Source organism: Chelon labrosus, assembly GCF_963514085.1.
Source record: "Chelon labrosus genome assembly, chromosome: 18".
Taxonomy (NCBI): domain Eukaryota; kingdom Metazoa; phylum Chordata; class Actinopteri; order Mugiliformes; family Mugilidae; genus Chelon; species Chelon labrosus.
Genome location: NC_140351.1, coordinates 21783940 through 21891887, shown reverse-complemented (window position 1 = coordinate 21891887; position 107948 = coordinate 21783940). Strand labels below are relative to the sequence as shown.

The window sequence follows — 107948 nt, the reverse complement described above, 5'->3', positions numbered from 1 at the left end:
TTGGGCTTTAGGAAATTGCTTAGGGCTTCTCTTTTTTTTTTTTTTATAATTATAATGACTTCTGAGATTTTACTGGCCAAAATATTAATCAGTTCTCTAGGAAAACGAGTGTTAAATTATGGAATACTGCTATGCAGCCCCGCATTAAAATATAAAAAGAATAGTTTATAAACTTATATTTTGAAGGGATTCTGTCACATATCTGCTCCTGTCATGTCTGCCTTTATAACAGCCACGGGGACGCGCATGAGAAGATGAGGTGATGCGTACGCGCACTTGGTCACAGACGCCTAACGTTGTAAAAAAAAAAAAAAAAAAGATGAAAACTATGTTGTATGAAAACATGGGCCTTGCTAAGTTGTGATGAAATCATATTATGTTTGCTAATGAGCGGAATCGAGTGACAACAATGGAATAATAAGTAATAAATGCTAAGTGAGCATCACGGTACAATCACCACCCATCAACGTGACTCACTAAAAGTCTTTACACGTATAAAGTTGTGAACGTTCTTTAAATGTTTCACAAATATTCCTTGAAAGTTACAGTTTGCTGGGTACCATGTATGTTATCAGTTTTATGAATTAGTTTTATTTTTTTCGTTCACATTTCTATTGTGTGCAGCACATTTTAACCGTTAATATTTAAAGGCTTTAGTTGGTAACCATGGAAACGTTAATGGATTACACTTACCTCAGGTTTATGGCGAATAAAGCTCACAGAAAACACTTTTAAAATCACTATATCTATAACATAAGGTACGACTCCTGTGTACGTATGATTGCTTTGTTCATATATTGGCCACAATGTGGCTAAATAAAAGAAAGTTGTGGACAGCTAACGCGGGGCTAGCCGTTAGCTACTGGCCCGACTTCCTCCTACGTGAACGGCGCGCGCGGGCTAACAGGCTAACACACATGGCTAACAGACATCTTTATTCACATACATCTCAGATATTTAGGCTTAATTACTCATTATATTACGTAACATTTTCACCATAGCTGATTTTATTTGCTCTCATAACATTGTATAACATATCTGTAAATTCAAAGACTGACCTCAACAGGAACAATGAATATTCACATTGCCCACAAACATCTTTGAGGTGGACATTTATGTCAGAGAAGCCCTTGGAGAACCAGGTTTATTAGCCACCTTCTCACACACAAGTAAACCATACGTACCACACTCATGCATTCCATACTGCATCAGTCCTGCAGTTTAAGTTGATTGCAGATATGTATAAGCTAAGATACTAACACATTGAGGTGGTTCAGATAAACAATCCACCTGTTCTACATTAGAAATCATTTGCATGTAGTGTAGAAACACACTATAGGGAACCTTATATTACTAACTTTGCCTTATTAGTAGATTGCAACCATTGCCTTGACAAAGAATTATTATTATTTTTTTTCCATTGGCAGACAACTTTGAAATAGCTGCGACAAACATCAACCATTTTCCTGCACTGACCTTGGGGATACAGATTTCCAGATTCCATGTTCCAGGTCATTGCTCGGGCTATCTACACATTGATCGTCAGGTGTGGATCATAAATAGCAACAAGAATTGAGAGGAAACATTGATCTCAGAGTTAACAAGACTTTGTTTTAAAGTGGAGATGATAATCAGGCATTACAATGTAAACAACAATGAAGAGCAAAACAAACAATACTGTCTTTTCTCTCTGTATTGCACAACTCATACTAACAAGTCTGAATTCCTGATTATCACATGCCTTCTGCACTTCATTTGTATTGTGCTGCTCATATGGCTAATGTTAATGATTTCAAAGTGGCTGATTTTAGTTGGTGACTTTTATGGATGAACTCTATATTGCAATTATATGGGACTTAAGGGCTTAAAACAAATACTACTAGACACATAGAATAAAATTCATTTTCAACTTAAATACATAGCTCATACACATCCCAATAAATCAAACATTTCTTAAACAACCGTAAAGGGACACTTTAAAATGGATGTCAAAGCTTTAAAATGGTAAATGTTAAAAAAAAGAAAAGAAAAAAAAAGACAACTTCCTGCTTCCTTTCTAAACAGATGGCATGTGAGGAGCGTCTTGCTTCAAAACCCTTAAATACAAGCAGTGGTGAGTTATTTACAGCCTACACTCATTGAATCAAGTCTAGAATTCATTTGTATGTTCCAGTTGTGACAAAGAGACGTCACATGTATCAGACATCAAAGAGTTAAAGTGAAACTATTCAGCAGCGGCTACAGGAGCTCCGTAAGCATTAATGCCATCTATGGACATTGGCCTCTGAAGCTTTATGACCAGCAAACTAGGTCACAGGAAGAAGAAAATAAAATAATGAGTCTAAAAAAATAAAGTTTTGTTAATTCTCTGCATTTATAGTTTCTTTTTTTCCACACTTTTGGTTCAACCTTCTTCAACACAATGGATACTTTCAAAGAAATTAAAACATGAAAGCGCTATGTACATGCAAGGCCCACTTGGGTCTGCTCAGTTCAGCCAGCCAGGAGCGTGATAGTTGTGTTTGTGAGATAATAGGTCAGTCATGATGCACTGCAAGAATAGGCTGTCTGCAGATGGGACAGGTGTTGTTTTCAGAGAGCCAGCGGTCGATGCAGTGGATATGGAATTCATGGGAGCAGGGCAAGCGACGCAGCTTGTTGCCTTGAGCATATTCGTTGATGCAGACACTGCATGCGCGGCCCATCTCCCCCTCCAGACTGGCCTGACCATAGGTACGCGTGGATAGATTGTCAATCTGCTCTTTAGTCAGGCCCCTAGGATGTTCGTCATCCTCCTCGTCATTGAGCAAGAAGAAGTGTGCGAGCCGCAGGATAGGTAGAGTTCCATTTTCTACCAAGTTGTTGGTGTCTCTGCTGGTGGCCCGTCCATCTGTGGTGCTCACTACTCCTCCAAGTCTGGCTTGGCCACCCTGATCTTCTTCACTTCCCACCAGTCCCACCCTCTCCTGAACTACCCTACCTGATCCTACCTGCCCAGGCGCACTCTCACTTGCATGCAGACGACTGACTGGGCTTGGATTACTATTTGTACCACTAGCATCTGCGTGGGTAGGTGCAACAGTTTCAGTATCAGCCTCTGTCTCCATTAGGGAGCTAAGCTCTCCAAATCCAGTCATGATCTGGCGCAAGATGGAACGTAGAGCGGTGGAGTTTGGTTCCCCAAGGCCTGTCTCACTGATGCGCCTCAGTGGAATTCGGATAGTGCTCACATAGGTGCGGATCCCAGCTCGCTCAGAGCGGGAGATGGTGCGTCTGAATCCACCACTGTCGCTTTCAAATGTGACCGTATTCTCAGCAACCCTGGCACGAGATCGCGTTCTGCTGGCGATGCTGTCCCGATCTCGGTTTTCACCAGGTCGAATCCTTCTCACCTGTAGGTCCAACATGATGGTTGGGTGCCGTCGCACAGCTGAGCTTCCTGCTCCTATTACATGCGATTCACTCTCACGTTCTCCTGTCTCTACAGCTGGCTCTGTTAGAACAGCAGGTTCCGACACAGCCTCCACAGTCTCCATTGACACTGACGTTGTGCCACTGCCAGGCTCAACAGTATGAATGATGGAGCCACTGACGGCACTGCTAGATGGCGGACTGGCACTGACAACAGGTATTCTGTGCAAAGGAGAACGACTTCGCCTTGAAACACGAGATGAAGCCCCACTCCCTGCTGCAGCCCTGCGTGCACGACCACGCGATCGAGTCCTGCGTGATTCGTGTCCAACTGCTGGAGACTGTAACCCAGACTGAGGTGACACACGGGGACAGTCTATAGAAGCAGATGTATCATCACGCCCCTGCGCTACTTCTACATTCAGGGCTTGTTGTTGCAAAGATGTGAGTTGATCAAGAGGAGGGTTTGGAACAGTTGGAATTGGCCCTAAAGAGTGCAAAGTGGCACCTCTCCTTTGAGCAGCAGCAGGGGCGGCCACTGGTGGAGGAAGTGCAGGGGGGTTCATAGAAAGTGTGGTAGTGCTGCTGCGAGTACGCCGTGTCTGAAACCTTCTACTACTTATGGCTTGGCGGGGGGAGGGGTATGGGGCCGGTCTTGGCGTCGTGGAAGGGCGTGAAGTGGAGAATGAGGAAGCCGTGCGTGGAGAGGGTGAAGTTGCATTTGGGGCAGTCACTGGCAGCTCTGCAGTGTCCACAGTGTCACTATGCTCCCCTGGCTCTGGCTGATCATGGTTTATGTTGATCTCCAGGCTAAAACGGAATTCTCCGCTGTTAGGGTTGGTCCGACTTACAGCACGCCACGTCTGGTTGCCACTCTGCCCGCTGCGAGTAGCATTACCAGTGCGTCTGAAAGTGTTCAGCCACTCCAGTAATGAGTCACCATTAGATGTTTCTGCTCCAGGCTCTGTGGCCCCTGTAAAGCAAACATGGATAAAACCGGGTAAACAAACATGCACTGATCACTAAATGTACATTAAACTCTTAACACTCTTAACTTACAACAATAACACTTGTACTCAAGCCATTTCCTATCTTCAAACTCAAATCCTGCCCTTATACTGTATTTAGAGCACAGCGACAACATACTCACAAAACCTTACCTAAGCTTTCATCAAACTAAAATAAAAAACATTCATCAATATATGTCCAGAAATAATGCAAGTGCTCAGTGTTTAACCATAAGTGCTTTCTAAGGATCTTGTTTCACAGAAAGCCTTCTTTATTTGTCATCACATGATGTCAAGTGTGACAAATCAAAAAAATAATTAAAAAGACCCTCCCCATCCTTCCTACCTGTGCCTCGTCTCCCTCCAGTCCCTCTCTCCTCTCCCTCCCCGCTGCTGCTCTGTTGCTCTCCAGAGTCAGCAGTCTGTGAGCGCTGGTCAGTATGGGGCTGCGATGACACCCGCTCCTTTGCTCCGTCCAGACGCTGTTGGAGCTCCTCAGCAGTCACCTCCCCTGTAAAACATATGGCCACACAGGCCACTGTGCTGTGAGCCTCAGTGTAACAGCAGAATTACCATTAATCCTTCACTGAAAGCGGATTATTTTGCCATATACTGGGGGAACGACATAATATAGGCTGCGAGTGTGGCCCTCCTCACCTGGAGTGCCCAGCAGGTTGCTGTCTCTCATTAGGCGGTACTCCTCTTCACTCAGCTCATTAATGAAGTGATAGTAGGCCTCTTCCCTTCGAAGACGCTCTGCCTGCCTCCGCCGTTCGTCTCCCCCACCAGGAGGGTCCATCACCGTGAAAAGTGCTGGCAGACAGATGAGTGAGGACGTCAGTCACAGATAAAATGGCATCTGAAGCTACCAACTACAGCTTCACACAAGCTGCCATGCTCCTTTGTCATTCCTATATGCTGCACAAGAAGAAACCATGCAACATCTAATGGCTATTCGTTTCTATTCTGGACATCTGAACAAACGTTTTACTCGCCTATATATTATATCTTTACAGAGCCGCACCACATAGTAATACAAAATGCAACGTATACAAAAGCTATTCGATTAACGTTGCCTGTCAGTGACCAATCTCCACCCAAGGGCGACATTTAAAACACCGCCATCCATTTTCTATCGAAAGACTACACCAGCTAGAGACTGGGCATGGCTACGGTAATCTTGCTAACGTTGCTAACCTTTAGCCCGTGGACCAGGATCGTAGATTAATCCAATTTAATATATGGACAAAAGCTCAACTTATTTACTAAAAGAGACACAGCCAGTAGTCATAGCGACAACGCAGACTCCTCGAAAACTAGCATTAACCAAGTGACAACAGTATCTACGGAAGGCCATGTTGAAGGCAGTGGAATAAAGCAACAAAACTGGCGTTGTCATCCTGGTTCTCCACCAATCACAGGCCTGGTTCGGTTGACTGACACGCCAGGCGACCAATCACTGTTCACCGGAGGCGGGCCACAGTAAACCAAACGGAGGTTTCCTCCATGTAAACGCAGGGCAAAGAAGGAAAGACAAAGAATCAAGTCTATACTATTGAATAGTTGGACAGTCATAGAGTTAATAAGTGGCGATGGTTAACCACACATCCACTCAAACACATTAGTCCATTTAATGGAAATCGTATGGATACAAAGTGTCTCTTTAAATGCGCAATGATTCTGTTGCTAACCGAGCGCTAGCGAGCTAGCACAACCAACGTTAGCGGATAGCATTCTGTCGACAGCGGTGTTAGCCTAGTTAGCCGACTTGCCAGCGAGCTACGAGGTTGAATAACCCCTCACATATTGAGACGACAGAAGAAAATATCGCGCCGTTAATGAACATGTAACTTAACACTTAACCTGGGCCTACTTTTATAAGTGGTGACAGTGTAATACAAAAGAGTTTAGTACCTGACAAAGCAGCTGTAATATGGACGGTTCGCTTTCCTCTCCCTTCTCTCTCAGCTCTCAAACCAAGATGGGACCAGTGGTGCAACATCGTATGGTTCCTCGAAAACAACCTGCCTGGCTACGTTGGTTCCTACATAAACAACGTTGAAAAAAACATACCTTCAGTTTAGTTGTCCATAAATGGCAAGCCTCAGAGGCAGAGCACAACAAACATTCAAGTCACTTTCGCGTAGTTATACAGGTCTAGTGGAATTCTTTTTATTTATTTCTTATTTCTGCAGTGTCTGCTGCCACATAATGGGACACATTTGAGCACACATTTAAATCCCAGGATTTCAAGGGCCCACTGTAAAAGATTTAATGCCAAAATAGTGACTATTTTTGCTGTTGCGCATTACCTGTCAAGATGTTGAATTGTTACTTTTCTCAGACATCCGTGTGCATGGTCAGGGGTTAATATAATTTAGTGTTTTTTGAAGACCAATTCACTACAATATATTGTAGTGAATTAGTGTCGAAAATATGTTGTAATGATTTCATGGCAATATATTGCAAATCTTGGCAAAATTTAAATATATTTTGCGATCATTTGCTTATATGTTCCCCACTTGTAAATTAAAACATCGTTAACATTATTGCTCTACTGTCTTATCCTATCCTATTCCATTTTTAATGAATTCATATTTTCATCTAAATTTGTGAAACGCTGTTTTAGTATTTGTAATTAATTTCAAGAAATATTATGTATGTAAGTATTATGTTATATAAAGTAAAATAGACCTTAATCTTGAATTCAGATCATATTGATTGATACCGATTGTGTGTGTGCCCGTAAATTAGTAGCAATATATGACACAAAATGGCAAAATATGGTAACCTCTTTCATCACACAGGTGTCTATGATTAAATAAACGTATACCTGAGCTTATTTTTATTTTTTTTACTATTGATTTCCACGTGGTGTTGTTCGCCTATCCATTTTCTTTGGCTCTTTCTCTGCTGCAGGGCTGTCTTTACGACGTTTTACGACATTGCCGTGCGCGAATACGCCGTCGTTACCGAGTGAAGTGCGTCTCTTTGGAGCAAATACCGGCTGAGAGAAACGCAGCAACAAGAGAAAAGGATTATATATTCGGGCTCGTTTCCACCTGGACTGTCCCCGAGCTCCGCATATCCTCTCTCGAACCTTAAATTCGACCCGAAATCTCGATGTGGAAGCTGGGCTAAAGGAAGAAAGAGCTACGCTGGGAAGGCAACTAGCTGAATTACCAAACCGAGCTCGTTGGAGTAGCCTAGTTGCCTCCCAAGCGACGCTTTAAAAAAAAAAAAAAAAAAAGGAAGGAGCGGATACGTTTAGCCCGAACAGTGGTGAAAATGGACTATGATTTTAAAGTAAAGCTGACCGGAGAAAGAGAGCGTGTCGAGGACCTGTTTGAGTACGAAGGATGCAAAGTGGGAAGGGGCACCTACGGTCATGTATACAAGGCGAAGAGAAAAGATGGGTGAGTTGATGACCAGCAAGGCCTCTAGCCAGTGAACCCTGCGCCAGCCCCCCTCCGTCTCCCAAAATACATTTTTAATTACTTTCATTTTTCTCCCCTTCAAAGCCACCGGCAGAGGAGACGTGTTGCTGCAGATTTATGTAGAGAAACAATGTTGAAGGCGGTGTATTGAAATTGTCAGCAGTACTGGGAAGCTTGTGAAGCTTTGTGTTGCTTACCAAAGCACTGACATGGCGTGATTGTGTCTCTCCTTTTTGTTTTTAAATCATTTCTGAACCTTCTGTTTTGTCTTGTACATATTATTATATGAAATGCATTTGAAGCCCCCTCCAGGTGATTTAAATGCCGGATGTAGCAGGTGCATGTGTGAGCTCTTGTTGGTGGTCTCTGTGGTCCGCCTTTCTCAGTGGTTGAAGCTTTTATCATGCACAAGTTAAATATTTCTGCATAAACTTGTATATACATGCTGTGCTCTGAAGGGTTTGTGTGAATGCCCCAAAAATGTACATTTGTATAAACATAAACATGTTTCATTTTTTTGTGTCTTTGTCCCACACCTTATTAAGTTACATTTTTAGTAAATAGTTGGGAGATGCCGTAGAATAAAGTAAGCGAAAGCTGGGAGTGACCAACCGTAGATACTACAGTCCACAGTTAGAGTTAGTTTAGGGTGTTAAACCCTTAGGGCGCCGGGCCGCCACCCACTTTCCTCTCTAAAACTTTTCTGCTGTTTCCTAATGCGATCCTTGTAACGGTATTAACTGTATTTGGACCAAAGCTGAGAAAATCTTGAGCTACCAGGCGCATACTAGGCCCATTATCGCAGCCCGGACATACTGGCAGCCAGAACCACACAAAAGAACCCTAAAGTGTTTAAAGATGTTTGTGTTCACTTTAGGAGGCTGATGTTTATGTGACTCTGTGAGCTAAGCTGTGCTGCAGTGTTTGGAGGCCCGGGGAGGCACAAGGCATGGGTTTATGGGATGATTTAGGCCAGGGGGAGGGAGGGCTTGCAACCAATTCATTCAAGTGAGAGCCAGTCCCTGTGCTCGGTTTGTCCCTCGCCAGCTGCCAGACAGTGCCTGTTTCCTCTCCCCCACTATTGTTTTGAGCCTCAGAGGTGAGCTTGATTACACAAATCTGGAGGTAATGCAACTCGGACTCTTCTCAGAGTCCCTGTGCCAGCTGCCAAGTGCCCCCCTTTTTATGTTTCGGTGCAGACAGCTCTCGTGGGGCCCTCAGTCTGGTCTGGTGATGATGTTGCTCTGCCTCTCTGTGTTTGTAGGAAGGATGATAAAGACTACGCCCTCAAGCAGATTGAAGGCACTGGCATCTCAATGTCAGCCTGCAGAGAGATTGCAGTAAGAACTGCTTGCTTTATTTCATCTTTTTTTTTTTTTTTTTTGGTCTATGATAAACATATTCATGATGTTCCTAGGTGCTTTATGTATTCTCCACATAACTTTCACAAAGTAGTTTTAGCCAAGTAAGCATCACATATTAAAACCTACAAGTAATCACAGAAAGGGATGTTGTAGAAAATAGACATTATTGTACTGCATACAGAGGGTAGATACAATGTTATTAATACAAACTGTGACCTGAAAGTCTTAAACATCCTATCCTTCAAGAAATGTGTTTATTGTATAATATTCAGGTGATAATGTCCTAACTCCCTGTACATATAATTTATGATAATCGGTACAGTTTGCATTTTAAAAGTTATTACAGTGACTTGTGCAAATTTCATTATTACATCTTTGTTCATCATTTCTGCCACAGGAATGTGTGGTCTGGCTGACTTAACCCTAACCCTTTATACATTGTAGCTGCTGAGGGAGCTGAAGCATCCCAATGTCATCTCACTGCAGAAGGTTTTCCTGTCACACGCAGACCGTAAAGTATGGCTGCTCTTTGACTACGCCGAACATGATCTCTGGGTAAAACGCACGCGCACTCTCACACTGAAGTTGCACGACATGACTCCTCAAACATATAATGTTCTTGTCCACTGATTGTGGATTTATTTGTATGTTGTTTGTAAGCGTTTTGTATTAGTTTGAAATGAATGCAAATACCGCAGATTGAGTACATGCCTTGAAAAGACAGCGCTACACATTTATAGATAAATTATATACACAGATGAGCCGTAACATTATGACAGATGAAGTGAAAAACACAGATTGTCTTGTTATGATGTCACTTGAGTGGGTGGATAATAGTAGGCCATAAAGTTAGTATTTTTCTCTAAAGTTGGTGCGTTAGAAACAGGGAAAAAATGGGCAAGTGAAAGCATTTCAGCAACTTTGACAGAGGCCAAATTGTGATGGCTCGATAACTGAGACAGAGCATCTCCAAAACTGCAGCTCTTGTAGGGTTCTTGTCTGCAGTGACCTGGTGCCTGGGTCATGTGAAGCCAGGGCTCATTGAAACATGTAGTTAGGACTGTCCAATCCAACAGACGAGCTACTGTTATTTAAATTGCTGGAAATGCTGGTTGAATAGAAAAGTGTCAGAACGCACAGTGCATCACAGTTTATTTTGTATGGGGTTCCGTAGCCACAGACTAGTCAAGATCCCCATACTGACTCCTGTCCATTGTTGAGTGGACCCACCATGGGCGCGTGTGCATCAAAAGTGGTCCATGGAGCAATTAAAGAAGGTGGTCTAGTCTAATGATGGTCTGGTGTGTCTGCATTGCTTATCCTGGGTAAACATGGCACCAAGTTGAGCTATGGGAAGAGGTCATGCCATGGAGGCAATTTGCTGATTTGTGCAATTTTCAACTGGAAGACCTTGGGTCCTGCCACTCATGTCTAACAGACCGTGTACACAGTTTCATGGAAATGACAGTCCTTGATGGCAGTGGCCTCTTCCAACAGGACAATGCACCCTGACACAATGTAAAAAGGGTTTACGTCAACAGTTTGAGGGACAAAACAACAAGTTAAAAGTGTTGACTTGGCCTCCAGATTCCCTGATTGAGCATCTGTGGGATGTGCTGTGCGAACACCTCCAATCTGAAGGACTTAAAGGATCTTTTAATGTCTTGGTGGGAAATAACACAGGTCAAGTGAAGTCAAGTAGTGGAGTCAATGGCTCGACGGCTAACATGCCTGTTAAGCGGGTGGTCATAATGTTATGGCTGATTAGTGTGTATATGTCCATGGTTTCAGTTGTTTGTTGGTTTTTTTTCCACATGTGTTAGCATATTCCCTTTTAAATATGCACAAATACAAATACATGCAGTGCTGTTGCACATTCACTCAGATTAATGGGGCTAATTTTGCGCTGCTTAGTCTCATTAAAATACACACGTGCACCAAGAAGTATTCCACATTTGGTAGTTAAACCTCTGCTGCATTACATTTGGCAGTAACAACTGGCAGAGTGTCAGAAGTGAATTAAATACTATTTTTTTTTGCCACAGAGTTACAACCCTCACATTCTCCTCCCAAGGAAGTGGAAACACATGGCACAAACATCAGCCTCTACTCATTGCGCCCGTAGCAAACTTACATTTATGACCATATGCTGAAAAAGATGCATTTTAACGACTGTTTTCTTGTTTTGTCGCAGCACATTATTAAGTTCCACAGAGCGTCCAAGGCCAACAAGAAGCCGCTTCAGCTGCCTCGAGGAATGGTCAAGTCTCTGCTCTACCAGATTCTGGATGGCATCCATTACCTCCACGCCAACTGGGTCCTCCACAGAGACCTTGTAAGAGGATTGAGGGGTGGGCAGAGAGGAAAGTGGGAGGGGGGTATTTTAAGGGAAAACAAGGTTCCACAGCTAATGAGAGACTGGTAGATTGTTATCGAGCAGAGGGCATGTGAAGCTGTGTTCAGTTCATGGTTCATAACTGTTTTCGCATGTTTTAAATGTACTGCTTGTAGATGAATAGTGATTTGGTGACTAACATGTGCTGTAGAAACGTGCTGATTTTTGTTTATACCGGTTTTTTGTGTCTGCTAATTTTTAAGTGCAAGCATATTTTGCAAGAACTTTTACAAAAACTTAGTTAGTTAGATACTTTCCAAGGTTTATTTTAAGTGTTGGATCTGTAACATAAATAATCTAAATGGTTTACAGATTTTAAGTGCTGGGGTGCCAAATGATCTCCTCTTGACATCTAGTGTCTGCTGAAGTGTTGGTGTTAGAAATGGTGCTTCTTCTGTTTTGAGGGATGTAGCGGAGCTTTTTGTCCACTAGAGGGCAGCAACAAAGGCTTTTGATAAACAGGCTGGAGTAGTTCAGGAACTGAGCCAAACAAAGCTGACTAACTCTCAGAAGATTTACTGACAGATATTTGGATTGTGTAATAAACCACTGTGTGTGTGGTTGTGTGTGTGTTTGTCTCTATCAGAAACCAGCGAATATATTAGTGATGGGAGAAGGGCCAGAGAGGGGTAGAGTAAAGATTGGTATGTATTAAGTCAAAGTTTTCCAGGTTATTTATTGTTTTGGACTGCTGTTATTTCACTAACTAACATGTCTGTTTTGCAGCGGACATGGGGTTTGCTCGTCTCTTCAATTCACCGCTGAAGCCTTTAGCCGATCTCGACCCTGTGGTGGTCACCTTCTGGTACAGAGCACCTGAACTGCTGCTGGGTGCTCGGCACTACACCAAAGCCATCGGTGAGAATTGCGCGGCACCGCCTGTCTGTGCTGCCGCTCGCCGCGTGCACATGTGCAACCAGTTGTGCTGATTTGAGTGACCGCTGAAGTTAGTGTGTGCTCGTCCGCTTGTTTCTCAGACATCTGGGCGATTGGCTGCATTTTTGCGGAGCTGCTGACGTCTGAGCCCATATTCCACTGTCGCCAGGAGGACATCAAGACCAGTAACCCTTACCACCACGACCAGCTGGACCGCATCTTTAATGTCATGGGCTTCCCTGCTGGTGAGACTGCTGCCAGACTTTGGGGGAAAATAGCCAGAAAAGCATAACTGGCTGCCTTTAAAATCATTACGTTAATTACAACAGTGATTTAAATTGGAAATAAGTATTTCTGCAATTATTCTGCTGTGTTGCCTCTTCAGTGTGGAAATGCTGTGCAAAGATAAGCAGTTTTTTTCCAGCAAACTGTTTCCTTGGTCTTTGCTCGCTCCTTTTCTAAAGGCAGTAATGTGGTCTGTGGGCTCTGAACATCAATCCACAGACACGATGGAAGACGCCAAGTCACAAGTGTAGAAACTTTTGCTTGCAGGGCTACATTTGGGCCTATATTTTCCGGTTCACTTAAGCTGCTCCAGATCTTTTTCCCCTTCTACCATCTCTGCAGTAGTTGTGTAATTCACCCACTTCTTGATGGATTATTTTTTAATTCTGTGGAAAATCTGGGCAATTTTTTTTCACTTCATTTAGTGTTGGGTAATTAAACTTGTGGTTATTACAAAAGGCATAATTGATGCGAATGTTAAAACACTTGCTGATGAGCGGTTTATATGCAAAGATCAGACGTTAGTGTGGGGAAATTTATAATCCAGGCCCTACAACCTAGGCAATCTGTTCTTGAAGGGACGGTGGGTGTGGCGTGGTGTAATCCTGTCTTTCCCTCATTTGACAGACAAAGACTGGGAGGACATCAAAAAGATGCCAGAGCACTCTACGCTGATGAAAGACTTTAGGAGGAACACGTGAGTCTGCAGAGCACCACTGTCCCAGTTTTTTAAAAAGATCTGAAACAAAGTCAGAGCGAACCAAAGTGTGCTGCAAAGTATGTCTGCTGGCAATAAGAACAATTCTTATTTAACCATGTAATGACTCTGTATGTTTTCTTATATGTAGTAAATGCACCTAAGGCACGATATTAATAAAATCTGCTCCTATTCTTTCACAGATACACAAACTGCAGCCTTATAAAGTACATGGAAAAACATAAAGTTAAACCAGACAGCAAAGCATTCCACTTGGTGAGTTAAAATGCCTCAGTAATAGAGCACTTGCGTGCAATCTGCAGAACGTATTTGATTAATGGTCTCGTCTTTGGGTACAATTCTTTACAGCTGCAAAAGCTATTGACCATGGACCCCATCCGTAGAATCACATCCGAGCAGGCCATGCAGGACCCCTACTTTTTAGAGGAGCCTCTACCCACCTCTGAGTGAGTTACAGGAAACACACACCCAAACATGCAGTGTGCATCCTCCATGTTCTAATAGTTCCCTTGAGTCATATGATTCAAGGACGTCTCGTAAAGGTTTCTTAGCTAATTAGCTCAGAGTCATGGGAATGAATGTTTGAGGATGATGAGCCTCTTTCCTTTTTTTTTTTTCTCCAGTGTGTTTGCAGGCTGTCAGATCCCTTACCCCAAGAGGGAGTTCCTGACTGAAGAGGAACCAGAGGACAAGGCAGACAAAGTAAAATATCCATGTGCCACATACTCGTTAACTGCAGTGTTCTTAGTTTATGTGTTTAGAAGTAAAGGGAAACGTAGAAGAATGGTAGTAAATGCACAGCAGAAGTGAACAACTCCACTAATTATGTACACAATACAATGTGCGCATCTACAGTAGTCTTTCTCTTTTTTGTGGCTTTTAGAAGAACCAGCAGCAGCAACAGGGAAACAACCACACAAATGGGGCGGGGCACACCGGTAACCAAGACAACAGCCACGCCCAGGGCCCGCCTCTGAAGAAAGTGCGAGTTGTCCCACCCACCACTACCTCAGGTGGCCTCATTATGACCTCAGACTACCAGGTAAATCAGCTTCTTTCATACCCTGACAGATTCCATATATGTACCCACAACTCCAAATGGTGACATCAATGCAAAGGGGAAAAGAATTTTTTTTTTAAAGATGTGTGACAAATCTCCGCTTCCATTTAAATCCAGCGGTCTCTGATTTTCCAGCACGTTCATAGGTGATGCCCTTGTAGCATAGTGATCATGTGGACAGAATGATTTGGCAATTATTTTAACATCCACAAGGAGTTTTGCATACACAATAAAATTTGAGCCAAACTGATTATTTTGTAATCATGGATACAGAGAGTATAGCATCTTCTTCATACACTTAATGGCAGTGTGTTTTTGGTTTTCATACGTGTTGTTGTCTGAAGTAGGAATTATAGTATTTTACTTTCAAACCTTGACTTTAATGGTAAAATACAACACTTTGCTTTTATTAAATACTGAACGCCTTATGGAAATGCCGATGGACTTTCATCAGTTTGGATGATTGATCAGCATTTTGTATGCAATCACAATTGCTGTGATCTGCTCTAAATATGAGAACTTGCAGAAGTCGTTTTAAACTTAATTAGAGAAGATCAAACCTGTTGTACTTTCTCACATTTTCTTTTTACTCATTGTAATCTGCAACTTTAGTGTTTTGTTTACTGCCTCCATGTGGCCAAAAGCTGTCATTGAACGTTCAAGTGTAACAACTACCTAACTGTTGTCTTTGTCCCTGCAGCGCTCCAATCCACATGCTGCCTACCAGAACCCTGGACCAAGCACATCACTGCCCCAAAGCAGCATGGGATACTCCTCTACCTCCCAACAGCCTCCCCAGTACTCCCACCAGACCCACCGCTACTGAAACCCCCCCCTCAGCACACATACATACACATTTATAGACACATGTACACACACAGCCCTCACCACGCCAACCTGAACGAATGTACTGAGGGATGTGGGGATGTCTAAGGCAACAAACCCTCCCCCTGCTTCCCACAGAGGGCACTTTCTCTGCAGCAGTCCGTTAGGCCAGAATGGCAACAGTCATCACTTTTTTCCAGTTAATACGACATAACCCCAGTATTAGAAACACTGCTTTAAAGCAAAACTTGATAGGTGAAACACAAGGCTGGGGGTGGGAAGAAAGGATGATCGAATCCAACCTGCCTCTGTTTATCAGACGTAATCAAACCAACCCCGAGAGGATGGCTTGGTTTGGAGGACACTTGTTAATCTTTGGTGTCATCTCTTCCCCTCTTCTTCTTCACCCGTCTCCTCCACCTACGCCCTACCCCAGTCAGCCGCCCCTCCTCCTGTCAAGGCTTGGATGAGACTGAAAGCTGCTATGTGACTGCCAGCGTTGACAGATTCCCTGTCCAACTGTCCTCCTGTCTGTCTGTCTTTTAGTTTATTTGTGTGTGCGGCCCTATGAGGGCCTCAGCTGAGGACTGAACTGTGCTGCCGTGAAGCATGTTGGGAGGATCTGGAGCCCCCACAGCTGTGGCATTTGTTCAGAGAGGACAAAAAAAAATGACAAAAAAGATTTTAGTAGTTTATAATTTAATCTGTTTTCATGGTTTTGTTTCATGGCAAGAGCGGTGAAGCTCCTCAGGTTAACTGAGAGCTCAGCTGCTGTATGCTGTGGGTGAGCCTTACGACATGATGACAAAACCAACCAATCGCATGGAGGATGGCAGATGGAACATGCATTGTACTGTATTGTATTGAAATATTTTACATGAAGCAAGTATCCTGACAATAAAAGTGGAAACATTTATATTGTTGATATTTTGGGAGTGCGTATGCTAGCAGATGTGTTCATGTCCTCCATCTTGTTCTTTTCCAAACACTTTTCTTTTTGCGACTTCAACATAATACATGCACGTGTGATATATCTCAAGAGTTAGGATGAATCACATCAGCTAGCTGTGTTTCCTGCTAGATAAGAATTAAGACACAAGCTTAACCATTACTATGCAAGCCGTATAAAGGTTGGTCATTCAGAAAAATCAGCTGCAGATATACACTATGAAAAGGGCCCTCAATTAAGAGTTATTTTCATTTTTGAGTAATCTGGTTTATATTCTAAATTCAGTTCATTTAATAAGAGAAATTGGATTTATAGCTTCCCACAATGTAAATATTAAGTCCTTAAAATGGCAAATATTCAAATTAAATCACAGAACAAAATTCTAGTCTTTATTTTACATTGACAAAATCTTGAACTTCACAGCTCGTATTCAGTTTAAGTATAGTAGCACAAGTATAATAGTTGCTTTATTATTTACGTGTATAAGGATGATAAACTGTGTAACTCATGCAGGTTGTGCCTTTCTCCTTTGTCCAGGAATAGAATTGCATTTCCCTTTCTAATCCACTAAACCCTGTCTACAGACCAGAGTCTATTCTCTGCATCCTTTTCCTTTGCTTTGATGACAGCCCCCTTCTTCAGACTGTCTTTGTCCAGAAACACACCTGAGAGACTAAACTACAGATCTAAGTATAGCAAGTCCTCTCACTGAACCTCTTCCTGTAGGATGCTGGCCCAGCACTTTCAGCCGGTTATACAATACTACTCATTCCCAGCACCATTGGTGTCTAAACCTTACCAACCTTCTTAAAAAAAATTTTGCTACCTCCCGTCTATGTGCATTTATTTGTTAGTTAAATTGGTATTCTTGTCTACAAAATACAAAAATACACAGAGGTCAAAAATCTTATTTAAAGCCGCTTCAATTTTGACAAGGAATGAGAGAAGAAAAAAAAAACACGTTAATCTCTTCAGCAACGCCCAACTATAGCTCCGCCCCGTTCATTCGTAACACCGCTTCCAAAATGGGGAGTCTCCCTGTCAGTCATTCAGCTGGAGAAATGCGATTGGTCAAAATGAACGCCCATCACCAGCGAGGGCCTCTGTTGTGAGTTTTGATTGGACGGACGCAGCCGGTGGGCGTGTACCGGTCCTCAGAGGATTTTCCCCGGAGTAGCCAGACGGGCTGGGGGGGACACAGGATGGCAGAGCTAATAGGAGTATCTAACGGGACATGCGGACGGGCTGATTTCTTCTAATATTTCAAGTGCTGGTGAGGGCCTTACGGTACTTTTTACAACGACTAATAACACCCTTTATGCTATTAATGACATGTGTGTTGATATTTCTGCTGCCTGCGGTCTTATTTGTCCCAACTAAGAAGTCGACCAGTGGTCATAAGCTAGCTAACCAAGTGGTCAGTTGGACCCCCAGTTGAGGATAATAAACGGACACTAGCCCTCAGACGTTGAATAATATTCCTCTTGTGGGATTACTTTAGAGCTGCTAATTGATGTTGTCCGCGTTAATCAGTTTGTTTGGCACCTGGTCAGGAAACGGCAGGTTAAAAATCAGATTAAAACCGGCGTTTACGGAGAGAAACTCAAGGGGACCGTGGTGGATGAACAGATGTGGGTCAGTCCATCAGTAACGGGAAGCGACGGTGCGGAACACTGATTGATCGCGGCTGTGCGCGTGTGTGTGTTTCTGTGGACGTGTGTGTACTGTACGTGGGTTTATCAGCCTGTGGGGAAGGGAAAAAGGGAGTGTGTGTCTGGACTGGGAATTTTGAGGCATCAAACATCTAGATAGTGCATTGAAATAACCCCAGAAAGACATCCATGTGAACAGTCAGTCCTTATATCCCAGTTAATGATTTAATATTGAATATAAATGAGGACAACTTAGTTATAGATGAGTGGTGTCTCAGCTTAACCCCATAATCTATAACTTAATATAATTCACTCATCAGACTAATTACATGTTGAGCATCTTAATCCATTAGAATGACTAGATCAATACAAACAGATGTAAACACTGAAGGTCTTATATAAATGCTTATAGTTATTATATTACTCTGATCCAACAGCCAGTAAACCGTCAGTATCTTTGGGTGTAACTATTTACTCATTAGTTTACAGACTAATTGATTTTTGAATAACCTTATCTGTAAAAATAACTCAATCAAGGGTAAGACACGCTCTTTATTTATAGTATTTAACATTAATCTGGCCAACACACGTTAAAGCCAACGTTTGCATTAAAAAAAAGTCATGTATTATTTAAAGAATAATCCAATTTACTTGATAGGTCGACTCCAGCAGAACCAGTGGTATCTGTGTGATTTAGCCAAACTGAAATGCTGCTTGTCCGTTTAAAATTTAATATAAGTAAAGGCAATTTAGATATAGATAAGTTGCAGACCTTTTAATGGAACTTACCATCAAAGTCTTTGGGTACGGCTATTCATTCATCAGACTAAGACTGAGTTTTGAGTAACCTGACAGACAGATCAGACCAAGGCACAGTAAAAAAAAAAAAAAAAAAAATATTACATTTACACCAAAAGAGAATAATTCTATGGTTGCCACTGGACTGGTTAGAAAAGCTTTAAGTAGTTTAACTGACCAGCCACAGTAAGCCAAGAATGTTATTATCTATTAGGATTATAACTTATGGTCACCACTGCATTACAAAAGTCAGGAATTTGAGTAATCTGATTTACTTGATAGATGTTAGGTCTGGGAAGAATACATCCAGATACAAGTTGATATTACAGAATGGCAAAGGTAAGATAAGATAAGATAATCCTTTATTTAACCCACAGTGGGATAAGAATCCAAGCAATTCAAATGATGTACAAAAAAAAATAAAAAATCAGCCACGCTCCACACATGTGTTAAAGACCTCAGACTCAGGTTTTGTTGGTTTCTAATGACAACTGCTCTTAAAACGCATGATTTTATGGTGATATTATTGATTTATCTGCCAACCCTCGCAGATAAAATGCAGAAAACAATTAGAAAGTTAGGTTCTACTAGTCAGAGTTTAACTCGGACATCATCCCTGACGCTCAGCGCCATTGATGTTTTCACCATGACTGCCCCTTAGTGATACCGGAAAGAAGGAGTTGTTCTTTTTCTTTTTTTTTCTCCACGTCATATTTGGGGCAGTGTGACCTGACGTAATCCAAGCTGCATTATTCATAGCGTCAGAACAAGCAAAACAGCCTTCAATGCAAGAAGCTGCTCTCGTTTCATAAATTGATAATGACTCCCCTTTCAGGACTTAATGGAGTTCTCACATCTGTAGTAAAGACCTCTTCTGTGAGCAGGGATGTGGGCATCGTGCAGGAAGACTCGCAGGGGAAGCATGTCACCTCTAAAAGGGATCAAAGGCGTTTTTTAGCTGCTGATGGGGCTCTTTCCGTGCTGCTAATGGGGCATTTAAGACGCTACCTGGTGTGTTTGTGTACATCTGTATGACTGAATGCCTCAGTATATATGCAGCGTTGGGATCACTTAAGCATCCGAACACACCACAAAATAAAAGAGGAAAAATGTGAGAATCTCTTGTGTGGAAGCTCTTGTGGGTCTGTGATTTGAAGTTTAGGCTCTACTCCCCCCTTCTCCCTCATCCTCCCTAAGTGAGTGGAGGAGAAAGGAGGAGCGCTCTCTCTTGCTACGCTTTCATTGCACGAGTACAGGGGGCCTTAAAGAAGGTCAGAGAGGGGGACGGGTAGGGGGAGGATGCATGGGAGAGCTAGTGCTGTTGCCGTGTGAACGGAGCTCTATTGTCCCGGGAACCTTTCAGCGGCTTCCCCGAGGTCCCTGTTCCTATCCCTTCCCCCACCCGACACACTCTTTCTCCCACTCGCCCGCACAAACACACAAACACACAAACACATACACACGCTTTGGCTACCTCTCCACCTCTCGCACAACCTTTTCTCACTGTCTCCTTCACTGTCTCTTTCCTGTCACACTCGTATCACACTTCTCTCTCCCTTGCACCCTCTGTTTACTTTCCCCTCATTTCTCACAAGCAGACGGGGCCCGTCCCTCCTCCCGCTCGTCCCCTCAGTCGCTCATTATTTCGCCTCATTGGTGTGATTGTCATGCCAGACAGTAAAAGCAAAAACATGCAATCTTCTAATTTGCATCGCCTCATTTCTATGCACCGCTAAGCGCAGTGTTTCCAAACTGTTCATCGAGAAATCTCAACCAAAGCAGCGCCAAACTGGTCCTCCTTCACAGTATTCAGTGTGGTTTCTGGCAGCACATGATGGTGTAATTTTACCCTTTTGTTTTCTGTCACTGGCGTGAGGCTGTTGAGGTTTGCAGGGGGTCGCTGGCTGAGAAAAACGGGGCCAGATGAGGACTCTGCTGGTGGGAATTGGCCTCGGTGACCAGAAGAGGCTCTTGTCTTTTGTGGACAGCTGCAATGACACGCTCTGTAATTACAGTAGTTTCCTGCTGGGACACTGATAGCACTTGGTTTGATGATTTATCGTGTTAAAGATGTAAGCTTATCTTTTTGTTTGGTCTCTAACGAGATAAGGATTCGCAAAGGATAGGGTGAATACATAGAAGGCCCACATTTTGCAGTTGTAATGGATTTAAAATCTTAATTTCCACGGATAGTCAATGTTTTTGTTACCATGAAGGAATATCTGCAAGGTCGAATAGATCTGAATAGTGTTTCTTCTACCTGTCTGCTATTATTAGGTCTTGTCAGACTGCCAGGTCTCCCGTGTCTCTCCAACCTGCTTTCCTTTCTCTCGTGATTCATTTGCTGTATCTGGAATCGCAATTTAGAGTGAATCGCCCGGTTGTCGAGTCTAAAAATGGTGTGCGAGTGCTTTGTTTGGAAAACGGCGTGTGCGTGTTTCCATCTGTCTACGTGTCCGTCCTCCAGGTCGCTTCTCGAGCCATGGCTGTATTGTTCTGTCCAAGTGTTTGGACAGGAAGGAGAGATGTGACACGGGGAGGACCAGGAAACTGGAGTCAGACTCAGACTTCCAAAACAGGAAGCAGGAAGAGACACCGATAACGTGGCCGCTCAGATGCACCCTGGGATTTCTCCCGTCTTTAGTAACTATCTGTGGTCTTTTGAACTACAGAGAGCTGAGAGTGTCTGATCAGGGCCGCACAGTGTTTATTTTAGACAGATACATTTACGGGGGGACAGGGCGTGGACGGATCTGATCAGTACTGTATTTCCTATGGAGAACGTTTGGTATCTTTGTAGACTTCATAGTTTGCGTTGAGGTGTGTTCTTGTTTCCAGTGTTGACCACGGCCACAAATATCTGGTTATGTCAGGTTTCCAGCTGGGCTGGCGACAAGCTGGTTTGGGATTAGCTGGCACGCTGTATCTTTCTATCTCTAATGCTTTAATCTCCCTGCTGGTAGCCAGAAGTCTTCTGGCTTTGGGACGGTGTTGGTCACCTCTCTCAGTTTTCTGGTCAACAGAGCTTTGTTTGTTTTCCACTGAAGATATTGTTTATACAGAGAGAGAACTCCTTACAATAAAATACATTTCCTTACTACAACCCCAGTGATGTAACCTACGACCAAAACAGTCAATATTTATTTGATTGATGAGGATTTCAGTATTGTGAATATGATCATTCATGAATTCATGCATCATTTAAAGTTAACTAGGAGTTTCATTGATTTAGTTAATGATTTTTTATCTCTAGAGCTCAAACAATTCATCAGCAAAGTGATCAGAGTAAAATTATTTAACATTTTGAAACAAAAGACAGAAAATTACAGTTTCTTAAATCTAAATATTTGCTATTCTTCTTAATCTGCTGAGTTGATCAAATTCAATATGTTAATTTAGGGTCTTGGGCATTCTGACATAATTTAAACCATGCCATTAATCAAGAATGTAATCAGCACTTTAATCGATGTCTTGCCAGTGAGCACTTCAGCAGATGGCCGCTGACCCACAAGCTCCATCTGTGTCTCAAACAGTGTGTGCGTCTGCTCCTTGCTTCTCCCTGCAGATCGTGTCGGAGCGAGGCCTCGCCATGCCGCTGGTGAAGAGGAACATCGAGCCGCGCCACCTCTGCCGAGGGGAGCTCCCCGAGGGCATCGGCAGCGAGCTGGAGTGTGTGATGAACAACACCCTCTCCGCCATCATCCGTCAGCTCAGCAGCCTGAGTAAGACGCACGAACACGACGCCTCGCCAGGAAACAAACTGCTGCTCAAAATCTAACAACAGACTGAGACCACAGCATCCTCAGGCCGTAAACCCCGCCAAGTTTATTGGCGATGGTGGTCCATGGGTGTGTGTAGCGTCTTTGTAACAGGGCAAGATCACATGCTTTCATCATTAATCCTGAAGCTGTGATTGATTTGGCCGTTGTTATGGTTACAGGGCCCGGGGTCACTGGGCTAGCAGTGGGTTTACAGCAGCGTCACACTGCAGCATGGAGGGTTGAAGTGTAATCCTTTTAGATAGCTGCTAGCTGTGGACATGTGACTGTGCAGACACGCTGTTTGTTAGTGTGTGTGTGTATGTCTGTGAACTGTTATATTGATTGTTATGCTCTAAACGTATTTGACAGGGTTATTACAGCACCAAGGCCTTCTATCTTCCCATCCATCTTCAGTTCCCGTGTTTGATTCCCGTCAAAACTGTGTTTTGTGAAGTTACCCTTCAATCCATTTAACCTCAGATTAACCCATTTTCCTGCAATTTATGTTGAGAGTGCATTCAACTTAATTTAAAACCAGTCCTTTTTTTTGCTGTAAACCCTCTGCTATTTGGCCCAGTCCTATCTATTCTTTGTCCGTCTCATATTGTGTCAAGTTCCTGCTTTGGGAGTGTGCCTTTCAACAGCAGCTGTGTGGGTTAAATATAAATATACGCGAGGGCCTGACAGGGGTGTATATCTACAGACTACATGCGCTGTGCGTCCTTGCACATGTGTGTTTCTAAGTGGACCATAAGAATCCTCATGAGGGGTCAGAGTTGACAGGGCTCAGCATGCCAGCTCTCTGATTCTTCCTTCCTCTAAATGTTTTTCCTGCAGCCCATCCTGTCAGCAGGGGGGACAGAAATAGCCCCTTAGCCTTGTTGTGTTTGCCATATCATAAATCACATTTTACACAGCGCTCATTCCTTTAATATGCTCGCTATAGTTTTATTAGGACTTAAAACTACTCCGTTTGGTTCCTCTTATCATCGTGGGGAACATTTTTTATACTCCGAGATTTATAGTGTTGTAATAAAGGCCCTTTGGCTCTCATTAACTGTTGGCTAAGACAGACTACTTCCTCCTCCAGCTCACCCTTTAACAGAGCAGATATCTCTTCTTTTCAGGGTTATTAGCTAAAATGATGGAACAACAAAATGTTTGTTATCTGTCACATGAGAACACGGCCGCAGGCTAAGAAGAAGATGTTAACCGTGGCTTTTAGGATGTGAATCTCTAACTCCTTTGCTTCATACTTCATTACACTATCAACCAACAGCTCTGTCTCTGTGGTCAGCAGTCCTGGATGAATTTAGTCTCGCTTCACATAGTCTACAGAGTTCACACTTGGTATTTAAATGCCTTTCGACAGACCACTTGTCATCAGATTTTTTTTTATTTCGTTAGTACTGATCATTTTCCATCTGGGACGCATCCGTACATTATGAGTATGGATGCTTCCTAGATGGAAAATGATCAGTATTAAAAAGAATTAAAAAATGTGACAAATCAGATTATTACTAACAGTTGTCTTAAAATAAGAGCACTCTGACAGATGTGATGGCTCATGATTCAAATCAGAAGTACAAGATGTCATTTGTGATCAGATCATGCTCCTCCCCCATCTTCGTGTCAAGGATCAGTTATAATTATAAGTAGGCTAATTAATGAAGTAACTGCCATGGCGTTACGCAACTCTCTCACTTTGGAGACGCTCATACGTATCCTGCAGCTGTACGATGCTGTGGGCATGCAGTGGATCCCCTTATATACAATTTTGTCAAAATCCAGATTACATCCTCATTATTGATGAGTCCTGTTAACTTGAACACTTACAGGCTCTATCTTCATCCCAGTAAAATTGTCTTTTTATGGACATTTCAACCTCTAACTGATGTGAAATTTCAGTTGCAGAGCATCTCATTTGAGGCCCAAGACATATTCATGTTTGCACTGATAAAAGAATGTGGTCATATGGCTCCGAATGTGGCAAACAGATCTCACTGAGTCTTTGATGTACTGCGTATATGTTCCCTGCTGCTTTAGGGCTTTGAACTGGCAACCCTGAGGTTAAGAGTCTCTGACAATAAATGGTTCTACATTAAAAACTTGAGGAAATGAAGCTAATTTGTTGGCTTTTGATCACTGGTTCCACACAAACGTACACTTAAGTGCGACTGGCTGCATTGTATCCAGCTCGTATTAAATTATGCATGAGGGATGTTGCTATATGGAGTCGCATGAGACACCATTTCCTGCACAGACTCCCAGACTCTAGTTTCACATTGTGTCACATTACCACAGTATTGATTGGATTTCAGCCTCTGCTGGGATTCATATAGCTCCGATTGATTAAGTCTCCTCTTTCTCTAATATTTTTGTTTCTGTTTTTCGTTTATTTCCAGGTAAACATGCGGAGGACATTTTTGGCGAGCTGTTTAAGGAGGCCAACACTTTCTACCTGCGCGCCAACTCCCTCCAGGACCGCATCGACCGGCTGGCGGTAAAAGTCACGCAGCTGGACTCCACCGTGGAGGAAGGTGGGTCAGAGGGTAGAGGTCTGGGAGAGGAGGCCCAGCAGGCCGTCATTCAATAATGAAGAGCTGTCGGTCTCATGCTTTCGGCATTTCCCTACAGCTGAAAGCCTTTTTCTTTTCACTCTCTATTGTTTGTTTTTTCTATTGTGCCTTTCCTCCTTCCTCCTTCTAATAGACCATTCATTTGTTCTCCCTTTCTCCTTTTGTTTCCTCAGTTTCCCTGCAAGATATCAACATGAGGAAGGCCTTCAAGAGCTCCACCATTCAGGACCAGCAGGTGGTGTCCAAGAGCAGCGTGCCCAATCCTGTCAAAGAGATGTACAACCTGAGCGACAAGCCTCCACCTCTCAGCATCCTGTCATCTTACAGGTCACTGTCACATTTTGTCAACTGTATGTAAAGTCACCTTTTAATCAAGAGCTTCTTCAAGCCCATCATTTGAGACCTTGGCAATTGCTTCTGCAAGATGTCTGTGGGTATTATTTAAAAGAGTCGGCAGTGTGATTTGATAGTAATTCATTCTAAGCCATAATGTCTCTGCTGGTTCTCCTTCATATTTTCCTACTTTGGTTTAGTATGGTGGCATGAAACGGTCATAAATTTAACACGAGCCCTGCAGGGACCCACTTTAAAAGTTTAGGATATCTTTTTGCTCCTTTCTGACCTACATCCACGGTGAAACAGCAGATTTGACGCTATTTTCTGCCCGTTTGGTCGCTGCTCTTAATGCAGTTTGCTTTCCAGTACTTGGGTGCATTACATATTTAGCATGTCTGGCTCCAGTGGGAATCTTATCTCCTAACTCCGACTGCACGGCACACTTTGTCTTTTCTCCGTTCTATTAGTCAGTCTCCCTGTCCACTTTTTTTATTCTGCCATCTCCATTTACGCTGCCTTTGTGATTAAAAAAAGACCTCACGAATAATTTAACTCTTGTTCTTTTCTAGTTTTCTATGTATTATTTCCAGCGTAGTCTTCCCAGTCAAGTCACGAGATGCCACCACTGTCTCTGCCTTTACGCTGTACTGTGTGTCCAACCATCCTGGTGTTTGTTTCTGCAGGGATGACCACAAGGAAGCACTTAAGTTCTACACCGACCCCTCCTACTTCTTTGACCTGTGGAAAGAAAAGATGCTGCAGGACACTGAGGACAAGAGGAAAGAGAAGAGGAAGCAGAAGGTACACTGCTAACTGAGAGTATCTCACGGGCCGTGTTCTGATCTGTGATATCACTGTAGTCATCAGGATTTCAAACATACCACACAAACCTTATCAATTTGGAACTTAGTCTGATGGTCCATAGACGATGGAGAATACAGAAGCATCTCAAACTCCTTTCTTTCTCTTGCTTCCAGGAGCAGAGGCGTGGGGTGGATGGGACGTTACAGAGAGAGGTCAAGAAGGTCCGCAAGGCGAGGAACCGTCGTCAGGAGTGGAATATGATGGCTTTGGATAAAGAACTGAGGCCAGACCATAGGCACACCATACACCGAGACAGGGGAGCTTCCTCTGAGGGCTCGATGTCCCCAGAGAACAGGTAGCTGAACACATTTGTTTTCATCACAAGACGTGTTGCATGTTTACATACCAGTCCGGTGACAAACATGCTGTAATGTTCTGTGTTATTCTATATTTTCATCATCAGGGGACACGGCATGGATCAGCACCACTACCCCAACAGCATGAACCACGCCGGCCACGCCCACACCTACTCCGGCCCTCCGCCCAGCGCCCTGGCCGCCCAGATGGCTGCAGGACACGCCCCCCGTGGAGGAAGCGAACATGACAACAGAGGCAGGACGATGATGGCCTATCAGGGTGGGACACTGGGCCGTACTCACCACCTCCACCAAGTCCCGCTGCCTCCTCCACCCAGTGAGGCTATGAACGGTGGCTCTATGTCCCTCCCACCAGTGGACTACGGGTAAATTTCCCAAGGATGACCAATCATTAATTCTATATATTACGTCCATTGCAGCTTCTGTCTCAATTTGTCCCGTTTTTTTGTCCAGTTAAATATTTGCCACATTTAAAGTTTAATATACTCGTTGAGTCAGTTATCGATAAGTTAAGTTTTTTCTCAGTTTTCTAATTATTAAGGTTACTAATTTTTGTCTCAGACCTCCAGATGTAAGTTGCTTTTCTCAGTTTTGAGTTGCTATATTCAGGTGTCTTGTCCTGATTTTGTTGAACACACTATGAATGTATCAAAACGTTTGGGCCACAGTCACCTCTGCCACAGAGTTTGGCCTTGAGGCTCCTCTTGTGAACTTAGAGATAATGCTGCCATCTAGTGGCTCAGTGTCTATATGTGCCATTAAGACTGTTGTGATTTCTGTTACTAACGGTACTAATTCTCTCTCATTCTTTGTTTCTTGCAGTATGGATGGTTATGCCAACACCGGGCCTCCTCCTCCTCCTCCCGCTCCTCTCATCCCTTCTGCCCTGACGGCCTTTGCCTCACCACCTGGAGGCCCAATGCCTCCCGGGCCAATGGCTGGCAGCGGCGGCTACGGCCCGCCTCCGCCACCTGTATCTGGATCCCAGGCAGCTCCACCTCCTCCCGGCCCACCGCCTCCTCCCCTTCCAGCTGGTGCCTCCTACTTCACAAGTCACAAGATGTCCTCCGCTGCACCCGCTGAGACCACTGTGGTCAATGATGCCCGCAGCGATCTGCTGGCTGCTATACGTATGGGTAAGAGATGCAGTGCATCTGTAAACATGCGTCAGCATTAAATGGATTAGATTTAGTTAAAGTGGCACATTAACGTATGTGTTAGGTGAAAAAGTAAAACAGTGAAAGTGTTATTTAACAGTTTTGGTTAAATGTCAGGCAAGTTAACAGTAAAATACGCTACAATTATAACACATCTATAATAATAATAATAATAATAACATGTGTAGCGTTTGTAGGTAAAAGAGCTCTCTGCAACACAATATATAAAAATATTAATTTTGGGGTCAAAGTTTAAATAATTTTCCTAATTTCAGCTTCTAAAAAGGTGGGTGAGATAACTGGACTAGAATTGAGTCATTTCCAGTGGATTAAAAGGCTCAGACTTTTTTGCTTGTATGAATTACTTAGTAATATTTCTTACTTTTAGAGTAGTGACAGCAAATTTCCAGTTAGTATTCTTTGTCTTTAAACAAAAATGCTTATATATAGGAGGTCCTGATGAGCAGCATTGTCATTTGTCTTCCTTCAACTGAATGAGATAGCACAGTGTGGGTGTTTTCTCCCTACAGCGTCCTCAGTTATAGTTAAAAATGGCTTATTTTCCTTATATTCTTTGCAGGCATCCAGCTGAAGAAGGTGCAGGAGCAGCAGGAGCAGCAGGCTAAGAGGGAGCCGGTCGGAAACGACGTGGCCACCATCCTGTCGAGACGCATCGCCGTGGAGTACTCCGACTCCGAGGACGACTCGGAGTTGGAGGAGAACGACTGGTCGGATTAACACAAATATATGTAATAGGATAACCACTGAAAACACACACACACACACACACACACACACATTATGAGATACGCAGTTGATCTGACACTCACCTGAAGGAATGCCCACTGTGCCACGTTAACGGGCTGTCACAGACTTGAAGACACACACGCGACTACATCTGCACACAATCACATGCTGTATGTTGATATAAGCTGAATGGTCCAAAACTGGAAATGCGGGGGTGTATTCAGTATGCATAAACACTGTAAGGAGTCCAGTCATATGCCGTAATGCTGATCACTCTGTGCAACATTAACAAGGAGCTCGTTTCATTTCAAAGCATTGTGAATACACCCCAGTGGATGTTTCTCTACCTGTTATAACACTATAGACGCCCCGTGAAGGTGCTTATCTCATGTATAGTCGACGCTTGAGAGTGTTAGAATTATTAGAACTTTCCTCTTGAGCTAACCAATGTATTTGTCTTTTTTAAATGTTTTTACTGAAACACCTGCCGTAGATCATGAGGCGGGTTTTTAACGTGTAGATGACAATAACTGGAAGCGATGGACGCTCGGTGAGCCTGAGGCCGCTCAGACGATGGGAGAGAAATGCTGCGGTGATGGATGGATGAGAGAGCTGTATGTAATGATCAAAAGTCTGGAGACTGATCGAGCCGTCTGTAATCGCTCACTGCTGTGTGGGAGGGGGTGGGCGGTGGGTGGTGGGGGGGTGGTAGGGGGCGGGACGGTAGGGGCCATGTATATGCTAGTGTGAGCTCTGTAACCTTTGACCCAGAGAAAAATAAAATGATGAATGAAGAATCGCAACTGAGCTGCCTCGTCTCATTACTGTCCCACTGTCGCCATGGGAGACGACACATACCTGGCTCTAAGACTTCAGTTTCCATAGTAACAGTACAGCTAAGAAGGGAGTTGCCAGGGAAACAGTGGAGATCGAAAAGGAGGGCAGCGAGCCAGGGCGAGGATGAACAAATTAGTCGAGGCAGGAGTTTTTATGCACAGCACGTGTTTGTTTTTAATACAAAATTAACAAGATCTCTCAATTGAGTGAACTAACCAAAGCAATTAAAAAGTACAACTAACACCTTGGAAAAATAGACACCACGTCCACACAAATGTTTTTTTTTGTTTGTTTTTTTTGTTGTTACAATATCTCAGTTAAGTTAGTGCATGTTGATTATCATTTATACGTTTCATTTTGCAGATACTTAATTTGTTGTGCCATTTTCATCCCAAAAAATAAAGTGCATTTCACATTGAAAACTACGTCTACACAAGATGCTGATACTGTGGCGTCGCCCCCCCTCCCACCACCCCCATCTCCAACCCCGAACCCCAAAACACACACGCGCGCGCGCACACACACATTCACAGGCCCTTGAGTGTTTTGATATTTAGCTCTATATTAGGAACCAACGCTGGCAACATTTTCCCCAGACAGTTTGCTTTGTACACGGCTTTGTGTACTATTACACTGCATGATTAACAGGTGTGTGTACAGATAAGTATTACATCCAACATCACGGTCCTACACCCCTCTTGGATACAAAGCCCTTGTTCACACCTGCTCAACAGTGGAAACCTCAGCAATCCTGTTGGGTGCACAAGAGATTCACATTCACCGAAACGTTCCTTTTTTTTTTTCGTCTCCACAAACTCCCCACCATCGTCTCAATCAGCCATTAAACGGACTTGGATAACCGGTGCATATTGAAGCGAGGAAAGTGGAAATCTAACCAAACAACGTCTACATCAACAGCCACGGTGGAGAAATGTGAAAAGAAATGGTGCAGCCCAACTCATCCTCTGGTTTGACTGGCTTTGGTAGCACCATGCTCGGTGGTATAAAGTCCCCCCTCCTCCTCCTCCTCCTCCTCCTCCTCGGCATGCCTTTATTTACAGAAACGAGGGAGTCGAGAGGAGGGTCGGATTCTGTTTTTCCCCGTTAAACAATTTGATAAATACTACATTCAGAAAAAAGGCCTTACAGCGCGGTTATTTATCGTACAACGTCGGAATCCGAAAGAATTCAGGCCGGACTAAAGTGGAAAAAAATAGAACTTCTCAATGAATATAACAAAATAGACTTTTCTCAAAAGGTAAAGTAACAAGAGTTAGTGGTGGTTTGTGACGTGCCAGCCTGACCTGTTGGTGCTCATCGAATAACTACAGGGTTCAGTCTTGACACTGTGCACAAGTTCACATACACAGGCTACGTTCCAAAGCTTAGAAATGCTGCTCTTTAACGTTCCTTGCTAATCCCCACATTTTTTAATTTTTTTTTTAAAAAAAGGTTCTGCACTGTGACGGAGGCCAGAAAGATGAAGACTGGGAGCTCCACGAGTTCCTCTAGCAGGCTGACTGAGAGGGGTCCCAAGGAAGGAAAGAAGAAGCATTACCTCTGTATTCGGAAGGCGCCATTTTGTAGCTCATAGGATCATTCAGAGGTCACTTAATGGACACCTGCCACAACCAGATTGAGTTAAAGTACAATATTAGTAATAAAGGAGACAGAAAACACACAGCAGGACTAGGAGCCCGATTCATTCACAGTCCCTTTCACTTTGGCTTGAAGTGCTGGAGCGCCCACGTCCTAGTCCCGTCTCCCTCCGTGAAGCTCTACAAACACGAGGCCGCTTCTCTCAGAATTGACAGGAAGACTGGCAGCATTATCCTCCGAGGTCAGGGGTCAAACAGGACTCGATACGCCTCAGACCTGTCGCTGTTCCCGCCCTGACACCACCAGGAGACAGATTACGGTCTGCTGAGCTGCTGGATCACAAACACGCACACACACATGCACACACCCAGAGGCCATGCAACTCCACAAAAACACAGTCTCGCTGATATTCGAGGTTACGACACTCAGGACAGTTCTTACGCTCACAAAAGGCAGAGGCAACAGAGAGAAAGTTCATCCTGGTGTGAGAAAACGATCAGAGCCCGATTTTTTATTTTTATTTTTTTTAGCGGGTGGGGGAGTGGTGTCAGCGCGATGAATGAGTCGCTCCGTCTCCTCTGCTGTTTTTCCAACCCAGGAGTGATTATCCCACCACCGATTTTGAAGATGAACCGTCACTTGTAGCTCGCCGGGCCTGCTCTCCGCGACCCCACCGGAGGGGCCGCCCCGGTGCTTCGCGATGCAGGAGGAAGTCATGGTCGGATGTTATTGCTGTCTGAGTATTGCTTCACATCTAAAACATAACTACCATTCAAAGGCTAGTTATTGCTGACATGATCCGAAGGGAGAAGCGTACATGTTGGCGGGGGGCTGGGGAGGGGTTCGCAAAGCAGGCCAAAAGATTCAACAACTAACTCAGAGCAGCTGATATGTGACGTGAACGCCTCTTGGCTTGAAACTCTTAGCTCTACAGCCAAAAGAATTCCACTTTTTTTTTTTTTAAATATGTGGTGCAACTCTTGTGACCTTCAAGCGGCGATTGTAGCTCTTACAATGATACATGTGAGGTACGCTGTGGTACATTGTAAATAAACAACATTATTAGTCATGGTGACATCAGGAAGCTGTGGTACATCGCCCACAGCGGCCTGTGTGACCCGCCACACTAAGAGAAACAGGGACCTATGCTTTCTGCATGCAAATTACAGTGAAGACGAGCATGCAGGTCTCATCGGCTGGTACCAGGCCCTTCAGGGGCCATCAAAGAAATTACATTTAGATTTATGTTAGGCAAAAATCGCTCCTAATTTTGCTGTTTGGGTTCATTTGATCACCCACGTGATTATTTTAAGGAAATATTCTTTTAAAATTACTTAAATTTGGGGATTTTTTTCCCCAAATTAAATACCCTGGCATTCCCCACATCTAAAAAGTCATCCTCCTTCCAAGAAGTGAAAGAGAGGGGATATACAGCGAGGTTACATAATCCGATTGGTCTGTATTCGGTTTGCGCCTCCGCGCTGATAAAATATGGAGGTGCGGGTTGATGGTGGAGGGGCTTCTTCTTGAGCCCAAGAGACGCCAGCCGAACTGAAACGGCACATTCTAGTGAGGGGGGGGGGGGGGGGGGGGAGGAAAATGGGAGAGGCGAAGAGGAGGAGAAGCGGCTTGATTTCTGTCTCCGCGTCCGTTGAGGACGCAGAGCGCGGATCAGAGAGCGCCGGGTCTATTTATAGCTCTCCGCGGCTGTTTAGCTTTCGACGCACGTTCAGGGTGCAGCAGCAGAGCGCCGGGATGCTGCTCCAGACGGGCCTTTACTGTGGAAATGCCTGCGTGTTCGGCCGCGGACGCTCGTTTCTCCTCTCCTCTCCTCTCCTCACCTCCCACCGCCGCACGCACATTGGGTTTTGTTTTTTACGCACGCAAACGAGCGCCCGGTTCCCGAACTAATAATCCTCCCTGTTCAAAAGGAAAGCAATCACGTGTCAGCCAAAGCTCCAGCGCTGCGAAGTGTATGCACATTCTATATACAGCTGCTGCCTGTAACATGTGATGCACTCAGCGCCCTCTGCAGAAATGAGGAAGGGCGTGGCATGTGTGGAACGGGAGGGGCGGGATGCAGCGCATAGTGGCCTTTACTGGGGAAGACAGAGAGATACCTTGCCCTGTGGTGAGTGTAACAAAGAAAAAAACGCTTTCCTTCCTTCCATCCATCCATCCATCCATCCATGTGGGCTGTGGATAGCTAACCAGGCTGCCTCCGCCTGTGACTTCTCCAGCCACAGCCCTCTGCCACGTCCCCTGACCTCCACCGCTGCTGCTCTCTTTGACGCCGGACAGATCCGGCGAGGAGCACAGCTGACCCAGGTCGTCTCTCTCTTCCCACCTGGGTCTGCTCGGTCAGACGTCGCTAGGGGTCCGTGCGCGGTGGGCCACGCTGGCAGGCACGCAGCCGCAGCACACCAGCCACAGCGCCTTCTGGATCTCCTGGTTCCTGAAGGCGTAGATGACCGGGTTGATGACCGAGTTGTAGGTGGCAGGCACCAGCGTGGCATAGGTGTAGAGCGGGGGGTAGGTGTAGTCGGCGATGAGAGAGTAGACGGTGAACGGCATCCAGCAGGCGGCAAAGGTGCCCAGGATGATGGCCAGCGTCGACACGCCCTTCCGGGTTGTGACGTAGTGGGGTGTGGCGGCCAGGAAGTGGTGCTGGAGGGCGATCTGGTGAGCGTGGCGCATCACAATCTTGCAGATCTGGACGTAGAGTTGCAGCATGAGGCCAAAGAGCAGGAGGAAGGAGACGGACAGCACGGCGATGTTATTCTTTGTCAGCGGCCGCACCACGCTGCACGTCGCCTCCTCCGCCAGGCAGTTGACCCCTGTGACCGGCAGCAGGCCCAGACACAGGGAGAGGCCCCACAGCAGCACGAGCATGGTGTAGGTGAAGGCCGCCGTCCGCTCCGAGTTGTAGGTGAGGGCATAGTACAGCGACAGGTAGCGGTCGATTGTGATCGCCAGCAGGCTGAAGACGGAGGCGGAGAAGGAGGCCACCACCAAGCCCACGGTCAGCAGCTGGGCAGAGTCGGAGCGAAGCAAGTAGGCACAGGTGAAGTGGAGCACGAGGCCCAGGCCGGCCAGCAGGTCGGCCAGCGCCAGGCTGCCAATCAGCAGGAACATGGGGGCTCTGAGCGCCGGGTTCTGCCAGATCACCAGCACCACCAGAGCGTTCTCACAGGCTATCAGAGTCCCAGATGAGCAGAGCACAATGTCCCAGGGGTTGACCAGCAGCGGCAGCTGGCTGGGAGGGAGGGCGTCCTCCGGTGGAAACATCCCCAGGCCGGTGCTGTTGTCCATCGGTCCTCCGCCTCCACTGGCCCATGCTGTAGGATCAGGGGTCAGCCAGCTGGGGGTGACCGCTGGCTCTTCACTCATTGTGCCCCCCGTCTGCAATTGGCACAAACACAACACACAATTAGCCTACGCTAAGCACATTTGCACGGCTCAGAGAGCCCCATAAACAAATCTAAATGAGTCCCCCGAAAGACAAAAAAAGGAGAACGGGCTGTCTCCTGTCCACGCCACACCTTTTGGCCCTGCACTAATTTGTGAAACACACGTATTACTCATTCCGCGACCCAAACAGTCAAGGTTAAACTGCGTGTGGCACACTGTGGATGAGAGCACATTATGCAGGAGCACACCTTAATGTTCCTGTTGTGCAACTTGGAACCAACACCTCGGCTCAACAAACCCACCTTCATTCTGTCTTTTTAAATAATTAAAAATTGTGATACCAAGCTGTGACATTTCTGCCGCTGCTCCAGACAGTTCACAGGTAAATCATGTTTCCTCTGTGAATTAAACCCGTGATTGTTTAGACTATTTATAACAAGGGGCCTATTGATCGCACGTGAAGAGCTTTGAAGTGCACGGACACATTCATGACTTCTTATGAATATGCTTTGCAAGCAAATCTCGAGCCACGACAGCCGGTATCGATAACCCTCCACGACCAGTGACAGTAAATCTCGCAGCTCTTCGCAGCAGAAGATACCGCACCCGTCGTGGAAACAGGCTCCTCTAAACCACAGGCTACATGCATCTCGCACTGATGGAGACCACACAGCGCTGCTTTTGTGCACCTTGCATATCTGAGACACACAGAGGCGGCTCCACGTCAGCAAAAGGGATGCTAGAGAAGAAGAAGAAAAAAAGAGCAGGCTGCATTCCCCCCCCCCCCCCCATGCATGGCAAGGATGCTCAACAATCCCATCCCGCCTACCTTGACTCCGTGAGGTGAGACTTCCCGCCTAGATGGAAGAACGACAGCCCTGTATTTCCATGGTAGGCTACTGATGGTGCAGCGCCGGCGGACAGAGACGCAGCTCGGGCAGAGGGATGCTGGAGGAGGAGGAGGAAGAGGAAGAGGAAGAAGAAGAAGAAGAAGAAGAAGAAAAGAGCGCGGAGCGGCTCTGCCGTTAACGGCGCATCGCTGTGGACTGCGGCTGTGCGGGGAGCAGCGAGTGGAGCAGCGGCGGAATGGATGACGAGGAGGGGAGGAGGGGGGGTGTGGATGATGAAGGAGGAGTCCCAGATGGGCCAGACTACCGGAGAGCTGCTGAACTCCGTTAAAGAGCTAAATGTCTGGTCTCAAGGACAGAGGACAGGTGGAAGAATGCATCTGCACCTGCTGTGACTCAAACAGGTTTCCTGTCACACCCTGAAGTGACTGTGGTGTTCTTCGACAGGTATCATTCATCTAATAAACCGACTCACGTTCTGCACAATGCACATTTTAGTTACCATTAGTTTGAATGATTTTTAGTTGGAGGCCGGGTTCGGGTTTCATATATGATGCTGGACGCAGAGCCCCGCTTTCCTCCTGCGACGCCCTGCTATTCTGGTCCTGCCTGTGCTATTAACAGCAACCCTGATGTGTGTCACCAACCTCCTCCCCTCCCTCCCTCTTTCTCCCACTACCCGTCCTCCATCTTCTTCCACATCTTCTCGCGGCCCTGCCTCACAGACACCTCAGCTGATGGATGAGTTGTTGATATGCATATATTTTACCAGGGCTTGCTGACCGAGCAGTGATGTCGGCTTTTTTTTTTTTTTTCCCCCTAAGCACCTGCCTGTCTGAATGGATTAAAAATAGCTCCTGTTGCAGTGGCGGAGGCAGGAGTGGCAGGTAGCACCGCCAGGGGGCGACGTCGAGCCGCTATGAGTCATCAGTGCGCACCTGTGGGACATGGAAAACAAGAGCACACCCCGTCTCAATCTTACTGGCTTTATTTCTTTTTCTTTAAAACAGAAAATGATCGCTTCACAACAGGCCTTTTCAAGCAAACCCTCACATTAAGCGTTCCAACACCTACAAAACAGTATCAAAAGTGCACCATAGTGTTAATACATCTTCTCAAGGTCTAACATTTTCCAATGATAATATTATCTTCTTGTAATATTTATACAAATACCATTCTGTACACTGTAGAAATACACAGGCCAGTGTGCCCTGTAAGTAGGACACCCACCCCCCATCCGTCTTCCTTTACATCAATGATCAAAAACATGATCCACTCTCAGCACATCCTGGCTCAGAATAACATTGTTGGGGGGGGGGGGGGGGGGGGGGTCGAAGATGCCAGGCAAATATTACATCATATGAATTATTAAATACCCATTCACCCCACACCCAAGGCAAAAACTAGAACGCCACTCATACAAGCAACCGACATCTGTACAACCCTCATTCTTTTTTTTTCTTTTCTTTTTTAAACAATCTTGACACAGTTTGCATTCATTATCGTCTCATAGTCCTGGCGGCAGCAGCGGCAGCGGTGGATCGAGGGGACGGGAAGGACATGAGAGGCCAGCGGGGTCAGCTGGTACGTTACTGTGGAGGGGAGGGGAGGGGAGGGGAGGGGAGGGACTTCCACGGCTGAGCTGCAGCGCTGAGTGCGTTAAAAAAAAGCACAGTTAGAATTACAGCCGCGCGGGCAGGTGTGACACCGTGCGGGCGGCTGTGGCGTGTTTTCAGTCCGCTGCTCCCCCGCAAAGAGGGAACAGAGCCTCTCTCCTGGTTCATGCGGTGAAGCACAAACGTCCGCATTTAATCTCTGGACTGGTAAAACAGGATGTAGCCTGACTCAGAGTTCTTGGAGATTTCAGAAGTCAGGCCGTAGAATTCCTCTATGGCCTGTGCATCTATTTTCTACAAGAGCAGAAACAGGACATGAAACAGGTTAGGGGAAAAATAATAAAATACTGTGAATGCTAATTGTGAAATATACACATGTAACTTCACTTACCTCTACAATATCGTCATCAAACAGCAACCAGAAGTCGTGGCTTTTCACAATGGCAATGTAGTGACCCCTGTTCGGACCACTGGAGAGAAACATTTCATTAGCTCCATAGAAACAAATAAAACTATACAATCACACCCTGGCGACTAAAAAACTGCCTGTCAACTTCCCCTTTCACATGTGTAAAATTAAACGTGAAAGAGATTAAAAATGTCCAACTTCTGCAGAACCGGGACAAACCAGACACATATACGCAGCTGTAATCTAACACCTCTTATTCTCGTCTTAGATATGAAGAGGAAATGAGAAGAAAGGCAGAACGGCATGAAACAGATCATCAGCATCTAACAGCACGTGGTAAACAGGATGTCCACGTTCATTATAAAAATATGACACCTAGCAACACGCTAAAACTAAATATGGCCACAACTTCTCAAAAATACATACAAGGCTAATATACGGCTCTGTAATATGGCCAAAAAAGGTAAGACATCATTTGTTAATCCTATCCCTATTATCAAAACACTATGATAACTGAACCATCACTTCAAACTGAGGCTTCAGGTTTATGATACCTCTCCCTTCTCAAGAGTTACCCCTAGGAAACAAGACCTCAAAGGGAGAGGAGAAGACTCAATTTACATCAACTCCAGGCAAGTTTGATCTTTTCATTTATTTTCTTTACTCTACTAATCCCATCATAGTCTGCTCCGCCATGAAAACCAGGGAAACACCTTGAACAAACAGACACCCACTCACAACGGGTCAAAAGCTGAACTGTGATGGATGACATTCTGCCTTTCCTCCAGAGAGACTCAGATTGTAATGTAACCTATCCTAATGCCAAGAGGATCAAATGCATTTTATCAATAGAACAATGATTTGTCTGCGTGTCTCCGTTGCTGTGGAGATGGTTAGATGGTGTTCTCGCTGTGCGTTCACCTACACACCTCCCACAATGCACCACCACAGCGACCAGGTCGTACAGCCTCTCAGGATTGGTGGCGTCCCCGGAGGTGTTGAAGAGGCGGAGCTCCAGGGGGAAGACAACGCGATATGACAGCTTGGTGTAGCGCTGCAGCTGCTCCATGTACTTAAAGCGCTTCAGGTGCAGAGCTAGGATCATTGGTAGCTTCTTTACACGCATCCTACGTAAAATGAATAAAAATAAAAGTGCTGAGCATATCACATATATAACACCCTCCACATACAAAAATAAAACAAATCTTACATAGAGAATGACCCTCTACTGACCTCTTGTGTGCCTCCTGCTTGCTTCTACATTCTTCACAGTAGTATTTGTACTCACTGCACAGTGTCTCTGTGTTACTGAAACCTCTGAGGGGAAACATAAAACATTCATGTTTACAAACGAATAGTCGGATTTCAAAATACCGCATTTTCCTTGTGGATTTTGGTGGAAAAACAAAGTACAGAGTACGATTTTCCCTACAAATTCTTTACTTCTGCCGCAAACAAACAAGACAAACATCTCAAGCACTTTTGTTGTGAAACAACCCCAAAACCCAGGGGGACGTCTTCAGATTGTTCTATGTCTGACCAACAACACCACACTTCTGTCCGCAGCAGTGTTGCTTTACCTGAGGCAGTGTGTGATGGAGGTATTCTGTTCAACGTCCACAGAAAGGTCCAGAAAGTCCTCATCTTTGCTGCTTATCTGAAGAGGAAAAAGACGTCACAACAAACCAAGAAGAGACAAAAATACTTGTGGAAAAACCTCAGACTTAATAATTAATTTCAAACAATACAAGTAGATAAATGTCTAGACAGAACACAAGGCCATGGTACTCTATTACAGTTTTAATTCCTGCACCGAAAACATTGGGGGACATTGTTAGACAAGGATCTCTGTGAGATAGTGTGAAAACAAGGATCAACAAAGGTGTCTCACCGTTTCGCAAGTGAGGCAGCGGGTCTCATTGGTCAGAGTGCCTTGGAAGATCTCATGGACCCAGGTGGGAGCGGGTGTGGCGTTACTGTTGTTGTTCTGGGAGTCCAATGTGCCGTTGGCAAGGCGGCCATTGGTCTTCTCCTGCTTTCTCTCCTCTTGGAGCAGATCCGCGATGGTGTTGAGCAGGTAGTTCAGGAACTCGTGGGCATCCTGCTGCATGTAGTTATCAAACAGCTCTGGAGAATAAAGCAGAACAGAGCAATTCAGCTACAAGTTGAGCAGGTACGACCGGATGTTCTGCAACAGAAACAAGAGGAATTAGGAATTTTAAAGCAGCTGGTCAGTTCCTCTCACCATTCTCCTTGCGCAGCCGCGTGATGAACTTCTTGGGGGGTATGACGCCCACTTTCCTCTTCTGGTTCGCAATACTGTGGAACAAGTCGGCCAGGCAGGTGAGCAGGTTCTCCTTCCGCCGAGGCTGACTGCGGTACGCCAAGATCTTCTCCCGGAACGGCCGGCAGAAGTACAGAGCCTGCAGCACCGAGTTGCAGTAGCAGGTGTTCCCAAACTAAAAATAAGACCCAGAGACCTCAGTGTGAGTCTACATCGGGTGGAGATTTATTGAAAACACCATGTATCTTTCACTTACATTGACCAGGCCAAAGTAGTGCTCATTGACCGGAAACTGCTCAGATCCAATCTCTTTCTCCAGAGCAGAGGCATTGGCGCCCTGTAAAGGCACAGATCAAACAAATATTTTATTTTACACAAAACAAAGACAGCCTATCAACAATAACACCTCAGTGCTAGCTCCGAATCATTGGGCAAATGTCAAACTAAATTCCTACCTCTTGACATTTTCAAGGTCATTTTTGACCTGATGTAAAACACAAAACTAAAATGTGCTTAAATGACTTCGGATTTTTCCCAAACACTTACCTTTTTGGCATTAGACGGTCCCTGTCCAGTATTTACACTTATCCCAATAAGTTTTTAAATGTAAAACGCATGAGGACGACTAAATGTGTGTGTCAGGAAATATATTTTAAGTTTCAGCATGATTCACTGGCTGTTTGCGGAAACCCATATATGCCTACAGTAAGATTATCTTGGCGCTACAGTTAGAAGGCTACGATGCGATGTGTAGATGACATCTAACTGTGCACAGCGGACCTGAAAGGGATCCACAACTGCGCAGCTAATGTTAAACAATGTCGTCATAGCCTGCGTAAATAATTCCTAGTAGCTTGTCAAAGGCCACCACGACAAGTTATGCTATTCTTCTTAATCTTCTTCTTACTATTTCTCTACACATACTGCAGATTAAACATCGCTCAGCCTGAGGTCACCCATTATCCAGCTGTGTTCCAGTTGCTGCCAAGCTCAAGCTCTGGTTTAGCTTTAGCTAGCTTGTTAGCTGTGAAGCCCAGCTGCAGCAGGTGCACTGTCACCGTGCTCAGAGCAGCTGTGAAAAATATTAGCCGAATAAGTCGCTAAGCTATGGGCCAAACACATTAAACACCCGTGAATGTCCACCTACTGCCGTAAACAAGACGAGGGGAGCGGAGAAGGCAGTGGGTGGCTGCGTGTTTGGCTATAGGCGGAAAACTGCTTGGCTAGCACAGGCACCAGAATAAATGCTTTCGTTTATATTTCCACAGTTTAAAAAGAAAATAACAGTGCAGCCGCGGCTTTCGCATCACCCCATAATCTGAGTAATACCAGTATGAGACTGTCGTGCACTCACCATGGTACAAAAAGAGGCAAATTTGGAAACTGTCATTAGGATTTCCATTCGGCTAGCGCCATCTTCCACCACACCGCTGCGCGCTGACAAGACTGGGCTGGCTCCCCTCGTGAGGGCAGGCAGGCGATTCTGCTGAGCTCGCGACGGAAGGTCCAACAGCTTTAGAACGCAAGAGCGTTCACTTCTTTTAACTTCCGTATTCGCTTAATCACGGTCACGGAAGTGTGTCGCTCTCGCTGTAATAGATTAAAATCACACTTTCGGCGATTCCTGTCATCCTGAGGGCATCTTACTTGTCGAAATCAAATCAACTGCTGTAATTTAACACATCGCATGTCAGTAAAGAACTGAAAGAGTATCATTGCTTGTGAATCTGCGCATGCGCATCAACGCATTTGCTGCGTGATCGAGTTGCACAATGGTACAAAGTATTAAAATGTTCCTTGGGGAAGAAACCCTTGCAAAGAGGTACTAGGAAATTCACATTTTACATTACGTGAGCTGCAGATATAGTGTTCACGTTCTTGTTTTATTGAGAATGACAGTAAATCGTTGAAAAATATATTCAAATACTCATTTATATCAGGCAATGTCGTAGCCTGCCTCAATTGTATTTTACAAGGCGGAGTTTTGGGTCCACTGATCTCTCTTTCCGCCGTACCCGCCATCTTGTAGAGACCGGGGGTAAGATGTTCTCCGTGTTAAATTACAATTTCTTCTTTAATATGTGTTCATTCGTACACAGTTACATTCATATAAACACCCCAGATGTTTACTTGCATCTCTCGGGGTAATTTTGGGGCTTAGAAATGGTCCATATGGGGTAATTATCCGTTTAATGTAAGGAGGAGCAGAAGCGTGGCTCTCCATGTGGGCCTGCTAGGCACAGTAACGTTTAGTTGAAAGAGTATTTTCCTCTTGACACCCTGTTACTCTTGCAGAAAGACTGCTTTACTCGGTGTTTGTCGCCATTAATGGATGGCTTTCATTGCCAAACTTACATACGTAGAGAAATATGTTGCCTCTGCTAAGCACGAATTGGTATATTAGATAAAACAACGCCGGTGTGGTCAGCAGTTGGCTAAATTTCTTCAACACTGTTTTGTCATTGCCTACTTTAGAGATATACTCCATAATTTTCCTCTTACTCACTTGGATCATTTGTTTCCGTTTTGGTGTTCGGTTTAAGCTTGTGTGCTACTAGGTCTGGAGTCTGTATTGGCGTTTATTTACATGCAATTGCCAGTCCCTTTAAAACTGATTAGTAATTTTTACAATTAAAGAAAATCCTTGGGCTCTGTCATGACTAAATCAGTTGTCTTTTCTTTCAGTAATCAGGCATCATGACGAACACCAGAGGCAAGAGGAGGGGGACCAGGTATATGTTCAGCAGGCCATTCCGCAAGCATGGTGAGTCGAGTTAAAAATGCAGCTTGATTATGTGTCTGGACTTTAGATGGTCTGTGTCAGATGTACCATCAAGGATTAAGTACCCATGATAACACGTTGGCTTTGTGTGCTGTACAGGCCCAATCCCCCTGTCCACTTACATGCGTATCTACAAGAAGGGAGACATTGTTGACATCAAGGTAAGACATGACAAAATATTATTTCATTCAGTCTCGTTGGTAGATTCTCCACTTAAACTACATGACAAAATTAAGTCCTTGTGAATTACTTGGTTATTTGTCCAATGCATATTTTACAACAAATAGGGACTTTTATTTAAAGAGTTTTGTGGAAAAGAAAAAAGAAAAAAATCAAAGGCTAGCAATCATAACACAGCAGCATCTAGAGCATTGCATGCTGTGCTGACTAAAAGTAAGAATTGGGGAGTGAGCAGCACATGGAGACTTGAGTTTATTGCTGTGTTTTTTTTGCTGTTGTGACATTGTCATTTGTGATTTCTTACCAGGGCACAGGTACCGTTCAGAAAGGTATGCCTCATAAATGCTACCATGGCAAGACGGGACGTGTCTACAATGTAACCCAACATGCTGTCGGCATCATTGTCAACAAGCAGATCAAGTAAGTAGGAAAGGGCGTTTATGTTTGTGACAAGCTTTGAGCTGACACACACCAGTGCACCTAAATTTCAGCTGCTATGAAGTAATCTTATGTAACATTTACTCATTGACTTATCTACCAGTTTTTGTCTTGAAACTACAATCCAAGATTTAATTAAACCAGCATGTTCTGTTTATGGTTATTGGGATTATGAGTCTAATCATTGTTTTAAATACTAGTTGAGCTCATGTTTACGTAGCTGTTTTTGTTAGAAATTTCTCAGGACATTAAATTCTTGTCTTCACCTGTTTGTGTCTTCGTTCATTCATCTAGTGTTAGGGACATAAACCCCATCTTCACTTTGCCACCAGGAACCTTTGTGTCCTTGTTGGTCATTCATATGGGGAAAAGTAGTTCATCCTTAAGCATCCCAGCCTAACTTCTTGTTTGACCTGGGCTTGTATTGAGGAGACAGTGGAGGAATTCAGACATTAAAATGATTAAAATAAAGCTGAAACTAGTTCAAGTTGCTCTGTTTTTATGTATTTGATATGACTGAGTTTTGTGTGTTTGGTTGTCACAGGGGTAAGATCCTGGCCAAGAGGATTAACGTGCGCATTGAGCATGTGAAGCACTCAAAGAGCAGGGACAGCTTCCTGCAGCGTGTCAAAGAGAACGAGAGCAAGAAGATGGAGGCCAAGCAGAAAGGCAGCTGGATTGAGCTGAAGCGCCAGGTATGAACTGGCCTGAACTGGATATTTAGTAGTATTGACTGATAATGGTGCCGTTGTGTTGGAAGTATAATTCATATTGTGCATGTATACAGCCTGATGTGTTTTTTGACCTGTTGTTCAATCTTTCTTCCCTCCTCAGCCTGCTCCTCCCCGCAACGCTCACTTTGTCAGCACCAAGAAAAACGAGCCACAGCTGCTGGAGCCCATCCCCTACGAGTTCATGGCATAAAGTGCTCAATAAAATTAAAAAATATTTGTACACACATTTTCGTGTCGCCTTGTCTTCTATTCATTTTCAATGTAATGTTTAAGTGTCATGTTGCGCCGTCACTCAGTGATGATTCTCCTCCTTTGATTTTAAAAATGAAATCAAAAGCACTTTATATTTCACCGGCGAACTGAGAGTGACTGGCACACATGTCACAAGCATTTCACATCTGTACACCTGCACCTGTAAAGGCCTACATTAGAGCACAGCTGCATATTTGTGTTGACAACATGGGATTATTAAACTGTTCTAAGTAATGCCACTAAGGTGCTTTCCCTAACTCATTAGTTTGCTTTGAAGCTTTCTTCTAAGTACAGAAAGCTGATTGTGTTCAGACTGTTAAACAAGAGTCCTTATACCAGTGTTTTAAAAGCTCGATTAAAGGTAAAATTTCTGCATTAAAAATGGCCACTAAACCAGTTGTTGAACTCAGTATATAGACCCCTGTATCTAAAGTCTTTCTCTATTAATGAAACAATACATAAGCACAAAGTTTTTTTTTATTAAACCAATAGTTCAACCTTTAATTTATCAAAAGGTCACAGGGTATATGGGAATCTTGACATTTGAAAACGTAAGATCATGGGATTTGGGCTTTTTTTTATATATCAGATGATACAAAAACTTTTCTTTCACTCATGGTTAGTGGTTGGGTGAAGCTGTTTATTATCAACTGTGTTGAATCTTTTAAAATTATTTTGACCCTGATCAAAAGTTTACATACTCGCATATACTTAATGTTGTGTATTTCCCCCTTTTACATCAACGACAGCTTAAAGTCTTTTGTGGTAGTTGTGGATGAGGCTCTTTATTTCTCAGATGGTAAAGCTGCCCATTCTTCATGGCAAAAAGCTTCCAGTTCCTGTATATTTTTGGGCTGTCTTGCGTGAACTGCACATTTGAAATCTCCCCTGAGTGGCTCAATGATACTGAGGTCAGGAGACTGAGATGGCCACTCCAGAACCTTCACTTTATTCTGCTGTAGCCAATGACGGGTCGACTTGGCCTTGTGTTTTGGATCGTTGTCATGTTGGAACGTCCAAATACGTCCCATGCGCAGCTTCCGGGCTGATGAGTGCAGATTTTCCTCCAGTATTTTCTGATAACGTGCTGCATCCTGTGCCTTTGTAGCTCATACATCCCCAAAACATCAGCGATCCACCTTTGTGTTTCACAGTAGGAATGGTGTACCGTCCATCATAGGCCTTGTTGACTCCTCTCCAAATGTAATGTTTATGGTTGTGGCCAAACAGTTCAATTTTGGTCTCATTACTCCAAATGACTGTTCCAGAAGTTTTGAGGCTTGTCTCTGTTTGGTGTATTGTAAGCGGGATGCCCTGCGGCATTTGCGTAGTAATGGCTTTCTTCTGGATACTCGACCATGCAGTCCATTTTTCTTCAAGTGCCTCCTTATTTTTTATCTTGAAACAGCAACACCACTTTCCTGTGTTTCAGCTGAAGTTATTTGTGGGGTTTCTTTGGCATCCTGAACAATTTTCCCTGCAGTTGTGGCCGAAATTTATGTTGGTCTACCTGGTTTCAACAAAATCCCTCATTTTCCACTTCTTAATTAGAGTTTGAACACTGCTGATTGGCATTATCAATTCCTTGCATATCCTTTTATATCCCTTTCCTGTTTTATACAGTTCAGTTACCTTTTCCCGCAGATCCTTTGACAATTCTTTTGCTTTCCCGCATGACTCAGAATCCAGAAACATCAGTGCAGCTGGATGAAAGATACACGGGTCTGTCAGGAGCCCAGAAACTCACTGACCTTTTATACACACACACTGATTACAAGCAAACAGATCGGAGGTGAGGATGGTTACCTTTAGTAGCCATTCAAATCCATTTGTGTCAACTTTTGTGCATATTATCAGGCCAAGATCACCAGGGTAATTAACCTTTTATCAATTTTTTAGTTATAAACTTTACATTGCAAATATATATGTGTGTGTGTGTGTGTAAAGTACTGCACCTGTCAGATTAATGCAATGGAGAGGAAGAGTCAAGTCATGATTCTTAAGACGTCAGAATCAGTTTTTGTAGTTTTAGAAGAAAAATTGTAAGTGTATCAAACACGCTGCGCAGCCGGAAGATGTTTAAACCTACAGACCTTGATGTTGAAATTTAAAGCCCATCCGAAATTTTGTTAGATCTTGCAGAAATAGAAACGGGGAATCCAGAGTTTGCACATTTTACTCAGTACATGTGCCTCTTCAAAGGAGCGTTTCTGCAAGATTAGAGGATGGAGACATTTTGGAAAGTAAAAAGGGAACGGAGTGTAAACAGTGTGTACATGTGTGCACATTAATTAATTCAGTCATGTTGGTGAAAGGAGATGATAATTAAGTCGTGTCAGTAACTTGCAGTCAGTGTCACAGATGAGCAGCTTCCCCTGTTAGTGCAGTAGGTGGCAGTGTGCACCACGATGTGTCGGACCCCTGCATCAGGACAGCAGAATTTAATATGCAGACTAGAAATACATCATAATTAAAAATAATTAAAAATAGTGACATAGTATTGAATTTTCTGTGACTTGCGGGTGTGACGCATTCAGGCAAACCATGATTCAGCAGTTTCCTTAAACACTTCATAACTCAACTGCTGCGGTCTTTTTTTTCATGATTTCTCCTGCTCACCTCTTCAAGGACACAGTCTCACAATGGCAATTATTGGATTGTTTCCATTTTAAAGCTTTTTAAAATAGGTTTATGTGTAGTATAATTTTAATTTTATTATTTAAAAAAGCTGCTAAAGTAAAAACAGATTTCTATTGAGCAAAGTCAATAAATTAAACATACCTCTACTGAATAGGGGTGATCACTAATTTTACATTATATATTTTAATTGTAGAAATCTGTTTTCACTTTGACAGTAAAAAGATTTTCGTAAATCTTATTAGAAAGGGAAAATTATGTTGGCAGTGAACAAAAGGGGATTATTTTAAAAAAGCGAAAAAAAAAAATAGAAAAATAATGTGCTTGTTTTAGGTACTAAAAGCTTTACAGTCCCATGTAAAATAATATGAAATTAAAACAGGATATAAGACACTGAAAGAAACAATTACAAGTTTATTTTAGTCAAACATGTTCTGAATTTCATCTGTTAAAATGTTTCTCAAATCTAAATAGTGGACCAATAAGAGGGGTCGTTCACATCTGACTGCGTTCACTCAGGATTCATTTTTGACTCGTGTAATCCATGTTTGACCAGTCAAAATACAATCCTGACATGACAGTGTGTTCAGATTAATAGTTCATACAGGTTCAATAAAAATACTGAGATTTTAATGTTTATATTATATATTATATAAAAGTGTTCATTCCTTTGGATGTGTTCCCTTTTTATTGTGTTTATATGTGGGATCTCGGTAAGTACAATTTGCATACAGTGAAATCTACATGGTTTAAAGACAACAAGGCGAATGTTCTGGTGGCCGAGGCCTCTATGAAATGGAGAATGTGTGGCAAAAGTGAAGAACAGAGTAAACTTGCCGATACGCAAGCCTGACTGGGACCTATCCACACTGCAGCCAAGTCCACTTTATACTTACTTTAAAGGGACAAATACTCATGCAGTCATTTATTTTCCATTATATATGCTTTATTAATTGCAACATCATGTGACAAATTCTCTTTCCCAAATTATGTGAACGATGTGTCCATTTATAAAATCAATAACGGGGGGGAAACACGCAAAGGAGTGAATACTTTATAGGCACTGGAGGACCGTACCTGTGTGTTGTGTGTGTGAAGCACTTGATGTGTGCTGTTTAATCAGTGGAGGCTGAATGGCTGGCTGGTTATGTGACAAATAGGTTATCTCATCCCACCTCAGTACTTTACCCAATATTTACACAAATTAGGACCAGTTTACAGAGATAGGGCCTGCAGCTCAGGAAGGAGGAGGCTGACAGGGAATCCGTCCGGAGACCATTATTTTTTATTTTAGCCGGTGTATCACTTCATTAATTTATGAAAGAAAAGAGAAACTAAAATGATGGCGTTGAAAAGGCCCCAAATGAAGGTTGTAACCATGTCGTGAACAATAGTGGCACCCCTAAGAGATAAACCTGCCCAGGTTGTCCTTCTGCGCCTTCACAACCCTGCAGGCCCGAGGTCAGGGAATTCAGACCTTATCAGGACAGAGTAATAAGTGTCCAACAAGCTGACGAGATAAAACCAGGAAAAACAGATGGAAAAACAAAATGCAATCAATCACTAAGCAAGTTGGCAGCCAAAGCCCTTGGTATTGATTGGCAGGGTCTGGATTTTCCTTGGAGTATTTAGATAAGGGAAATGTTATCTATACCGTTTTCTATATTCTCACAGCTTTCAGTTTTGGGGGACTTGTGGATTTAAGATTGTTCATTGTGTAATTCTCCTGCACACCAGTTAAGAATTTTCCACGAATCTCCTTACTAGGATTTTCACCTAAACTTCTACAGTAGGTCCTTTGTGTGTGTGTGCGTGTTCTCACCGACACACCAGAGCGTCATGCGTGGCACTGACTCATGGAAGTTACTGATTGAAGAAACAAAAGGTAAATAGGAGCGGAGAGAAAGCAAGCGAGAGGGAGAGAGGAGGGCAGAGAGACGAGGCCTGCGGATAAAAGCCGAGGAGCACTATGAACTCCTTAATCACGCATGTTTGACACACACAGATTGAGTCTGTCAGCTCGGCCAGCAGCTCGGAGCAGCTGTATCGACCCGGGGTGTTACACATTAACCACACACACACAAACAGTAGATAATTGGACATGGACACAGACAAGTGTTTTGTGTGGGACTGTTGCATAGCATGAAACGCAGATATGACATTTCACAATGATCTGCCTTCACACCGCACTCGAATCACACTAAATCCAAAGGCTCTCACTTGTAGTAGGAATATATTTGTTTAAGTGCCCACATTTTCTATTCTTGGTGCGTGCCCTGATTGCTAAATTCACACTTTATTTCTAGTCACCGTCTGCTGAAAAGTGTCCTTATAAGATCTGTGGAGTGGTTACAGGATGTACAAGGCACGTTAATTGTGGGACACTTTATTCAGTATATTAATCGACATAAACTTTTGTCTAATTGTGTTAAACGTTTGTAGTCACCATCTTTTTCACACTATTTAAATGCAATTAGCAGTCTTTCATATAAATGTCCAAAATATTATTATATTAACTGTGCAGTGAAATTTCATTCTACTGTTTTTGGAGGGCAGTTTATAGTACTGATTGTTTGTCAGTAAACTGAACATGTAATTTTAAGTTCAGTGATGGAACTGGGTATGTACTCGTACGTTTTGTATGATGTGTCTCTAATGAAGACAAAAAAAATAAAAAATGCAAAAATAAACAGGCATAACATTATGTCCTAATATTGTATAGGTCTCCCTTGTGACTCCAAAACAGTTGTGACTCATCAGAGAATGGACATGGGCCTTCTGAGGGTGTCCTGTGGTGTCTGGTAACAGAATGTTGTTAGTGGGGGCCTTTGGGTCCTATGGGTTGAGGAGAGGGGCCTCTGTGGATCGTCCCACAGATACTTGATCAGTTTGGGATCTCGTGAATTTGGAGGCCAGGTCAACACCTTGTGCTGTTTTTTCATGTTTTTTGAGTTGTTCCTAAACCGTTTTTGTGTGTGTGTCTGTGTCAGGCTGCATCCTGCTGGGGATGGCTGCTGGCATCAAGGAGTGTCATTGCTATGGGGTGGGGGTGCCTGGTCTGGTCTAGGTGGGTGGTACATGTCTAAGTCACATCCACATGAATGCCAGGTCCAAAAGCTTTCCAACAGAACATTGTATTGTCACAAGATGGTCAATGTTATTTACCTCTCCTGTCAGTGGTATTGATGTTGTGGCTAATCTGTGTACATCCTGCTTTTGAAACTGTACTTGAGTGAAGGCACATAATTCAGGAAACAATTCTCAAACGAACTGGACTGTTTAAAAGTATTACAGTACTACATACAGTATTATATGTGTTGGTGGGTAAGTTAGCAGTATTTATGCACGTAAACATGGATCTGTTTAATTTAACATTTAGTTAATTTAGATCTTACTCCGCTCTAAGATAAATGTACACTTTGTATACTTTTGTTGACTAGTTGAAAAGAGGAGGCATTTAAGGTTAAAGTTGCACAATGTGAAAATACTCAAGTATACTACAGATACTTAAGATGTTTGACAATCCTTGTTTCCCTCCGAGGCCTCACCATCCCTCATAATCTCCCAGTCCTTGAAGAACAAGCACCTTCAGTGGTCTTGAGAATAATATTTGTGACTGTGATGCAAGTGTGGGTGTGACGGTGTGTGTCCACATGATCTGTGTGTGTTTGGGAAAGGCCCTATGGTTTCACAAAGCCACCAAGAAAATCCCACTGCAGGCCAAACAGAGTGCATGCTGTATCTCTGTGTGTGATAGGTGGGGTGGGAGTCTGTGTGGTTATCAGAGACAGGTGTAGGCATGGCCTTATATGTGGATATTGGGCCAGCTGTATTGATCCTGTCGCTGACAGCACAGGTGGAGGTGGAGGTGGTGGTGGGGGCCGGATGAGAAGAGGAGGAGGTTGATAACAGTGTCAACTGACCCAGGCATGCTTGCCTGAAGCGTGGGAGGGCACCGAGGTAACGCCCAACAGGCTCTCAATAGGCCTTATTCACAAAAGTCAGTCAAAGGTTTCACATGAGAGCATGGCATGGGCGCAGAGGGTGACCTGTAATGTTTAGACAAGCAGATAGCCTGACTGGATTGTCAGTGACTCAGACTTTTTTGTAAACCTTTAAATTTTGGTCTGTTATGTGATGTTTTAGCATTAATCACTCAAAGATGTTCATATAATGCATAGGAAGAGAAATATGAATAACCTTTAAAGAGCCGCTTTGACTGAAAGGTAGTAGCATTTACATTAGCCTACAGCAAAACTATGTACTTTGCATAGAATAAATATCACATTCTTTCTCTTACAAATCAAGAGTTAGTCTCATAGAGTTAAAATGCATCTAAACTTTATTAAATACTCACATTTAACTGATCTGGCATGGCTTTTAGCTCATGTTATGTGGCTAATGTTAGCAAACAGATACATATTGCTGCACTCTGATGAGTTTTATAACTTCTTTACTTGTATTACTGCAACACTGTGTTTTATCGCTTACTTTTAACCTGTAAATGTCACTTATTGACACAGCTTTAAAGTAAATGCAGCCTCAAAGTCAAAAGTATATGAGTAGGCTATGTGGTAAATTTAGCTAAAGCGCTATGCTAATACAAGCTATGCTAGCACAATTCGAAAGTCATAAAGTGACTAAGTGACATGACTAATGTTTACCTAAAATCAGCCTAAAGCAAGCAGACACACTAGATCAAATAAGGATGTTCCACTTAAAGAGCACTGATTTGAGCGGTAATTAATTCAGTTTTCCATTTATTTATTTTTTGGAAGACAAATGTACATACTCCAACATTAAAGGCTGAGGGAGGCTAATCAAGAATCTCACTGAATATCTGACAACAATAAATCACACCTGTCGAGGAACACTATTGTAGGGTTGATAAGATTAAGATTAGAGGAGTAAATCTTGTGTGTGTGTGTGTGAGCAGTGGAGACAGACAGTCGCCTCGCTCCCTTCCTGTGCACCACGCAGCAGATCGGCAGATAGGGACTCACACTGTGTAGGAGCCTGGGTGACATTTTTAAAGCCCGTATCAATCAATGTGGAGGAAAGACTCCTGGACGTTTATAATGTTTGAGTATCAGTGGAATCACTGTTAAACCCGGGGGGACTAAATCATTTTCTAGCACCTCATACACTGGATCAACTGTAGCACAATCCTGCACAGCTGAGTTAGGTGACGTCTGAACACATTTGGTGTCAATAGGGTTTCTTGTAGTGATTTAAAATTTCAACACCCCTGTTCCTTCCTAATTGGTACATTCCAATTGGATAAATTAAGCACAGCTGAGTTGGTGGTTGTAGGTCACCAAGTGTCATGCCCCCTACAACAAGTTTTGACCACAATACTACACCTGACATCTCTAAGTAAAGATGGGAGAGAGGTTGAAAAGTCAAAAAAGCTAAGTTTGCTCTTTTTCTGACTGTAAAACTACGTTCAGTAAGTCGTGGAAGCTAGTGGCTCACCTCTGAACACATTTGGTGTCAATAGGTTTTCTTGTAGTGATTTAAAATTTCAACTAAGCAGGACACCCCTGTTCCTCCTTAATTGGTACATTCCAATAGGATAAATTAAGCACAGCTGAGTTGGTGGTTGTAGGTCACCAGGTGTCCTGCCCCCTACAACAAGTTTTGACCACAACACTACACCTGACATCTCTAAGTAAAGATGGGGGAGAGGTTGAAAAGTCAAAAAAGCTACGTTTGCTCTTTTTCTGACTGTAAAGCTATGTTTAGTAAGTCGTGGAAGCTAGAGGCTCACCTTTGCAAGCACACAGGATTGGTAAGGGGATCAAAACTAAAAGAGAAATAACAGATGAAGTTATGTTTAGCTGACTGTTAATGGCCAGTAAATATTGTTTGGTTTGTGTCAAAATGTTTCCCTGATACCAGAAACCCTTCTCGTGTGAAAACTGTGACAAGAGCTTCTGTACTCGATATCAACTCACCAGACATGAGCTCGCTCACAGTGGGGAAAAACCCTACAAGTAAGCCTCTATGCCTTGATTTGAAACTGCTATGAAAAGTGCGATTGTATCTTCTTGGTGTTTCTCAAGCAGCCGGCTCTTCTCTCCAGGTGTCTGGCTCAAGGATGCTCTGAGGCATTTATCACCAATGCCAGCTTGAAGAACCACATGGCTCGAGTCCACCAGCACCAGGAGAAGCGATATAAAGTAGAACAACCTACCTCGTGCTAACGCTTTATGAAGCAAGTTTTCTTTTCTTTTTGGATGTACTGTGATTCTTTGTCCTCCTACAGTGTGATCAAAAGGGCTGCAGAAAGGATTTCAACAAGAGGAACCAACTGAAAGCCCACATGTGTGAGCACCAACAGATTCTACCTTTTCAGTGAGTGGCATTACAGCTAATACGCACATCACTCTAATTTTAGCTTTACCTTTAGTCTAAACTTTCTATTTCTTTTTGCAGTTGCACAGTCAGTGGGTGTACAAGAGAATTTCCCACTCATGGAAAACTGAAGCATCACGAGAAAGTGCATCAAGGTTTGCCAGTAACCAGACTGTCATATTTCTTAAACGTGCCTTCAACTAAAACCGTTGTCTCTTTGCTGCAGGTTACCCATGTGAGACTGAAGCATGTCCTTTCCGAGGCAAAACGTGGACAGAACTTCTGAAGCACAGAAAAGAACACAAAGGTAGAAGTGTTTGGCGCTGTAACATCCACGCGCATTGTTGAGCTGAGCTCTGGTTTTAATGGCCGCTTTGTACTCAGTCAAGGTGCCGTGTGGAGAATGCAAGAAGCTGTTTAACAACGCCTGGTTCTTGCGCCAGCACGAGCTGCGCGTCCACTCTGGGGAGAAGAGGATGTTTTTGTGCCCCAGAAGAGGTTGCGGCAAGAAATTCAATCGTCGCTTCAACTTGGAGAGTCATGTGCTGGGAGACCATGATGGGAAGAAGCCGTTTACCTGTGCCTACCCTGGCTGTGGAAAGAGCTTTGCAATGAAGGTAAGCCTTCACTTCTCTTTTACGGTACACGTTTGGCTTTGACATATGTGGCAAGCTACTTTCCAGCTATGCTCCCTTAAGAGTGTATGCCCGCACTGAGGTGAAAACAAAGGCATCTGGACTTGAAGATCACCACTCAAACGAAAAATTCAAACAAGTCCAGTTGACTTTGCTTTATTTTAGATGTACCATGACCTGGATGACTGAAGATCTTGAGACGAGTCGAACATTGAACTATTTTTGGTTACCAGTCAAACTGTGCAGATTGTAGATTACAAGAAAGCATCAATTAAAGTGTTTTTAGCATTTTAAGGAGTGCACAATAAATTCTAGTAATCTTAAATTATATTTGAATGTCAAATCTTAACTAGGGCATCATGAAGCCTAATACGTTTTGATATTTTGGGTGGCTTAATCTATAAAATTGCTGATGATGTAGTTGGTAACTGGTGTCATCATCCTAGGAAAGCATGTGGCGACACGGAGTGGTGCATGACCCAGCAAAGAAAAAGCTGAAGGTAATGCTGACCTATAAAATTATTTATTTTTATTTATTTATTTTTTTTTGTGAGTTCCTTCCTCTGTCCTTGTACATTATGTCTGTTTCTCTGCTCCCCTTCCAGAAACTGCACCCTAAAAAGAATCAGCCCTGGCGGCTGGCACTGCAGGCCAAACAGGCAGCTGCAGCCAATCAAGCGGAGACCAACAAGCTTGCTGCGAAGCTGCGCAAAACGACTTTAGAGGATAAGAAATCTTGAGGCTGCATTATGAAATCTGCTTGGATATGATAATTGGTAGAAAGGAAAATGCATTTATGTTATGTTTTTTTTTTTTGGTTTATGAAAGAGTGAATAAAGCCTCATTAATAAGCAGGATAAGGCAATGCTTCTACACCTCTTTAAGTCTGACTCTGTATGGTTTTATATAAAAAATGAAAAATTGCATCTTGCTCAAATGTGGTAAACTGCCTTCCAAAAGCACAATGTAGAGTCCTTTATCCTTAGAAGGAAATGTTTATTAAACAAACAGAACACACATTCACACATGTATAAAACTCCAGCTGAAGGGACAGCTGGTTGTCATGGTGATGAGGCCTGGAGGCGGCTGATCCCCCAGGGTGTGGCAGGTTTCTAATAAGGCCTGGGGCTTATTCAGTTGGACACAGCGCTGGTGTTGCAGAACATCTTGATTAAAGTGATTTAGCGGTCATTTATCTAGATGACGAAGAATCACAGACTAAAATAGTTAATCTCTACCTGCAACGATGCATCCACCTGAATACAGCCCTGGATTCTACAACTGCCTGGTGAGGTGAATACAGCACAGATCGCCTGTTAACAGTTGCAGTACCATTCTCCCCGTGGGAGTGAAGACAACATGACCATATGAACACAGCAGTGTGTTTGAGAGTGCAGTCTGTCGAGTGACGTGGCACGATCTGGATCAGGTCCCACCTGGTCAGGACAGGCTCGGTCCTGCTGGGTCTACAACAGCTCTGAATGCTTTTGGTCCTGGATTAAGCCCGGTATGGAGCGATGGACAGTAGCGTGTACCAGTTCACTTTGGCCAAGGTCGTTCCTAATATAGAACATTCAGGGTGGACGTGGTGCGCAGCCCGCTGATGATCTGATCAGCTATACCAGACTGCCGGGCCAGGAGACCACAGTAAGCGCCACCCGGCTGCGCTGCTCTTTCAGCATGGGCACCAGCGCCGAGTGGCTCATTCCTGCTGTCGACAGGCCGTTCACCGCCACTATCATGTCACCACACCTAGGACGACACCAGGAGACAAGTCAGTACAGTTTGTGTTGTGTGCCTTTGAAATACCACTGGAGCATCATATGAAGTGACTCAGACCATCTGCATATTAATCTGGGACTAAAATAATGAGCTGTAGACTTCCAACCTAATGCCAGCAATGTTTTAACAAACAGGATTAATATTTTTAACAATGCCGTCACGTCATGCAGCATTATCACTGATGTATTTTTAGAGGAAATGTACAGAATATAACAAGACACATCCTTAAATTTTTAAAGAATGGCCTCAAAATATTTGTTTTCTTTACTACAGAGACACCAAGATTTGACTGAGAAAAACCCCAAGTCTGTGTCAAGTCAATAACTAAACGTTACCTCTACTTTTGGACTACAGGACAGAGTTCACCATTTTTTATTTTTTTTTATATCAACTATACTGTTAATCCTTTTGATCTGTATTTATATAATCCGTGTACACAGACAAGGTCAGATTGTACAGATTTCTTTTATTAGTTGGTTTTATTTTGACTAGAGATAAGTTAGCGAAGGTGCAGCAAAAAGGCCACACTGATAAAGCTTGGTACAAAAAAGAAGACAGTACACTCGAGAATATTTGCCTACTAAGCTTTAAGAGCTGCTGAGCTACTCCAAGATGTTTCATTCTGTTTTTTTTTTTCTTTTTACTGAAGTCTCAATATGCTCAAGCAGATAGCTCTCCTATCTTGAACTGAAATGATCATTGTGCAGTTGTTTCTTATAAAGATCTTTGGGAATTATTGGGGAATTTCTTCTTAATATTAAATTACAATATGAATAAAAACAGGAACAACAATAATGTGAAGTGAAACTTTTCTTGTAATGTTCTCTGTCTATCTCTAACCAGAGGTTAGAGATAGACATGTGGAGATAGTCATGCGGAAAACAGCTGATCACTCACTTGAGGCGGCCGTCATAGTACGCAGGTGTGCCGAGGACGATGGTCTTGATGAAGAACGCTTGGTTGCCATGGCTCTCCTCGTATCCCCCAACGATGCTAAAGCCCCAGCTGCCGGGATGGCTCCTCCGCAGAACAATCTCATGGCTGCTGTGCAGGTAGCTGCGAGGAGAGAGCGGAGTGAAGAAGGTCAAGGAAGACAGGTGAACTGAGCTCAGCTGCAACTACCAAATGACATCTAGGGGACGTTCAACCAAACCAATCATCCCAGAGCCCGCAATTTGAAAGGAATAGTTTGAAGCAATCGAAGAGCTCCTTTCACTCATGATAAACATAATGCATGCACTCACGGTTGCCACAGCAACCTTACATAACAGATTCAGATTCAGACACTGATGCTGCCTTCAGATTTAACTTGTGAGCTTGTGGTTGCAAAATGGGAAGTTGTGCAAACAAAATGCTTGGCGCGCAAGTGATAACATCAGCCGCCACGCGTCATCAGAACACCGCTGCAACTGATCTAGAAGGCTGTTGTTGGATATATCAACATTTTACTCACATACTCATTGTCAGAAAACCCTATACGACTAAACTACTAGATATTTCTGTTTGCTGACACGTCACAACTCATGAACCTTACAGGCAGAGGTTGTGACTACCATAAGAGGAGGCCATTCATATGGAACGCAGCATGACCAACACTTGACACATTTTTTGTGTTGGTATTTTGCTTGTGCGATTCTTCCTCACCACTGCGCGCTCACCTGGGCAGGCCCAGCCACATAACCCACGAGGGGGACCAGTTGGCATCAAAGTCGCTGTCGTGAGCGTGAGGCAGCAGCTCGTCGTGGTCGTGCTCTTCCAACATGCTGACCTCCAGCACCCTCAGCTGCACCGACGGCGAGGCAGCGCTGGCCTTCAGGGTCCCCACGGCCTCGCTGTGGCTCAGGTAGGTCAAGTCCTGCCCGTTGATGCTCAGCAGCACATCACCTGAGAGGGGGAGCAAGAAGAGGCAGTGGCTTTGTGATGTGAGGTCTGTGGTCCGGCTCAGTTGGCCCTGACATCTTCATTTCGTGGTGCGAGCGCTCACCTCTTTTGATTCGCCCGTCCCTCGACAAGCAGCCGTGTGGTTGGACACTTGTCACAAAGATCGGCAGCTCCCCGCTCTTACTGCCCCGTCCTCCTGCAACAGTCATGCCCAGGGACTCGTGGGGTTCCTTCTTCACAGTGATGTGTTTTTCCTTACAGGTCACACACTGGGACAAGTCCTGGGGGAAATCACGAGGAGGCAACACACACATCACATTTTTGCAGTGTTTTCAGTTCTCTAAATGACAGCTCCGATTACACTTTATCACTACTCATATTCAGTCCTCGAAAAGATGAAACTAAAACTGCACCACTTGGTGATGCAGACACACCAACACACTCATATGTAAATCATCTCCTCACTCTGTGGGTGCTGGTGCGGGACAGGTGTAAGGGCACAGGACTCGGGGTAGAGCTGTGGTTAGGCAGGAAGTGATCAAGGCAGTAGAGGTCTCTTGTGGAGCTTGATTTTGGCGGTGGGGGTGGAGTGGGTTTGCTAGTTCGGCCGATCAGCAGGTGGACTCGCTCTCCACTGGCCTAGAAAGGCATCAGAGTTGGTGCTTTAGAAACAAATGTGAGCTATGTCTCTGGGTGTAATACCAAAAGAAATCCAGCCTGAGTGACCAAATGTATCTGCACCTGTATGATCTGAGCAGCCTGCTCGGGGGTGCCGTGGCGCAGGTCCTGGTCGTTGACTGCCAGCACGCGGTCGTTGCTCCGCAGCCTGCCGTCCTTCGCTGCCAGGCCTCCCTCCAGGAGATCCAACACAAACACTCCTGACTCATCCGTCCGCCGCACCAGCTTGATGCCGAGCTGCTCCGTCGAGTCTCGCTTGTGTAGGGTGATTCTCAGCGTGGCGGGGCTGGACGGGGTGCCCTCGGGGGTGGAGCAGGGGGCGTGGGGCACGGCTGGGGTGGAGGAGGAAGAGGAGGGAGGCGCCCGGGAGGCACAGCGACGCTCCCGGAGCACAGTCAGCTGCAGGGTGGTGCAGGGGCGGGCCAGGGTAGAGCGAGCAAAGCTGTGTGGCACGTTACTGATGTCCACATTGTTCACCTTGGGGGAGAGAGGAATTAAGGGAAATCTGATTGAGCAAATTAGCAAACAGTCGACTATATATAGAGGCTAAATGCCCCACTTCACTGTCTGGTCGCTGGCTTATATCAGGACTTTTCTGGAGGCTTTAAACCAAAACAATGAGCCAGACAATGCTAAAACACTCAACAGATTTGAGGTGAGCTACAGATTCAGGTAGATTTTTGTAGATTTGGCACTATGACCACTCCCTGTCAGACATAAGTAGGAAGAATTCAGGTGAGTTGAGGCGATGATCCCTGAAAGTACGCTCAGTAAGATCTCCCACCTGTAGTATCTGATCGCCAGCCAGCAGCCTCCCGTCCCGTGCAATGACCCCGTCTCGGTACACTTCCTGAATCACGACGTTGATGAGAGGCGTCTCATTTCCACCAACGATGCTGATTCCCAGCTCGACGTATGGGTTCGCCCGGTGCACCTCTATGGCAGTTATCTCTCCTTCAGGAAGGGAGGGTAACTTCACGCAGCCTAATGGACACACCAATCACATTACACGGCTGCATTTCAAAACGTAATTTCCTCGTCTTCCTAACCTTTGGTATAATGTTGCCCGGATGTGATTACCCCTTTTTTGTCTAAGATTACCGCTGCAGTATTTCATTATCTCAGATCTCTGGTATCCTGCCCTTTGAGAGAGATACTCAGATGAAGGAGTGATGTCATACCTTCCTCAGCAGACAGAGGCGGAGATTCAGGGCAGTCCCAGCCAGAGGAGGTGGAGCTAACAGAGCGGAGGAGATGGATGCAGGGATTACTGAGGGGCCGCTTCACCCGGGGGACCACACACTCCAGCCCTACAACACCTAAAGACAGAGGAACATGAAGATATGAAGGGTTTTTCTATTCACTCTATACTTTGCTGACTTTACTGACAACCTCTTCCCACTCACTGTCTTCTTCAGTGCTCTCCTCAAAGGCAGGGTTGTCGAGGCCGGCGTCGTCCGTCCACATAGGCCCGTTTCCGCAGGCGTTGTTAGGCGCGGAGGGCGGCGAGGGCGTGCGGTCCCTCAGGTCTGTCTGTGGGGAGTGGGGCGACCTGGAGGGGCTGGTCACCATCGCTCGCTCGTCCCCGCTCTCGCATCGCGGGCCGTCCGTGCTCGTCTGCTGACACCGCGTCCCAGGACACCTTTCACCAAGCAACAGGTGTCAGTTTGTTAGTCCATCTGACGTGTAAAGAAAATCAGGTTCGGCCTTAGTTGATTTGATGTGATGCTCCCAGCATAGTTAGAGCGCTCACCAGAGAATAAAACTCTTTATATTGTCAGATTTATTTTGGTTATTAATTATACTTACTATGCAATTAATTCATTAACCTTTTATTGATTACACCAGCGTTTTAGTATTGCACTTCCAGCAGAAGCCGAGATATCATGACCTTTAGCACCTTGCATGAGTCAAGCATCATAAGAGGTTTATGAAGTGTTGTCACAGTGGTACTCCTCATGACGAGCCAGGCTGTTAGACAACGTGATGTCCTTAAAGCCACTCAGAAGAATGGCATTTCTATGCCGTGTATCTGCTAAGGGAAGTTCACATCATATGATCATGATCATACATTCCCAGATGGCATGGTGATTCTTCAGTTCCCTTTTTTCACCTGACCAGCGTTTCAGACCGTGGGGACTGTAAACCAGAAGGCAATTATGAATTTTTTATTGAATGAACACTTTGAATAATCTATATGCCCTCACAAATAGAAACTCTAAAAAATAAACACAGACCCAGGGGATCAATGTAGTCTTAACTGACTCTGAAGTATTACTGTAGGTGGCAGACGTGAGCCGACTGAATTATTTAAATGCTTCCATCCTTCCTCAGAAACACTCAACCATCACTGTCCAGAAGAACTAGTTTAGAAATACTGAACACATGAGGCTGTCACGCGTCCTCGCCCTCAAGCATTCAAATAAACCAGCCCACCTTGACCACTGCGGAGCACCGTGTCCTGGCGCTCTCATCTTTTAATCTAATGTCCAGGGTCCGATCCCTAAGCTTCGAGGTAAACAATGTTGACTGACAATGTCACTCGGCGGCAGCAGACTCTTGGCTCCTGTTGCTATCTTAGACCTCTAAGTCTGCAGGGCCGGGGAGCTGCGGGCCCACGTGGGGCCCGAGGTTTAATCTTTACTAAAGAATGTCCCGTTAGTCCCAGCAGTGACCTCGTCTGATCTGTCTTATGCCATCTTTTCTCGCCTTCTCAACGTAACGTGATGTGCACAGCCTTCGCCGAGATGCAACTGGACAGAAAACGAGGATACGTCTGACACTCTGTGCTGCTTTTTGAACTATTTTCATACTATATATTTGTCTTATGATAAACAAAAAGGGGAACTTGCTCACTTTAATACATTAAGGAGCTTTTCTGCTACAGCCTCACTTGGTCTAGATGTTCCCTTGGTCTCATGAATGTCACGTGTGGCTACATTTCGCAGGTGAAGTTACATAATTAAAATCAACAGTCAATGTCTCCTGTAAAAATCCACTGACTCCGATAAGCTTTCAAAAGGCTGTTAGTGATAGCTTCTTAGTGTGAGCTTGTTAAGGAAAATCTCCTCATCTTGAGGCGTTAGGTTGTCAGTGGATAACAAGTCAATAAGCCAGCATCAATACACCGATGGATACTTCCTTAGCAGCAGAGACCATCTTAAGAAATTCAGCTGTAAAGAACTCTGGCCCCAGATCAATACTTCCACCAGGCAGAGACAACGGCTGTTTAAATTCACAGAGCACAGCTACATTTAGTCTGATGCGCAGAATTTACACAACCTCCATCCACCAACAACAGCCTGAGCTCTATGTCCAAGCCATAAAAAACAACATAAACACACCATCTTGCATTTCTGAGCAAGACGAGAAGAGAACACAGAAAGGAAAGGGGGAGAGAAAGAAAGCAAAAAGAGAGAAGTAAAAAGAGGGAACCAGTGTCACCCAAAGTCACACTGACTTCGCACCCCGCCGCATTCGACTCACCACAGACCAGGATTGCCCTTGGCTGTCTCGCAGAAGAAGTGGTTGAAAAGATCTCTGGTGTTGAAGTTGCTCAGCATGGTTTCAGAGTGAGAACATGAAACTCTTGGTCAGTCAACTCATGACTGTGGTAGGGAACCACTAATCCTCCGTCACATGACCTACAGCCCAATAATCCCCTAAGGGTCTCACAGCACCTGGTCCAAATGGGCCAAAAGCCAAGCGGGACGAGGAGGGAGGGGAGTCTTTGAGGTTAAGAATGGTGGGTAAGTCTTTCTGATCTGGAGGATGATTTATGATACCCATGCAGGTATCTGTGCTGGTGAGAAATGAGCTAAACAAGAGGCAGAATGCTATTTATGGTTCTTAAGGAACATCTAACTAATTGCCTGGTGTCTAATTGTCTCAAACACAGCTGCAAGGAAGATGGATAGTGTTTGACTGGAGAGTGTTGCATTCCTCTATTGCTCATGTCAGCAGTATATATATATAAATATATATATATATGAGGTTTATTACCTGTGTTTGAGGTGGGCCTCCAAGTCACATCGTGGCATGCTGAGGGAGCAGACCGGGGTCAAAGGGCAGGACACAGATAGTTTGTCCAGCAGCTTGTGCACCAGGATGCTGGACCTGCGGCATGCCTGCAGCTGCAGCCGCGTCCTGTCCAGTGGGCAGAAGTCCCTCTCCTGGAGGAAGCTACGCAGGCAGCGGGCGCAGAAGGTGTGTCCGCACGGCGTGTCCAGCGGCTGCACCAGCGGCTGCAGGCAGATGTGGCACACCAGGTCGTCGTCCACTTCCAGTCGATAATTGTAAAGGTGGTTTTCCCGGCTGCGGTGGATCTGGCCGCACTCGGGACACAAAGCCTCCAGCGCTGGCTCCACCGGCCCGGCTAGACCCACCTCGCAGCCTGGGCTGCCCATCTTGTCTCCTTCGACGCAGCTCAGCTTTGGCACAACTGACTCCAGCGGGGCTGCAGGGTTGGGAAGGGGCACACACACTCCTATCCCATAAGCTTCAGATGGTGAACAGGTTGCGGAGAGGACAGATGCCCCCCAGTGGCTGTTGGCACATCACCCTGCAGGTCAGAGGGCAAAGCAAGAGGGTCAAACAGCTGTTTCAGAAAAACAACCGGCGTCTGATTATGTGCATTTATTCATGTGGCAAATGCTTCGTGCACATGTGCCCACGTGTTTGCATGACATCGAGAGTGGCGCTGTGTGTGCGCGTGTGCATGTTTGTGTCAACGAGTGTGCTGTGAGATTATGTATTGCTGCTCCTGTCCACTAATCTGGCAGTATAATCTCTCTTTTGCTCTCGCCTGCTCCAATCTTCCAATTCCACAGAGAGGGAATTATCTGGGATTGAGGCAGAGAGAGGACACAGATCAGGGGAAGTGGGCTTGGGAAAGCAACAGAAAGGGAAAGTACTTTTGACAAGAGGTTAAAAGGAGCAGAGACAGGAGGACGGGTGAATGGGGTGTAAAAACAGGCTCAAGAAAGGACGCAGGAGAGATGATGGGAGGGAGCACAGAGAAGTGAGGCTGTGAAAAGGATTACAGCAAAAGAGCCAAAGAAAATGGCAAGGCCTCTTTCAACGCTATTTTTTTTCCAGGCCATGTGCAGTAGATGCACTCAGTCTCCTCTACAACAGAAAGAGAACATGCCTAAAGCGAAGTCTTGAAATATAGCACTCCGCTGAGCAGAGTGTGTCCCCAGAGCTAATGCGCGGATCGTTTCCACTGTGGTTCACATCCAAAGCCATTCAGCCGCTCTATTAGCCGAGCCTCCGTGAGCCTGATGCTATCGGCAGACAGACAGCAGAGGGCGTGCCTCCACGCTCAGCTCAGCGGGCCAGCCAAGCCACAGTGACTACCTGCCTCTGTTCCAGCGAGGGTCCGCTCCTGTCTCCATGACGACCTGGATCCTGTGCTGTTCAGTGGGGCTTGACATTCAGAGTGTAGCCAGAGAAGGATGCAGAGGAGCCACACAACAGATGCACTTCTCTCAGCAGGATGCTCTGCTCCTCCCTGCTACAGGCTGAAAGCTTGTCAGACGGCGCGCAGACGATGACGAGAGTCGCTGTCTTTTTTTTTTTTTTTTTTTCTGGGTCTCGTCTCCTTGGCTACCAATTTCTGTGACAACCTGTCTCTCCTGTCTCCTTGGCTACCGGACCGGTAGTTACTTATTTCAGCCTCCTTTAAGTACGTGCTCCTGTCTGTGTGTGACTGGCTGCTTCTGTCTCTATCCCGCAGCTGGACATGAATTAATCATGAGGACACAAGGCTCCTCTGTTTCTATAACAAAGCTGTGACATCACCACATCACACACTCACACACTCGTGGACATGCAAGCATAAGTCTGCACAAGAAAAACACACACACACACACACACACACATCAAGCACAAGAGCGTCTTAGGCACCAGACCCCGTGAATAGTCTTTATCAATAAGTAAAGTCTTCAGCTTTTCACATTGGCAGCGGTTTAGAGTCCTGGCCATGAAAAGCACTTAAATCTATTTTAAACTGAGCTGCAACAGATTCCTCTACACAAGTAATATGAAGACTGGCAAATGCCTGTGAAATATCTCTTGTTTAATCCCAGTGTGGTGTGTGTATGTGTGTGACTGTCTGTGTGAGAGAGTCCAAGGCCATGCTGTTATTGTCATTGCACTGCTTTCTGTATTAATAAATAACAGTCTCTTGGCCCTGCACCTGTCCCTGCTCATTGTCCAGTTTTTCCTTTTTCAAAAAAATGACAATCTAATCTTTGCAGCACACGACATGTGATGAACTGCTGCAACATGCAGGAATTACATTTTCAGAGAAGATGAAATGATGTTTCAGGCCACAGATTTAAAACCTCAGGTCCTGTCGGCTTAGCCTACATTCTTATAAAACCCCATCTCGCCGTCCGTTATCTTAAAACTGTTTCCAGAAAGCATGCTAGCCACTTGCAAGACCCGGCCTGCTGCTGTTCTTTCAAGGTCCGTTGCAAAAGGCTTTTTTTTTTTTTTTTTTCTCACAATAGCAGGCATGCAGTGATCACAACAAAAACACTGGTTTAATTGTGATTTGCAATGCATTTTTTTCATTGTCACTGCCCTAATTTATCTTGGCAACGCACCAACTGCAGTGTCATGATCTATATGCGACGTTTAAACATGTATTTGGACAAGAGCGTCTTTTGAAAGCATTGCCCCCCATCTGTCTGACTCCATCCCACCCTGCACAGGCGGAAAGGCTCGGACGGATGAAGCGACAGCGGCAGTATCAATGCACAGCCAGCCACACACTGACACCATTCAGGCAGAGTATCTATGCAGATGTGGTGTTACCTTTTTTCCAGCGGCTCCTCCGCACCTTGCACTCCGGCCCCAAAAAGGGGGACGCTTATAAGCTGCGGGACCTCAATCACGCATTCACCGCAAAGGACCGTTCCGCAAACCCGCACGAAAACGCCCCCGTGCCTTTGGCGGCAGTTGCCCCGCCCACTGCTGCCCGTCAACGGGAGTGGGCGGGGTTTGTTGCTGTCAATCCAGGACGGAGTTAGGGGTGGCTACTAAACCGCCTGCTGACCCGCCATTCACTTTTTCTTAATGACTATCATATACAATTAGAAAATGTTAAAACAAATTGTAGATGCTCTACAGTTCCAGCAATACAGTTATTAACTATATTTTAAAAACGAATTTATATTTGTCCTAACTATTTATATTTGTTCAATGTTTTGTTAGTTTTACAGAAGTGAAATTAACTTGTCAGTCAAGGTCGCCCATACATGTATTTAAAGTTAGAAATTAATGATACAGTTTAGATTTTATTCATCGTAAGTTTTAGAAAAAAAAATGCTTCGCTAAGTCAGTAATAGTCATGTTTTTTGTAGTAATTTTTTGACATACAACACCCAAAATCAACCTCACAGACAAAACTTTTCGACTAGTAATGTAATAGTTAAACTACAATAAAAATCTACATATTTTATATTATTGTTAGTAGTATTTATATTAATAGTCCATGTTGGGCACATCTATTTTGTTTCCCTAAGCAGAAGTGCTGCACTTACCAGTGTTCGGAGAATTGTGATAGTAACGCTTTCACTTTAAACTATTAATGCTTGTTTCGCAGCTAGTATTTGGTTTAAAAACACAAGATCCCATGGTTTTAAACTGTATTAAAATGACTTCAGGCTATTTTTGAGCCGGCAATTTATTTTGAAAGACAACCAAGATAAGAAAAGTCATTAAATTAAAAAAAAAAAAAAAAGACTAGATGGGCTAAATAAACGATCAGGCAACTCAGCGGGCAGCCAAAAACATGGGGTCCTCGGTTAAAGGACCCCATCGGCGAGGTAAACAAGAGATGCTGCGTAAATAGACGTCTATCCATCGATTTTAGTTGAATTAATCTTGCTTGCAGCATCGGGAAGGTGCCCAGGTAGAGATGGCAGAAGATAACGAACTGGAAAAGTATGTAACGATCTTGTTATTTATCTTCAGCTTACGTTTATTGCCTCGGTTTGCACACGCTTCTAGCTAGATACCCTCCAAACCCGCTCCATCAGTCGGCGTTTCTAGTTCGCAGCTGTTGCATTTCTGTTTTTTAACGAGTTTGTAGTGATTGTAAGGAAACACTGCTTTCATAACAGATACCCTTGCCGTGGTTAAAGGCTGGCTAAATCTGTGGGTCTCCTCTGATGGGACTCTGCTGATTCAGCAGCTCGGGTCAAACCAGGACACTGCCAGTGCCCCTCATTCTCCCCTAATGATCCTCTTCTTCTTTCCGCATTGCTCTCTTCTCTCTCTCACTTAATTAAATTTTCCCCCCCTATGGCTCCCCCTTGAGGTTTTTGCGCCATCTTTGTCCTCTGCTTCTCCCCTTCAAATGACTAAAGTTTTTTTGTGTGTGTGTGTTTTTCTTTATTTATCCTTGGAGGCGTGCAATAGAGGAGCTCCTCAAGGAGACCGACAGAGCTCGGGTCAGAGCAGAGACCATGGGCCCTGCAGGATGGTGAGCACTGAGCCTGACACGCCATCTGTATCGGCCTGCACGCATCTGTCACTTGTGCATGTCTTGTCCAGCATTGCTGTTACTTGAGTTTGTGGGGCGTGTTTAGATTTCGCCCCCGCACAGCTTGTCCCGCTTGTGTGGACATATTCTCAGCTAGTTTGTCTGCTCTCTGGCAAAAAATAGAAGCTGCACTTCCCGCATGAATTTATTTATTGTGCTTGGCCTTAATGAAACTGGTGCACAGGCGCATTAAGTCTCAGCAACAGAGACAAAGAGTATAGGAGCAATTGAAAACCTTTGTGGATTAAAACATAGCTCCACATTGTGGGATACTTTGTCTTCCAGAAAAATCATACTTTGCTGCTCATATATATTTATTTGTGCAGTTAAATAGCTAGACATTTTCATGCCACCATTGCTAAGTAATTTATTGTCCTCTGCACTGTGTTAATGTTTTAGGACGGTGTTATATAATTGTGTTGGGGCCCTTATCCAGGGCCAATAAATGTGTTGTAATGCAGTGTTATGCATTTTCTTAGCGCGCTAGTTCTCAGTAAATGAAATGAGCATAATAAGCAATTTGCTAAAAACGCCTTCATAATGAGTCGGATAAATGTTGGGAAGTTGGTCAGTGCACCTTTCCAAATGCATTAATATGATTGCTTATTTTGTATTGGTGAAATTACCATTTAAAGTAGCTTAGTCAAATGTGTTACATTGCTATTTAGGTCACCATGACCGTCTGTTTTACAAGAGAGACGGAACAAATACTGATATAATACATCAGAGCAAATTAGTTCAGTCACATAAATCATGCAGACATGCTGTATTTATTGAAATATTCACACTGTTGTCCCTCAATCCAGCTCCTACTGTGCAAGTCAAAAATATGAGGCTCGAGACAAGAGATGAGAAAGAGACTTAGTCAAGGAATATCCAAAAAAAACAAACTTGTTGAGTTTTCATGAAGACATTTCACCCAAGTAAATAACTGGTTTCGGTTTTATCAGGAACATCTGTAAGTGGAACCCATCTGAAACTCACATTGGCCTTTTAACAGCCACATACTCACCTCAGCAATCAGAAGTATTGCTCAGGTTAACATGAGGAGGTGTCCTGTTTTTGCACAATGAGTCGGGCTGTTAACACACCCTGGTTACGTGAGTTTCAGGTGAACACCGCATACAGACGTTCTAAACAAACACCTAAACTCTCCTCTAGCCATGTAGGACCGAAGAGGCTGCTTGGATGACGGTGGGTGAAACATCAACACTCAAGTCCAGTTGCCTTTGTTGTAGCTTTGATTTTCATATACACTAAGAGGTGCCCTGCTTCTGTTGCATAGGAAAATTACTGAATGCTTTATTTGATGAAGAAGATGTAATGTTAGTTTAGTATATAAAATACCAACCACATGTTGGTTTTTAAAATCAATTTCACGTGTAGTAAGAAAGGAAGGAAGGAAGTGGCAGTAAATCCTGATACGCAGTGTCATCACTGGAAGGGACAACCTTGTAGGAGGACTTTTTAAAGCTTATCTGTCTTGTAAAGACCGTCCATCTGTCTCTGTAATGGTTAGAGAGGTAACATGTCTAACCTTCTGTGTCACACTGAAAGAAATGCGTCTGTTCACTCCCCTGTCAGGCTGAAATGCCCTCTGCGGAGCACCAACAAGCGCTTCCTCCTCAACACCCTGCGCTCCACCGGCCTGCAGCGGCACACCAGTGAGCCCAAGGCCGGACACTCCTCCACAAGAGGGCGCCTGAGGAGCGAGTCCCCGGACAGAAGCCGAGACCGCAGCAGAACACCTCCCAGAGAACACAGGAGTAACGGAGGCCGCACAGACCATAAACATCACCACAGGGACAAGACCAAAGATAAGAAGCTGGATCACGGGGACGGGGACAGACGTTACAGGCACAGAGACGACAAAGACAGGAGACACGCTGATGGACAGAACAGAGACAAAGACAGACACAGACTCCATGACTAAAATACTGTTAGTGGTGGAGAACTGCAATTCCAGAGGCCTCAGGGAGCACAGAGGTGGACTAAGACTTTAACTTCCTACTGATAAAAAAAAAAAAGAACTAAACAATTCCCCTTCAGAAACAGAGGAGGAGAACTGTCTTACACATTACAGACTTTTGAGGTTACAGTAGGTTTAGATCACCCCATTAAATTGCACACAGTCAGTAGCCAAGACAGAACATTTTTATTTTTCTGTCTTTTCAGTAAAATGTGAATTAATCTGATATCAGGCATCCTGGAAACCTTTTTTGTTTTTTTTAACCAACATTTTTGTTTCCCTTCCTACATGTTTTGGTGTAACTGCATTTCTTATAGTAAAGGAGGCTTGATTTAAATTATAATGTCATTATCATTCTTCTGCAATTACTCACTGGTCATAATGTTTACATAAGCCATGCTGCTGTCGCCACTGGGTAAGCACATTTTATCGCGTGTCCAACTTTTTGACATGTATATACCGGCTATCAGAAACGGTTTTGTTTGTCAAAGGAGAAAAAAAAAAATGTTTTCCTGACACTCCTACATGTGACTTAGCCCTCTTGGCTTCCAGCTAAGGATTAGATGTGATTTAATTAGGCTGTAACTTCAGTAATAGTGTTAGTAAATTAATAGTAATCCAGTGATTAAACCCGGACATGTGTTTTATTTTTTATTTTTTGGGGTTTCAGGACAGCAGATGGACATTTGCTCAAGCGTTGAAAGTGTTGTAATGCTGCTTATATATTTCCTATCCATTTGGCCTGCCTCATTGTGTTTGAGCTTATACATTTTTTTTTTTTTTTTTTATTGTGCCACAGCGTTTTATACACAAGTCTCTTTGGCCACTCACTCCTCGCTTAGGCCATTACCCACAAAATCCAGTGTCTGGAAAGTTGGCTAAAATGCATTTAACGCGCATCACGCTTCATAAATCACGTTGTGTGTGTCCACTGTAGGGGAGAATAGCTTCGGTTAACTGTTTCCTTCCTCTTTGAAACAATGATCAAATATAAACACCATTAAGCCGTCGTGCAGGGGGTGTTTTGTATAGAATTGGTTTACTTGAACTTTATTGCACCGCTGAGTGCCCCATTAAGATACCGTGGAAAGTGCCATAATTGCTTTTGAAGAACTCAGTGTAAATAGTCTATTGATGCACACTATCAAGGTAAAAGCCTGATCTTCTTATACAGTTTGCCTGGAAATAGATCCATTCTTATAGCAGGGGCTAGACATGTTGCGTGACGGCGCAGGTGTGCGGGGAGTTTTTGGAGACGAGCTCCGTGCGCATGGCGGTTAATTGAGTTCACTCGCTCACTCCAGCCTAATTGGTTTACCACGAGAGCTGTTGTTTAATGGGGCGAGCGCACGGCCGCCGAAGACTAATGGCCAGCAAACATGGCGAGAGTGCTGCGAGCCCCGGCAGCTTTGTGTTTGTTGTCGCCAAGTGCCCTTCGTGCTGGGAATGTGGGCCCTCGCGCGCAAAATGGTGTTAAATGATGCATTTACAAAAGTATAATGGGTACATTTTAAACGTCAGAAAAGAGCGGACAAATGAGAAAAAGGAGGCCGTGGAAGTAGCCTGTGCTGTTTGAGCTTTTCACCCGAGTTTCCAAGACAACTGTGTCTCCATCCAGGTCTCTTATCTCGCAGGTCAACCAATGTTTGCGCCCATACATATCGATTTATCAACCGCAGTTTGCAGACAAGAGATATATCCGTATAAATTGTCGTTGGCTGCATTGTTTGAGGACAATCCAATATGTGCTACATGAGAAACGTGTTCCTTGCATGCGCTCTAGACTAACCTCTTTACTCCTTTCTCTGTGTGGAGGCAGGCTCCCATAGATTCACCTGTTTCACTTGTCTGTTGTTGCTGTGGGGTCAGACACAGGTAGATGCCAGGTAAACGTTGCGGTATTTGCAGAGTGGCATTGATTTACGCGCTGACGGTTCAATTTACTGAAAAAATCCCACTAGCTGCAGAATATCCTGGAAACTGAGGGGCTGTAGGTCTGCCGTTTTGAGCAAACAGTGAAACCAATGGCCGGGCAGCTGCGGAGTCACATGGTGACAGAGTGACACACCTGTGTGGAGCCGCAAGGGCCTCGCAGTTGCGCCAGAGGCAGGTAGAGCTGAAGGTCCACGCAGAGGTAGGGCGCAGGTACATGTGCGCGCAAACGGCCCCGCAGCCTCGGGTCCTCGCCAGCCATGAATCGGGAAGATCATTATTATCCCGCTCAGGTATTTAAAGACTCCTGCGCCTACCAGAGACCCCAGGGTGATGACTACAGCCACAGCCCACCGCCCTGTCTCTACATGAGCAGACAGGTCCACTCCGTCTACACACCGCCGGCCATGGGATCCTTGGAGCAGGCCAGCCTTCCTGACATTGCCCCTACTTACGGTCTACACAGCATGCGGGAGGATCCATGCGTGCCTCAGCTCCACCATCCGCAGGGCCTCCAGCAGCAGAACCTCCAGCCTCAGGGTTATGGTGACGCCGGGGAACAGAGCAGATATCACCTCCCTTTCCCCTGGATGAAAACCACTAAATCCCACTCACACACATGGAAGGGACAGTGGACAGGTAAACCGCCAAACACACCAGTGAATGCAGAATTTCGCCGCATAAAGTTTCCTTTCATTTTATAGAAATCCAAATTGAATTTTAAACGAGAATGCACGGACAATTTAACATTATTCTGTAGTCATACCTCATTAACAAGTGAGTTTCAGCTTCTTGCGAGGCCTGTACTGACATCATGCTCCCAACAATATGATCTTGGGTGTTTCAGTTTACCTTGTCAGTCAATTTGTAAAAGTCCCGGAAGGTCAGCGTTTATGTTATCAGGTGTTATCGACACAAAATTGTGGGTTTTGTCTTCACAAAACGTTTTCACAAATCGGCATATCTTAAGCCATCAGTGGCTGGATACTATAGAGAAGTATAATAGGCTGTTAAACACTGAGCAGTCGCTTTTGATTGATGTGGTTTCTAGTAAAAAGAAAAGACCTTTTTATACTTAAGCTGTAGTGTAATGTAACATCTTGAGGTTGTACAGAGGATAATGTTAATGTATTAAATGTTCGAGGACAAGGCGTTTTCAGTGGATTACATTTTATCAAGCTTTCTAACGAGGAGATCTGGCAAAGGCAAAGAGTGCCTGAGAAGTTTCCTTCTGCTGAAGTCGACCTATAACCGATAAAGTCAAATTTGGTTTTATTTCAAAGTAACTGATGCTACTTAATGCTTTTAATCCCAGTTTTTATAAAACGGGAGAAAACTGTGTCACATACGAGGGAATATTCTTTCCTGCTCTGACTCAATCTTCAATTGACACAAAATGCGATTGATTTTAGAAGATAATATGTATAAAAGCACAATTTAAAGCGACTGAAACGAAGAAAAATTACGAATAGTTTGGTGGATTTTTGTAAAATGTTTCACCATTTGTTTTCTAAAAAAACTGAGCCACTGGAATAAATAACCTTGCTTGCTATAGTCTCAGTGACTAAACCAGATCAAAAGGACTTTGCGTTTGTTCCCCGTGATATCACAAACCACATTATTTATCAGTGTAAACGCTTTTATGTTGTTGGCCTTTTCATTTGATCCCTGCAGTGAATTTTAAGATGTGGGTCAACACGAGCACCGAGATCTTTTATGCTGGATAGTATGTTGTCCCACAGTAAAAGCAAACAACTTCTGCTTAATCTCTTAATCTCCCCACCCAAAGTCTGCAGTTAACACGAATTAAAGTTTAAATTATCTTTTTTTCCAAAGTTGAACATAAGGAAATGTATTTGTGTGATTATAAACTACTGATTTCATTTTTTATGCCATTGTTTTTTATCTTTCTGCATATGTAAGACAAATGCACTGTAGTTTCTGTAGATACTGCTGGCTAATACATATTAAAAAAATATACAAAATAGTTTTCTTATTTATGACAATTATTTCAGTGAATATAAAATTGACTTATTTAAAAATTTGAGTATAATTTTATTTTGTTTTTTTGCCTCATTTATAAATCTCGGTGTTTGTTTTAGGGCCGTACGTGATGGCGGAAACGGAGGAGAACAAGCGCACGAGGACTGCCTACACGCGCGCTCAGCTCCTGGAGCTCGAGAAGGAGTTCCTGTTCAACCGCTACATCTCGAGGCCGCGGCGCGTGGAGCTGGCGCTGACCCTGAGCCTCACCGAGCGCCACATCAAGATCTGGTTCCAGAACCGGCGCATGAAGTGGAAGAAGGAGGAGGACCGGAGGAGGGCGAGGGGCGCCGACCCGGACCAGGACTCGTCCATCACCTCTGGAGAACAGGGGGAGGCCGCAGGTGGGGTGTCTTCCACAAACGGACCTCTCAACACCACACCACCTGTTTCCCCGCTGCACGGTCACACTCTGTCGGCATCTGGGCCCAGAGAGCCCGCATAGACCAGTTTTTAGTATTAAGACTAAAGTAATATTTCAAGGATCATTTCACTTTGTATGGGACCTGAACAGACTCAACTCCATATTTTAACGCAGACTTTTTTTTTTTTTTTTTTTTAAATTCTGAGGACGATAATGGACTCTCCCCACTAACTCTCCCAAAATTACAGAATGAGATTACATTTATAACTATAACGTGCTCATTTTCCACGGACCCATTAAAATTTCCACAACTTAAGTCCCATTTTTGGATCTCACAATGTGACATTTCTGGACTGAAGGGACGTTTCTTCATTCTACTTCACCATACGTGCGTTGAGATATGTTGGACACCAGATGGCATAGAGAGACAGCAGAACCATCTCCTTTCTCCCCCTTGAGAAGGATTCGCTTTACACAAGTGTTGCATGGCGTAAAAGTTTTACATTACCTTGTTTTTTTTTAACATCAGCAGAGTGAGTAGTAGCCTGGCAAATAGGCGACAACATGTTTATAAATGTGTGTAATATGTCAAGAAAGTGTATTTTCCATGTATCAGTGTCCACGTGTATATAGGTACACCTGTCATGTCAATGGTGTTTTAGTGTTTGAAGAATTCATTATAAAGTTTAATAGATGAATAACTCTCACAATAAATTTGGAATAAAGAATATATCTTAGCCTTTCAGCCAGACAACAATGGCAGTCTTTACATCCAACATCATCTCATAACTTGTTGCTGAGCACCAAAGCTTGGAGACGCAGGCGGCATATCTTCTTAACCTCCTCCACGCCACGCGCCCTCTCCACCTGGCGCTCGTTCTGGCAACGCTCGGTGAGCTGCCGCAAGATGTTTGCTTTGTCGTTCATTCGGGCGCAGATGACAAACGGGAACCCGAAGCGCCTCTTGTACTCCTCATTGAGCCGGGCCATGCGCGAGGCTTCCTCCGAGCTGAGGGCATCCATTCCGGCTCGCGCCTGCTCCTCGAGCGACTCTCGGGTCAAGGTGCCGCTCTGGAGGTCCCTACCCGCCAGGTCCGGGTGACACCTGAGGATCCCCTCTTTACCTGAACACATGATGACAGTTTGCCATGATTTCGCGCAGAGTAAATTAAATTCGGGGGCGCAGCAACCCCACGAAACAGATGCAAAAAGTACAAAAAACTAAAACAAAAGTTAAAATGTGTATCACCTGATTCTGGGAGATCATCGATGAACTCACTGATTGCAGCCTCCAAAGCATTTAAGCTACCAAAGGGACGCCTAGACCATACTGCAGCTGTTATAATTGGACATTTCTCCACCACATTGCCGAAAATACTCACAAAATCTTCGTAAGGAAGCTCATTTACCGTGGCGATGTCCATCTTTTTTATTTTTATTTTGGGGAACACTCTTTAATGAGTGCAGTTATTAACTGCGGTAAGCCCCCACTTCAAAAACCATGGGCACGTGTGTTTTCAAGGCATTACGGTAAAGGTGCAAGAACTGGCCTTCAAAATAAGATTGATAAGATTGATCTTCCGGTTAAACGTATTTTATATGAATTCATTAACTGATTCATTCAGTAAAAGATGAATGAATAAATGCACAAAAAAACAACAAAGGTAATAACAAGCTATACATTACAAAAATTAAAATAATAAAATTGTTAACGGTAAAGGAAAATATCGTCATATACTTGTACAGTATATAGTGGTATGTGCTGTAAATTCAGAATTATATTATAAAGAAACTTACTGTTTCCATGTCAGACTGATTGCACACCTTACTCAGAATGTCACTCTGAAAATACCAAGGTATTTTGATTTTTTTTTTAATTAAAGCCGACAAAATGTCACATATTTGGCCTCTGTTCCTTTTAAATTCAGAGAATATATAAATATTTTGTTGATGTTGTTAGTAGTACCCTTTAACTTTTAGATACACATAAGTTAGTCATTTCTGTCATGTCCATGGTAGCTGGAGTATATGAATCCACTCTACATCCTCTAGGAATTGACAGCATGCAGTAGGAAGGTCAGGGCATTATCTTCCTCCTCTCATACAGGCTACACCACATCAACATCACAAGATCAAATCTCCAAAATATCAGTCTCAACTATAACTAAATATCATGGTAAATAATGTTAAACACGTGTGTCTCTTAATTTTATTTTGGCAGCACTATTATTATATTCATATGAAAAGCCACCCTTTGCCATGGCCTAAACTCAACAAGATGTCACACATTTTAGACAGATTATAAAATTCATCCATCCATTCTCCAAATGGGTTCATGGTCATGGCAGCAACAGGAGGAGTAGAGACGCCCATCATCCCTGTCTGCGGCAACTTCCTCCAGTTCTTTCTGCTATTTATCCAATAACAGGCCAGCTGGGAGCCCTACAGAGAGTCTAGGGTCAACTCTAAGGGAAGCACCTTCAGGTCCCCAAAAAAGAGCAAAAATATATGACAAGATCAGAAATAAGGATAGCCCTGCGATGGACTGGCGACCTGTCCAGGGTGTACCCCTAAAAAATCTTAAGTGCATGATATTTCCTGAGTGGTGCACCATTTTAAGCAGTGAAAATGATCTGCGAAAACAGAGAGTTTCCTTTTAATATCATTTTGAATCCATTTTTCAAATACCTGTATAGCTTTTGAGAGAACTTTTAGTTTGTAAGTCAGGACATAACATGCCATAAGTTGTTTTTTGCTCTTTTTAGAATTGACACTGGTCACAGAAAAAAATCAAAGTCTTTCAAGGTTAGGTGCTTAATTGATTATTTTGGAAAAGTATTATTTGTCATTATTAATCATAATTTTCATAACTTCATTCATGGTTTTCTTTTTTCAAAAAATACATTTTTATATATTTACTATGATAATTTGCAGACTAATAGAATAAATGAAATACTGTCAAATGTCTTTAACAGAATGAGATTGTTTATTTTGAAAGGTCAACTCTTTCACACCTTTACCGTAATGCCTTGAATACACACTCTCTGTTGTTTCATGGACAGTATTTACTGACCTTCGGACACTGCTTGGGTTAATGCACTGGTGGACACACAGAAAATAGCCCACATTTCTGCCTCTGGTTAATTTTTTCTTAGTCAGATCTGCTTCAAATCTGCTGGAATCAAAAATAGAAGTCTGCTAGTCTAAAGGCCCCATAGGCTACTTAAATACAACAAAAGTTAAGGTAATTTTCAGGAGGATTATTTTCTTTTTTGATAGTCATGTTTCGATGTTGTTTAATTCATAAAAGGGCTATGTTTTGACTGCCTGGAATAGCTCGCTGCTATCTGACCTCTAAAACCTGATTGACAGATGGTCACAGAGTTTAGAGTTTGAGAGGTCATAGAGATGTGGCTTACTAAATAGTTTTGATTCAGAACGTTTTTCATTATTGTTCATTGTAGTTGTATTTGTTTGAAGTGGTTAAGTTAAACTACTATTACTATTAATAGGGCTGCATTATTATTTTTTAACATAACATTACATTTTATGAAGTAATCAGTATGCTTTCACATTAAAAAGTAATAATTGCAGCAGTTAGATAAATGTAGTACAGTTAAAATGTACATGTCCATCTGAAATATGCAGCAGGAAGTGGAAAACCCTGAGTTAAAGTAATAAAGCTCACTCAGTAAACACTTGAGTAAAAGTATTCAGTTACTTAACATCAAGGAAGAATAAAGTTAGTATAATTGCTGATATTTTATTTTGGTCTTTTGTTGTGGAACGCTTGGTCGACCTGTAGAAACTTGTTGCAAGTTAAATAATCTGACAAACACAAATGACTGTTTTTTAATGAGTAAAGTACATTTTACTGCAGGTATAATGCTTAAACATGATATAATAGGATACAGTGTAAATAATCCAGAATATATTCACTGATATAACTTCAGAAATCTTGCCTAATAATAAAAATATATAAAAGTGTTACAAAATCAAATTTAAACAGCTTTTACGGATTTATAAGTGTCTTACAAATTATTAAGGCAAAGGTTTACTGCCATATAGTATAAGTTGCTCAGTCTGAAAACAGTTCCAACTCCATAGCTCCATGTGTGAGAATACAATTAAATATTTTTCATTATTAATTGCATAATACAAACTCAACAATAAGAAAAATATATAAAGACCACATTTTGTGAAAAATACAATTCCACACACATATATAAACCATTTTGTTATGTCAGCAGATTATGAAAAGTTATGTTAAATACATGCTACTTAGGATTATTCAGTCGCATCTAAGAGTCTAAAAATGCGTGCCACATTTGAATATTATATAAAGCAGATGCATTCTACTGTAAATCCTGAGAGAATAATAACAAGTAAACTGTCATAGAGATTAAATGGTTTTAATGTCGACTTGCTTGATCACTCTGTATCAAATGGCTTCAGATCCTCCTCCTCCTTCTTCTCCTCCTTCTTCTCCTCCTTCTTCTCCTCCTCCTCCCTCTCCTCCTCCTCAGCTGCCACAGTGACTGAGCCGGATTCTTCTGCTTTGCTTACTTCAGTCGCGTTGGTTTTGCAGTAGTCATTGCCCAACTGAGTCTTGTTGTCGTCGTGTTTTATTAAGGCTGCAATGTCCAAAATGGCCAATGCATTTTGGTACTCGGTGGAATACTGGTCGAGCATGTTATAGTAGAGATGGAAAAAGAGAAGGAGTAATATTATGTTGCTTAGAGCAGATACACTATTTACATTCTCGTGACTCTACTGCAGATCCATTGCATAAAAAAAATAAATATATATATATATATATATATATATGTGTGTGTTGACCTTGCACAACAGACTCACCATCTCCTCTCTGTTTGTCAGCTGGTCACACATAAAGGACACCAGCTTGGAGAAAGATGGGCGGTTGCATGGATCCAGGGCCCAGCACTTACACATAATCCCATACCTGGAGAGGAAACACATAGACAGCAGAGATACAAATTCAGACTTCAATTCAGCTCCTCCATGTGGAGATAAGATTTTCCATATCTATTAGTTAAATATTGCTGGTCTTTTTGTTTGATCTGGAAGAAAGTATGCTTCCATCTTCAAAAAAATATTCAAAATTACAGAATTAATCTCAGCCATGTTTACTCATATTATCAAAAGTAAATTATGAACAAGCCTGATTTATAATCCAATAAACGGAGTAGATCATTGGATAATTGTTACTGGTATGTTAAAGTTTATAAAGGTAATTCTAGCTACATTTGGAAATTCAAAGCCTGATTTTCTTAAATAATTTGTCATTCATACGAATAGACTTAAGAACAGACTCCTGGAATGTAGTGGGAGTAGCAGTGAACAGAAATACTTGTATAGTTTCATTACCCTTAAAATTGAGTTGATGTTACTTTTTACCATGAACTGAAGATGTCACCACTAACCCAGATATATACAACTAGCCATAATAAAGCATACTATTTCCTGCTACTCTTTTCTCTAATAATGGTATATTGTGTTGTATTATTACAATTTCAACTTCTATGTGCCGTAAATCCCTATAAACGTTTGTTTACTGGAGAAACATGAGAGCTGCATGCAGAGCAAAGACACCTACACAGACTCGTCGGCATAGTACGGACAGTCCATCATAAATCCTCTCTCAATCATCGAGTAGAACGTGTGATCCACCTTCATGCCAGGATACGGAGTGACGCCTGAGGACAACAGTTTATGTTTATCATGCTGCAGGGATCGATTGTGTGTTTGACTTTTAAATGTGTCATGTGAACTGTCTGTGAAAGCTACCGAGTGAGAAGATCTCCCAGAGCAGAATGCCGTAAGCCCAGACGTCACTCTTCATGGTGTACAAGCCCTGAAAGATGCTCTCTGGTGCCATCCACTTCACTGGCAAACGCACCTGGAAGACACCCACAGACAGCAATGTGATTTAAAACAAATAAATAAAAATACCTTAACAACAAGCTGAATGATATGAAAGTATAATCTGACATACATTTCCTCTCACTACATAGTTGGAGTCATTGTCGATGTCCCAAGCCAGCCCAAAGTCACCGATCTTCACCATCCTGCCTTTTGTCACCAACACATTTCGAGCTGCCAGGTCCCGATGGATACACTGCAGATGAACGGGAGCAATCGTCAGTAGGTTAATTGAAATTACTTGAATTGTGTCTATTAATGTGACAAAAGCTTTCCATCTAGATGAATTATAATTCTTGATTATAAATGTAAAGAATTATGAAAAATGCACATTGACATTTGTTAAAACTGAAGTGTAGTCTGTTTTATCAGAGTGATCTTCCATAACCTCAAAACTATATATTTATTATCACGATACAAAGATAAACCACAACTGCAAAGCTAAAACTGTGAGTGAGTGTTGCATATGTATGGATACTTAAAAAGTTGGGAAAGCAACAGGTGAATAATTTTGACCCTTTTTTGTTTCTTACATGCTTGGAAGAGAGGAACTCCATTCCTTTGGCCACTTGGAAGGCAAAGCTCAGCAGGTCATCAAAGGTCAGGGCCTGCAGGTCTTCTCCTTCGTCATCTGCACTTTCGTAGATCATAGATGGGTCTGCAAATAAACTGCTCCGTTACAATCAACAAAGCTCAAAGTGTCTTGTTACTCCCTGCTCAGACAGATCCCATTTTCACCTCATAGCTTATGTTGATGTATTTCTAGTACAACAACATGGATGTTCTCCTGGATTCAAATAGTGTTTCTGACCTTCATAAGCATCCATGTCAGTGGAGTTAAAGGTGAGAAGGGCGATGTCCTCCTGCCCCCTGCTGGTAGAGCTGAACATGGGCACGTACGTGTCCATTCTTGCTTCTAGCTCACTGAGAAGACACAAAAGTGACATGATTCTTGTGACTTCAACTCTAAAACCGAATCATTAACACATTTCAACAGGATATAGGCAGTACTTATATGTAAACCTGTCTGCACATTTCACATAGCCCTGAAGTCTTTACTAAACTCTTCCCACTATTGTTCTTTACATCCTTAATTCCCAACTCTTCCTACCTCTGGTTTTTCCCCAGATTCAGGTTGTGGTAAAGACTGATGACACGGTCCTTGTTAAAAGCATCGGTCACAGACTTGTGGTGCCGTTCGCTGTTGTTTTTCAGGTAGTTCAGCAAGTCTCCATAACAGCAGTACTGGAAAATCAGGTAAATGGGTCCTAAATGGGGAAAATAAACAGTCTGTAACTTCTGTGTAACACAAGTACACAACATCTCTTCTATTCACAAATCACAGTGGTACACCCTTTCTATCAAAACTACCAAAGGTACAATCAGTTGTTATGAGCGTACATATTTACTGCGCAGGTTTGTGATTAGCAGTGGTAAGCGTACCTGAGTCTGTGCACGCGCCAAGCAGGTTCACAATGTTGTTGTGGTGACCGATGTGAGTGAGCATCTTCAGCTCCGACATGAGAGCCTCCTTCTCCACAGAGTGGTGTTTTTCTGCAGGTTCGAAAAGCAGATCAGACACTGAAGTAGTCTCTGTAGCGCACAGAATGAAACGTAGACGCACAGAATAAACACTGACCTTTAAGCATCTTGACGGCCACCTGCTGTGAGACTCCAGGCTTGTTGATGCCGTAAGCTGTAGCTTGGACCACCATCCCAAAAGCTCCAGAGCCCAGTTCTTTACCTGTGAACGACACAGGAAGTATATGATATGGACCTTACAGGAAAATAATGCTACTGTACATTACCTGTACAGGCTTATACGTCACTATGACATTTAAACTTCTCAAATGGTTTAATTTAAGTAGCGTTTAAAGGAAAGGTGAAATTCTAACATATTCATGTAGTTTGTGTTTCATCACCATTTGAAGGGGGGGCCCTTGCTTCCTAAACATTGATGACAATTCAGAGGTCAACTGAACTTCAACTACATTCCACTGCTAAAAATTTAGTACTTTTATTTAGACTGACTTTTCATGCAGGTGCTTTACTTCCAAGGGGGATACTTTTATATTGCTGTATCAGTACCTCTACTTAAGGGGTCAGAGTTCTCCTGCCGTGTATAATGCCAAGTATGATTCATACCCAGTTCCAGATTCTCCCTGGGAAACTCCCATTTCCGGTCGTACTCAAAGTCTTTGAAGTTGATGTAGATGTAATCGTTGTCGTTGGGGCCAACCATCTGGATCATCTGAAGCTGAGGCTGATACTGGGGCTTCTGTTGGGAACACAAAATGTTTGTTGTCATGTGCACTTGTGTGTTAGTGTGTTTATTTATGACTTGATGCGTCATATTTACCTTCTTTTTGACGAAATACATGAGCGCCACGCTGATTACCACCAAGGCCAGAAGCAGAGACAAACTGAGTATTTTCAGCAGCATCCGGGCGGGATCACTTTGTGGATCTGAAAATCATCAATGTATGCACAACAGCTTTTAACAAAGCCAATTTTATTAGTCATTTTGTGCGCAAAAATAAATAAATAAAGGTGGTACTACCGTTGGATGTGGAGGGTTTTGGTGGAGGCGGAAAATGACAGACTTTGCACCAGGAGTTGACAGAGTTTTCCAGGCAAAACTTTACATGGCGTCCTATCACCTTCTCTTTGCTCACAATTGTATTGATAGTCTTGTTACAAAGGACATCGTTATCTGTTTCACTGTGAATTGTTTCATAGCTGTAGTGAGAAAAAGAACAGTGACTTTTAATTGCCAGGGTCTACTACACCCTTTAAGCTGAACAGATGTGAAGGTAACCATACCTGGTATTCCCTCCATTATCTGTAATGTCTTCTATCCAAGAATAATTTGCTGGCACAAGACTTGCAGTCTGAATGATGAAGTTATCATGATCTTCAGTCAGTGTGACCTGTGGTGTGTCTGGAACCAAATCAGTGGATTTTAAGTATTGAAACATTTAAAATATACCTGTAAAATATGTTTTTTTAAATGACTTTTACATTAACTTACCTGCAACACACACAGATATTGTCTTTGTGGCGCTGTATCCTCCAGCCTGCAGGTGTAACTTATAAGCTCCTGACTCGAGCGGACGACGTAGCATCACGTTCCTGAGAAAACAGCATCAGAGCTTTAAAGCTTTAAAGTAATCATCTAGGAGTTTTAAGTTATATAATTCATATTACCTTAATACATTCAGAGTCTGTTTTTTAATATTCTGCATATTTCTACATGCTTCCAGCTTTTAGAAGTTTGTTAATATTTCTGAGCTCCAGAAATATTGGTTCGTGAAACTACCTGTGCTTTGTTACCCATGTATCCCTGGTGCATTTCGTTATAGTTTTATCAGGGGCCTCCCAGGAACAGTGCGTCAGCAGAGGATGGTAGGAGACGCTGGCTTGCAGGCCGGCACTCGATGCGTTCTCGGCTGATACAATCTTGGTCTCATCCAGTTGGACGGAGAGGAAACCTTCAGCTGACGCAACACAGTAATAAATCAGTACATGCACAGCCGACCTACATTTTAAGCAACAATTACTTCATGGCTGCAGTTCCCATTATTCTGCAGAATAATAATAAAGTCAAACGTACTAACCCTGTACATGTATGTAAACAGCTTTGGTTGGTCCATTTGGACTCCGGCAGGTGTATGTACCACTGTCGTCCACACTAAGTGATGTCATGAGAAGGTAGGCAAACAGTCTCCCAGCATGTCGGTCATTTGTAATGCACATCTGGAAGAAAAACACATTGCTGTTGCGGTTTGCATTGAGAATATCAATACAGTTTTGTGACATAAAGGAAAATTTGTTCACACGAAAAACTGAAAGAGTCTCATTAGTTTCTGTGAATCTTCACTTTACCTTTTTCTTTAAGTCACATCCTACAGTTCTATCCTCCAGTCTTTTGTCACCCTTCTCCCATACAGGATAGCCGGACAAACCTCTTCTTTGACAGCGAAGAAGTAGAGTCTGACCAGGGCTCAGGGTCATGTTTGAAACTTCATCCTTTGAACTATCAAAGTCTGAAACACATGGTATTTTTTAATTTACTCTTCTTTTGTCTGATGTAATGAAGTAATTGCATATCTTTTACAATTAACTACCATAGTCATAGAGTTGAGAGCATTCTTGTCCTTCAGTGTTAGTAGCACAGCACATCACTTCATTATCAGGATAGTCAGCACTCGATATGCTGCTCTTGGCAATTCCATTTATTTCAGAAACATCTTCCCCAGCCTTGTTTCTGTTTGAAAGAAGGAAAAACACTGCCATTCAGGGAACATGCTTTTATATGGGACTTTTGATAAAGCTGTGTATACAAATGTAAAAGATGTCACCTTACCCCGACCACTGTATTACGGGCCTTGGGGAGCCCTCAGAGGTGCACTGAAAACGGGGGGACCTGAATCTTTCATTTACACGGTCCAGCATCAGCCGTGGTGTTGTCGGACGTTCTAGAAAATTAATGATATAGTGTTATTCATTTCCAACCATCAGACTGCCTTGTGCTTGTTCGCTGTGTTGAGTGCTGGTGGAGCATTTGTGCAGAGATAAGCTGAGATGTTACTCACTCAATACATTAAGATGCACAGTTATCTGACTGGAGTTGTTAGTTTCACAAGTCAGTGCGTACTCCCCTGAATCTTTCTCAGACAGTGCTGATTTAACCACGGTGTAACCCCCATTTCTGCAGAAGTTTAAGTAAATGTGTCAGTTTAATTATATATACACGGCAATACAAAACACGGCTAAGCCCACGCACACTTACATTGTCATTTCTTGATGATCTGTTGTTCCATTCCAGCGGCAGGGAGGATGTCCAGGGAGGCCCTTCAGGGAGATGACGAGTTTCATACCCATAGACAAGTCCATCCTGACAGGACCAGACTCATTCAGATAATCAGCTGGCAGGAAACATGCCACCTGTAAGACAAGACCTGCCATTTAATGCCCCTACATTAAGTTGCATGAAAGTAGATTTTGTGTAGATTTATTTTGTGTTTCATTCTCTAAAGTTTGAATTAACCGATAAAAATGACTCACAGACACTTTTCTTAAGTACATGGGCCAGGACAGCAATAAATAATTATTTTTTAAGTAAAAGTACATAAGTATTTGCATGTTATCGGTGAGGGTGCAGATGGAGCTACTATGAACCACTTTACAAAAAGATGAACATGACAGCTTGTACGGAAAAAAAGAAACTAAATCAAATAAATGTAATAGAGTGGAAAGTAAAATGTAAAATGTTGTCCTCTGAAATCAAATCAAATCAAATCAAATTTTATTTGTATGGCACTTTTCATACTAAAAGCAATACAAAGTGCCTCACAGAGGCTAAAATCAGCAAAGACAAAACACAGGCTAAAAACACTAAGGACAAAACCCAACCCTCCCACCCCCGTAAAAACACAGAGATACACAGAGACACACACCCACCCACACACACATACACCCCCCCCCACATGTAGAAACACATACACACGCACACACACAAAGGCTCACACTCACTGTACACGTTAGAGAGAGACATGGCTGGCACTGAGACCTGGAGCAAGGAAAAAGCCACCTTTGGGGGCCGACCGCATCAAGAGGGCCTCCAGCCCACGACTATAGGCAGTGGCGCCGTAGAGAGACAGCCCTGACCCGGGTAGACAGGAGGCCCTACACCAAGGTGCAGAGCCCCCCAGCCACCAGGGCCAGAGCCACCCACAGGACAGCACCCCCGTCAGTAGACCAGAGCAGCTCCCAGTGCGGTAGGCCCCCATGAGGAGACACTGGAGCTAAAAACTGAGGGACTAAAACTGTAAGACAGAATAAAAATGACCAATATAGATAAGATGCCTTCAGCTTGTAAAATTAAGACATGTAGTTAAAACATATTATTAAAGTAAAAATAATAAAAAAAAAAAAAAGAAATGATAAAACAGTCTGAGAAGAACTGCTAAGAACTAAAACTGCTAAAATCTGAGGGCCGAAAACTAAAACTTTAAAATGGGGTAAAAATGAAAAGTATAGATAAAATGCTTTCAACTTGTACATGAAGACATGTAGTTAAAGCATATCAAGAATCTGATTAAAAGGTAGGGTAATAAAAGAAATCAGTTAAAAGCCTGATTGAAAAGGTGGGTCTTGAGCCTCTTTTTAAAAACATCAACAGTCTCTGCAGCCCTGAGGTTCTCCGGCAGGCTGTTCCACAATCGGGGACCATAATAACTAAAAGCCGCCTCCCCGTGTGTTTTCGATCTAACTTTTGGTATGGTTAAAAGGCCAGTACCAGACGACCTCAGGGTCCGCGAGGGTTGATATGGTAAAAGTAAGTCAGATAAATAAGGAGGCCCAAGACTGTTAAGACACTTAAAAACAAGTAAGAGAACCTTAAAATCAATCCTGAAGCGCACGGGAAGCCAATGCAGCGATTTTAAAACCGGTGTAAAGGTTGAATTATGCTTCCGCGTAGTGATCACGCAATGGTCACGCAACGGTCACGCAATGGCCACGCAGTTGCTTGGACGCAGTGTGAGACCGTGATGGTTCTGCGTGGGGTTTACGTGTCGTAATGCATGCCACACCGGTAGAGGGCGCTATGATTTTTTGTGACCGACCGACCGACCGAGACTCTTGTGACGTATCTCGCCTCGTTATTTACCTTCCGGCTTTTGCCGTAGTCACAGTGAACGATGGACACCGAGACAGAGAGACTGGCGTTGGAGCTCCAAATTATTCAAGCAGAGGAAGAAATACTTCTATTGCAAATTAAGGTTGAATTATGCTTCCCGTAGTGATCACGCAATGGTCACGCAATGGCCACGCAGTTGCTTGGACGCAGTCGTGAGACCGTGATGGTTCTGCGTGGGGTTTACGTGTCGAAATGCATGCCACACCGGTAGAGGGCGCTATGGTTTTTTTGTGACCGACCGACCGACACTCTTGTGACTATCTCGCCTCGTTATTTACCTTCCGGCTTTTGCCGTAGTCACAGTGAACGATGGACACCGAGACAGAGAGACTGGCGTTGGAGCTCCAAATTATTCAAGCAGAGGAAGAAATACTTCTTTTGCAAATTAGGGCACGACAAAGGAGACAATTATGTTTATGAGTGGAAACCGGAAAAGCGGTCTCCAGCGGATGTAGTTAGCGGACCAATCACAGCCAATGCCGCTGCGTTGCTGCTGCGTTGCTGCTGCGTTGCTGTTGCGTCGCCTCGACGCGCGTCGAGGATTTTTGGGAGGTGCGCGTCTGGCCCTTGCGTAGGACGCACGGGGGTCCGCAAGGACGCAATAGGTCCGTAATAGGTCCGTACGCACGGACGCGCTGTGTCAACGCGGAAGCATAATTTCGGCTTTAGGGCACGACAAAGGAGACAATGATGTTTATGAGTGGAGACCGGAAAAGAGGTCTCCAGCGGATGTAGTTAGCGGACCAATCACAGCCAATGCCGCTGCGTTGCTGCTGCGTTGCTGCTGCGTTGCTGTTGCGTCGCCTCGACGCGCGTCGAGGATTTTTGGGAGGTGCGCGTCTGGCCCTTGCGTAGGACGCACGGGGGTCCGCAAGGACGCAATAGGTCCGCAATAGGTCCGTACGCACGGACGCGCTGTGTCAACGCGGAAGCATAAATTCGGCTTGAGACCGTGATGGTTCTGCGTGGGGTTTACGTGTCGAAATGCATGCCACACCGGTAGAGAGCGCTATGGTTTTTTGTGACCGACCGACCGACACTCTTGTGACTATCTCGCCTCCTTATTTACCTTCCGGCTTTTGCCGTAGTCACAGTGAACGATGGACACCGAGACAGAGAGACTGGCGTTGGAGCTCCAAATTATTCAAGCAGAGGAAGAAATACTTCTATTGCAAATTAGGGCACGACAAAGGAGACAATTATGTTTATGAGTGGAAACCGGAAAAGCGGTCTCCAGCGGATGTAGTTAGCGGACCAATCACAGCCAATGCCGCTGCGTTGCTGCTGCGTTGCTGTTGCGTCGCCTCGACGCGCGTCGAGGATTTTTGGGAGGTGCGCGTCTGGCCCTTGCGTAGGACGCACGGGGGTCCGCAAGGACGCAATAGGTCCGCAATAGGTCCGTACGCACGGACGCGCTGTGTCAACGCGGAAGCATAAATTCGGCTTAATGTGCTCCCGCCCTCTGGTCCTCGTCAGGACTCGTGCGGCTGAGTTCTGAAGTAGCTGAAGATTAGAGATACTTTTTTTGGGAAGACCAGAGAGCAGGGCATTACAATAATCTAAACGACAAGAGATAAAAGCATGCATCAGTACCTCCGTGCTGGCCTGAGAGAGAAATGGGCGGACTCTGGCTATATTCTTAAGATGGTAAAAACCAGAGCCATAGAGAGAGAGAGTTGCGACACTCTTTGATGTCGCCGCTATGCCTGTCACGTGGTTCATGTAAACCCAATTAGTTCCTAAACATACGCTGGCTGTCATGTTCTTCTATGGGACAGACAGCAGCGATTGCATTATTGAACGGTAAATATAAAATAAAACACACACCCAAGTACTTTTTCAGCTGTTATTACATTATTGCATTTTTGTTAATGTCAGTTTTGCATTCGGAGAGGCAGGGTGACAACGAAAAACTTATACTTAGATAGGTTTTAGGCTACATGGAGGGAAAAGCTTAGTGTTCATGTTCGCATGGGTAGCAGCACTGGCTTTAGAGGCTCTAACTTAATTTTTCCATATCATTCATCTGATGGTAGACGTCTCGTGATATTCATTTGAGCATAACTGGGCTGTATTAGGCTAACTCTGAAATATCTCGTGCTGCACACTGGAGCAAATGATATTGTGAAGCGACAATCTGAAGTGCTTAAGCGAGATTTAGGTAATCTGCTAAACACAGTGAGCTCTCTGAATGTTGAAGTTTTCTTCAGTGGGCCTTTACCACCAGTCAGAGGAGGATGTGAAAGATTCAGCAGATTGTTTGCACTAAACAGATGGCTCTCAACTGCATGTGATGTCCACTCAGTTCATTTTATTGACAATTTTAACTTTTTCTGGGACCGGAGACACTTTTTCAAAGGAGATGGAATGTCTCTGAACAAGGCAGGAGTTAAACTTTTCTGTGGCAACCTATCTTCCTGCCTGCGTCATACTGCTCCCATTCCCAAGGACAAGAGATATGAGGAATCCAAACAAAAGGAGCAAACACCAAAACAAGGAGAAGTGACTCTCCCCCCACCTGTAAGCTCTGACCATGAGGGATGTCAGAGCAAAAAAGAGGATGCCTCATGTCCTCCACCAGGGGCCACTGGTTGTGAGGATTTGTCTCCTACCATCAAAACTCTGCCCTGCACACCATCTCCAACTGTCCAAACTCCATCCAGCTCAGAGGGTATCCCATCACCCTCCTCTCCTATGCTGGAGTTTACTGACCAAATGAACAGACTTGTCAGTGTCGGCATTAAATTTACCCCTCGCCCATCTGAGATCCTGTCCCCCCAAATTCCACCTCGGCCCTCACAACCACCCACTCGCCGACGGGCACCACTACCACCCCCTCCAAAGCTGACGCTATTCCAATCCCCCAATACGAGCCCATCTGGCCCATCTGAGATCCTGTCCCCCCAAATTCCACCTCGGCCCTCACAACCACCCACTCCCCGCCGACGGGCATCACCACCACCCCCTCCAAAGCTGACGCTACTCCAATCCCCCAATACGAGCCCAACACAGCTTGTTACCTGTGTTGGGAATTGATGTGCTCTGGGTCCAGGTTTTAAGGCAAATGTAGTGCCTGACTTTTCCAAGGAAAATCCAGGGCCCATTGTGTCGGAAGCTGCATTGATTCATGTATCTATAGGTCGGAGGAGAAGATTGGTTCATCTTTCTAGAAAAATGTCATCTTCAAATTTAATTCGCATTCCATGTCAGCCACAGTCTGTTTCCAAACATGGGAATGATCAACTTTTTAGCGCATTTAACTTAGCTCTTTTAAATGTTAGGTCTCTGGCAGGCAAATCATTCTTAATCAATGATTTTATAATCAAGCACAAGCTTGATATTATGTTCTTAACTGAAAGTTGGCTAACACAAGACAACAGTTCAACAGTTCTTAATGAGTCAGCCCCTCCAAACTTCAGCTTCATGAGTGAAGTAAGAAGGCATAAGAAAGGAGGTGGAGTCGCCGTGTTGTTTAATGACAGCATTCAGGGCAAGAAAGCTTCTTATGGGCAGTTTGACTCGTTTGAATATGTTGCTATTCAATTAAAATCTCCCTGTCGATCTCTCTTTGTAACCATCTACAAACAACCAAAATACAATGCAAAGTTTCCAGACGAGTTTGTCAAACTACTGTCTATTGTTTGCATTGATTTTGACTGCATTGTCTTAGTGGGTGACTTCAACATTCATGCCGATAATCTCAAAGATAGATGTGCTATTGAACTTTTGGGCATTCTGGATAATTTTGGGCTTTCTCAGCATGTAACATGTCCAACACACAATAAAGGGCATATATTAGATTTGATCATTTCCAAAGGGCTTAATATCTCTGAGGTTGTGGTGACGGACGTTGCTCTTTCTGATCATTACTGTGTGTCATTTAAAATAACTACGCCTGCTATCCATAACAATAATGTCACAGAGGTAATCAAAAAACGTTATATTAATGATAACACCTGTGCAGTCTTCGCTCAGTCTTTTACACCATCACCAACACTGCCCTCAGCTTCGATTGATGATCTTGTCAATAGTTTCAGTTCCAAAGTTACAACTATTATTGACTCCATTGCCCCTATTAGGACCAAAATTTTGACAGGAAGGAAAAAGGCCTCTTGGAGGAACACAGCACTGGTCAAAGACCAGAAAAGAGTCTGCAGACAGGCAGAACGCAGGTGGCGAAAAACCAAACTCCAGGTTCATTTTGAGATTTACAAAAACAGTCTCCACACCTACAACTATGAGCTGAAGAAGGCAAGACAAGCATTCTTTTCCGAGATTATTAACAGAAACTGTAACAATTCCCGCACTTTGTTTTCTGTTGTGGATGGGCTGACAAATCCCAAAACATCAGTCCCTCCGGAACTGCTATCCAGCAAGTCATGTAATGATTTCGCAGCCTTTTTCACAGATAAAATTTCAAGGATAAGACAAACAGTTTGCAGCTCCAGCTCAGGCAAAATTGTAACTCCTCTTGTGCCTTCTTTTTCTCCAGTTAATCTGGCACATTTTGACCTTCTAGATCACAGAGCTCTGACGGAAGCTGTATCGCAGCTAAAATCCACAACATGCTGCCTTGATATTCTGCCAACAAACTTTTTTAAAAATGTTTTTAATAGTATAGCTTCAGATGTATTGCAGATAATAAATAACTCTATTCAGTCCGGTCAGTTTCCTCAAGCACTGAAAACTGCAGTAATAAAACCTCTCCTAAAAAAGTCTAATCTGGATGCTTCAGTAATAAGTAACTACAGGCCAATATCAAATCTTCCCTTTCTAGGAAAAATCATTGAAAAGATTGTTTTTCAGCAAACTCATGCTTTCATGACGCAGAACAATCTCTTTAATGCATTTCAGTCTGGTTTTCGTCCACACCACAGCACTGAGACTGTACTTATCAAAGTTCTAAATGACATACATCTGAATAATGATGCTTCTATGACTTCAGTCTTGGTATTATTAGATCTTAGTGCTGCCTTTGATACAGTTGATCATGATATACTGCTTGACAGACTAGAAAAGTGGGTGGGACTAACTGGCACTGTACTACACTGGTTCAAATCATATCTACAAGATAGGGAATACTTTGTGTCAATTGGTGAACATGTGTCTGAACGAAAAAAGATTATGTGTGGGGTGCCGCAAGGTTCCATTCTTGGACCACTTCTCTTCAATATCTACATGCTGCCCCTTGCCCAGATTATGGAGGACCATAATATTTCTTATCATACGTATGCAGATGACACACAACTTTATATCTCGATGTCATCAGATGATTACGGTCCCTTACTTTCACTGAGCAAGTGCATTCATCAAATCAATGAATGGATGTGCCAAAATTTTCTCCAGCTTAATGCAGATAAGACTGAAGTGATTGTCTTTGGCCCCAAAAGTGAAAGATCAAAGATCAGGGCTCACCTTAACTCCATGTCATTGACATCAACTGATAAAGCCAGAAATCTTGGTGTAATTATTGACTCTGACTTGAATTTTAATGACCATCTAAAGCTCATTACCAGATCAGCGTATTACCACCTGAAAAACATAGCCAGAATTAAGGGATTTTTGTCCAAAGAAGACATGGAAAAACTTGTTCATGCATTTATTTTCAGTAGATTGGACTATTGCAATGGTGTCTTTACTGGTCTGAACAAAAAATCCATTAGACAACTACAGCTGATCCAGAACGCTGCTGCAAGAGTGCTAACAAACACTAGGAAAATGGATCATATCACACCAGTGCTCAGATCACTGCACTGGCTTCCTGTGAGCCAAAGGATAGAGTTTAAAATCTTACTGCTGGTCTACAAAGCACTAAATGGTCTGGCACCAAGATATATTGTTGACTTACTAATTCCATATGAAGCATCCAGACCCCTTAGGTCGTCAGGGACAGGTCTATTGTGTGTTCCCAAAATTAGAACCAAACAAGGTGAAGCAGCTTTCAGTTATTCTGCTCCTCACCTGTGGAACACACTCCCTGCACACTTGAGGTCCGCACCAACTGTTCATTCATTTAAATCAGGCTTGAAAACATTGTTATTTGCTGCAGCTTTTTCTTAGACACATTTTATTATTTTATTGATTTTAAATCAGTCTTTTATGATTCCAATTACTGTAATTATTTTATTTAAAATAATTTGTTTTTATTTCCTTTTGTGTTTTCTATATTCTATGTTCTATGCTTTTAAATCTGCTTTTATATCTTCTGCTTCTGTAAAGCACTTTGAATTGCCTCATGTACGAATTGTGCTATACAAATAAACTTGCCTTGCCTTGCCTTGCCTATTGATTCCCGTGATTTTGCTTATAAATTCCGATTCAGCTATTAGCCTACCTTCGTGATAACGCAAAGAGGTCTGCCATGGCGGTCCGTTCAGAATTCGCCTAGAAGCTAGCTCACTTCTTCTGATGAGTGGCCACCCCCAGGACCACAACGCCAAACTCGCCTGTCCTAAAATTCCCGTCATTCCTAATTAAATAACCCTCGCTCAAATCACGAGTCACGACAATGCCTTGACATACGGGATAGCAATCTATCAGCATCTCATCAAGCATCAGCAAGTAGCGCTGGGCAAATTGTACACTAGCCAAGTGAACATGGAACAGGAACAGTACAACAAATTAAGTACAGCCAACACGTCACATAATTAAAAGTTATATCCCAAAATTCAATTAAATAAAAGTTGCTATAAAGGTGGTAGCGATTCATTACCGAACTACCGTCACAGCAGGGGAAGTCGCGCTGGCTAATTAGCAGGCTAGCAGGCAATGCTAGAAAATTGGTTGAAACAACCAAGATAAAATATAAATAATTACGCTGTGCATATACAAATGAAGACCAGTATAAGCATCGCAAAGGGCCTCTGATACAATATAGACAGTTGACAATTCAAAAGAGGTCGATATTTCAGCAGCTTAGCTCTGGAACAACTCAACTAGCAGCAATTTAAGTGAATGAGGTCCAACGCCCAAATGACAGTGTTTGGAACTAATCCGACTTTCAAATCCGGAAGTAGGCGGTTAAAAGCGCCGCCATTTTTTACAACGGAGGTCTATGGGAGTGTCGCAACTCTGTCACTCAATGGCACTGGTAAAAACCAAATGGAGACGCATATCATTTTAAAGTAGACTAAAATGGAAATAGTATCTGAGTCAATGCAGTTACTCTTCAGCACTAACATGTTTTCAACCTTGTCACATTTTCGTTAAAGGTGAAACCAAAATAGCACTTTTGCTTTTCCTACTGTAAAAGATAATAAAATTCTCTTTGTGCAGTTGGTTAAATGGTCCTGAGATAATGGAAGAAACTTCCTCTACATTTGTGACACTACCCAGATAGCCACTGGACGCTGTAACGGAACAGGGCCGCAACCGCAAAACGATAGAGCCGGGTCTGGCCCGCATCCGCCTCACGGACTCGTTCCTGAGTCCAAACGCACATCGGGCCGAAGCCGTTTCTGGTCTGTTTTTAGGGGTTGTTGCGGATATGTGCCAGCGCCGATCCATCACCGCCTGATCATCCCGTTACAGATGCGTAACGGGTGCGTGAAACGATTCCGCCTACCGGAGCTGTGCCGGATGTGTTACGATTCCGCTTAAATCACCACTGGATTGTCCTTTTGCCTTATTTTCGGCAGATTTCAGTTGGAGCAATGCATATAGGCTATAGCTGAAATAAATCGTTTTCATGATTAAAACGCATAGCCTACTAAAACAACGTGAACAAAGTTAACAAACACTGAGTTAATGACCACGAATTCATAGATTTAATTATAAAAAACGAACAACAAAGTCATGAACAAAGTCAACAATTAACACAGAGAACAACAAACACAGAATTAATGGATTAAAAAAAACGCGCAGGCTAAGACCCAGTTTTGTTTTTACACAACGTGAAAAACAAAACAAAACAAAACATGCACTTAAACAAAATCACTGCTGTTGCTGCTCCTGCTGCTGACGCCCTCCTCGATCCTGTCCGCCGACCAGATGTCCGAGACCAAAACCGGGGACATAATCCCAAAATTTTGGAAAAAACGGGGACATTTTTAGTTTGACTGTCAATCTGATTGAAATACATACAAGTTTTATCTTCAAAAAACAGGGACATAGGTAGTTTTTTTCTGTATTTTCCCGGAGGCAACCAAAAACGGGGACTGTCCCCTGAAACCGGGGACGTCTGGTCATCCTAAACTAAGACCACCTTTTAAAATTCAGCACATTAGCGCAAATATATGTCATGATATTAAAAAGTTGATTCGGTTATCCTATAATTGGGTCTATTCTGTGCAACACTCATAGCCTATTTGTATAGCGCAGTAGCGCTATAGATGCGGCTTTAACATCAAACGGCTAACACAGACTCCTGGTGCGCCTGTAACTGCTATCTACAAAGCAAACAGCATTTCACTTGCACGTTTAAGTAATAGTAAATTAGAATAAACACATACAAATAGATGTACATAATAAACACATAGAATAAACACATAAAAACTTACGTGTGCATAGCTGGTCAGATAAATCTGCGTTGACAGCTTGGTTTGATGATATTTTTTTTATTATTTTTTGGCGCTTCTGGCTGAAGTCCGTAGTACGGATGTGGGCCGTGTCTGCAAGACGACAGTCAAGCGAGACCCAACGTTCACTTGGCACTTTTGGCGCTGTCGTAAAACGGACCTAAAACGGAGCTCAAACGGACCTGTGCTGTAACGGACCTTATTGCATCACAAAATGTACTGTATATAGCTTGTTCTGTAAAACCAACAGAGTAAATGGATGTCTACTTGTATCTCATCCTAAGTGTTGATGTGTTTATCCAAGTATGTGTAATTTATTCTGTTCAGATCCTTGGTGCCTCCAGCGTGGCTCTTGAAGAACTATAATCATATTTCAATATAATCGTTTGAGAAATATACTGTTTCTTTTTTTTTTTTTTTTTTTTTAGCCCATTGATCGTTGTTCAGTTAAAACCACTTACCTCAGGACTGGGTACACAAGCCTGGGGCTCCACACCATCAGAGCCGAGCGGTCCTACAGCACACAGCAGGAGAACAGCTTGAAAGAGAGAAATTTGTAACTTTATTTTAATCATCTTTTGAATTAAAGGAATTTAAATAAGCGGCAAATATTTTATCTTGAGAAGATGCAAATATAAAAAAGTGCAATGCAAAAATTTCAGAAAAACACAAATTTACTATGCAGTGTTTTAATTTATTCACATTGTTATTGCATATTTTATATTACACATGGTATTTCCTTTTCTTAAGTAATAAATTTAACTTTAACTCATGCAATTACACGTAGACACATACTATCTAGAGGACATCATGTGTACATGAACAATTTGGCACAAAGACAAAATGCTTATACTGAATTATGCTAATAACTCTCAAAGTCTAAATTACACATGATCTCAGCAGCATTTTTAGAGAAAAAAAAAAAGGTTTTGGTAAATGGCCTTAAAAAATCCCCACCTCAATGTGACAAATTGCATAAATTACAATTTCACCATGATTTATGTCCAGAAATCAGCATCACAGAAGAGGGGCCTGAAATAGTCGTACTCACCTGCAATCATATTTCTTTTTCTCTGCATTGATGCTCTCTTTCTATCTAGGTCACATATTCCATCAGACTGCGAAACTGTGCTACGCACAGGACTGCGAGCAAACAAAACAGAGGAAGTATAAGTGCATACGGTGAAACTGTGTGGCCACGCCTGGCAGAATATTCGTGCTGTAAAAAAATAAAAATGCAAAAAAAAAAAAAAAAGCCCCAAAATATGAAGATGATAGAAACCATTTCTAATGCCACAAGGGACTGTTATAACACTATGGGAGGTAAAATATAGACTCAGTGAAGAAGTTTCTTAAGAAAATGTAAGAAATACAATTTTAATCTTTTAAAATTAAAATATCTTATTCTTTAAAATGTGTATTTTTGTTTTGTTTTATTTGCTAATAAGTGGGAGCAGACAAAACGTAATCAAATTAGTTATGCAATTTTCCTTTTATGTCTGTTTTTTAATTAAATGAACATTTTTATTGTTTTACCTCAATCATTTTTTTTATGTATTTCTTAACGTTGACCTATCTGACATCAGATTACACACAAACACTGAAAATCATACATCCTATAAACATATCCACCTCCTCCTATGTTATTGATTATATCCATAACATAGGAGGATCCAAGTTCAGCTTGCAGCAGGTAAACTCTGCTACTCTCTGCCACTACCCACAATGCAAAGCTACGTTAGCTTTCTAGCAGAGCAACCTGACTGCGAGCAAAAACAACAACAGGCTACTTTGCGAAGAAGGCAGCTGCATGGATAGTGACAACAACGACGACCAGGACTTCACGCATGCAATCATATTCCCGCAAACCAAATGCAACTTAGCCTTATAATGTGAGTACTGTGGGATATCAAATGCTCTTCAACAGCTGAAGTGATATTTATCCGCTGCTTTAAGGGGAAACTGTTTGCGAGCTAGCTGGCTAGCACGCTAGCTATCTGCGTCTCTCTATGTTTGAGTGTCTTCCGGCAGCAGTGGCGGCAGCAGCGGTGCCATGAACAGTGGACTCCCACCTACGCAAAAGACAAAACCTGCTTCCTTTCATGACTGTTATAATGTTCAGTTTTTGTTGAAACGGCGTACGAAAAGTGGTAATTCAGGTGGATGTAATGATGTTAGGAATAAACTGTATCGAGTTAAACACAAAAGTGATTCTGTCATTTCGCCTAGCTCACTGACTAAAATGTGTCAATACAACACTATAAAACTTGATTTGTACTACAGCCTCCAGACTGACAACAGATGAATCAACAGCTCTCTGTTATTTTAAACACCTGCTAAATACCACAAACTTCATGTAGCTAAGGCCTCGTCCACACGTACGAAAACGGTCTTTTCCCTCTCCGTTTTCGAGGGCATCGTTTCAAGAAATATCCGCGTCCACACAGATCTTCTTCTTCTTCTTCTTCTGTTTCCTGGCGGATCATATCTTCATGATATATACCGCCACCTACTAGGCTACTACACAGGAGTGTGTAATAAGGACGTTGGCAAGTGACACATTAAATCATAAAATCATAAAACAATAACAAAACCAACCTCTCCCCCAAAAAAAAAAGAACTAAATTCTTCTACTTAAACCAGTATCATTAAGATACATGATGAAATACTTGCATCTTAGTCCCTCAATTCCTTGTTCTAATAATATATTATGAATGTCATTTCCTGCATCAGAGTCTTTCCATTTCTGTCTGTGTTGGTAAAATTTCTTACATTTAAATAAAACATGGGTGACATCCTCCAAGACGTTACATTCAGAGCATATGCCATTACTTTTACCTATTAAGGATAAAGTGGAATTAAGGCCTGTGTGTCCCAACCTCAGTCTGGTTATAATAACTTCTTCATGCCTATTAAGACCCAATAAGGTGATTCTTTTCCCTCCAACACAATTCTGGTTCCTATGATAGTATCTGGCATTATTCTCTGACTCCCATTCATCTTGCCACTTTAGCATGATCTGTGATTTAATTAATGCTTTAGCATCTCCTTTACCCAATGGAATGTGAATTTCCACTTGTTCTGATTCCAGAGCTTTTTTAGCTAACTTATCAGCAGTTTCATTGCCATCAATTCCATAATGGCCTGGAATCCAACAGAACTGCACCGTTAGTCCAAGGCTTATAAGATTTAAAAGAAGATACTTTACCTCTAATACCAAATCCTCTCGTATTGCATTATCTGTTATAAAACTTTCTAATACTGCCATAGAGTCTGTACATATTACTGATCTAAGAGGTTTAATCTCTTCAACCCACCTAAGGGCAGTTATTATTGCAGTCATCTCTATAGAGTATACTGATAAATGGTCACTCACTCTATACCCATTTCTTTTTTCAAATTCTGGAATATAAATACCAATACCACAATGACCTTTGGGTTCTTTAGAACCATCTGTAAATATTTTCAGATATCCATAATATGTAGTATTTAAATAACTTAAGCAGGCTTCAGTAAAACTTTGCTTATTGTGATGCTCACATTTTTCCGTTAATAAATCAACATTTACCTCTGGGACAGGAAGCAGCCATGGTGGGATACAACTTAAAGCTAATGCTGGGCCATACTTCAATTCTTTTAATCCATAATGATTCACTAAATTTTCAATATTCCAACCAAATCCACTGGACTTTTTAGAATATTCCCAACAATCACTAAGCACTGACGTAGCTGGGTTGTTGAAACTTCCTTTTAACTTTACCCAATAAGTTAGGAACAATTTCTTATACCTTAAATTAATAGGGGTTTCCTTAGATTCAACTAATAAAGCACTTGTAGGAGTTGTTTTAAACGCACCAAGGGCAATTCTCAAAGCTTTAAACTGCATCCTTTCAATTTTCTTGAGGGATGTCTTACATGCTGAACTATACATTATACAGCCATAATCAATGGTTGATCTTATCAATGCTTTATATATGTTTATCAGAGACAGCCTGTCGGCTCCCCAATTATGGCCAGTGACCATTCTCATAAGGTTAATTACTTTTTTACACTTTGTTTCAATATATTCAATGTGATATTTCCATGTAAGTTTGGCATCTAACCACATTCCTAGATACTTAAATTTTTCACTTCTTTCAAGTTGCTGATTATATAGCATAATTTTATAAGTTTCAGGGACTTTTTTCCTAGTAAAATACACAACCTGTGACTTTGGGACAGAAAATTTAAAACCCCAATCAATTCCCCACTGTTCAAGAACATGGATGTCCTTTTGAATTTTATCATTAATATATGAGATGTTACGTCCTCTTCTCCAAATGACAGCATCATCTGCGTATAATAGGCCTTCGTTACTATCTCCCAGTTTTTCATATATGTCATTAATCATTATATTGAACAAGATAGGGCTGATAGCACTCCCTTGAGGAATTCCATTTTCAACAATACACTCATCAGACACTGCATCACCCACTTTGACCCTGATAGAACGTTGAGAAAGAAAGTCAAGTATGTAATTATACATTTTCCCATTAATTCCCAATTTTCCTAGTTTTATCAACAAACCTTCTCTCCACATAGTATCATAGGCTTTCTCTATATCCAGGAAAACTGTCACCATTACTTCTTTCATTATTAACGACTTTTCAATTTCATTACATACCTTAACCAGAGCATCAGTTGTTGACTTGCACCTCCTAAATCCAGTTTGATACCCTTTAAGTGGATTTATGTATTCTAGAAAATAATTCAAACGCCCAACTACAATTTTTTCCATTAATTTTCCAAGATGTGAAGTGAGCGCAATAGGCCTATAGTTTCCTGGGTCACTTGAATCTTTACCTGGCTTAGGAAATGGAAGTATTCTTGCACATTTCCACATGTTTGGTAATTTACCTTCATTCCATACTTTGTTAACCAGCTTAAGGACATTCACCAATATATTATCAGGCAATTTCCTAAACATAGCATAACACCTGTTGTCCGTCCCTGGTGCAGAGTATGCAGTATTACTCAGTGCCCTTTTAAGTTCTGACATATTAATTTCAGAATCCATAATAGACATATTTGACTCTTTAGTATTTAAGATATTCCTATTTATTTTCAGTACCTCTTCTTTCCTTTTCTTATACCTCTCATCCAAGTGGCTACCCTTATGAATGTCTGCAAAAGCTTTAGCAAGCATATTGGCTTTTTCCATATCTGATATTGCATGTGTCCCATCTTTAATTAAGACAGAAACCTGAGGAGGCTTAAATTTGCCTATCATCTTCTTAATCATCATCCATACTCTGTTTAAAGTGGTCTCTCTTCCTATTGTTGAGCAGAACTGTCTCAATGAATCTCTCTTAGCTTCTTTAATAACCTTCCTGGCTAAAGCCTTCTTCCTTTGGTAGTTAATAAGATTCTCCATTGTCAATGTTCTACGCAGATTCTTAAAAGCTCTATTCCTGTCCTTGATAGCCTCAGAACACTTATCATTCCACCATGGAACATTGGTTTGCTTCTTTTGGTTTTGACTAACAGGAATGCTTTGGCTGGCAGCAACCAATATAAAAGAACTGACATTACTATTCATTTCAGCGACTGACTGATCATTATTAATTGATATACTTTCCCCATTCCCACAGTTTTCTACAAATTTCTCCCAATCTGCTTTTTTAAAATTCCATCTTTGGGGCACATGATTTTGTTCAATCTTAAATTCAATGTTAACTGCACATGTAATCGGGAAGTGATCACTTCCCATGCTTGTGCTTTGATCTATTTCCCATTCACATCTACTGGCAATTTTCCTATCAACTAGTGTTAAGTCTATACAAGAAGTTTCATTTTTATAAACATTAATTCTAGTACCATAACCATTATTTATACACACTAGCATTCTATCATTCATCATATCTTCCACTGCCTCACCATTCAAATCTGTCTGTTTACTACCCCATAAACTGTTGTGAGCATTGAAATCCCCACACCAAATCTCTCTGTGGCTTTTCTTAAAAATACTGTTCAATAATTCACTATTTAATGCTTTACATGGATTATAATAGTTAATGATAGTAAAATTACCACTACCTTTGTTAAATATTTCAGTTACCACACATTCATGATCCTTGGAGTTAGTAAACCTATATGGAAGTCCTAATTTAATAAATGTCATACACCGTCCTCCTCTGCCTTTTCCTCTATCACATCTAATGCCATTATATCCTTTCAATACAAAATCAAGGTGTGGTTTTAACCAAGTTTCTTGAATACATATGACCTCAGGTTTTTCTTTCAGATTATGTATATATCTCTTAAATTCTTGACCATTCGCTATTAGACTTCTGGCATTCCATTGAAGAATGAAAAGTACCATAAAGCTTTTAATCACTATTTTGACCCTCATATTTACTATTCATCATCTCTTGAATTTTACTAGCTTGTGAGCTAAATCCTAAAAAGTCATTTGCAATATCCACAATTGCTTTTACTTTATTAGTTCCCTGAGGAAGTTCAGTTGCTTTACTTATCACTGCACAAATGAAGGCAAGGAAGTCATTTTTCTTGACCAACAACATTTCTTCAGACATTTTCTTTTTGTATTCACAGCACTCTGACTGTTGAGAATTAAGTCTGGGCCTGCTGACCTGCTGGTCTCTCTCCTTAGGAAGGCTCCTGTGATTTATTCTGTTAATTGGGTTGCTAACATTTGTTTCCTGAGCTTGCTCTGGTGTATAGCGGGGTACAGTTAGGCTAGCATCTTTCTTTTCCATTTCAACTTTCTTAACCGCCTCAGCATAGGAAACTTTATGAATCATTTTGCATTTCTGGACTTCTTTTGCCTCTTTGTACTTCTCACAACCCCCATAAGCTGCACTATGATTGCCACCACAATTACAACATTTTAGCACAACATTTTGCTCACATTTGCCATACTCATGTTCTCCTCCACATTTCGCACATCTAATTTTTCCTCGACATTGGCTAGCAGCATGACCATACCGTTGGCAATTAAAACATCTTAACGGTGGCGGGATATATTCTCTCACAGAGTATGACATGTATCCCAGTTGAACCCTGATGGGTAGTTCTTTCTTGAATCCTAATAATATAGACAGGCTTTCTGTTTTTTCTTTACCTTTTGTCAATCGCTTAGCTTCAACTAGATCATACTCTTTTAAACTTTCCATAATCTCCTCTATTGAAACTGAAGTTGGGATTCCAGATATTACTCCTCTGACCTTAGATGCTGCACCAGGAATATGTGACATTACCTTGAGGTTGTTAAGTGTGGTTTTCTTGAGAATATTACTTTGTTGTTCCTTGGAATTTGCAAAGATCAGTAGCCTCCCGTTCCCCATGAAACGCGCGTGATTAATCTTGCCTATTTCCTTCTCTATTGCTTTTGTAATGTGAACTGGATGCATATCTGGTCCTCCCTTTTGATCAAACACCAAAATAACTTTCCATACTTCAACCTGAGGCCTCTGTTACCATCTGTTGTAATCTATGCAGAAACGCAAAGAAACACTTTTCTGAAAACGGGTCCCAGGGTGGAGAAATTCGCAAACGCAGCTCTTGCGTTTCTATGTGGACGGCGAAAACGGGGAAAACGATGACGTCATCGCCACACTCCCGAGCAGCCTTCCACCTCCCGCGAGACGTCTCGTAACAACATCAACAACAATGGCGGACTACATGCTAGTTTTCCTGCTGGAGACGATGTTGAGCCTATTAGGGTTACTAGGGCAAAATATCACGCTCCTGTGCCACCACGCTGAGCAAAAAAGGCGATTTGTAAACAGCGCTCAAGATTTGTGCGCATGCTCCGCCTCTTCCTTTCCGTTTTTGGTGAATTTCTGAAACTGAAACAGCGCCACCTATAGGCCTGGAATATGAAGTAGCGTTTTCGGTCGTGCTGAAACGGATCCGTGTGGACGCGGATATTTCTTGAAACGATGATCGAAAACGGAGAGGGAAAAGATCGTTTTCGTACGTGTGGACGAGGCCTTAGTGCAGGACTACTGTATTCGAATGCATTTGTTTTCACTAGCATACCTAGTACATAGAACGAAACACTACAAATAGTTGTTTAAATATGTTGCAAAATTATGTATTTGAATTCACATATTTTGTCACAACATAATTGTGATATATTTTATTGGTAATAATAAATTTGGAGGAATGTAGAATGTCATTGGTAACACATCTGTTCTTGATGCTCATCTCCAGCGAATGACTACCAGCAGCAGCTCTCCCAGTCTCCTAAACGATGGTGCCAAGAACTTCAGCCACAACAGTCACGGTAATAGGGCCTCAGAGCTCTGTGCACTAGTTCACACTCATCCACTGTCTATAGAAATCAGACTTTTCAACTCCTTACACTTGATCTTTTGCAGATCCAGTGAACTCGCCGACATCCTCACTGTTAGGGCTGAACGATATATTGCATTCGCGATAATATCGCGATATGATCAAGTGCAATTTTCGAACCGCAAAGGCTGCGATTACGGCTGCGATTATACCCTGTTCACGTTGTAGCGCCCGCAAAGTCATAATCACAAAACACACCTCCATTCATGGCTTCCTCCGTCATCCACCCACATTCATCTCCTACTCCAATGGAGATAATCCACCGATTCCCGCGTAGTTTGAATCCGTCCTCCAGGAAGGACATTTATGATGAGTGCAAGTCACCGGTGAGCCCCCGCCGTAGAATGAGAGTCAGAAGGAAAGTCCGTGGAGGAGAAGAGTGACAGCGGTCCACTAAATCCTCTCGCTGGAGTTCCGTCGGCACGATTGCCGCTTGGATTTGTTTATTTCCCTGTCGGATCAGCTGTCTCAGGAGTCGGGAGATACCGTTCCAGTGGAGCAAGTCCGACTCTGACTGACTGACTGACTACGTTAAAAAACTTCGGTACCGTGAGTACTCGTGTGCATTTTTGTTTTGTATGTGCCGTTTGCTGCACCGCGACGAGAGACGCTCGTTATTTTGAGTTATTTCCTTATTTTGTGTCGGAGCCCGCGGTAAAACCCGGAGCGGAGTTTTGAGTTGTCGTTTTGTGGGGGCGCAGGTACTGGACTGAACTGGGATTTTGCCGAACACTGAAACAGACTTTTCCAACCGGACTGAACTGAAATTAAGAGACGGACTAAGGCGCACCCTTTTTTGTTTGTTTGTTTTGGCACTGATGATCATAATCATAATTGTGGTTATTATTTTGTGTGGGTTGACTAATTATTTTTTGTTCCGTTTTATTTTACGTTGTCAGACTTGACTCTGACTGGCACCCCAACATTAAAACGAGTCAAACCCGCTACAACGTGACATGCGCGTGTAAAACGTGTGAGCAAACGAGGCTGCACTCTGGTCACGTGACAGTATACTATTGTGTATGTACAAAATACTATTGTGATTGAATTAGTCAAATAAAAATGTCAGTCATCAATTCTTGCATCACCTCATGTCATCATAACAGGTCTGGCTTCCAGGAAAGAACCGTTTCTTTTTAATCTAATACAGTGTTGGCCATACTATATGATGTATTGCTTGTCTTTGCTTAATAATACAGAAGACAAAGACCTTTAAAATCGCATATCGCATCGCAATCGCAATATTGGCATGAAAAGATTATTTTCCAAAATCGTTCAGCCCTACTCACTGTTCAGTGAGTTTGGTGCTCTTAGCATTTCCCAAAGGAGAAAGGTGAGCACAGTGCCCAAGAAATTGTTTTAAAGTGCCTTTTAAGTTCAGTGCTGTACTTTTCTATAAGCAGGTACTTGAAAGCAGAGAAGGGTGGATTTAATTTAATGTCCATTTGATGTTTTATTGTCTCTTACAGGAATGGTAAATTTCATGTCATTCTCGCATGCTTTTACATGTGTCTCCAGGCTCCAAACCCGGCAGCAAGTGAGTTCATCCCTAAGGGGGCTCCACGTATGGCCACCATGGCTCAGTCCACTGTCCAGGCTTTCCCCTCGCCTATCTTTGCACATCCTGGTCTCAGCAGCTCCACAGCTGCTGCTTTGGCTCCAGGTGAGGGTTTTTGGAGAGCTACTGGCGACTTTCTCTTTCTTTTCCATTTTCAGCTCTGAAGTTGTGTAGTTTAGCAAGTACGGGTATTCCCCCTTCCTTTTAAACATTTTATACCGTGACAGGCTGTGAATGCTTTAATTATATGTCTTGAAGGTATATAGCAGTGTTTTTTTTTTATCTCCAATTTTAGGCATGTCATTGTCAGCAGGATCTTCTCCTCTCCACTCCCCAAAAATCACACCTCACACCTCACCTGCTCCTCGACGGCGCAGTCACACCCCAAACCCTGCCAACTACATGGTTCCCACCACCGCATCTGACCAGGGTGCACACATTATCCAGAAAGAGACTGTAGGAGGGACCACCTACTTTTACACAGACAACACCCCTGCACCAATGGCTGGGATGGTATGTATATGAGTTGGGATCGCACTGAAACTCAAAACACACAGCATCATAAACATTGACTTTTGTAGAAATTACTTCTAAGCCAGAAAAATGCCTTTAAGTCAGTTTGCACGTAAGGTAAATGTTGTGCAGACAACTGCAGATGTTGCACCCTTCTAAACAGTTATTGTTGTCTACTAGAGGTTGCAATTTGGTAATTTAACTTCATTAAAATCCTGGTGATAGTTTCGTTCTATCATTTGTTTATGTAACTAAGTATCGAGATTAAAAAGCAAAATATGTATGATAACTCTAACTGAGCCACTGGAATAAATAACCTTGCTTGCTATAGTCTCAGTGATTAAACCAGATTAAAAGGACTTTGCGTTTGTTCCCCGTGATATCACAAACCACATTATTTATCAGTGTAAATGATTTACATTTTGTTGTTGGCCTTTTCATTTGATCCCTGCAGTGAATTTTAAGATGTGGGTCAACACGAGCACCGAGATCTTTTATGCTGGATAGTATGTTGTCCCACAGTAAAAGCAAACAACTTCTGCTTAATCTCTTAATCTCCCCACCCGAAGTCTGCAGTTAACACAAATTAAAGTTTAAATTATCTTTTTTTCCAAAGTTGAACATAAGGAAATGTATTTGTGTGATTATAAACTACTGATTTTATTTTTTGTGCCATTGTTTTTTATCTTTCTGCATATGTAAGACAAATGCACTGTAGTTTCTGTAGATACTGCTGGCTAATACATATTAAAAAAATATAGGCTACAAAATAGTTTTCTTCTTTATGACAATTATTTCAGTGAATATAAAATTGACTTATTTAAAAATTTGAGTCTGATTTTATTTTGTTTTTTGCCTCATTTATAAATCTCGGTGTTTGTTTTAGGGCCGTACGTGATGGCGGAAACGGAGGAGAACAAACGCACAAGGACTGCCTACACGCGCGCTCAGTTCCTGGAGCTCGAGAAGGAGTTCCTGTTCAACCGCTACATCTCGAGGCCGCGGCGCGTGGAGCTGGCGCTGACCCTGAGCCTCACCGAGCGCCACATCAAGATCTGGTTCCAGAACCGGCGCATGAAGTGGAAGAAGGAGGAGGACCGGAGGAGGGCGAGGGGCGCCGACCCGGACCAGGACTCGTCCATCACCTCTGGAGAACAGGGGGAGGCCGCAGGTGGGGTGTCCTCCACAAACGGACCTCTCAACACCACACCACCTGTTTCCCCGCTGCACAGTCACACTCTGTCGGCATCTGGGCCCAGAGAGCCCGCATAGACCAGTTTTTAGTGTTAAAATATTTCAAGGATCATTTCACTTTGTATGGGACCTGAACAGACTCAACTCCATATTTTAACGCAGACCTTTTTTTTTTTTTTTTAAATTCTGAGGACGATAATGGACTCTCCCCACTAACTCTCCCAAAATTACAGAATGAGATTACATTTATAACTATAATGTGCTCATTTTCCACGGACCCATTAAAATTTCCACAACTTAAGTCCCATTTTTGGATCTCACAATGTGACATTTCTGGACTGAAGGGACGTTTCTTCATTCTACTTCACCATACGTGCGTTGAGATATGTTGGACACCAGATGGCATAGAGAGACAGCAGAACCATCTCCTTTCTCCCCCTTGAGAAGGATTCGCTTTACACAAGTGTTGCATGGCGTAAAAGTTTTACATTACCTTGTTTTTTTTTAACATCAGCAGAGTGAGTAGTAGCCTGGCAAATAGGCGACAACATGTTTATACATGTGTGTAATATGTCAAGAAAGTGTATTTTCCATGTATCAGTGTCCACGTGTATATAGGTACACCTGTCATGTCAATGGTGTTTTAGTGTTTGAAGAATTCATTTTAAAGTTTAATAGATGAATAACTCTCACAATAAATTTGGAATAAAGAATATATCTTAGCCTTTCAGCCAGACAACAATGGCAGTCTTTACCTCCAACATCATCTCATAACTTGTTGCTGAGCACCAAAGCTTGGAGACGCAGGCGGCATATCTTCTTCACCTCCTCCACGCCACGCGCCCTCTCCACCTGGCGCTCGTTCTGGCAACGCTCGGTGAGCTGCCGCAAGATGTTTGCTTTGTCGTTCATTCGGGCGCAGATGACAAACGGGAACCCGAAGCGCTTCTTGTACTCCTCATTGAGCCAGGCCATGCGCGAGGCTTCCTCCGAGCTGAGGGCATCCATTCCGGCTTGCACCTGCTCCTCGAGCGACTCTCGGGACAAGGTGCCGCTCTGGAGGTCCCTACCCGCCAAGTCCGGAAGACACCTGAGGATCCCCTCTTTACCTGAACACATGATGACAGTTTGCCATGATTTCGCGCAGAGTAAATTAAATTCGGGGGCGCAGCAACCCCACGAAACAGATGCAAAAAGTACAAAAAACTAAAACAAAAGTTAAAATGTGTATCACCTGATTCTGGGAGATCATCGAGGAACTCACTGATTGCAGCCTCCAAAGCATTTAAGCTACCAAAGGGACGCCTAGACCATACTGCAGCTGTTATAATTGGACATTTCTCCACCACATTGCCGAAAATACTCACAAAATCTTCGTAAGGAAGCTCATTTACCGTGGCGATGTCCATCTTTTTTATTTTTATTTTGGGGAACACTCTTTAATGAGTGCAGTTATTAACTGCGGTAAGCCCCCACTTCAAAAACCATGGGCACGTGTGTTTTCAAGGCATTACGGTAAAGGTGCAAGAAACCGGCCTTCAAAATAAGATTGATCTTCCGGTTAAACGTATTTTATATGAATTCATTAACTGATTCATTCAGTAAAAGATGAGTGAATAAACACACACACACAAAAAAAACAAAGGTAAGCTATACATTACAAAAATTAAAATAATAAAATTGTTAACGGTAAAGGAAAATATTGTCATATACTTGTCCAGTATATAGTGGTATGTGCTGTAAATTCAGAATTTTATTATAAAGAAACTTACTGTTTCCAAAGAATAGTTCCATGTCGGACTGATTGCACACCTTACTCAGAATGTCACTCTGAAAATACCAAGGTGTTTTGATTTTTTTTTAATTAAAGCTGACAAAATGTCACATATTTGGCCTCTGTTCCTTTTAAATTCAGAGAATTTATAAATATTTTGTTGATGTTGTTAGTAGTACCCTTTAACTTTTAGATACACATAAGTTAGTCATTTCTGTCATGTCCATGGTAGCTGGAGTATATGAATCCACTCTACATCCTGTAGGAATTGACAGCATGCAGTTGGAAGGTCAGGGCATTATCTTCCTCCTCTCATACAGGCTACACCACATCAACATCACAAGATCAAATCTCCAAAATATCAGTCTCAACTATAACTAAATATCATAGTAAAAAATTTTAAACGCGTTTTATTCTTTCTTCAAAGTTTACAGAACACCGTGAAAACTGGAACCAAAAAAAATACATATTTCACATTCAAAGTTATCAGAAATGATTCTCTTATGCAAACGTAAACAAGCTTCGTTATTCAAAATAATTACCGTGTACGCCTGGTTAGCCAGCAGTAGACAGTCCTCTCTATTCTCCTCTCTCCCTCAATTCCCACACACACATCTTCCCGCTCACGT

General features: G+C 43.0%; 14 protein-coding genes across 21 annotated transcripts; 7 read left to right on the top strand and 7 right to left on the bottom strand.

Annotated features, from left to right (window-relative positions):
- Positions 1–794: 794 nt before the first annotated feature.
- Positions 795–6406, bottom strand: rnf6 (ring finger protein (C3H2C3 type) 6). The gene is made up of 4 exons (XM_084565951.1): positions 6333–6406; positions 5076–5231; positions 4765–4929; positions 795–4384 (listed from the first exon to the last, which is right to left on the bottom strand). Exons 2-4 carry the CDS (start codon positions 5215–5217, stop codon positions 2538–2540), a joined length of 2154 nt encoding a protein of 717 aa, XP_084422077.1. The 5' UTR covers positions 5218–5231; positions 6333–6406; the 3' UTR covers positions 795–2537.
- Positions 6407–7636: 1230 nt separating this feature from the next.
- cdk8 (cyclin dependent kinase 8) lies at positions 7637–16376 on the top strand. The gene is made up of 13 exons (XM_084566537.1): positions 7637–7834; positions 9120–9195; positions 9664–9774; positions 11414–11554; positions 12201–12258; positions 12341–12472; positions 12592–12735; positions 13403–13472; positions 13676–13748; positions 13842–13939; positions 14117–14195; positions 14377–14535; positions 15254–16376. Exons 1-13 carry the CDS (start codon positions 7707–7709, stop codon positions 15377–15379), a joined length of 1395 nt encoding a protein of 464 aa, XP_084422663.1. The 5' UTR covers positions 7637–7706; the 3' UTR covers positions 15380–16376.
- Positions 16377–17523: 1147 nt separating this feature from the next.
- wasf3b (WASP family member 3b) lies at positions 17524–29213 on the top strand. 2 transcript variants are annotated; one of them, XM_084566347.1, is made up of 9 exons: positions 17524–17600; positions 22343–22499; positions 24944–25078; positions 25291–25444; positions 26137–26254; positions 26431–26612; positions 26721–26999; positions 27457–27770; positions 28372–29213. In XM_084566347.1, the coding sequence occupies exons 2-9, from the start codon at positions 22367–22369 to the stop codon at positions 28527–28529; spliced, it is 1473 nt and encodes a 490-aa protein (XP_084422473.1). In that variant the 5' UTR covers positions 17524–17600; positions 22343–22366; the 3' UTR covers positions 28530–29213. The 2 variants fall into 2 exon arrangements, with proteins under 2 accessions (XP_084422473.1, XP_084422472.1); XM_084566346.1 differs by lacking the exon at positions 17524–17600 and having other exon boundaries at positions 22203–22499.
- A 4122-nt stretch (positions 29214–33335) lies between these two features.
- On the bottom strand, positions 33336–34364 carry gpr12 (G protein-coupled receptor 12; the record flags this gene model as incomplete). Its single annotated transcript, XM_084566742.1, has 1 exon — positions 33336–34364. One exon carries the CDS (start codon positions 34362–34364, stop codon positions 33336–33338), a length of 1029 nt encoding a protein of 342 aa, XP_084422868.1.
- Positions 34365–36009: 1645 nt separating this feature from the next.
- usp12a (ubiquitin specific peptidase 12a) lies at positions 36010–41331 on the bottom strand. The gene is made up of 9 exons (XM_084566400.1): positions 40897–41331; positions 39799–39879; positions 39504–39717; positions 39150–39385; positions 38839–38915; positions 38492–38575; positions 38188–38385; positions 37241–37319; positions 36010–37143 (listed from the first exon to the last, which is right to left on the bottom strand). Exons 1-9 carry the CDS (start codon positions 40942–40944, stop codon positions 37042–37044), a joined length of 1119 nt encoding a protein of 372 aa, XP_084422526.1. The 5' UTR covers positions 40945–41331; the 3' UTR covers positions 36010–37041.
- A 201-nt stretch (positions 41332–41532) lies between these two features.
- Positions 41533–43902, top strand: rpl21 (ribosomal protein L21). The gene is made up of 6 exons (XM_084565667.1): positions 41533–41580; positions 42228–42306; positions 42424–42485; positions 42812–42924; positions 43487–43637; positions 43777–43902. Exons 2-6 carry the CDS (start codon positions 42240–42242, stop codon positions 43864–43866), a joined length of 483 nt encoding a protein of 160 aa, XP_084421793.1. The 5' UTR covers positions 41533–41580; positions 42228–42239; the 3' UTR covers positions 43867–43902.
- An 8028-nt stretch (positions 43903–51930) lies between these two features.
- On the top strand, positions 51931–54357 carry gtf3ab (general transcription factor IIIA, b). The gene is made up of 9 exons (XM_084565777.1): positions 51931–52356; positions 52467–52561; positions 52651–52747; positions 52834–52922; positions 53004–53077; positions 53149–53229; positions 53307–53539; positions 54004–54057; positions 54163–54357. Exons 1-9 carry the CDS (start codon positions 52243–52245, stop codon positions 54295–54297), a joined length of 972 nt encoding a protein of 323 aa, XP_084421903.1. The 5' UTR covers positions 51931–52242; the 3' UTR covers positions 54298–54357.
- A 132-nt stretch (positions 54358–54489) lies between these two features.
- Positions 54490–64809, bottom strand: lnx2a (ligand of numb-protein X 2a). Of its 2 annotated transcripts, XM_084565775.1 has the most exons (11): positions 64721–64809; positions 61901–62459; positions 59305–59540; positions 59080–59217; positions 58683–58882; positions 57962–58375; positions 57686–57859; positions 57324–57501; positions 56998–57223; positions 56237–56395; positions 54490–55309 (listed from the first exon to the last, which is right to left on the bottom strand). In XM_084565775.1, exons 2-11 carry the CDS (start codon positions 62302–62304, stop codon positions 55174–55176), a joined length of 2265 nt encoding a protein of 754 aa, XP_084421901.1. In that variant the 5' UTR covers positions 62305–62459; positions 64721–64809; the 3' UTR covers positions 54490–55173. The 2 variants fall into 2 exon arrangements, with proteins under 2 accessions (XP_084421901.1, XP_084421900.1); XM_084565774.1 differs by lacking the exons at positions 61901–62459; positions 64721–64809 and adding an exon at positions 61385–61537.
- A 906-nt stretch (positions 64810–65715) lies between these two features.
- On the top strand, positions 65716–69354 carry LOC311503672 (uncharacterized protein). Of its 2 annotated transcripts, XM_084566535.1 has the most exons (3): positions 65716–65851; positions 66318–66392; positions 68037–69350. In XM_084566535.1, the coding sequence occupies exons 1-3, from the start codon at positions 65826–65828 to the stop codon at positions 68383–68385; spliced, it is 450 nt and encodes a 149-aa protein (XP_084422661.1). In that variant the 5' UTR covers positions 65716–65825; the 3' UTR covers positions 68386–69350. The 2 variants fall into 2 exon arrangements, with proteins under 2 accessions (XP_084422661.1, XP_084422662.1); XM_084566536.1 differs by lacking the exon at positions 66318–66392 and having other exon boundaries at positions 65745–65851; positions 68037–69354.
- Positions 69355–69921: 567 nt separating this feature from the next.
- pdx1 (pancreatic and duodenal homeobox 1) lies at positions 69922–72873 on the top strand. The gene is made up of 2 exons (XM_084566533.1): positions 69922–70992; positions 72456–72873. The coding sequence occupies exons 1-2, from the start codon at positions 70614–70616 to the stop codon at positions 72839–72841; spliced, it is 765 nt and encodes a 254-aa protein (XP_084422659.1). The 5' UTR covers positions 69922–70613; the 3' UTR covers positions 72842–72873.
- A 633-nt stretch (positions 72874–73506) lies between these two features.
- urad (ureidoimidazoline (2-oxo-4-hydroxy-4-carboxy-5-) decarboxylase) lies at positions 73507–74346 on the bottom strand. The gene is made up of 2 exons (XM_084566534.1): positions 74010–74346; positions 73507–73884 (listed from the first exon to the last, which is right to left on the bottom strand). Exons 1-2 carry the CDS (start codon positions 74182–74184, stop codon positions 73544–73546), a joined length of 516 nt encoding a protein of 171 aa, XP_084422660.1. The 5' UTR covers positions 74185–74346; the 3' UTR covers positions 73507–73543.
- Positions 74347–76599: 2253 nt separating this feature from the next.
- Positions 76600–96510, bottom strand: LOC311503583 (receptor-type tyrosine-protein kinase FLT3-like). Of its 3 annotated transcripts, none has more exons than XM_084566393.1 (25): positions 96256–96510; positions 94974–95065; positions 94384–94460; positions 83496–83650; positions 83299–83414; positions 83070–83181; positions 82831–82970; positions 82589–82749; positions 82321–82459; positions 82023–82200; positions 81735–81835; positions 81527–81644; positions 81264–81442; positions 81063–81169; positions 80849–80981; positions 80343–80447; positions 80147–80257; positions 79815–79971; positions 79515–79627; positions 79237–79361; positions 78777–78899; positions 78569–78680; positions 78378–78477; positions 77618–77723; positions 76600–77440 (listed from the first exon to the last, which is right to left on the bottom strand). In XM_084566393.1, exons 1-25 carry the CDS (start codon positions 96276–96278, stop codon positions 77192–77194), a joined length of 3132 nt encoding a protein of 1043 aa, XP_084422519.1. In that variant the 5' UTR covers positions 96279–96510; the 3' UTR covers positions 76600–77191. The 3 variants fall into 3 exon arrangements, with proteins under 3 accessions (XP_084422519.1, XP_084422520.1, XP_084422518.1); XM_084566394.1 differs by having other exon boundaries at positions 96267–96510; XM_084566392.1 differs by having other exon boundaries at positions 96305–96510.
- Positions 94977–106275, top strand: LOC311503585 (pancreas/duodenum homeobox protein 1-like). Of its 3 annotated transcripts, none has more exons than XM_084566397.1 (6): positions 94977–95814; positions 102140–102212; positions 102307–102829; positions 103799–103943; positions 104134–104351; positions 105238–106275. In XM_084566397.1, the coding sequence occupies exon 6, from the start codon at positions 105249–105251 to the stop codon at positions 105621–105623; it is 375 nt and encodes a 124-aa protein (XP_084422523.1). In that variant the 5' UTR covers positions 94977–95814; positions 102140–102212; positions 102307–102829; positions 103799–103943; positions 104134–104351; positions 105238–105248; the 3' UTR covers positions 105624–106275. The 3 variants fall into 3 exon arrangements, with proteins under 3 accessions (XP_084422523.1, XP_084422522.1, XP_084422524.1); XM_084566396.1 differs by having other exon boundaries at positions 102307–103613; positions 103750–103943; XM_084566398.1 differs by lacking the exons at positions 102140–102212; positions 102307–102829 and having other exon boundaries at positions 95794–95814.
- A 37-nt stretch (positions 106276–106312) lies between these two features.
- LOC311503586 (2-oxo-4-hydroxy-4-carboxy-5-ureidoimidazoline decarboxylase-like) lies at positions 106313–107701 on the bottom strand. The gene is made up of 2 exons (XM_084566399.1): positions 106780–107701; positions 106313–106654 (listed from the first exon to the last, which is right to left on the bottom strand). Exons 1-2 carry the CDS (start codon positions 106952–106954, stop codon positions 106314–106316), a joined length of 516 nt encoding a protein of 171 aa, XP_084422525.1. The 5' UTR covers positions 106955–107701; the 3' UTR covers position 106313.
- Between the last annotated feature and the right edge of the window lie 247 nt (positions 107702–107948).

What these genes read in the sequence shown, in the direction of transcription:
- rnf6 (XM_084565951.1), bottom strand. Translation starts at nt 5,217, where the DNA reads ATGGACCCTCCTGGTGGGGGAGACGAACGGCGGAGGCAGGCAGAGCGT. An exon ending in CAACCTGCTGGGCACTCCAG is followed by an intron (nt 4,930 to 5,075) that starts GTGAGGAGGGCC and finishes TATGTTTTACAG; the next exon opens with GGGAGGTGACTGCTGAGGAG. An exon ending in TGGAGGGAGACGAGGCACAG is followed by an intron (nt 4,385 to 4,764) that starts GTAGGAAGGATG and finishes TTTGCTTTACAG; the next exon opens with GGGCCACAGAGCCTGGAGCA.
- cdk8 (XM_084566537.1), top strand. Translation starts at nt 7,707, where the DNA reads ATGGACTATGATTTTAAAGTAAAGCTGACCGGAGAAAGAGAGCGTGTC. An exon ending in AAGGCGAAGAGAAAAGATGG is followed by an intron (nt 7,835 to 9,119) that starts GTGAGTTGATGA and finishes CTGTGTTTGTAG; the next exon opens with GAAGGATGATAAAGACTACG. An exon ending in ACAGCAAAGCATTCCACTTG is followed by an intron (nt 13,749 to 13,841) that starts GTGAGTTAAAAT and finishes AATTCTTTACAG; the next exon opens with CTGCAAAAGCTATTGACCAT.
- wasf3b (XM_084566346.1), top strand. Translation starts at nt 22,271, where the DNA reads ATGGCCGCTGACCCACAAGCTCCATCTGTGTCTCAAACAGTGTGTGCG. An exon ending in AGCATCCTGTCATCTTACAG is followed by an intron (nt 25,445 to 26,136) that starts GTCACTGTCACA and finishes TTGTTTCTGCAG; the next exon opens with GGATGACCACAAGGAAGCAC. An exon ending in TCGATGTCCCCAGAGAACAG is followed by an intron (nt 26,613 to 26,720) that starts GTAGCTGAACAC and finishes TTTCATCATCAG; the next exon opens with GGGACACGGCATGGATCAGC.
- usp12a (XM_084566400.1), bottom strand. Translation starts at nt 40,944, where the DNA reads ATGGAAATCCTAATGACAGTTTCCAAATTTGCCTCTTTTTGTACCATG. An exon ending in TTGCCTCTTTTTGTACCATG is followed by an intron (nt 39,880 to 40,896) that starts GTGAGTGCACGA and finishes GTGCCTTTACAG; the next exon opens with GGCGCCAATGCCTCTGCTCT. An exon ending in ACTACTTTGGCCTGGTCAAT is followed by an intron (nt 39,718 to 39,798) that starts GTAAGTGAAAGA and finishes TCTTATTTTTAG; the next exon opens with TTTGGGAACACCTGCTACTG.
- rpl21 (XM_084565667.1), top strand. Translation starts at nt 42,240, where the DNA reads ATGACGAACACCAGAGGCAAGAGGAGGGGGACCAGGTATATGTTCAGC. An exon ending in GAGACATTGTTGACATCAAG is followed by an intron (nt 42,486 to 42,811) that starts GTAAGACATGAC and finishes ATTTCTTACCAG; the next exon opens with GGCACAGGTACCGTTCAGAA. An exon ending in ATTGTCAACAAGCAGATCAA is followed by an intron (nt 42,925 to 43,486) that starts GTAAGTAGGAAA and finishes TGGTTGTCACAG; the next exon opens with GGGTAAGATCCTGGCCAAGA.
- gtf3ab (XM_084565777.1), top strand. Translation starts at nt 52,243, where the DNA reads ATGGGGGAGAGGTTGAAAAGTCAAAAAAGCTACGTTTGCTCTTTTTCT. An exon ending in TTTGCAAGCACACAGGATTG is followed by an intron (nt 52,357 to 52,466) that starts GTAAGGGGATCA and finishes CCCTGATACCAG; the next exon opens with AAACCCTTCTCGTGTGAAAA. An exon ending in GCACAGAAAAGAACACAAAG is followed by an intron (nt 53,230 to 53,306) that starts GTAGAAGTGTTT and finishes CTTTGTACTCAG; the next exon opens with TCAAGGTGCCGTGTGGAGAA.
- lnx2a (XM_084565775.1), bottom strand. Translation starts at nt 62,304, where the DNA reads ATGGGCAGCCCAGGCTGCGAGGTGGGTCTAGCCGGGCCGGTGGAGCCA. An exon ending in GGAGAGCACTGAAGAAGACA is followed by an intron (nt 59,218 to 59,304) that starts GTGAGTGGGAAG and finishes CTCTGTCTTTAG; the next exon opens with GTGTTGTAGGGCTGGAGTGT. An exon ending in GCCTCTGTCTGCTGAGGAAG is followed by an intron (nt 58,883 to 59,079) that starts GTATGACATCAC and finishes TGTGTCCATTAG; the next exon opens with GCTGCGTGAAGTTACCCTCC.
- LOC311503672 (XM_084566535.1), top strand. Translation starts at nt 65,826, where the DNA reads ATGGCAGAAGATAACGAACTGGAAAA. An exon ending in GAAGATAACGAACTGGAAAA is followed by an intron (nt 65,852 to 66,317) that starts GTATGTAACGAT and finishes TTATCCTTGGAG; the next exon opens with GCGTGCAATAGAGGAGCTCC. An exon ending in ACCATGGGCCCTGCAGGATG is followed by an intron (nt 66,393 to 68,036) that starts GTGAGCACTGAG and finishes CTCCCCTGTCAG; the next exon opens with GCTGAAATGCCCTCTGCGGA.
- pdx1 (XM_084566533.1), top strand. Translation starts at nt 70,614, where the DNA reads ATGAATCGGGAAGATCATTATTATCCCGCTCAGGTATTTAAAGACTCC. An exon ending in ATGGAAGGGACAGTGGACAG is followed by an intron (nt 70,993 to 72,455) that starts GTAAACCGCCAA and finishes TGTTTGTTTTAG; the next exon opens with GGCCGTACGTGATGGCGGAA.
- urad (XM_084566534.1), bottom strand. Translation starts at nt 74,184, where the DNA reads ATGGACATCGCCACGGTAAATGAGCTTCCTTACGAAGATTTTGTGAGT. An exon ending in CGATGATCTCCCAGAATCAG is followed by an intron (nt 73,885 to 74,009) that starts GTGATACACATT and finishes TCATGTGTTCAG; the next exon opens with GTAAAGAGGGGATCCTCAGG.
- LOC311503583 (XM_084566392.1), bottom strand. Translation starts at nt 96,408, where the DNA reads ATGATCCGCCAGGAAACAGAAGAAGAAGAAGAAGAAGATCTGTGTGGA. An exon ending in ACTATGTAGTGAGAGGAAAT is followed by an intron (nt 78,681 to 78,776) that starts GTATGTCAGATT and finishes GGTGTCTTCCAG; the next exon opens with GTGCGTTTGCCAGTGAAGTG. An exon ending in TGACAAACAGAGAGGAGATG is followed by an intron (nt 77,441 to 77,617) that starts GTGAGTCTGTTG and finishes ATGCTCGACCAG; the next exon opens with TATTCCACCGAGTACCAAAA.
- LOC311503585 (XM_084566397.1), top strand. Translation starts at nt 105,249, where the DNA reads ATGGCGGAAACGGAGGAGAACAAACGCACAAGGACTGCCTACACGCGC.
- LOC311503586 (XM_084566399.1), bottom strand. Translation starts at nt 106,954, where the DNA reads ATGGACATCGCCACGGTAAATGAGCTTCCTTACGAAGATTTTGTGAGT. An exon ending in CGATGATCTCCCAGAATCAG is followed by an intron (nt 106,655 to 106,779) that starts GTGATACACATT and finishes TCATGTGTTCAG; the next exon opens with GTAAAGAGGGGATCCTCAGG.